Genomic DNA, 111,110 nt, shown 5'->3' with positions numbered 1-111,110 from the left:
CACTCTAACCAACTGAATTAACCGACTGCCCCTGGATTACTTTCTTTTTTATATAAATTTTATTGGGGAATATTAGGAAACAGTGTGTTTCTCCAGGGCTCACCAGTTCCAAGTTGTTGTCCTTCAATCTAGCTGTGGAGGGCACAGTTCAGCTCCAAGTCCGGTTGCCGTTTTCCATCTTTAGTTGCTGGGGGCACAGCCCACCATCCCATGTGGGAATTGAACCAACAACCTTGTTGTTGAAAGCTTGCACTTGAACCAGCTGAGCCATCCAGCCGCCCCTCCGGAAGTTCAGGGGCAGCTTGTTGTCTTCAATCTCACTCTCTAACCAACTGAGCCGTCCGGCCGCTCTGGATTACTTTTAAAGAAAGAAAAAAGTATATACACAACTTCTGCACCCCTATGCACCTCAGCTCTCCATGTCCTATCACGTTAGTAATGCCTTCCCTATAAGCTGGTCTCACAAGAGCTGCGCTTTGTGCCTCAGAGAAGTTGCTGACTCCAGGCTCTTCTACTTCCTGAACGCTTGTCTCCCATAACCCCTTTCTGGCTATCCCCAGCATCCTGCCATTCTTTCATTCATTCATTGGGTACCTACTACCTGGTATGCACTCTGGGGAGACAATGGTTGTCATGGTCCATTGTGGGGTGGACGTGAGTCAAACGACTATGGCACAGAGAGGACAGGGTCCAGAGTTTCTCCAAGGGTATGACAAGGGAACTTGACATCGACTGGGGATCTAGGAGGCTTCCCTGAGCAGAAGACACCACAATTGAGAGCTGCAGGATACACAGAGGGAATGCAAGGGGCCTGCCCCTGGGGTGTGGGCGTGGCTGTTGGGCTGACAGTCCAGTGTCTGGAACAGAGGGAATGAAGAGGTGGCTTGAGGCTGGAGAGGCCAGCAGGGGCCCTGCCCAGGCTTTGGGGCACTGAAGCGTGTAAGCAGGGGTATGTGGCCATCGGGTGGGTGTTTTGCATCAGTCATGATGTGAGGGGAAGAAGGGGCAGGTGGCACATCATCTTCACCCCCAGAATCTTCCATCTTCCCTGGTGGCCCTACCAATCTCCCCTTCCTCCCCGCCCCCCCACCGCCCAACTCATCAGCCTGGACTGGGCCTGACTCCCCTTCTCCTCCCTCCGTGGCCCTTGTCTGTCACCAAATTCCAATCTTTTGACCTCATTATCTCCAACTTCGGCTTTTACACCACAGCTCAGAGTCAAGTTCTGTCTCTCTCCTGAACCTACTGTCCCCAGAGTGTCCTCCACCCCCAGTCAGGCCTCCCTCCAGGTTGCCCTCCCCAAAGCAAACTTCCTACGTGCACTTCTGCCGCCGATTCATGGAGAAGGAAATTTGAGTGGCCCCGAAGCCACTGAAAAGACAGTCAAACTCACTTAATCACGAGAGAAACACAAACTGAAGCTACGCCAAGGTTCCCTTGGCTTTGTTTAGTGTTTACCCGTCAGCCTGACAAACATCAAAAAGGTGGAGAACGAGGTGCTTCCTGGTGAGGCTGAGGAGAAATGGGCTCCATGGTTCGTGCAGGAGGCCTGGTACCTGGCACAGCTCCTGAGAAGGACAAGCAGACAGAGCTGACCAAATGACAACTCTACATGCCATTTGACCCCCCCCAGTCCCTAGGGATTTATTCCGTGAGCTGTGCTCACGTGCGTGTGAAACAGCTTCTGTCCAAGATGACTCCCTGCAGCACAGCTTGTCATAGGAAAGGGTGAGGAACAACCGAAATCCCTCAGCTGTGATTTACTTAGGTAAATTATGGCACAACCGTTAAAAAGGGAAATCCAGGACACACTCTGTGTACTGATATGGAGTGGTCAGAAATACAACGTTAACTGAAAAAACACAATGTTAACTGAAGAAAGCAAGGTGCAATAGAGTGTGACTGCAGAGGCCCAATAAAATGTGGTTTCCTGTGGCCCCTCAGCGTCACCCCTATTGCCCCTAACAATGGAGCCTGCCCTCCCTCCATCCCGGCCAGGGCCTGCAGTACTTTGGGGCTCTGTCTAAACATTGCCATTTGTGTGAAAAAGATGGGAAGGGATTTGCTTGCACAAGCAAAGACGATTACTAGAAGTGTTTATAAGAAACAGATAACACAGGTTGTCTATGGGAAGGAGAACTGGTGGCTGGGGAACAGGGGTAAGAGAAAGACTTTTTGCCTCTTATGACTTCTGGATTTTGAACCACATGAAAACAATTACCATGTCGATAAAATAACTTAAATGAAAAAAATGCAATTCTGATCATGACACACCTCTACCCCAATCCTTGACTCCCTTTCTATGACATTCAGCAGCAATCACGAGCTACTGCCTGCCTTGAATTATTCTTTAATGGGAAAGAGTCTCTGTGGCAAGTGACAGAAACCCGATCCCAACTGGATTAGACAAAAATTGTAATTTGTTGCTCCATATAATGGATGTCTGCTTCAGGTGTGGCTGGATCCAGGAAGACAAGCAATGTCATTGAGATTAATTCTCTTTGCTCTGCTTTTCTCTGTGCTGGCTTTATTCTCAGATATGATCTTTCCTCGGGGTGGTAGAGCTGGTCAACAGCAGCCCTGGGTTCACATCTTGGCATTTGTAACCCTAAGAGTCCCAGCAAGTCCCCAAGCTGAATTTCATTAGTGTCATATTAGTGCCCACCCCTGAACCATCCCTATGACTCAGATTGGCTAGGTCTGGGTCTCAGATCTATTTTTAGAGACTTTCCTCCAGGTCTCAATCACAGGGCTCACTCACACCAGAGACTCTGAAATATTGAGGGTGGTCACCAAATAAGAGGGCTGGATGCTGGGAAAGGAAAGCAGTGCTTTCCCCCTCTCCCACGCCATGGTCCACTGGACATCTGTTTTCTGATCACACCACGCATCTACTTTGTCCTCCTGACCTTTGCCTCTGCCTCTGCCTGCTCCCCCTAGAATGTCCTTCCCTTTCTCTACCTGGCAAACTCCTACTCATCCATTACTACCCTGCTCAATTATCACCTCTTCCTTGAAGCCTTCCTAACTCTCCCATCTGCTTCCACAGCTCTAGTAGAACAAATCCTCATTGCTGTTCTTTTTGGTCTTCATTCAATCCCCAGTCACTGACCAAGCCTCATCCATGCCGGTCTGGGATAAATAGAGGTGAATCAGAGCCGGCCTCTGCCCTCAAGGACCTCCACTGTGGACAGAATATGCTGTTTTAGAACTGGTTACTTGTTTCACTTAGGACTATCTGTTCCCTAAGAGCTGGGGCCCCAGCCTTGGCCATCTGTGTCTTCTCTAGTCCAGGGCAGCCCCAGGCACAAGGTAAACGTGAATATGAGTTTTCAAAATGAATAATAAGGTTCCTTGAAGTGGGAGGAGAGAAGTGTTGAAAACGGCCTTTGCTGACTCTGTTTCCCAGGCCAAAGGACAGCAGTGCGGCTTGGGCACTCCCAGAGGCCCCAGGGAGGAAGTGCCGGGGCTGGTCCCTGCTAGCATAGGGCTGTCACCACTCTGGAAACCCCCATGGCCCTGGCCTGGAGCCAAAATCCAGACCCAGAGGAAAGTCCCCCAGCAAGGCCCTGTCACCCAACTCCCAAGGAGGGGTCCAAGGCAGAGGCTGAGGGTAGTTCTGAGGAGACACCCATCTGAAATCCCAGCCTCTGACGGATCAGAGTTCTCTGAAGGGGGTGAAGAGTGAGGCGGGCAGGGCTGGAGTTGGCAGGAGCCCAGGGAAGGAAGGAAACAAGAAACAATCAAGGAAAAATCCTGGGGTTGGCTCAGGCCACAGAGCCCTGCAGGCTGAGCTCAGGCTGGGATGGAAAAGGCTTCCTGGGGCTGGTGGCGGGGGTGGGGTGGAGCTGAGGCACCTCCAAAGAGCTTATCTCTTCTCACTGCCCTCCTAAATCCCCCCAAGATTACCATTACCCTTCCCTTGTGACTCCCTTCTCCCAGACTTATCCCCAGATTCCTGGTTCCCATCATTCCACCTGCCTCCCAGGGCCCTAGGTTCCTGGTTAAGTCTGGCCATGGAGAGCTGGTTCTAGCCTAAGGGTCTTTCCCTGCTGGTCCCTCCATCCTCCCCAGCTAATCTTGGAAGAGGGGGCTTCTGACTCTCTCCCCTGGGCCCATGAGGGCTGGGCCTGCTGACGTGGATGATTTCCAGGAAGAAGGGGCTGGGAAGGGAAGGAAGGGCTGAGTCAGTCCTTGTGTGGTGCTTACAGGGCCCTGTGGTGGGGGAGCAAACGTGGGTTTGAGGAGGACAGATTGGGCCCATCCCAGGGTGGGGAGAGGATCCAGGCTGAGGAGAAGGAAGTTGAATACTTCATTCAGGGTGTTTCTCCATTGCAACCTTCCTTTCCTCTAACCCCTCCCAAATGTCCTTCAGGATCCTGCCCCCTCAGCCACCAGAGTGTCCAGGAACGCTTCCAGCAAGAACAGCCCAGGTCCTGGCTGAGACATCAGACCCTGGACATGGAATGCAGGCTGGGGTGATGGTGGGGGCAGTGGGCGGGGCGATTTGCCTGAGTGTCCATTGGGTCAGAAATGCAGGACACCCCAGCTGTCCCCTGGCTCAGACACCCAACCTCCCCGCCCAAACTCAGGCCCTTACATAAAACCTAAGGAGTTGCATAAAAATGCCAAGTTTAGTAAATGAAATCCTGTTTCCTAAATGCTCATTAATTGCAGGGCTCCCATGGTAACTGGGTGTGTACACGAAGGTCCTATCCATTCAGCAGATCCAGGAGGAGCTGGCAGCAGGCTCCCCAGGGCTTCCTCAGGCCCCAGCCAAGTGACATAACCTCATCTGGGAACGGAGAGAATGAACTATCTACTTGAGTGCTTGCGAAGCTCAGAACCCACCCCCAGGCACAAATCACACCTTGGATGTGGGCTTTGTGCGGACCCCTTGCTTTGGCTGAGGGCAGGAGCATACCAAGCAGCATAGGGTGAAAACCTGTCACATCCAGGTGGGCTTAAAACAGTCCCCAGAGCACAGATGGAGATTCCTCTGGCTTTGGGCCCTGGTTGGGAGCCCTGGCCTGGCAGCCAGACTGGACAGGTCACTAGAGATTGAGCGAGGGGAGCAGAGGCTTGGGCAAGGCTGGTGGGGCCATATCAGCCGCTCTCTACCCATCACTCAGTGTTCCCCAATTGTGCCCCCAGAGCCTCTCCAAAGAGCTCTGGAGTTGGTCTCCCGCTTTCTGTAGCTTTGGGTGAGTGCCTTTGCTGCTCCAAGCTTCCATTCCTGCAAATTTCTGTTTTTGTCACCAGCTGTGAATGGAGCTCCTGACCCTTCCCATGCCCTTTCCCCCAATGGAGGACTGTCAGTCTGTCAGTAAATGGGCAGAGTGTAGGGGGCTGCATCTCCTCCACATTCCTGAAGGCTCAGGGGGTTTCATCATTAGAGTCATTCCAGGTCAGGTAGCAAGGCCAGCCTGCCCTCCCCCAAAGCTCCTGCTAAATTGTGTCCACGACACTGCTGCCTGTCATGGCTGTGTGTTCCCATCAACAAAACACACACAAGTCCCTCATCTTATTTGGGATTCCCTTAACTTTCATTTTACAGGCAGAGAAGTTCAGAAAGGGACCATCTTTTGCCTGTGGCCACAGAACAAGTCAGCAGAAAATCAGCTCAGCACCTGGGCTCAAGGCTCAGAGGCAGTGCTCAGGGCTGGGCAGAGCTGTCCTCCCTCTCCCAGGGCTGTGTTGCGGAGAGAAGGGAAAGCAGGGATGACAACGGCTGGGGGCAAGCATCCTGAGGGGGGAGGAGAGCCCAGAGCCTGCATGTCTGGACATTTTCAGGCCGAGTGGATCACTGTTAGTGCCCCAAGCTTCGGTTTCCAACTCTGTAAAGGGGGATCGTGATGCTGGCTCTGCCCACCTCTCTGGGCTTTCGGGGACAAGCAGCACTTGAGAAGAACCAACCATAGGCAGGCCTGGGTGGGTGGGTGCCTGGCAGAGCCCGGGTGGCAAGAGGGGGGAGATGTACAACTCTTACCCACCCACATCACAACTTGGCCTATGGCCACCATGTCCCCTCCATCAACTATCCAGGTCAGTTTTCCTCTGGGTTAGCAGGCCAGTCCTGGTGAAATCCACCTGATTGATGCTTCCTGGGGAGTTGAGGGAGGGGCCAGGAAAGCTAAAGGTTAAAACCTGAAACTTCCCTGTATTCGTTTTCTACTGCTGCTGTAACAAATTAACACAAACTTGGAGACTTAAAACAACACAAATTTATTAAGGTGCAGTTCTGTATGTTACAAGTCCATTACTGGTCCCACTGGGCTAAGATCAAGGTGTCAGTAGGGCCATGGTCCTCTGGAAGCCCCAAGGGAGAATGTTTCCTTGTCTTTTCCAGCTTCTAGAGGCTGCCTACATTCCTTTGTTTGTGGCCCCTTCCTCCACCTTGCAAAGCACCAACATAGCGTTTCTCTGGCCCATCTTCCACCATCACAGCTCAGCTCTGCCATTCCTCTTCTGTCTCCTTCATCCCCCTTTAAGGACCCATGATATTACATGGAGCCCACTTACATCATTCAGGATAATCTCCCCATTTTATTTTAAAGTCAGTTGATTAGCAACAGTAATTTCATCAGCAACTTTATTCTTTGCCACGTAACAAAACATATTCTGTGGACATCTTTCAGGGAGCCATTATTCTGCCTACCCACTTCCCTTCTCCCCATCCTTCCCTGCCTCCTGACTTGGCTGACCCCACCCCGACCCCAGCACCCTTCTCTCCTTCAGGACACCTTCCAGATCTTTCCTCCCTAGGAGTCCCTTCCATATTTACAGCATGGAAGCTTTACCATCCTGGTCACACTGTTCTGTCACAACTGTCACCCCCCAGAAAGCAACATCCTCTCACCCCATTACTATCCAACTTCTTTTGCCCCACTCTTCCCAGCACTGCCCACCCGGAAGGGTATCACAGTGTACTTGAGGACTTGGGTTTCCTTCATCTCCCTTCATTGGACTGGAGGACCTGATCCAGAGGGGGCTGAATCCCCAGCGACAAGAACAGCACCTGGCAACTCAACAAGTATCTGTCGAATAGCTAACTGCAGCAAGGGCACAGTTTCCTTCAGTTTATCTGCAGTACCCTATGAAGTGCCTGCCCTTCAATAAAGGTTTCTAGTACTGTATACATGAATGAATGAACGAAGGCACCAATGTTGGAATGAGTCGTAGTTTGGGTCCCACCCCTGCACGGAAGCCACCTAGACTGACCGCAGATATCAGCGTGCTCAGGGCACTTCCACACACTCAGTGCCCTCTCTTCTAGCGGGCAGTAAACTCGTGAAATCTCTCCCAAGTTGTAATATTTTAACGCAGGCGCCTTCAAGACCTCATTCATTCCCTCAGTAGTCAGTGAATACACTGGTGCAGGCACCTCCCCGACCCAGCCCCCCAAGGAAGGAACGCCTTAGGACGCTCGGAGAATTGTGAAGAATTCGCTCTTCCGGTTGCCATGCTCTCGGCCCTTCCAGAACAGAGTTTGGATTCCGACGGGCACAGCTGGAATCCGCGGAGTCCAGCCCAGGCACCTGATGCCGTCTGGCCCGCAGCCTCCCGCGCTTGGGCTGGACACCCGCCGGGCTCCCCGACACCCGCGCGGAGCCGCAGAAGGGGGTGCGCAGGCGGGGACGGGAGGGACGGGCTGTGGGCGGGGCCTAGCTGGGGCGGCTTCGGCATTGGCTCCGTGGGCCGGGGGCGGGGCTTCAGGGGCCAAGGTCTGCACTGTAAGTTCACAGTCGGGTTCGGCTCCCACCGCCGTGCGGTCCAGCTTCGGAGCTTTTCCCGTCCGCTGGTCGGCTGCCTAAGCGCTTCAAGGTGAGTTCGCGCCGGGACTCTGCAGCCTGTCTGCAACTCCAAAGGGGCCCCCGGAGAAGATCATCCCTGTGGCGCCCAGTTCCATCTTGTACCCTGGCCCGCGTCTCACCTCCACGCAGGTTCTTTCCCGGGAGCCTCGGGCTCCAAGGTGTACTCTGCCCGTGCCTCGGTCCTGGCGGCCACGCCCGCACCCCCTCCGCCTGCGGGGCCGTGCATCCAGAGCCCGAACTCGCGGGCCCGCTCTCCACCCTGCGCCGGAGCCCCACCCCACCCCCGAGACCGGGGAGCGCACTCCCAGTGTCCTGCGTCTCGGCCCTGGATGGGGTCGTATTTTTAGCCTATGGTGAGGTGTCCTCCTATCTTTAGCCACGGCGGTGAGCGTCCTGAAACGGATCCGGGCTGGGCTGGGCTGAGCTGGGCTGCGCTCGGGCAGAGGGCGGGGAGGAATCGGCGCCGGAACCCGAGCTGGGGCTGAGGAGCTTGACCCGCGGGAGCCAGAGGCGGGGGCTAGCACGCCCCAGCGCTGGCCTTGCTCCAGATGGACACTCGGACATCGTCCAGGCCGGGAAGCATTAGGGGAGGCTCCTCCCAGAGCTTGGAGATGGGGCAGGGTCCCCAATCGCCCCTTTTTCCCCATGATTGTCTGGTTGTGATACCAGAATCCCCCAAGAGAAGAAGATCCCTCAGACAATCCGCAGCTGGTACGCTTACGTGCGGCTCCTTCGAGGCTCCTGCCTGGAACCCGCGGCGCGCTGGAGACTCCGGTGCGCGCAGGGACTCCTCCCGAGCGCGGGGCGATAGAGCAGGCAAGCGCGCCACCTGGCGGCGATGGAACCGCGCGCTGTTCCGCACCGGGACCCGCGGGACCGCGCGAGACCCCGCAGCCGTGGGAGGAGGTGGACACCTGGGCCCAGGAGCTGATGGCTTTTGGTCTTGTTGGGAGCATTGTCCCCAAACCACCAAAATGCTGAGGAAAGCCCTGCAGCTATTTGCTGAATGAAAGATCGGGCTGACAGTGACATTGTTGGTGCTGTCACTTGCACTACGGCAGTAGGATCTCCAGTAGCCCTCTGGTGATGGCTTTATTATCAGCCTATTTTATGGATGGGGACGGTAAGGGCAGAGAGGAACAGTGTCTTTCCCAAGATCAGAGTGAGTCCCAATTGGAGATGGATTCAAGGTCCGCCTCCTGTAAGGTCAGGGGGCTGCTCTTTGAACATCTCTGGTAGGGAGTGGCCTAGCATTCCTTGTGAAAGAAGGGGCTCTGCCTCCTGGAAGTCATTTTCTTTGAAGGAGGCCCTGGGCTCCTGGGTACCAGTCCCCACTCTTTCTTGTAACTAGCTGGGTGACCTCAGCAAAGTTACTTAACATCTCTGAGTTTCAGCTTCTCCCTCTGTAAAAGGCGGTAATGACATCCAGCATGCTGTGTCTGGGAGCATTAAGATGGAAGCTGTGCAAGAGCAGCTGGAGCTCGGGGTCTTCTGGTTGCCAAATTTGAATTCTTGGGGCTTGATGGTTGCAATTCCCAAATCTCCCCTGGGTGGTTGACACTGGCCCAACCCTTCCCAGCTAGCCTCAGTTCTCCCCACATCTGGAATTGGGCGGTACATCTGGCTCTGAGTGAGACAGCTGTCAGGGACGCCCAATTTGTTGTGGAAACACTCAGGCTGTCTTGGCGCCCCTGTATGATGGGCGGGAGGACCTGGCCCAGGTCCTGAGCACGTCCTACCAGTCAGCCCCATTCTCTCTGAGTAAAAAGGAAGGAAAAACCACCCCAGGACTTCTTGCCTGCCAAAGGGATAGATAGAATGTGTGTCAGCAAGCCCCCCACTCCCAGGCCTGGCATGATATGGGCACATATGTCTGTTAGATGAATGAGTGATGGGACCCCAAGACTTCAAAACACCCAGTGTCTCACCCTCCCTCCCTCCCCAGCTCCTTAAAGCTGAGCTGGAATTCTGCCACTGGAGAGAGTCATTCCTTTGTTTCCTGTTAAACTGCAGGTGCTCTGGGAGGGGCAAGATGTCCGGTCTCTGTGGCTCAACATGACTGACCCGGGGTGTCCGGTCCTGGGGTGGAGTTTCCTGAGTGAGAGCCTGGGCTGGAGGAATGAAGAGAGTTGGGATTCTGCCACTCCTCCTGCATCCTCCTTCCTCCTTCCTGCTCCCTCCTGCCAGCCCTCACTCTCCCCTCACTTTGCCCCGGATGGGGCAGAGCTGGCAGAGGCAACCTTGCTGCTGCTCGGCCCCTCCCTGGCCAATTTCCCACCTGTTCAGCCTCTGACAGCCTGTAGATGGCAGTGGGAGAGTGTGGACTCCTCTGGGTCCCTGCTGGGTGACCTTGAACACATTTCTTACTTTGCCTTTTGTGCTCTGATTCTACATCTGTATCCACGTGTCAGGCCAATCTCCCACCGTGGGAACTGAAAAAGAGTATTTGCAAGGCTTCCTTCTTCTGTTAAACCAGTATGACATCTCTCCAGAGTATGTTTATTATTTCCACATTAAAAATATTATTTTTTTCTGATTTCATAAAAAATATGTGCACATAAATAATACATGCTTATTATTAAGAACTTGAGCTTATAAAAGTATGAATAAGAAAGGCAAAGTCACCGGAAATTCTACCATCTCGAGAGAACCACCATCAACATTTTGGCGACTATCCTTTCAACTTTACACATCAGTTTACAGTAACGAGACCAAATGTTACAGATAATTTTTACTGAGGACACCTTTCCTCCCTTTCACTGACCCCATACCCTATCCCTGCCCCCCGCCCCAGTCTAGGTAGCCATACGGGGAAAGGGATGGGAGCTGGTCAATACTTTAAAAAAATAGAATTTTCTATACTACGTACATTTTTGCATTTTGTTTCTCTCCCTCTGCAATGCCTTGTGGGAATTCCTCCAAAGCGTCTTATGGCTCTAATTTTAAAATGGGGATGATAGGAGGGTGGTTGTGATAATTAAATGAAATGTATTTGCAAAGAAGTCAGCCAAATTCCAGACACAGAATAAAGTCCCCTTCCAAAAATATTTGTACCCCACTCCATCTTCCCTTCAAGGGGCTGGGGCAGGGAGGGAGACAGTTATTAATTAGACACAGCCTCTGCCCATAAGGAACTCTTAACCAGGAGGAGGAGTAAAGGGAAACTCGGAAAAGGTGAACTCACATCCAGGTGGGACGTGATTGGGCCAAACAGAAATATCTGTTATTTGGCTATGGGCCTAACACCTGTGTGCATCCAGCCCTGTGCCAGGCCTGGGTGGCTGAGACGGAGATCTCCATCCTTGGTCAAATGGAGAACTGAGACCAATCTGTGAGACCCCCAGGCAATTTGGCCTTGTCATGTCTTGGGTCACCTTTGATGTGCAACAGGGGGGTAAGCACCCCTGCGATGGTGACGAGCAGAGCTGGGGACCCAGGGCAAGAGACCAGAGCCAGGACTTTGTGTGGGACTTCTTGCGAGTCACTCAGGTGCCGGGTCCTCAGTTTCCCCACTTGTAAGGGAGCGGCTTGGCGCTGGTGGCCAGGCTCTAAGCTACAGCAAGTCTATGACTGAGCACGTGCTTCTTCCAGGCTCCCTGCAGCAGAGAGGCTCCACTCGGGCTCCCAGGGCTGACAGAGGGGGCCGAGAAGCCAGCTGCAAGCCTCTGACCTTTGTCCTGTCCCTGATTTGTTCCCTTGGTGTTTCAGCTCCTCAGCCCCGGACCGGGGAGAGACACTCAGAAGGACAAGACCAGAGAGCACTGCTGCCTAGGAGATCACCTTTCTGCTTCCAGTTTTCAGAAGAGTTGTCAACCCTTCTGGAGAAGAATGATTTTTGTTATCTCAACCCTCTGACTTCATCGATAGTTAATCTTTTTTTCTAATTCCTTGGGCCAACTTTGGTCACGCCCCACATCCTACTCTTAGCCCTTTGGCAAGTTTTTGGTGTCTGGAAACCACCTTCTGGATGTTTCTGATTGAGTGGTGAGAGGCCGTGGTCTCGGCCAGTGGACTCTCCCCAGCCTCGGCAGCCAGGCCTGGGTAGTGAAGTCACAATGTCCACCAAGGCACCCATCTATCTGAAGCGCGGCAGCCGCAAAGGCAAAAAGGAGAAGCTTCGAGACCTGCTGTCCTCAGACATGATCAGCCCACCGCTGGGGGACTTCCGCCACACCATTCATATCGGCAGCGGTGGCGGTAGTGACATGTTCGGTGACATCTCCTTCCTGCAGGGCAAATTTCACCTCCTGCCAGGGACGGCAGTTGAGGGACCTGAGGAGGACGGCACCTTTGACCTCCCCTTCCAGTTTACCCGCACTGCCACACTGTGTGGGCGGGAGCACCCGGAAGGGCCATCCCCTCTGCTCAAGAATGCTATCTCCCTCCCGGTCATCGGTGGGCCCCAGGCCCTCACCCTACCCACAACCCAGGCCCCACCCAAACCCCCTCGCCTGCACCTGGAGACCCCTCAGGCCTCTCCACCAGAGGCAGGAAGTGTGGACATCTGGAGAATTCCAGAGGCTGGCTCGGCCCGCAATGGGCTGACCCCTGAGTCAGAAACCGAGGAGCCCTTCCTGTCTCATGCCAGCTCCCTGCTCTCCCTGCACGTGGACCTGGGGCCTTCCATCCTGGACGACGTCCTCCAGATCATGGACCAGGACCAGATGCCCACATAGGCCCCCAGGTGGGCCAGGCTGGGCGTCCAGGCTGATGAATGCCAGAGGAATGGGGCGGACACGATCCTGGCCTAGAAGTCGGGATCCCAAGGGCCCGCCTGTGTGGTCACTGGCCAGCAATTTCTCACTTTGAGCCTTTGTTTTCCTCCCACCCTCTCCCCATGGGCAGAATGTGCCTCATTGCTTTCCCTTAAAACCCACGAGGACACATGCAGCACTCAGCCCACGGGTTCCTGAGCCTCGTGGGCCACCTGGACCCCCACTGCCAACTGCTCCTCCTTCCCTCCGACGAAGGCTATGCTGAAATGGACTCCCCTTTCAGCTCCCTTGCACCTCAGATCCCTCCGATGCCCTGAGCAAGGAGTGGAGGAAGAGGCAGGGCACAGCCAGCCAGACTTTGGTGTCATGTCCTGGACTGGGAGCGTGGCATCGATGATCAATGTCCCTCTACCCTACCCCCTCCCACATGACCAGGAGTTCTGGTTGCAATAAAACTTGCTGCTCATACTTGTGCTCCCCACACCCTTATCCCTGAAGACAGGCCAATCTCTGCCACCTGGGCTGACCCTTGGGGAGACCCCAGCTCGTCTTTCTGCGGAGTGGGCCCTGCCCTTTGGAAGATTGCACCCGATTCTGGGGGCTGGGGGCTGGGAGGGATCCAACAGTGCTGATCAGCAGACTCATCTCATCAAGGCTGTTTATTGAGCATCTACAGTGCACTTGGCCTGCTCCAGGGGCTGGGGATGCCAGACGGACGCCATCCCGGCTCTCCTGGAGCTTACATTCTAAGGGGGAAGGATATTAAATTTGTAAGCAAGGAAGATGATTTCCAATGGTGTTGAACTATGAAGGGAACGTGATTGGGAATACCTGGGGCAGGGGTGGGGGTGGTGTCAGGGGACATTCAGGGATCAGATGTGATTCTGAGCCAAACCTAGGGCTAACAGACATGTGCTCAGGCATAAGCAAAGGTACTGAGGCACCAAGGGTGAATGACAGAGAGGAGCCGCTATATAGTGGAAAGATCTCTAAGTCCTACCTAGCCTGTGTGAGACTCAGTTTCCCCATCTCTACAATGGAGTCAATGATACCTGCCTGGTAGGGTCGTTGAGAAAACCAGGGATAATGTTTGGTTATGGTGTGTCATGTAAAGGAACTGGGGGCTCAGGAAAGGCAGGCCTGGGAAGCTGGGAAAGCATTTTGCAGTCAGAACAGGGTGCTTGCTGGCTGCAGCTGAGGTGATGGGAGCTGCTGAAAGATTTTTAAGCTAGAGAGACGTGGTCAGATCCAGGTTTTATTTTTATTTTTTAAACAGGGCACAGCTCAATGGCTCATTAAGGGATCGAACCAGCAACCTTGGTGTTATTAGCACCATGCTCTAACCAACTGAGCTAACTGGCCACCCCAGATCCAGGTTTTACAAGGGTCGCCACGGCGGCCAAGTGGAAGATGGAGCAGAGATCAAAGAGGAGGAAGCCCTGGCAGGATGAGGAGGACCAGACCAGATGGAGACAGTGGGGACAGAGAGAAGGGGAAAGCATAAGATGGGGCTTGGTGCTGGCCTCAGTGGTCCCCTTTCATTCTCAGTTGGTTCTATTCCATCCTTTTGACCCTCTGAGTCCCAGACCCCACCTCACCCCTAACCTTTCCTGCCTCCAGGCAGAGATTTCATCCTAGAGGCAGAGGCAGAATTAGACCAGGAGACATTTTGCTGGGCCACACAGCCTTTTTTTATGCAGGTGATGCATTTTTTTTTATTGTGGTAAAATATACATAACATGAAATCAATCATTTTAACCATTTTTATGTGTATGGTTCAGTGGCATTCATTACGTTCACATTATTCAGCAACCATCATCACCATCCATCTCCAGAACATTTGTCATCTCCCCAAAGTGAAACTCCCTATCTATTCAACAATAACTCCTCATTCTCCCTCCCCCTCAGCCCCTGCAACTGTCTCTGAATTTGACTTCTCTAGGGACTTAATATGAGTGGAATCATACAGTATTTGTCTTTTTGTGACTGGCTTATTTCACTTAGCATCACATCTTCAAGGTTCATCATCGATGCTGTATCCTGTACTGAAATTTCCTTCTTTTTAAAGGCTGGGTAATACTCCATTGCAATGTATACATCCCATTTTGTTTATCCATTCATCCATCGATGGACACCTGAGTTTTTTCTACCTTTCTGCTGTTGTGAAGAAGGCTGCTGTGAACATGGGTGTTCAATGTCTGTTTGAGTTCTTGCTTTCAATGTTTGTGGACTGGATCGAATCATTCTATGTTTAATTTCCCAAGGAACCACCGTATTGTTTTCTATAGCAGCTACACCATCTTACATCCCCACCAAACTTTGTTTTTAATCTGAAAATTTTGCCATCATTTAGAGATTAGGGGCTTCCCTATCTGTAGTGGGATTTAAACCCAGGTCTGTGAGAGTATAGTCAAGCCTATACTTGACTGCAACCCTCTCCCCCACAGGGCTTCAGCTTCAGACCCTGGTAAAGGGTGAAGACAAAAGGTGAGTTGCTGAAGGGCCAGCATTTTCTTGCCTGCTGCAGGCTCCCCCTCAGCATTTGGGTGGCTTGTCCCCTGCATGCCTGGGAGGGGGAGATAAGAAAAAAGGACCCCTTCCTTAGAGCTTCACCTGGCTGGAAGGCAGCACCTCACCGGGGACCTGAGCTGAAGCCAGAGCAGCCATGAAAGGGGGCCTTTCTTGCCCTGCGTCCCCTGGAACTGTTCCTCACTCACCCTGCATCAAGCTCCAGTCCAAAGGCCCTGGGAAAGCACTTGTGGCTGCCATGTTGGGTGGAGAAAGGGAACTAACTAGCAAGAGACCTGAAACATCAGATTAACTTAACTCAGGATACCTGCTTACACCTGGGGTGGAGAGAAACTTTCCCTCTTCAGCTTGTCCAGTGGTGTTCAGGCACCATGTCCTACAAACACCACCCACAAAAAGGAAAGCCCCCAAATAGGAAAAGTTGAATAAAGTGACAAATGTCCCTACAGTCTACTGTTTTACATGCCCAACTCTCATGATGTCCTTATTCTGTATTTACTCTTTTAAAATAGTATATATCCTCCCTAGTAGAACACATCTATTCCTGTCAAAAATAGCCACTTTTTCCAAAAGTGCGACAACTCAAAATCTTGTCAATTACTACATCTACTTCCAAGATTTCTAGATGATGTCCATTCCTCCTGCCATTCCTTTACAAGCCCATCTCAATATTTTGTAAACTATGAACTACGCTGTAAAGTTCATTACCAATACACCCTATAGACAAGAATGGAGGGAAAGAATAGTGGGAAAATTAAAATACTATATAAAATATATACTTGATATATGAAGAAAGCTACAGACTTTTTCTCCAACAAAGCTGTAACTGGTAGCAATCAATTCCCTCTTTCACTACCCAGCTTATGTTCCCTTTGACCTCAGCCTCTGTCTTGGCTGTTCAGGGTTTTTTACCGGGTGACATGTTGCAGACCCTCATTTTTAAAGAATCTGACCCCTTAGTGAATCTCCCTGTATAGAATTGACTTTTCCCCCAAACTTTTTATTTTGAAAAACTTCAACACTACAGAAATATTGAAAGACTAGTATAATGTATATCCATCTACCTTCATCTCGATTTGCCAATTGTTAGCATTTTGCCTCATTTGCTTGATCTCTGCATACACGTTTTTTCCTGACCTTTTGAAAGTAAGTTGCGGACATTGTGACACTTCATTCCAAATACTCTAGCATGTATTTCCAGTAAGTCTTTAGCTAGCTCAGGCTTTATTGGGCTTCTTAAACTTGTGGCGTCATGTATTTCATTATTTTTGGAGAATTATCATTTTCTCTTTAAATATTGCCTCTGCCCCTTTCTCTCTCCTTACCCTCTCCAATTTAATATACCTTAGATCTCTTTATATATCCTCTATGCTTCTACTCTAATCCTGTATTTTCTGTTCTTTTGTCTTTCCGTGATGTATTAAGGAAAACTTCTTTCTACCTATTCACTGGTTCTCTCTTCAGTTCTGTGCAATCTGCTTTTTAACCAACTCATTGTTTTCTTTGGGTTATTGTATTTTTCAGTTCAAGAACTTCTACGTGATTCTTTAAAAATTCTGTTGTAGAAATTCTTAATAGGTGCTTGTACCCTGCAGATATTTTTATGCTTATCTTCACCTTCTTTAAACACAGTAAGCAGTGTTATTTTATGGTCATTATCAGATAATTTCAGTATCTTAAATCTTTGTGGATCATTTTGTGTTTTCTGGGATGTGTATCAGTTCTCGTGCAAGGTTTCTTTGTGCCTGATTACCTTTGACTGGACTGGGTATCATATCTGAAAAAATAGTTTTAGAAATAATTTGAGGCCTTGGATGGCAGTACATTCCTTCAGAAAGAATATTGCTTGGTACCAAATATGCTTGCTTTTGCCAAGTGACTAGGAGCATTATAAGGATGGGTCCAAGTTCAACCCAAGTTTAATCCAAGTTCAAGCCTTGAGTTTTCCTGACCCACGCAGGTAATATGATTCTGGGATACTAGCCCATAGAAATAGGAGTCCCATCTTAATGTGTGTGTGTGCGTGTGTTCGTGGTGGTGGGATATCTGACTTACTTCGGGCAGCTCTGGGTTTTGATTTTTGATTCTCCCACCAAAGACAGCTCAGTTTCACAGTTACAGCTTCCAGATCAGTAAATGTCTTCAGGACATTAAAATTGCTTTGAATTCTGGGCTTACCTCTTTGGATTTCAGCCTCCTAAATGTTGGCCCAGTAATTTTTCATTATATTATTAGCTTTTGAATGGTTTTAAGATTTTTTTTTACTTTTTCTGATATTTAGTTTGTCTTAGTGGGAAGATTGGAATTAAATACCTAACAAGGAGCCTGTCTCCCATTAACTACCTGAATGTAACATTAAGAAGATTCCCTAGGTTTCATTTCTATTTCTCCCTGCCCCCACTGGGGAATAGCAATTCTATTACCCCTTGATAATAAGAATCAATCACCGAAGCCAACAGTGCTACCCGCTTTTCACCTTCTTGGCCAGTGGATGTGGAATGCAAAACGACCCACTGGCATGCTCAGCTCCTAATTTAGAGAAATCCTTACCGTGCCTCTGGAAAAAGCATTTCTCTTTGGTCCTCCAGGCCCTAGATCAGCAAAAGCCGAGTCGCAGGAACAGGAAGCATTTTGCAAAAGGGTCATTAGTTGCGATGGCAAGCGGCTGCACCCCCACTTCCACTCCTTGGTTCCTGTCTGTAAGAGAAACACTATATACTCGTCACTGGTCACTGCTCAAAACATGTAGAGTATCTACTGTTCAGTGATTTCTTAAAAAAGAATCCTACAAGACCTGAAAGCCATTGATGCTGGCCTCATAAACTGCCTTTCCGATTGTACAGAACTAGCCTACTTAGTATTACTAATTTTTTATTTTAAAATTTTTACTGACTATACATACAGAGAAGTGCACAAATCTCGTGTAGTTCAATTCATTTTTACAAAGTGAACAAACCTACGTAACCACTACCCAGGTGAATAAACAAAATATTACTAGCACCTCAGCAACCACCTCCTGCCCTCTCCTTGTCACTGTCCTCTAAAGGTAACCGCTCTGCTGACTTCCATCCCCATAGATTAGTGTGTCTGTGTATGTGACTTTATATAAATGGAATCACACAAGATGTCCTCTTTTAAAACTGACTTCTTCGACTCAATATTCAGTTTTTGAGATTCATTCATGTTCTGTAGCAATAATTTATTCTCTTCCTTGTTGTTTAATCCATTCTAACTGTCGTAGGCATTTGGGATGTTTCCAGTTTGGGGCTATTACCATTAATGTGACCATTCTTGTATGTGCTTTTTGGTATATAGATTCACACATGGAAATTCTGGATCAGAGTATGTGAATGTTCAGCTTTAGTGAACTGCTTTTGTTGGCTCAGGCTGCCGTAACAACATACCATTGACTAGGTGGCTTCAACAACAGACATTTATTCCTCCCAGTTCTGGAGGCTCAAGATTAAGGTGCCAACAGATTCAGTTCCTGGTGAGAGCCCACTTCCTGCCTTGTAGACATCTGCCTTCTGGCTGTGTCCTCACAAGGCTTTCCTCCTGAAGAGAGATCTGTCTTCTTATAAGGACACTAATCCCATCATGCGGGCCCCACCCTCATGACCTCACCTCACCCTAATTACCTCCCAAAGGCCCCACCTCCAAAAACCATCACATTGGGGGTTAGGGCTTCAACGTGAATTTTTTTTTTTTTTGGTAGGGAGGACATTTAGACCCTAACACATACTTCTGACTCTTGCATTGGAGTCACCTCGGACACCTTTTGTCCTCACAATCATTCAGTTCCCAGGGATAAAAGAGTGTACCAGTATTATCTCTGGTTTTTCTTCCAGGCTGCTGACACCTATCCTGCAAGTTTGATGGAAGGGGCAGACAATGCCAAATACCTCACAACTGTCATCTGCCAAACACGATTTTAAGGCAGAGTGATGGTAAGATGTGCCCTGATTCTGAATTATTAAAATGGGGGGGGAAAGGACATGGAATATGTGCATCTTGGAAATGATGAAATAAGGTATATGACAAGGACAAAAGACCAAGCCCTGGAGACTCTGACAGTTACAGGTGGAAGAGACGTCGGAAAGCCAGAAGAGGCTGAAGGAACTGACAGTGTGATAGGACAGCCAGGTGCATGTCTCAGAAACGTGATAAGGGAGGGACTGGTGTCATGGGGTTGCCAGGCTGTTGGGGACAGAGGAGATCTCTAAGTCTGTTGATTTTTGTTAGGAGCTATTTCAAGTGAACTGGTAGGGGGAACATCCCCACTAAACTGGGCAGAAAGACTTGGAAATATCAACAGAGATAGGTGGTATAAACAGAACTCGTGCTATGAAAAGGTAAAAAAGAAATAGGGTGATAATTGAAGGCAGTCCTGGACTTAAGGAAGAGCTTTGCTTTCTTTTAAAGAGCATATTAAGCCATGTTTGTACACGAATGTGCATGGCTCAACAGTGAAGGAGAAATGAATCGTACAGATGAGAGAGGAACAGTTGCAGGAAGGACGTTCTTCTAAACCTAAGTGGAGGGAACGAGCTTAGACAGGAGTAGGAAGCCAGGGAGAAGAGACGGCCACCAGTGAAGTTGGTGGCTGAGTTTGGTGACAGGAAGGTAACTTTCATCAGACCCCAATATTTAGGCCAAAGAACTGCCCAGTTCTAGGCATTAATTTTCCTCTCCCTAAAATGGGAATGGCATGTTCGGCGGCCCAGGTGGACTATGCACGCCTCTTATCTTCCGCTACCCACCTGTGACTGCCAGCAAAGAGTTAAGCACGAGATTAACGGTCGGCGAGGGTGCAGGGCGCATGCACTCCATCTAGCCCATCTCTGGGCCTGCCAGTGCTCACCGACCTCTCGCCTTCTCCCTTCTGGACCAGGGTAAATCCTGCTCCCGCTCCTCCGCATGGAAGACGCAGGGCTCAGGCAGGAGGCTCGGGGCGCGCGCCCGTCTCCATCGCGCCTGCGCGTCGGGCTCCTGGGCTCCGGCCGCCGGAACAGGCTCGAAGCTGCTTCTCCGCCGCTCGCTCTGCAACGCGCGCGCGCTCGGGCGGCGCCTGCGCAGAGGGACAAGGAAACTAGGTTCCCCACCCCCCTACGTTAGGTCCCGGCGCCTGCGCGCTGCAGGCTCCGGGCCTCCCGGCCTGAGGGAAAGGAGCAGGGAAGATGGCGGCCGTGGTGGAAAATGTAGTGAAGCTGTGAGTGGTCGTTTCTTTCTGTCCTAGGCCGGGAGGTCTTGTAAGGGGCCTGGGAGGAGGGGGCTGGGCGGGAATGGACGAGGCGAAGAGAGGGACGTGCCGGGGAAGGCCATGTTGCGACTCCTACTGTGGAGGGCAACAGGAGACTCCGGAGAAGACGTTGCGCTTCTTTGGAAACTTGTGGAGGCCCTGAGGGGGGCACACGGGAGCTCCTGACGGGCAGCTTCCCTGGGCTGTGTGGGGCTTACGGTTTCCAGATTACGGCTCCCTTGTTGCGTACGAGGGACACAGCCCCGGGGTCCCTTCCGAGACGCCGCAGTCCGGAGGACCCGGCCGAGGGCGGACCCGGGAACGACCAGTGTCCCCGCGAAGGCCGGCCATCGACCCCTCCCGGTCGACTAAGCGGCCCTGGAGCAACAGGCGCGGCCCCTCCACGCGGTTAAGCACCGCGGGGCTGCCCCGTGGCGTGTGTGTGGGGGGGTGTCTTAGGTATCAGGTATTCAAGACCAAAAACATTCTCGGGAAGAATTTGTTGAGCAGACACAGAAGGGAAAGAACTTCAGGGGAGAAGGCCTTTGAGCTGGCCGGTCCCAGGCATCAAAACAGGGCAGCTGGACGGCAGGACGCCTTTGCAGCCTGGAGGGGCATCTGGGTCGGCGATACTCTTGCGCTGGGCAGATTTCGAGCAAAGTTAAAGTTCATGGTTGTTGGGGAAATGGCCTGTTGGCTATGAGTTAGAGCTGCTTTGGGGGTTGGTTTAACACAGCCTCCTCCCTGACGGAGAATCTGAATGGGTTTTGAAACGGGTTCGTGCCCCGTTGGGCAAATAGGACAAGCTCCTTTTAATTGGGCTTCGTGCAGGGGCAGGTACGTGGAGAGGTGTCTAGTTGTCCAGCCAGGGCTTTTGGATTTGGACTGGATGACAAGGGAAAGGTTTGGGAACTACTCTAAAGCTTCTCATTTGTCTTTGTGGTGGCTGAGTCCCCCTCTTCCCAAGAGCCTCTTATTAAGGGTGCATTGCTTCTCCCCCCGCCCCTGCCTGGAGCCCTTTCTTTGAGAATGCTTTCCCACTTCCATTAAGCTAAGTGCCTTCTCCTCCTCTTGTGGTTTCTTTTCTTTTCTTTTCTTTTTTTTTAAATTTGCTTTCAGCTCTATCCTGCTGCCTTTTTTCAGCCATCCCTCCTCCCAGCACTATTATCTTTCTCTGTGATCTGCCCACTCCAGTTTCCTCAGCTCTCTCTTCAGGCTGACATTTCCCTCAATTTAGAAATAATCTACCATTTATGTAGTTATTCTTCCTGACTCAGATGTACTTTCTTTGTTTCCCTGCCTTTCTCTTTGTTGTGACTCCCCCCCCATCCCATTGTAAGGGGAGGTTTTACACAGGTTTTCATGCTTCCTGAAAAAGAATCAAGGCTTCCACCTCGCACATCTTACTATACTGGAGGAATGTCAGACTGGCCTAGGTTTTGAGAGTGTTATGTAATGAGATTTTTTTTTTTTTTATGAAGGAAGACTTTCTTCCGGGAAATAGGATTGCCAGCCCTTTTGTGTAGTGTTAGAAGTGGGGAGTTGCCCGTTTAAATAGAGCATGATTTCTTATTTCTCTTTAAAGAGCTATAGAGATTGTGAGGGTCACCAGCCACTGGTTCCTGAGTACCAATAATGAGAAACCAACTTTCTCCTCAGCTGTAGTTGCAGAGGGCTGTGGATCACGATGAGTACATTTTCCTACAGAGCTTTCCCTTTAAGAAGGGGCTTTCATTCCTGTACCACTCTCACCCTGTGAGATGTTTTTCTGTTGCTCTCTTGATCATGGTGTGTCTAGTCTTCTGACAGCTGAGGTTATATTCATCGAGGTCAGGACTACCAGCTCATCTTTTCTGACTTCCATCTGTTTGGGGAGAAGAATTGTCCTATTTGTAAGTTCTCTGTCCCTCCCAAATGTGGTATCAGAATTGGAACAGTCTTTAAGGTGTCTTACTAAGGAAAAATAATAGTACTAAATAGCTGTGGCTGCTGACTAATTTTGATACCTTCTGATTAGATAACAAGATCTAGAGAAGAATGTTAGCTTGAAATTTTGGGGAATAGGAGCCTTAATTTCTTCAAGAGCTCTCTCCTCCTCTCTTGCTCTCTCCTCATCAGATCCTCTCTCCCCCCAATTTGTGTTTCGGTCCCAGCTCTCTTACTCATGGGACAGTTTGCCTCACCTTCTGAAATGCCACTTAACTCACAAGAACTTGACTATCCATTCCCCCCAAGCTGTTCCTGCAGCTCTCAGCCCATCTGGCCCTTCCTTCCATTTGACTTCCAATGTCAGTATCAATTCCCATCAGCAGAAACAAAGGAGCTGCTGCTCTCAACCTTGTTTATCCAATTTTTCTGTGCTATGAGGACATGGCTGCCTCCTAAAGGCAAGCAAATGTGAGCCTGTTCTGTGCTCTCCACTCGCCAACCCAGGATTCATGTCTGCCTCAAATCACAGGCATTCCAGCTCATTGAATCAAACCAGGCTGTCTTGTGGTGTTACCACCTTGTGTGTGGTGTTACCACCTTGTGTGTGGTGTGTCTTTTTCATTTGCTAGGAACTTGCTAAGCTGTACCTACGTGACCTATTGTGGCTGCTCCATGAAAACTCCCCTCGGATTCCAGAGAAGAGTTTGTTGGTGTAGCTCAAGTTACGTACATAAGCCACACAGACTTACTCTGTCCAGCTTCTCATGCAAGGGGTCTCCCTCTCATAGAATATGTTAGAATTTATCTAATCCAACCTCCCCAGTCTATCCCTGTGCATGTTTATTTGGTGACTTTCATCTAAGCCAGGTCTTTTTACTCCTAAGTCAAATCAAGATGCCCAGACACCTTACCTTCTGGGAATGGGTACTGGGAATACTGTGGGAAAGAAATTGCCTCTGCCCTCTGTTTAAGATTATCAAATATATAAATACGAATTGTTATAGTTTAAGCTCCAATGCCAAAGTGTTTGTTAAGCCTTGAGAACAAGATTGGTTTTATATACACTTAGAACCAGATAACTCCTGGCACTGTGCAGTTTTTCCAGCTTCTTAGAGCACTTAAAGATTTACCCTTGATTGAGATTTCAAGTTGAGTCTTTTGAGTCCAAAATTCTTTCCTATATACAGTGGTACCTTGGTTTTCGAATGTCTCCGTTGACGAACATTTCGGTTTACGAATGCTGTAAATTTTATGGATCTATGGTGTCATTAGATAGTAAAAAAAAAAAAAAAAAAAAAAAAACTGCTAAATTTTTCTAAATTCATCTAAATTCAGTTTTATTATCATTAGATAGTAAAAAAACTGCTAAATTTGCAGTTTTAGAGGTTGATTTTAGAAGTCTGGAATGGATTAATCCATTTTGCATTACTTTCTATGGGGAAACCGCACCTCAGTTTTTGAACGTTTCAGAACTCGAACGGTCTTCTGGAACGGATTACATTCGAAAACCGAGGTACCACTGTAATTTGATGGTGTGAAAATGAAGAGCCTGGGATGGGCCTTTGAGTAAACAGGTTTAGTACTGGTGTAATGGTACTTAGTAAAGAGTAGTCTTCAAGGAATTCCAGGTATTTTCAGATGTTTTCCATTGACTATAAAATTAGTATATAGAATTAATTAGTTGGCTAAGTACCTAGTTCAAAATTCAAGACATTAAAGCATGTAGGAGAGAGTACCCATGTCACCTGTTTTTCTCCCTCAAGGCCCATAGTTTCTTTTCCACCTCTTTGTTCCATAAATGGTAGTATTCTCAGCACTGTACTGCTTTTTTTTTCTAGATATCTTGGATATTGTTTAATATCAGTACATGAAGAGCTTCCTCCTTTTTTTATGGCTAAATAGAATTTCATTGCATGGATATACTGTAGTTTGCTGACTGTTTTAGTAAAGTCCCCCAGACCTTGTTGAATGCTTCTTCTGTTGTAAATAGGAGCTAACCACTGCCTCTCAGAGTCACAAGGGTTAAGCGAAATAGCATCTCGAGTAGCCAGAGTTTGAACTCAGGAGAGACATAGAATGAACATTCTTTTCTTCTTTGTGGGTTAGAATTAACGTCTGATTAGACAAATGATGAAGTCATGTTGTTCCTGATGGTAATTTATTTGTAAAGTGTCTCTTCTCATAATGGCTTAGTGAAGGGGCTTGGTGTCCCATGAGGCAGAAATGGAGGCAACTAGAACCAAAGCAGCAGTCTCCCGGTCCCTTGAGCCTAGTAGAGAAGCAGATGGCAAAGGAGAGGGACAGTTCAGCACCCTGTGCCCTGCCCCCACCCCCAGCACATACACACACACCTGGTTTTTGTCTTTCCTGCAGCCTTGGGGAGCAGTACTACAAAGATGCCATGGAGCAGTGCCACAATTACAATGCCCGCCTCTGTGCTGAACGCAGTGTGCGCCTGCCCTTCTTGGACTCACAGACCGGAGTAGCTCAGAGCAACTGTTATATCTGGATGGAAAAGCGACACCGGGGTCCAGGTGAGGGTCCTGACTCAGGAGCGCGAGGAGTAGGAAGCTTCCTCGTATTAGGGGTGAGGCAGCTGAGGGGGTTTTCCCTCCTGCTTTCCGCCTGTGGATGGATATGATCTTCCCGTGATTAGAAGCCCAGGGAGGAAGAAGCAGATTCGTACCAGCATTTTGGTTTTCTGCAGGGCTGCCCTGTTGAGGCTATTATTGGGTTTCTGAAAAACTGTGTTAGCCAAGGCCCCTGAGTTAATTTTTCTTTTCTATAAACGACCCCACCCACACCTTCCCCCCAGAACTGCCCATATTCCTCTTTTGCTCTAGAACTCAAGTGGGGCCCACTCATCTAGAAAGTGTTTGATGCTATTTTCTAGCTGGGTTATGGCTTAACTTCCCTCTCTTCTTTCCGCAGGTTTGGCCTCTGGGCAGCTGTACTCCTATCCTGCCCGGCGCTGGCGGAAAAAGCGGCGAGCTCACCCTCCCGAGGACCCAAGACTTTCTTTCCCATCTATTAAACCAGGTAAAGCACACGCCTTGCTGAGCAGGTGCATGGCCTGCTGCATGATCAGAGGCCTGCTAATCTTCAGAGCTAGAGCCTGAAGATACTAAAATGAATCAAAGGTGATCCTTTCTTCAAAGAACTCAGTCTAATAAAAGAGAGGTCAACAGATAAGTTGTGGCACCAGGTGAACGAGGGCCTCTTGGTTCCTGGGCAGCCAGAGACCAGAAGACGGTGGCTGGCCTAGCACGGTGCAGACCCCTCTGAGCCTTTCCTCACCCTGACCTTGCCTGCAGACACAGACCAGACCCTGAAGAAGGAGGGGCTCATCTCTCAAGACGGCAGTAGTTTAGAGGCTCTGTTGCGCACCGACCCCCTGGAGAAGCGAGGCGCCCCAGATCCCCGAGTTGATGATGACAGCCTGGGCGAGTTTCCTGTGACCAACAGTCGAGCACGGAAGGTACAAGGTTAACACTCTGGCTAAGGGAGCTTTGATGAAATCCCGCCTCCTCTTCGTCAGAGGCCACCCAGTAATCAGAATGGCAGCAGACGCTGCGGGCCAGGAGGCTGGCCCCTGGAGTTCTGTTCCTGCCTCATTCCCTCATTAGCGCTGGGTGCTGGCTGGCGTCACTGTTACCATCCAGCCTCTCCCTCTTCTTTCCTCCTAAGTACAGACTCTCCTTCATTCATCTTTGTCACAAAAGGTGTTTGGTACCTGGGGTTACATAGATGGAGCAGACCTTGGTCCCTACCAACAGGGATGATAAAACTATACATAAAAACAGCAAGCTGAAAATGCTCCAGGCGCTGTACTTGCTTTTCCGTCATTTTCTCCAGTCTGTACAGCAGGGAGGCTGAAGCAGAGCAATTAACAGAAACTTCCCCCAAGGCCACACAATTAAGCAGCAAAGCTCCAAATCTAGGAAGTGAGCTGCCGGAAGGGAAGCACCGATGCGTGTGCCCCTGGGCAGCAGATCAGAGGCAGGAGAAGTGCGGCTACTTGGGCTGTCCGGGAGAGCTGCCTGGCGACCTGGCTTCTGACCCACCACTGGGAGGCCGTGGGAAAGGCATTCCAGGCGAGGGGAACCACACGAAGAGCAGCCCAGAGGAAGGCGAGCCCAAAATACTGAAGGAGCAGGATTCTAGGCTGTTGGAGCGCAGCAGTGGGGAATGAGGATGGAGCAGAGGCCCGGTCACAAAGGAGGTTGTGGGTGGCCTTGCCAGGGAGTCACTTCTGCCCACCTAATCCTCCTGTCCACTCAGCGGATCCTAGAACCGGATGACTTCCTGGATGACCTGGACGACGAGGATTATGAAGAGGACACGCCCAAGCGGCGGGGCAAGGGGAAGTCCAAGGTGAGGGCCGCTGCCGAGGTTGGAGAGCCTGCGATGCCAGCGAGATTAGCCGCCGCTTCCAGGAGGACTTCCCTCAGGGCCTAGGCACCTTAGTGAGAGCCTCTGTTTGCTCTTCTTGGCAGGGTAAAGGTGTGGGCAGTGCCCGTAAGAAGCTGGACGCTTCCATCCTGGAGGACCGGGACAAACCCTATGCTTGTGACAGTGAGTGCCTCCCGAGTGGGTGGATAGCCTTGCCTTGGACCCAGCTCCCGCTCAGGAGATGAGAGGAAGGAGGGCTGTGTTCTTGCTCCGAGTGGTAAAACAAGCCTGGACACGTCCTGCCTGCCAGCTGGTTCCCTCTGAAACCCCTGGGAGGCCCTGGCCTCTGCTACCTGCCGGGCGGGACGTGCATGCTCTGGGAGAGGCTTCTGCTGTGCCCTGGGGTGGGGGTGCCAGTGAGGGGGCACACAGCAGGCAGTCACCCTCCCGATAGACGGCACCTGGGTCTGCTGGCCCCAATCAAGCCAGGGCCCCAGGAGTCCAATACCAAGTGTTTCAATGTCTGTTCTCTCTCCCCCTTTTCTCTGACTCCCCACTTCTGTCCCTCCACCCTGGGAGCACCATCGCCGCTGGGGTTTCTCTCTCGTTTGCTCTGCTTTCCTGCTGCTGCTGCTCCTGTCTCAAGTGTATCAAGGCCTTCTTCTCATGACTTTTCTTTCTGTCTTTCAGATAGTTTCAAACAAAAGCATACCTCGAAAGCGCCCCAGAGAGGTAGCTCTCTCAACTTTTCAGACTTTTGGTTTTCCTGTCCCTTTTTCCCTGCTCCCGTGTCCCTCCTGCCTCTCTCATCTCCTGTGATGCTGGTTTCAAAGTCTGGAACGGCATGGAGATAGGAGCAGTGGCCCTTCTGTTGTGCGCCCCTGCTCACAGTCCTAGAGCTGCCGTTACCACTGCTTGTCTCCCACAAACTTGCTCCTAGGGCTGCTCGGGCCCACTGCATGGGGTGGCTTCAGAAGCATTATAAGGAACCCGTTCCAAACAGATCCCTCTCCTCCCCCTACCCCAAATCAGACACTTGGTGGTCAGCTCCTGTTCCCCACCATCCTCCTCCCATCCTCTCCCCATCCTCTCCTGCTGGTCCCCTGGCCCTTCTCAGTATCACTGCTGAGCAGTACAAGATGCCTTGTGGGGATCCGCTGTCCTTGCTGGTTGGGGGGGTTGGGCAGGGCACTGATTGGTTGGGAGTGTCTTTGAATTTCTTTGGGGGCCAGCTACCACGAAGACTCAGTTGATAGGTTATCCCCAAGAGACCCAGCCCGTACTCCCTTATCCACATTGGGCAGAGACGGGCTCTGTGGTATATGTGGGGTAGCATGAACCTCCCACATTTACTGAGACGGAAAAAAATTGGGGTTCTCTTCCTTACCTTTCCTCGTTCCTGCCATATTGCAAGACTATAAACATTCCCTTTCCTCTCTGACCTGGAGCTCCCCAGACTATTCTCAGAGCAAGTGGAGATGGGGCCAGGCCTTAGCCTCCCAGCTAGCCAGTGTGGAGAGGTGACCATGGGCTGGCCTTTAGCAGGGAAAAGCGCTTGGAAGCTGGAGAGCCTGCTGCTCCTGGCCAAGGGGAGACAGCTGCCACCAAAAGCCGGTCCCGGAACAGCTGGTGCGGGCGGGGGTGGTTGCCTCTGCCTCAGGTGGCGCCCCACAGCTTAGAGGGGCAGGGATGTGGCACTCTTGAAGCCTGACACTTTCTCTGCAATCTTCTTTCCAATCAGTTTGTGGGAAACGTTACAAGAACCGGCCAGGCCTCAGTTACCACTACGCGCACTCGCACTTGGCGGAGGAGGAGGGCGAGGATAAGGAGGATTCGCAGCCGCCCACCCCTGTCTCCCAGAGGTCGGAGGAGCAGAAATGTAAGCCGGGCTGTCGGAAGGGGTGGCCTGAGAATGGCCGGGCTCTGCAGACCCCCGTGGGGGACATGGAGAGGCCCTAACGCCCCACCGTGGCATCAGAGACCTTCTCTTTCTCCCTGTAGCCAAGAAGGGTCCCGATGGATTGGCCCTGCCCAACAACTACTGCGACTTCTGCCTCGGGGACTCAAAGATCAACAAGAAGACCGGACAGCCCGAGGAGCTGGTGTCCTGTTCTGACTGTGGCCGCTCAGGTACTTCCAACCCAAGGGGCCAGGACGACCACAGCCAGCACCCAGCCCCAGCTCCCAAGGGGTTCTTGGCTCACCAGCATCCCCCGTGGCTGTCACCTTCAAGCCGGTCACCTCGCTTCGCCCCCATGGCCAGCTCCTGTTTCACTCTCCCCCTCCCCCACAGGGCATCCGTCTTGCCTCCAGTTCACCCCCGTGATGATGGCAGCAGTGAAGACCTACCGCTGGCAGTGCATCGAGTGCAAGTGCTGCAACATCTGTGGCACCTCCGAGAATGACGTGCGTGTCCCCACCCCCTCCCAGCATGCACCTTCTCGGCGCTTAGTTTTTCCAGTGTCCTCTAAAAGGAGCTTTCTTCTAAAGGGGAGCGAGGCCCCTCCTGCCTGCCCTTCCCCAGCAGCCCCGATGGAACTTTGATAGGCAGGTGTTGATCGAGTACCTCCTTTGTGCCAGACACTGTTCTAGGCACTGAGGACACTAAACAACGCAAACTAGGTGCCTGCTTTCGTGGAATTGACATTCTGTGGGAACAAGCAGTAAGCAGGGAAATGAGTGACATTCTTACCATGTGCCATGAAGAAAAGGGAACCAATCATGTGGCAGAGGGGAACCGGATAACGGGGTTAGGTGATGAGAGATGGCTTTTCCGAGGAGGTGATGTTGCTGCTGAGGTTTGGACGATAGAGAGGAGCCCAGTGCAAGATGCTTTGGAGGTAGAGCACTCTCAGGAAAGGAGCGGCGAGTGCAGGGGCCTTAGGGCGGACCAGCCAGGTATATCGAGGCCAGTGTGGCCAGCTGGAGCCTTCCGGCATGGAGAGAGCACGTAGAAGGTGAGCTTGGAAGGCAGGCACCACCAGGTCGGAGGGTTCAATCAGGAACGGTGTGGCCTATCACATTTTAAAAAGATAACTTTGGCTGCTCTGTGAAGAATAGATTGTCGGGGGACATAGTGGAGGCCATGAAATAAGTTGGGCGGCTAGTAGGGTCCAGGGGGTACGACAGTGACTCGGTCTGGGAGGAGATGGACAGCAGGGGTGTTCTATGCAGAGATGCCCACATCTGTTCTTACCTGCCCCCTGTCCTACCGCCTCTGGGAGTACTTGCAGTGTCTACAGCAGCCCTCCTTTCTGCCTGCCCCCAGCAGCCTCACTGAGGCCCATTAGTCACTCACCTCCTCCCTTTTCCTGTCTTGCCTTCTCTAGGACCAGCTGCTCTTCTGTGACGACTGCGATCGCGGCTACCACATGTACTGTCTTACTCCGTCCATGTCTGAGCCTCCTGAAGGTAGGTGGCCTGGATCTCTTAACCCAGAACGATTATTATTAGAAACTTGGACCGTACAGTAAATGAGTTCTCTCATCAGTGATACATCCTTCCAAATCATGGAGTAGGCATTTGCCTTCACTCAGTTCAGAAGGCTTTCCTAGGATTTCAGCTCCAAGGGTTTAATGTTTGTACATTGTCACCAGATGCGTTTGCAAACACAGAATATCAGCCGGAGAGAAAGCAGATACTGAGCAGAGAACAAGGACCAGATGGAGTGTTTGGTTTTCCTGCAGCCAGTCCAGGAAACTCAGTGCATAGGTTGTGTGATGTGAAGCTTTGGCACCAGCTCCTCGAACTTGTCAAAACTGAGTGTTCCTTTCTGCCCAGTCTAGAAGGGTGTTGAACCTGGAGCCTGAATGGGTCACTCTGCACCTCCAGTAGTTTGCTTAATAATGCTCCAATTTTATGGAAGGTCTGAGGAAACCAGTGGTGGCCTCTCCACAAGTCCCCTTCCAGCCAGTCAGATTTCTGTGCTAAACCCCTTCCTGTATAGAAATTCGGGAGCTTACTCAGGAGTTTGCAAATGCCCCAGTACAAAGGATGTGGGCCAGCACCCCAGGCAAGAGAAAGTGGCTCACTGTGTGATGCACGTTGACTTGTACCGTATTTCCCCGAAAATAAGACCTAACCGGAAAATAAGCCCTAGCATGATTTTTCAGAATGCTCGTAATATAAACCCTACCCCAAAAATAAGCCCAGTTAAAATCGTCAGCCAGATGGACGCATTTAGTACATCGGTTGCAACACAAAACAGACGAATTATAAAGTAATAATACATAATTAAATATAAAATAATATTATTTACATTAATACTTAAAAACAATGATAATATAAATTATAATTAAGTATTTGTAAATACCCATGTGGGCGCCTTTGGATGAGAGGTAAACACCTATGTAAACAGATGAACTTGAGACTTATTGCCGAATGACCAATCGGGGTAGAGACACAACAACACATGAATAACCAAATAATGTGTGCAATTGATAATGAATGGACGTGGTTGTGTCTAATATGAATCTTCATAATTCAATACGTTGCGTGTTGTAACGGACGTACTTAATGCACTCGTGTGAAATAAAGTAACTTCTGAATTTTGGAGCCTGCAATTTTTCATCGCTTTTGTGTGGACCATCATTCTTAACTGTCATCATTTTTGTTGCCACTCCTGTCTCGTAAGTCTTCAATTAACACTTGATTTAATGGTAGATTTAAAGGGCATAATATTTTGACCCCCAGACAAGATGAGTGCAAAAAGAAAGAGCTATTCCGTCAAGTACAAGAAAGGAATCATGGAGGATTGCCGGGGCAAGAATCTTACTTCTTTCTGCAAAGAGAAGAAGTTGGATCTCCGAATGGTCCGAAAATCGCGAGCAGAGTACGATAACCTCAATCAACAGGTGGACGAGGGAAATGCTAAGAGCGTGGATCAGGTCGGCAACCATTATTTCCTGAGCTGGAAGATGTCATGTGTGAATGGATTGCTGGCAGGAGAGCAAAGCCTTTGGTTGTGTGCAGGGCTGATATTCAAGCATTTGCCCTTGCAGTGGCAGCACAGTTAGAAATATCCCCAGAAGAATTTAAAGCATCACAACACTGGCTGGATGGCTTCCTTCAGTGATAAAAACTGTCTCTAAGATCCACAACACTGTTCAAGCTGGAAGATACTGAAGTTATTAAACGTGCACTAGCATTCAAGTCCTTTGTTGATGGCATCGACTTTTCTAAAAACCAACTCTCCAACATGATTGTTATGGATGAAACTGCAATGTTTATGGGCCAAGGATCTCAAACAACAATTGATCAGAGGCGTGCCTCGTCAATCAACATTCCCTCCACTGGTTACGAAAGTGCACGTGTTACCTGTATTTTGGCAATTCGTCTGGATGGAAAGAAAGCCCTACCTCTAATCATCACTAAGGGCAAGAAAGATAAGGTTGAACGTGTTTTAGGCATTTATGTTCTTGAAACCGAAAAAGCCCAGTGCACACAAGCAGTTATAAGGAAGTGGGTCGATTTAATGCTGCCACTTGTTTTGCGAGGTGGCCAAAGAGGTCTGCTAGTCTGGGATTCAGCCAGCACTCACCACGCTAAAGACATGAAGAACTTCCTTGCAGAGATCAAATAATGATTCCCGCAGGAATGACTGCCTATCTCCAGACTCTTGATATTGCAATTAATAAGCCATTCAAAGATCATTTGCACATGGAAATCAATGACTACATTGAAAATAGAATGGAGAGAAATCAGTGTGGAAACTTTGTGAAGCCTGGCCTGCAAGAGGCCGTGACTTAGGGGAAGAATTCATGGGATAAAATCACTGACAGCTATGTTGCCAATGCAGTACGAGCAGGCTACATGGACAGGAAGTACTCATTTAAGGAGAGCTCTATTGCTGGACAGGAGAGATTGGGGCCAATGGTTTTACAGGAAATGGAGTCGCAAGAAATTCAAGCCGGAATTCGGGGTTTGGAGATTTATGACGATGTTCCAGAAGAAGATGACATGACTGTATTTGAATAAATATAGATTTTTGTACATGAATAAATGTAGATGGTTGTACATGAAAAAATATGACATCCCTTGAAAATAAGCCGTTAATGCAGCTTTTGGAGCAAAAATTAATATAAGACTCGGTCTTATTTTGGGGGAAATACGGTAACACAGGTCAAACTGCTGTCACCCCCGCTACCCTCAGAAGGAGGCCACTACCAAAGGCTGAGAGTCCTTTAGCAGCTATGGGGGTCACTCAGCTCTTGTCATCTGCCATGCCGAGGTTATAAATCTACTTTGGGGAGAAATAGTGAGTTTTCTGTTTTATTTTTTTAACCATAAATACCAACTTACAGACAAAATTCTACATTAATTATAGAAGGGCTTGCCTCTTAAAGTACTGTCAGACACTGAGGTAGTAGAGAGCTGTGGGCAGCTGAGGAGGGACCCCTAGAAGCCATCAGATGGCGTAGGCTGTAGGTCAGAGTTTGGCAAACTGCGCCCCATGGCCAAACCCAGTCGCACTAGTTTGTCTAGCTCTGAAACGAAGAATGATGTTCACATTTTTAAAGGGAGTTTAAAGAAATAACCAAGACTACACGTGGCTCACAAAGCCTAAAATAAATATTTAACACTCTGCCTGGCTGTTAACAGAAAAGCTTGTCAACCCTTTCCTGTGTCTTAACCTTTTGGTTAGAAAGGACCTTCTTATATTAGGTTGGTGCAAACGTAAATGCGGTTTTTGCAATTATTTTTAACCTTTTAAACTGCAATAACTTTTGCACCAACCTAATATTTTTGAGTCACCTATCTTTGAAGAGCTGACAAAAGCTGATGATTCTTTTCCCCAGAGTAATGTCCAAATACACATATATACAATTATGCTTATAATTTCAAGGCATTAAGGGCTAATTCTGTTGCTCAAAAAAAACATAGAAGAATCCAATCATAGTAAATATTAATAAACAAGATATAAGCTATTTTTCTTATAAGGGACATTATTTTCTGTTTATCTGTGAAACTAGACTTGGATCTTAACAAATTGGGTCTTCCAAGTTTACCCCCTTTTCCTCTGATTGGTCCTCAGCCTTTGCTCAAACACCTAGTGATAATGGGAAGCCCATCTCATCTTTCCGTGGTTGTCACAGAAAGCTGTCTTACATGGAATCACAATTAGTTTCTCTAGTGCCCCTATTCATGACCTTTATTCTAGCCTTTGGCCATGAGAACAAAGTCTGGTCTCTTCTGTAATCACGAGTCTATAAAGCTGGGATGCTTTAAAAAATTGTATCTGCCCAGGCCCTCCTAGAGATTCTGATTTGATGGGGCCAAGAGGGCCTGGGAATCTGTATTCTGAATTGGAGGACCAAGAATTACTTTTCATGATACTTGAAAACCTAGTAGGTTCTCCCAGCTCAGGATGACTGTAAAACTGCTACTACAGAAGGTCTCCCATGCTACCTGTAGCTGATCCTATTACTAGAGATGCGGTGTGGGGAGTGGAAGGACAGATTGGGGTTGTGTGGGGCCCATCTGACCCCATTGTGCTTCTCTGCAGGAAGTTGGAGCTGCCACTTGTGTCTGGACCTGCTGAAGGAGAAAGCTTCGATCTACCAGAACCAGAACTCTTCTTGATGTGGTCACCCCCCTGCGCCCCCCATACATCTAGGGCTGTTTCTCTCGTTTTTCATACACGCCTTTCCCTTCCTCCTCTCTTTCACAAGTCCAGAGAACCTGGGGGTGGTCATGCCCACCTGCCTATGGCAGCAGCAGGCTGAGGTGGCCGCTCGGTCTGCCTCTGGCCCCAGGCCCTCAGGGAGAACGGACCAGCACACTGCCCCAAGGCGTACCTGTGGGCCCCGCTTCTCACGGCTCTCCATGAACTGCATTCACTCTGCCTGCCTTGGGCCCCGGCCCTGGTGACCACAGGGTTCAAACGGTGTCCTCCAAGAAAGAGTGGGGGTGCATCTCACTTTTCTCTCAGCTTTGCCTCCGCTCTGCTCCCCCGGAGGTGGGCCACACTGAGGCCACTTGACCGGGAGCAGCGGGGAGTGCGACTGAGCAAGCTGAGGTGGCGCTTGCAAGGAGCTTTCCGTGCCCTTCCTGCTGTTTAGCCTCACCACCTCCTTCCCCGAGTGGCTCCCTGCAGCCTCTGTTCCTGCTACCCAGGATCCTTTGCCCGAGCCAGGATGCTCTTGGTCACCCTCTGGGCTCTTCCCTGTTCCACCCCACGGGGGAGCAGCAGCTTAACCCTGATTCTTCCTTGTGCTCGCCTGGCTCACTCTCACATGTTGTCTCTGGTGACCGCAGCATTCCCCAGCCTTGAAATTTCCTATCTCTACCTCCCCTCCTTATTCCCTTTGGTTTTATGGGGAGGGGGGAGCATCAGGGGGCCAGGCCAGCTGCTTGGGGGTCACAGGGAGACGTTGGATAATGTGCCTGTTTTTTAACTCGATGAAAAAGCCTACCTCCGAAATCCCCGTTTTGTTCTTCCTGGACCTGGGCGTTCAGCTCCTGCCCTTAACTGAACTGGGGGCCCCTGCCTCCTGCTCTGCAAATCCTGGCTCCTGGGTTACCAGGGAAGCCACGCAGATGTCCCTTTCTTCCCTTGCACGCTCGCTAGCAGCTGGTAAGGTCTTCACACCCTGATTCCTAAGTTTTCTGCCTGGTGACACTGACATTAAGTAGTGGGAGGGACACTCCATGCCAGGACACCCTGGAGTGGCCTTCCCCTTGGCCATGGGCAGGCCCTAATTCACTGTCACTTTAGAGCTCTCTCTCTCTCTCTCTCTTTCTCTCTCTCTCTCTCTCTCTCTCTCTCTCTCTCTCTCTCTCCCACACACACACACCCCATTCCTATATCTAAACATTAGTACAAATAAACGTTTTTACACAGAGCCCTCTGCTGGATGGTTTATCTCGTGACTCCTTTTCCTGGTTATGAAGGCCACTTCATCCTAAAACTTTCTTAGGACAGTGGTTTTAAAGTATTTTGAAATAGAAAAGTCAAAACTTTTGCTGAACCCCAAATCTGTAAAGCAGATATAAAATTAGGTGCTTTGTTAGTTTTAAATTCTCGTGTAAAGTCAAGTTATAACAATTCCTTGTTATAAAAAACAAGTTGTTTGGATTAATACAGAATTTGGGTTAAAATCAACTTTAGCATCCTGTTTATTTCTGTATTTTGGGTGATTTGGAGGAAATTTTGCTAGGCTCATGTAAGTAGTGACAGGTTTGTAACAGTTGACCTTGCAATTTGAGATACTTAAAATGGCTTCAGAAGCTTGATTAGTACATAAATATAAAAGGACACAGGAAAACTAATGACATCACGATGGGACACGTGGTGATGAGCATGAGGTGCAGAGACTCGGCTACCTAGCTAGCGGGGTGTTCATTGAGTGCAGTGTGCATGCACCCAGCCCCTAGCGCAGGCTCGGTATGGTTGCTTGCACAAAAAGTACTTTCCCAGCAGCCAACACTGTGACAGCTTTTGTAGTGGATCTTATGTATCTCACTTGAGTGTGTTCTGAATTATTAAGTTTTTTAAAGATTCGAATCAGTTAAGAACCCCCTGAAATCTCTTTAGGGTTTTCTGGAACAGTCTGAAAGCCCCTGTTACCTAATAGAAGGCAGTGGCCTGGGCCATTACCTCCAGTAAGTAGGAGAGCTCTGGGTTGGGAATTGTGTTAGGAACAGAACGCAGCCTCTGTCCTCATGCTTTTACATGGAAGTAGGCCAGGAGTAGAGGGAGTAAAGCAATGATACTTGGTGGCCAAAAAAGAAATGTAAAAAATGAGAACGCTGCGGCAAGCATAAGCGAGAGGAAACTAGGAAAGGGTTTGCAGGAGGTGGGATTTAGGATAGGACGCCTGAGAATGGAACACAGCTGGGGGCAGGATTGGGGTGGGGAGGCAAGCGGATGGGAAAAGCAGAGAAATGGGGATGGGGACTCTGGCTGTAGACTTCCAGTCAGAGCTGTGAGGGGACAAGGAAGTGAGGCTGCAAAGCAGGTGAAGTTGGGGGTGAGGAGCCCTGGACCCCAGGTTAAGATACCTGCATTGAATTGCAAAGAAGCACAGGCAGAACTGAAGATTGCTAAGGAAGGGAATAATATTACATCTTGGCTTTAGGAACTTGAGGCTTGCCAACAGATACCAAAACTAATAATTACTCCTTGCCTAAATCAGAACCGGCCCCAGGCACGTAGTTTCTCCGTAGCTAGCTGCTACGTGAGGCCAGCGCTGTCCATGGTAACGGCTTTTGTGTAGCGTAACGCTGGCTTCCATTTTCTCAAACCCACGTCTTGAGGGGTATTAGCCCTCTTTGGTAGATGAGGAAGCTGAGGCTGCCTAGGGTCGCGGCCAGGAAGGCCTTGGGACACCGAGTCTGCTCTCCGGCCCCCACGCTGCCCCGAGGCTCGTCAGGCCCCGAGGGCAGGATCCGCAGCAACTGGCGGCGCTTAGGGGGACTCACGGGGTCCTGGCTCCGCCTGGTTCCCCCAGCGCGCTGGAAGCCCCGCCCACCGGAGGGTCCGACGAACCGCCACTTTCACGACGTCCAATGAGATTTAGCCGGGGGAGGGACAGGACGCCGCTGAGGGCCAATCTGATTCGGCCGGGGCGGGGCTGCGGCGGAGGTGGGCGGGGGAGCCGAGCGGCGGCTCCGCGGTCTTCCCAGCCCAGAGAGAACCCGGCGCGGGCTGCGTGCACCGGTACCTGCTGTGCGCGCGCCCGCCGCCCGCGCAGCCCCTCGTCCCGCTCCGCCCTGCGGGTCGTGGCGCCCGTCTTTCCCCTGCTCTCCCGTCGCCGCCCGTACCCGGGCTCGGGAATTGGGCCGGGGTAGGGCGGGAGCCGCGGGACTAGCGCCTGAGGTGGGTGCGGAGCGGGAGGCCGGGAGGCGGGGAGGCCGGGCGGACGGACTGGGCGTCGTGGTGGGGAGAGGCCGGCCAGGCTTTGGAGCTTGGGTCCCAGGCGCTCGTGCCCGCGCTGTGATACCCGTCTCAAGCCACCCTCCCCTCCGGGGACATCCCGCCCCTCTCGCTGCCCGTAGCCTCTTCACCCCTCTTGCCCTTCCTTTGTCACCTGTGCACCTGCCCTCTCGGCCCTATGCTCCCATTCGCCCTCCAGACAGGCCACCCGCCCAGCCTTACCTCCTCGGGACCCAGCACCAAATTAGACTCGTTCCTTCAGACTCATTCGTCCCTCTTTGTCGTCTGCACACTTGTCATCTCAACTCTTCATCCGCTCCATCACCCCATGCGCTAACATCTTTATCTAAATCCAGCCCAAGTCGTCATCCCCCTCCTCCTCCCCAGGATTCCTCCCCCTGTCCTGATTATCCATACAATTGTCCCACTCAGCCCCAGGCTTATGTCCTCTCCTATCCCTGCTCTTTTGTTGTCTCTGCAGCTGTCCCCTCGGGCTCTATTCATCCTCTCCCCAGTTATGCCAAACCCCAGCCCAGACTCCCCTCTGACCAGTGAGCCACCCTCCCCAGCTCTGTTCTGGCATTCCGCGGGATCAGTGCTCAGCCCGTTGCTCACCCAGCCTGGCCATTTCCTTTTCTCTTTCAGTCCAGCCTTCATTCTCCTACCCACTGTACCCTCTCCCCCTCTCCCCGTTGATCCAGTCTCCCCTGGTCTCTCCCACACACCAGCTGATTTCCCTGTGCTCATAGATTCTCTTTTCCTTACTGTGCTCCTCTCCCATGCCCTCTGGCCTCAGCCATCTGCACCCCCTCACTGCCCCCCCCCCCCCCGCCCCCGACAGGAGAAGCCATGGAGCTGAGCAGCAAGAAGAAGCTTCATGCCCTTTCCCTGGCTGAGAAGATCCAGGTGCTGGAACTCCTGGATGAGTCCAAGATGTCCCAGTCGGAGGTGGCCCGGCGCTTCCAGGTCTCCCAGCCTCAGATCTCACGCATCTGCAAGAATAAGGAGAAGCTGCTGGCGGACTGGTGCAGCGGCACGGCCAACCGGGAGCGCAAGCGCAAGCGGGAGTCCAAGTACAGTGGCATCGACGAGGCCCTGCTCTGCTGGTACCACATTGCTCGGACCAAGGCCTGGGACGTGACAGGGCCCATGCTGCTCCACAAAGCCAAGGAGCTGGCCGACATCATGGGCCAGGATTTTGTGCCCAGCATCGGCTGGCTGGTCCGCTGGAAACGCCGAAACAATGTGGGCTTTGGGGCCCGCCACGTACTCTCACCTCCGTTCCCCCCTGAGCCACCTCCCCAAGGCGTCAGGCCCCAGACCCAGCCACCTCTTTCCCTTAAAGACTTTTCCCCAGAGGACGTTTTTGGCTGTGCTGAAGTGCCCTTGCTGTATCGCGCAGTGCCCGGTAGAGTGGGTGCGTGTGATCAAGTTCAGGTGCTGCTGTGTGCCAACAGCAGGGGCATAGAGAAGCGGCGGGTGTTGGTCAGTGGACTCCATGCTGCGCCAAGGTGCTTCTTTGGGGTCAGCAGTGAGGCTCTGCCTGCCTCCTACCACCCTGACCTGGGCATCCCCTGGTCAGAGTGGCTGGCACAGTTTGACGAGGACATGGGGAGGCAGGGCCGACAGGTAGCTTTGCTGCTGGCTGCCCGAGTGGTGGAGGAGCTGGCAGGACTGCCTGGCCTCTGCCACGTGAGGCTCCTGCCTCTGTCTGCCGCTAGCACCACCCCTTCCCTGCCCAGCTCTGTGGTCCGAGCCTTTAAGGCCCATTACCGGCACCGTCTGTTGGGCAAGCTGGCGGCTGTCCAGAGTGACAGGGCTGGCACGTCGCTGGCTGAGGCTGGGGCGGGCATCACAGTGCTGGATGCCCTGCACATGGCAGCGGCGGCCTGGGCCAAGGTGCCTCCGCAGCTCATTGTCAGCAGCTTCGTTCAGGAAGGGCTGGCTCCCTGCAAAATGTCCCTGTCCCCGGACAAAGCCTCTGAGATGCCACCAGTCCCCCGTGGGCTGAGCCACGAGGAGTTTTCCCGCTTTGTGGACCTGGAGGGTGAGGAGCCCATGTCTGGAGTGTGCAAAGAGGAGATGGGTACCGAAGATGAGCAGGAGGCCAGCGAGGATGGCTTTGAGCCCCTGCCCACCAAGGCTGATGCCCTCCGGGCCCTGGGCACGCTGAGGAGGTGGTTTGAGTGCAATGGCACTTGCCCTGAGCTCTTTGGAAACTTCTATGCCTGTGAGGAAGAGGTGGAGCGGCTCTGCTGCCTGTGAAGGGCCCTGCTGCTCACAGAGCCCCTCCTCTCCCCTCCTCTCCTCTCCTGTTTCCCATGGAAACGCCCTCTGCAGGAGGCAGGCTGGGGGCTGGTCTCTTTCCCATGGAAATGGAGCTTTTGTGAAAGGTGTAGAAGGGAGACAAGTTGGGAGACCAAGTCTAGTCTCTGAGCAAAAGTTCTCCCAGCCCGGAGAAGAAGGGTGCCAAGGGGGCGGTAGGGGGGTGAAGCTAGGCTAGGTAGTTTCTGAACCTCTACGGAGGCTGGGACTTGGGAAGGTAGAATGGGGGCTTTACAGAAAGGCCGATTCCTGGAACTCTGTTAAAAAATCCTGCTTCTGGAAATAAAGTTTTTAATCAGAAAAGACGCCAAGGTGTTATTTTCAGGGGAAAAGGGTAGAAACTTAACTCAGATTTTTAACTTAATAGCTGAGGGTGGCTGCGCTGCAGCTGTCTGGAGCTGTCTGCGGATGACCAGAGAAAGCCCCTTCTTTCAGAATTCCAGCAGGAAAGACTCTCAGGGAAGGGGAGTCCTCATCCGCTACCAGACAGATCCCAAGTATTGCCCCGGACTCTGCTGCTCTGCTAAATTCACTCTCATTGCGGTGACAGGAGTGGTGGCAGGAAGGAGGGCGATAGGCTAGGGACATTCGAAGGAAACAGCAGCCAGAACTTGGAATAGTCGTTGGTTTTTTGTTTTGTGGGTTTTTTAATTCATTTGATCATTTCACAACATCTCTCCAGCAAGGCCGCCTGTGTGATGAGGTTTACAGAGATGTGTCCCTGCTGGGCAGGACCTTGCAGACAGTGACAGTGGAGTGTGATGTGCAAAGTGCTGTGGCCCTGTAGAGCCTGGGAGACTCCTGGAGAGGTGAGTTTTGAGCTGCAGCTTGAAGGACAGACGGAGGGGTGGGAAGGACAACAGTCCAGGCCAAGGGGCTGCAGGCGTGAGGCCGACTGCAAGTGAAGGAGCAGCAGTGCAGCTCACGGAGGGAGGCAGATGGTCCCACCAGAGCCACCGGGAGGCCCGGGGAGCAGGAGGGGCTGGGCCATTAGCCCTCCTAGGTTGGTGGTGGGGCACCCCCAAAGAGTTTCAGTCAGGGCAGGGACAGGTCATTTGTGGGGTTCCAGAAAACTGATGTGTGGAGGGTGGGTGGAAGATGTGGGAGTGGAATGGTTTTACCTGGGAAGGACCGTAGGCCTTGGACACAGACTGGCTGGTGAGGAGTCCGGCTCCAGGCCAAAATCCTGTGTTCAGGCTGACCACAGGCTGTCACAAGCCAGTGTAGGCAGTTTTGTGGAGGGCGGTGCAGTGAAGGACTCAGGCGACTCAGGGCAGCCCCTCTCATGCCTGCATTCCTAGCCCAGGTGCCTCTGCTGAGCCGCTCTTTCCACCACCTTGATGCAGTACCTTTCACTCTAAACTAGCCCTTCTCTCCCCTCCCCCTGTCCACTTCACAAAGAGGCAGGAGCCTTTTATTCAGGGGGCTCCTGACAGGGAGACCATTCCTGCTGTGCCTGGCATGCCATCTGACCCTCACTCCTGTCTTCCCGTTGGGGAAAGTGGAACGCGGGAGGTTGTGGCTCTTTACTGCCTCTAGCTTGCACTGTCTCAGTAAGTGAATGAAGGCTGGTTGATACTTTCAGTGTGACTTGTCCTAATTGACCATCACAATACTTGGCAGCTGGACAGTGATGGTGAGTCACTTTGAAACAGTTCTGAAGCCACCTGCTGACTTTCCTTTTCTAGCCTAAGATCCCAAATCATTTAGCCTTTCCTCACAGGTTCTATTTTTCCTACCCTGTATTCATTTAAATTGTCCTTCTTCTGAAATCATCCTAGTTCAGACATACCTTTTGAAATGTTGAAACCGAAATTACACGATGTCATGCAGGGTCTCTAGTCCCTCTCCCCGCACAAGAACGCAGGACATGATGAGGCCAAAAAGGAACACCCACGGAGCCATAGATAGGGGAGTCATACAATTTTATTTTTGCTGGGTTGGAGATACGGAAGCAGGAGTCACACGATCCACAGTCTGCTATCTGCTTCTCTGCCAACCAATCAACCAACCAGCGTACCCGCGGCAGTTATATCAGCGGCCAGTGGCTGACTGGTAACAGCTGACGGCCAACTAGTCACAGCTGATGACTATCTACTGCCTGAGCCAGCGCCTTTCCACGTGAGGCCCAGAGCCTGGAAACTGCTCTCTGGGACTCTGTCCTCACACGATCGCTAAAGGCTTGACCAAAGAAACAGAGGGCGCAGATTAGCTCTCTGTTCTCAGGTGTCAGATTCCTGTTAGGGCAGAAGAATGAAACATAGCCTTTCATTACTGACTTCTTGCCAGAGCTTTTTTTTAAACCACAAGTAATCTCTCCCTTTGTTGCATTGTTATCACATGTCACACTTTGCCTCTTTGTAAGTTGACTTCATTGGCTCATTCAAGCTAGCTGAACACCTTGCTTGTGGGACAGGCCCAAAGCTAGTGCTGAACAAGACAGAGGACTCCTCCTCTCAAAACCCTTACTTTCTAGTAAAGGGAAATAAAGATGGACAGGCAAACAAATAACTGCAGTGGTTTTTATAGCGATACGTGCCAGGATGAAAAAGAGTCATGTCACAGAGAGTGACTGAGGGTGGAGTCGTGAATGTTAAGAAGGAAATATTCATTCTTCTGAAAAGAGTGTCTTCTGCAAAAGGAACAGTACGTAACAAATATCTAAAGTTAGGCAAGCTTGACTAGTTTAAGGAACAGAAAGCCGTCCCTGTGGCTGAAAATGAGAGAGGGCCAAGTAGAGGAGGAGGGTGGAGAGGTAGGCAGGGTCCTTGGAGCCAGCAGCATTTCAATTTCATGCTAAATGAGACAGGAAGTATTATTTGGGGGGTGAGGAGATTTAGAGAAAGGAAGAACATGTTTTTATGTTTTAAAATTTTTAATTCTAGTTGCTGTGAAAAACATAGGAGGAGGTGGGGAGCAAAAGTGGAAACCAGAAACCCAAGTTAGGAAGCTACTGAGTTGATGGGACTCCCTCGTGGATAGCGTGTAAGGTATGAAGGAGTGATAAGAATCAAAGACAATGTGTGCGATTCCCAACAGATCTCATTTTTTTTTAAGATCAGGCAGCCCTATCCAATTTTACAGGCATTGCCATATGCAACGTAAGGGGTGGAGGTGGAGGGCAAAAGAAGTATGTCCATTGTTTCTGTCTACTTCTCAGCCTGTAATGAAAACCCTCTCGGTTGAGAAGAGCGCAAGGCTCCAGGGCAGCAAAGGTGAGTAGGGCACAGTTCCCCTGTTCCTTAGGTGCTCACAAACCAGAGGGAGAAATAGCGAAGTGACTAACAATGCAGGTTGCTCCTGAGGATTACACAAATTGATATTTACAAAGTGTGTTCTACTTGCCAGGAACTATTTTAAATACTATCCATATGTTAGACATCATCATCAGACTTGGGACAATGACGAACTGGATGCAGAGAGCCCAAAAGCAGAAAGATGAGTTCCCCATCTTATATCTCTGCATTGCACTCAGAGCGATTTCTTCCCGTCCACCTTCCAGTTCTCTTCAGCTAGTTCTTTGGGGTTTTTTTCCAAAGATACCAGGGGTGCCAAAAAAAATGTATACAAATGGATACTTTTGTCAATGTTGCTCATGCAGTAGTTCACTGTAATCAGGAGTGTCTGGGCGCGGATAGTAACCACTTTGACCACCTCCTGTAATTGCAAAAGTCAAATGTGACTTGTATTCATCTTTTATCATCGCTATATATTGAGTATTCCAATTTTAATAGCTTTTTCCTTTCTTAAAATGTGTATACATTTTTTGGCACCCCCTGTATACAATCCTTTTTATAGTCTCTTGTTTTTTTTTCTTTTAATTCTTTTATGTATTTAAATATTTCATGCATGGTTATTTTATATTCTATATCTGATAAATCTAATATCTGAAATCCTGGGAGGGGCACATCTGTTGCTTTTGTTTCTACTGATGCTTTAATTCATGGTGGCTTTTTTCCTTCTGGATCTGGTAATTTCTGTTGTGGGAATCTTTTCATTGGTTGTACTTAATCTCCAGAAAACTTGAGGATCCTGATTTAGGATGCTATCCTTTAGAAAAATTTGTAGTTACTCCTACCAGGCACGAGGGGGCGCTGGTACCACAATAAATTAATTTCTGGGAGGACAGTGTCCCTGACCTGAAGGGCATGGAGAACAAGCACATGGTTCCTGGTTCACAGGGGAACCGATCTTACTCTTAATTTTTTTCCACCACAGGGAGAGAGGCAGATTTCTTTGTAGGTTTGCTTTACTGGTGGGTGGAGGTTTTCTGGTCTACGCTTTTACTAAAGGTGGAACCCCTTCCAAGATTTAGACTTAATTTATGAGACGGGTTCAGCTTGGACTCAAGGTCTATCAAGTCTTCTGCTCCACGTGGTTCTTTAATGTCCAAGGTTACGGCGTTAGCGTTTGCTCCAAAGACAGCTTTAGTTCCGACACCCTGGTTTATACTCACTTCCCTGTTTTGAAGGGGTCCTTGAGAAGCTCCCTTACTATTTGCAAAGTTAGCAATGTTTCTTAAATTATCTTTGTTAGAATGGATCTGGAATCTAGTTGTTTCACAATAGGAGGGTTCTACATAAAGTCTAGAGCACCCATCCGACAGAGGAGAAGTTGGGAAGACCAGTTTTCATTCATTCATTCATTCATTCACTCACTTTTTCAAAACGATTTATTGAGCACCTCTGTGTGCCAAGTGGAGTTTTGATGATGAGCAAAAAGAGCCAAGGTCTCTGCCTCATGGAGCTCCCAGTTTAGAGGAGAAACAATTATAATCAAAGAGTCACACAAATGAAAATGTATAATTACAGACTAGAAGGGGGAAGCATGAAAGCACAAGTCAGTGGTTCTCAAACTGGCCCGCACCAGCAGCACTTGGGAAGTTACTGAAACAAAACTTCTCTGACCCTCCCCAAACTTACTGAATCAGAAACTCAGCAATCCATACTTGAACAAGCTTTTTTAGGTGAATCACTGGTGTAAGCCAAAGGAACCTGACCTAAACAGAGGGATTGGGGAAGGTTTCGCTGAGGAAATGCTACTGAAGTAAGAGCTGAAGGATGAGCCAGAGGTACATAAGGCAGTGAGAAGAACATGTGCACATGTCCTGTGATGAGAGGGAACCTGGTATGCTTAAGGAACCAAGAGAAGGTAAATGTCTGTGGGCCTTGGAGGCTGTGAGAGGCGCTCGCCCTGATTCCTCAGAGTAATGGAAGCCACTGAAGGGGACAAGAGGAGTAGGGTGACTTAATCAGAACTGCATTTGAAAAAGTTGAGTTATTTGTCCAGATTCAGGACAGGATCAGGGCTGTAGTACAGGCATAATTTGCTTTATTGCACTTCACAGATACTGCAGTTGTTACAAATTGAAGGTAAGACCCTCCACCAGCAAAAAGATTACGATTTGCTGAAGACTCAGATGATGGTTAGCATTTTTTAGCAGTATTTTTAAATTAAAGTATGTACATTGTTTTTTAGACATAATGCTATAGCATACAATGGACTGCAGTATCGTGTAAACATTTCATTCACACTGGGAAACCAAAAACTCATGTGACTGTCTTTATTGAGATACTCATTTTACTGCGGAGGTCTGGAACCGAACCTGCAATATCTCGAGATACCCAATTTCCACGAAAATAAGACCTAGCTGGACCATCAGCGCAAAAGTGGACAGAAGACCCGGTATTTTATATTATATTATATGTTATACTAATATTATATTATATTATATTATACTATATTATATTATGTTATATTATATTATATTATACCCAGTCTTATAGTAAAATAAGCCTGGGTCTTATATTAATTTTTGTTCCAAAAGACGCCTTAGAGCTGATTGTCCAGCTGGGTCTTATTTTTGGGGAAACATTATATGCCTGTAGTAGGATCGGAAAAGGAGACAGTGAATCCTGGGAAACTTGAAGCTGGGTTAACAGGGGTTGGGGATTCCTTTGAAGTGGGAGGAGGGACGAGGGAGAGCTTCCTTGAGACTGAGGGCGTATGTGTGCCACAGGGCACTGTAGCAGGAGTAGGTCGGTGACTTTGGGATGCTCTATGACCAGACACAGTTGGCCTTGCGGGCGTGGAGCTCAGGACAGTGGTCAGGTTAGAGACACACACCAATTAAGAGTGACTTATCTAGGGGCGGCAGGTTAGCTCAATTGGTCAGAGCACGGTGCTCTTAACTACAAGATTGCCAGTTTGATCCCCACATGGGCCACTGTGAGCTGCGCCCCCCACAACTAGACTGAAACAACCACTTGACTCGGAGCTGATGGGTCCTGGAAAAACACACTTAAAAAAAAAAGGAGTGACTTATCTAAATGAAACTAAACTAAAACTAAACTCACTGTTCCGTGAGTCTGGCAAAAGTGATTTAAACAAGAATCACCCCCGGATTGTGTCATTTTCCCCTTTACCTGCACATAACTGTCACTAGACACATAAGTCGGTCCCGTCATTTCTCCTACTGTGACCACTGCTGTGAAAAAATAAGTACACGTGATGTTTGACAATGCGAATCCAGTGAGACAGTAGTTAACACGTTTGCTGTTATAAGCCTTCAGACACCACCATCGTTTTCACCCTCAAAGTAGTTCACTGACTACTTCTTAGTTCTTGGGGAGTCCTTCTATCTAAATGAGTCTCAAGAATAATGATGACTTGCAAAAAAATAATAATAATGACCTCTAATATCTGTTCATTCCTTAAGGAATTTAACATGCATATTATGAGACCCTGTTGATGTAAAAACATCTAGCTTTTAAAAATATCTTCCAGCTGTTTCCTGTCTGATCTTTGTTTGTCTTTCCACCCTCCTTTTCAACATTGTAGCGTCCCCTCCCTGGGCCTATGAAGGACTGAGCTGTTTCTCACAGCTCTGCTCACACCATGCCTAGCCCGACCCTCACCCCAGCGCTGTTCTGCAGCCCAGGAAGGAGCGCTTGCCTTGGGCTAGTGGAAGGGATTGCAGAGAGCAGGTGTGAGGCCTGCCATTCTCTCTGGTTCTAAAGAGGGGATTAGAGAAAAGGAGCTCCAGCCCCCTCTAGAGATGCCCCTCCAGAGAGGGAAAACGGAAGCGCATGCCCAGGCACTGCAAAGGCAGGCGATGGGTGTAATTACTACCCCAAAAAGGATTTTTATATTTTGTTCCCTTGCTAACTGGTAATGTGATGAGAGACAGCAAACTACAGAGGACCACCCTGACCTCCTGCTCCGTTTATAAAAGCCACTTCCTCTTTCACATGCGTGATCTTGGCTCCCTCCTAGCCACCAACTACGTCACTGACACATCTGGCCCCAAATCTCTGGCATGGCCGTGGTGCTGGACAGCCACTGGGGCTCACAGGCCGACCAGTCAGAAGGGATCTGAGGAAAGTGAAGCGCAGAAAGGGCAGTGACTGGCTCAAGCAGACCCTGTTTTTCCGTACCAGGAACGTAGGCTTCCTGAACCTGGGTGCGAGTGGGGGCCCTAGCACTAGTTCAAGTCGCTTTTGTTACAGAACTCAAGGGGTTCGCTGCTTGAGGTGTTCCAGAGCTGTGGTTGTAGTTAGGCAGTTTTTTTATTTACTTGCAGCAAGTAAAGGACAGGATTCAATCCAAAACTCTGTCCTCCTGTCTGGAGGTTTAGCCATTGCTTATATACACTACTTGGTTAATTATATATTGATTTCTTCTTTGCAGTTGGCTACACTTATCTGGTTGGGTTCCTCCCAGCTCATCCTGTTTACAGCTGAGTCTGCAAACTACTGTGCTGCCTGGTAACATTCAGCAAAACAGCAGTTAGTAAGAACTGCCAGACCTGCAGGCCCGTGTCCTAGCTCACACTTCCCCTAGACGCACAACTTCCTTACTTAAAAAAACAGCCCATTTATGCTTGTAGGAGCTGCCAGAACACTGTTTTTTTTTAAATTTGAGGGTGTGTAAAAGTCACAGGAGAGCTTTGCACCACACAGATTCCTGGGCTCCAGCCTCAGAGTGAGCTCCCAGTCAGTCCTGGGTGGGGCCTGGGATTCTGCATTTCTAAGCAGCTCTGGGAGGTCCTGAGGCCACTACTCGGTGAACCGCAGTGGGACCACCCCTACCTCAATCAAAACAGTCAAAACTCGCAGACCCTCACCTAATGTGTGAGTTAGGGTGAGGGTCACACTTGGAACAGACATCAGAATGCAGCTGCCCAGGGCAGTTAGGTGGGCTGTGCTCCCCAAATCGCCCAGGTTCCCAGCCAGTGGCGTACCTGCATCCTCAGCAGTCTTTCCAAGGTTACCATTTCAGCCAACACAGTGAGGAATTTCCTTGTAAGCAAACCACGGGCCGGCCGTTTGCTCACATCACACACTTTGCTTGCAAGAACCCAAGCACGATTTGGGGTGCCACCCCCATGAGCCAGTGAAGGACAGCTCTTATGAGCACACGCAGGGGCTGATGCCAGGTCTATCCCGGTGAATTTGAACTTAGGTGACTCCTGGGAGACTGTCACAGTCCCCAGGGAGAGCAGGGTAGCAGAGTAAGCGGGCTCTGGAGTTGGGGGCTTAGATGCGTCCAGGCCGTGTGACGTCGGATGAGCTACATACTGTCTGTGGGCCGAGTCCACCTCCTCTGCCAACAGTGATAAGAACGCTGGGATTGATTGTTTTATATGGAGCACCGGTAAATGGCAGGGATTCCACGTAGTCAGGTCACCAGGAGGCGGGCCCAGGTTGATCTCAGACTAGATCAGGACATTAGGGGGTACAAACTCTGCTCAGCTTTATTTCCAGTTTTCAATTCTTACTTTGTATTTGAGACAAGTAAAGAAAACAAGTGCCATCATCAATGGGAACAGGCCAGGAAGCCACCCGAGGGGCAAGGAAGCAGGTGGGGTGGCTGGAGTCGGGGAGGGAAGCAGAAGTGCATGGGCACTTCCCTCCACAGGCATTGACTGGGCTGCTTCCAGCACCAGGCTCCCAGCTGGGAAGTGGTCAGAAGTATGACCATTGACCTCAAGGAGCCCCCACTCTAACAGGGCAGGTGAGAAGTCAAACAACCACCATGACAAAGCACAGGTGAGGGCTATGATCAGGACAGGTGGGGGATCTGCAGGCCCCAAAGTCAGTCAGGGGCAGGGTGGAGGTGAGTGGAGGAAAGAGCCCAGGAGACAGTGCTCAGCCTGGGTCTGGGAGTGGGGCCAGTCAGAGGGATGATGGAATCACTCGTGGCACTGCCCACTGTGGACCCGGAGGTCTAGGGCCAGAGGTGAAGAGAGGGCACAGCTTGTTCAGGGCTGGGCTGCCCCCAGCTGCCCCTCCAGGAGGGCGTGGAGTTTGGCCTTTTTCCTGAAGGTGATGGGAAGGTAGAGGATTCTGGACTGGCCGGAATGTCACCAGTACCACCGGTTAGTTGTTTTACAAAGGAATCAAGGCAAGTGCTGCTGGGAGGCTGAGGCCAGCCTTGGCTTCTGGGCAGAGCCCAGGACCAGTGGGGGTGGGGGACTGCTCCCCAGGCTCATCTGTGTCTGTGAGGCTGGAAGGTGCCTTCACAAGGAAGGGTTGAGCCTCTTGCATTGAATCTCAACCTGGTGCTTTCAACTTGGCCTCTAATCTGGGCAAGGAGGCGGCCGTCTCACGGGGGAGCTGCAGGCAGTGCCTGGTCACCTCATCCCCATGCGTGGAGGAGGTACTCATAGCTGAGGAAGGTGACAGCGTTCACAGGAAAGGCGCGGGCACTGTTGATGGTCAGCCCCCGGAAGAAGACCCCCAGCCCTTCCTGCCGGGCGCTGCTCACCATGCAGTCCAGCATCCCCCGGTACTCCCTCTGCTTCAGCCCGGCCATCTGCATTCTGGACTTGATCACATCCAGCGGGGTGGCTGCGGCCCAGGAGGCGATGCCTGCAAACCCCCCCGCCACCAGCACTGTGGCTGAGCCTGGGGCAGAGGGTGCCCAGGGGAGGGTCAGATGGAGGAACAAAGCATCCTTCCCTCACTCTTCTCTTCCCCATCCTCCGTAAGGAACCAGCTCCCCCACCCCACCCCTCCCTGTGCCCCATCCTCTCCCACCACTTCACTTACTGGGGTTCTGGCCACCCGGCGTGGATTGGCGACAAAGCCACTCATAGGTGACGAAGTAGATTCCCAATGTGGGGGTGTCCCTCAGCGTCAGAGCCCAGGCTCCCCGGAACAGCCCCCGGGGCCCCTCCTCCTGGAAGATGGAGGCTGCACAGTGCACGGGCCCCCTGTACCGGGGTGGGGGGCTGCCCGGCTGTGACCGCGGCTCTGTCTGGTTTTGCAACCGAACTTTGATGAGGTCGAAAGGAGCCAAGCAGTAGGCCTGTAGGGAAGGACGTGTGAAGGCCCTGGACGGGGCTTCGGATGGGAACAGTGGGCTTATCTTAATGAGGAAGGCAGTGGGCAGAGAGGGAAGCATTTTCTGTAGGACCCCGCTGCTCCTGCTGCCAGCTCAGCCTCTCATGCTCGAAGCTGGGGATGGGCCTGGACCACCTCCTTAGCACCAGGCCCCTGATAGCAAGCGACACAGCCCCTCTCCTGGGGCAACAGTACCCAACTTGCCTGGTACATGCATGGAGCTCGGGGACAAGCCTGGGTTGTTTTTCCGGGAGTGGGGGTAGGTTTCTAGCCTCTTCTAATCCAGGAATGTACATGTGTCTGTAGGGACTGGGTCTGAAGAAATGGTTCAGTCTGTGCCCATGAAACAGCAAAGGACTGACCCCTCACGAGGGTTAAGGACGTCACCTCATTAGTGTTGGGGACTCAGCCTCATAGACTATCCCTCCTCACCTCCTGTAGGACACCTCTTAGAGACTCCTGAGGGGTGATGAGCATGGGACCAGCCTTTCCTGCCTCTCACAAACCCCCAACTATTAGCCTCCCAACAGAAGGTGGGTGATGGGGGGGTCTGCGGGTCCTAGAACTCTTCTCACCTGGCAAAGGCAGACAGGATACAGATTTGGGACAGTATTGGGACCCAGGGTGGGAGCTGGGAGGACGTGGGGGGAGGTTGGGGGGAGGAGCTAATGTATGGGTCCGAGATCAACTAGGTCAAGATCAGCTGTTCAGGTGAGAACTGAGGTTATAGCCGAGGTTAGCATAGCATTTGGGGGCTTGTGTAATATGTGTGTGTATTTGTTTTGTGGAAGATTCACTAGCTCAGTCCCTCAGACCTGGGAATGGCTAATGGCAGAAGAGGCTGGCGGTTGGCTCTGGCTGCGATCTTCAGAGGGTGGCAGGCCAAGTGGACTGGGGACCCTCCCTGTGAAATGGGACCTTGATGTCACCCTCTGGAGCCCACTGGCAGTGGCGAGCTGAGGGCTTCTCCAGGGAGTGTGTTCCTGAGTCCCAGTCGGGAGCCTGGGAGCTGAGGACATGGCTGGGCCTAACGTAGGGTGGCAGACGGCCTGCTTAGGGCCCCTGCCCTCCCCATCCTGTGCCCACGGGGCAGTGGGGACATCAGGCACATCCACCTTAACCAGCCAAAAGCGACTTCTGTGCACAGCACACATAAGTCCCTGCCCTGTTCTAACCGGGGTCACTGCCCACCTCTTCCCACCTCTACACTAAAACACATTTTCTGCCCCAAGAACCTGTTAAACTGAAGTCCTGGGCTTGACAGCAAACCAGTCCTATTGGTCCCTGGACCCAGTCGCCACCGTGACCCAACAGGCCCCACTTCTGTTATCTGTTCTCTCCAAAGAGCTGGAGGGGAGGCTGACTTAGGAGCTGGGCCCGGCTGGGCCTAAGCCAGGCTGCTTGGCCTGGGGCCTCAGTTCCCTTCTTTGCTTCTGCCAGGTCTCTGGGCTTCGGAAACAGGCAGGCATGCACTCAGCGCAAGAAATGGCAGAAGAAAAGCCAGGGCCTTTGGGGTCCATGAATCATTAATTCACTTGGGTGAGCCCGCTGACTGTCCTTGGTCCTTGCTCTCTGCCCCGTGAAGTCTGTCAGGAGCGTCAGGGCAGGCGTGACCTAAGGAGCCTCGCTGGGGTGTGGGGTGGAGCTAGGCACACAGTCCTCAGTCTCTATGCTCAGGCCCCCCTGGTGCCTGGAGGCCCCTCTTCCTCCACGCCACCCTTCAAAAGCCCAGGTACTTAAGTGCTGAGAACAAACACCACACCAATGATGGGGCTACTTAATGATTAATACTCTGGGGCTCTCCCAGCAAGATCTGTGGGCTCTAATGAGGCTTAGACTGCGGCCACCCAGGTGCTACCGGCCAAGGGCCCGAGCAGAACGGGCTGGGGGAGTGCCAGGACCGTGTCCTTCACCACTGGGCCCGGAGCTCTGTGGGGGCTGTCAGTTCTCCAGGGTGAAAGGTCACCTTGGAGACAGGTCTTCCCACAGCAGTGAGGCTAACAGTCTCCTCCTGAGGTGGGCAAGCCTTTAGCCTCAGAGGGGGGCCCTCTCAGCACCATCTCCTGCACCCCACCCTGACCCCGAGCTCTGCCTTGTGTCCTTCTGATCCCCATGCCCCTCCCCTCAGGCCTGCCGTCTGGAAGGCCACAGCTAAGCCAGGCAGGTCAGTGGGAGCAGCAGGAGCTGCCCGTTTCCCCACCGTCCCCCCACATTGCCTGGTCTGCCGCTGCGAGTCACCAGACAGGGCTAGGAGGGGAAGGAACAAACTGCGGTCACTGAGTGCGTGTGCGCGCGCCCCCACGATGCCCTGACCTGCAGGAACCCCCCGATGCAGCCGGCTATGAAGACGTGCGTGTAGCTGGGTGGCTGCGCCCGCCGCTCCCGGTGGGAGGTGGCCGTGAGCACCAGCAGGGAGGAGCTGTAGACCCCGAAGAGGACGGAGTTGACCACGGCTATGCTCGCGATGGGGAAGCTCATCCCCTTGAAGAAGCCCAGGAGCTGCAGGGAAAAGGTGCTAGAGTGGGCGGGGGCATGGGGGCCTCCCCTTTGCCCTTTCCAGCCCCGGCCAGGCCTCCTCTGGCTGGAAAACCACCCTGAGTCTGGTGCAGGGAGGGGGAGGTGGCCAAGGCTGGGCCACTAGGCTACCACCCAGCCCCCAGTGGCCCCCGACTGGGGTCGTCTCTCTTCCCAACACAGAGCTCGGCCTGGAGAGAAGGAAGCTCGTGCTCACTGCCAGCTGCCTCCTGCCCCAAAGCTCCAAAGAAGCAGGCCACCCACCGACTCATGGCGGTAAGTCTTGACCATACAATCCACGATGCCCCGGTAGGTGTTCTGGGTCTGTAGGCGCACCTGCATGGGGAGGACAGAGCAGGTGGGCCAGCTGGGCATGGCTCCAGCCCAGCTCATCCCTCTGCCCCTCGAGCAGGACGCCAGCAGGGTAGGAAAGGCAGGAGAAAGCCTGTCAGCCAGGCCCTGCTCTCAGGGCATCCTAATGTTTGGTTCAGGTGACGTCTTTCATTCCTTGGGTGCCGCCTCTAGGCTCACCTTTACAGTGTCAAAGGGGTGTCCCAGGACCAAGCCCAGCGCTCCTGTGGTGACAAGAAGACGCTATGAGTGAGGCCCCTCATGCCAGGCTGAGGAAGCGAGTCTGTGCTGAGAGGAAAGAGGGCTTCAGGCAGGAGGAGAGAGGCGGGCCTTCCTGCCAGACTCCAGAGAAACTCCAGCTGGCCCCTGGGAACCCTCCACACCAGGCACTGGGCTAGGAAGGTGTGGGGACAAGGGGACAGCAGCAGGGAGCTCCAGCCTCACCTGGAGGACACACACGCAGAAGGGAAGAACCAACCACACACATACGGGCCTCTGGAAGCGCACACCCAAGCATCTTGCTGGCTTGTCTAACCCTGGGGCTGGATGGAGTCTCCACGGCTCCCTCTCCTGCCAGCTTCACTCCTTCGTTTCTTCAACTGGCAACCACTGTCCAGTGGGGGGCGGAGGGCTTGATCCAGACCAGGCCCTGCCCTTCCAGCGCTCTGCCCCCCTCAGTGGCAGAGCAGAGCTGGGGGCCCTGGGGGAGTCTTGCTGGCACCAAGGGAGGAGGGTCCATCCCCGGCCATCTCCCCACTTACTGGTCTGACCCTCTGTAGCTGGTCCTGGAGCTTTGGGAGCGGTTGAAGCCCCAGGAAGCAGGTTCAGAACGTCCCTCTCTTTCTCCCTAGAGACATGCCACCCAGAAGCTGGGCTGGGTCCGCAGGCCAGAAGGCCTCATGGCCCTGGGCATGCAGCCCATTGCCAGGTAGAGCAGAGGCCCAAAGGAGAACGCAGGACAGGAGCAGGTGAGTAAGGTTAAAGGGAACTTCCTTTCTGAGCCCCCCAAGACAGGCTTGGAGCGTGGGGTTCAAGGTGTAGGTGCTGCTGGTGTGTCAAGGAGAGCCATCACCTTGACTCCCCCTCTGCACAGGTGTCAGGCAGTGTGGCCTTGGGACACAGCAGCGCTACCCCCACCCCCCACCCCCTCTGTGACTTTCTCTCCTCTCCCCTCAGGCAACTCCCAGGAGGCTCTGGGACAGCTGGCTCTGGGCTCTCCAGGGGAACCAGGACTTTGGCCTCAGATCTTCCTATGTCACCCACCTTCCCCAGGAAGTGATCCACCATTGGGGGTGATGTGACAGAAGGAAGAAAAATGTCTCACCAGAGATCCAGCCAGCCACAAACTCCTCCACGGGCATTGTCCCTCCGGGTGGGAACTGCTGGCTCCAGAGAAGCTGGTGAAAGTGTAATTCTACCCTCTCCCTCCCCGTACCCAGACTGATAACCTCCCACTAATGTTTAACCCTGGGTGTAGGGTGAGCAGTGGCCTGGTGCCCAGACCTCACCAGGAGAGGGGAGCGAGCCAGATGGGGTGGCCCTGACGCACTGGAGGAGGTAGCCTTGTGAAATGTCCTGGGGCAGAGATGATGGCCCAAGGTGGCCTCTCCCTCTGCCGACCAACAATGGCCTTGCAGCCTGATCAGGCTTGGCAGCAACGCCCAGGCCCCTGGTGGGGCCCCTGCAGGCTGCCTCAGTCAGCATGGGGTTAATGAGCCTGCTGGGGGGCAAGGCCCTGCTTGCCCAGGCTGGCCCACTCCCATTTGTCCCCGAGGCACCACACACCAGGCTGCCCACCCATCCCCCACAGGCAGCAAGGCTGGTGAGATGGAGCATGGCCACCAGGGGGCAGGCCCAGCCTGCGGTGGGTGCCGGGGCATTGGGGAATCAGGGAGGCCCACAAGGTGGGAAGGACCCCCCCACCCCAGAGGAGTCAGCAGGGACCGGCGCTGAGCCTTCTCCCACGGTTGTTTAGGACTCCCCCATGTGAGACATAAACAGCCTCCCTTGGTCTCTGTGGGGACAGAGCCAGGAGTGCAGTTTCCAGGCTCTCAGCCTCACGTGGAAAGGTGCTGGCTCAGGTAGTAAATGGCCATCCACTGTGATTGGCTGGCCATCAGCTGTGGCTCATTGGCCGTCAGCTGTAACCAGTGAGCCATTGGCCACTAATATAACTGCCATGGCTACGCTAGCAGAAAACGGGGCCTAGCAAGAAGATGGGGGCTGAGCGGATTGCAGTTAGCACGGCGGATTGCAGGTAGCAAGTGCGGTTGGTCGGTTGGCAGAAAAGTGAATGGCGGGTTGCGCATCGTGTGGCTCCTGCTTCCTGTGTCTCCAGCCCAGCCGCCAGTGAGACTACAATGGTATGACTCCCCTACCTATGGCTCCGTGGGTGTTCCTGTTTGGCCTCTCCATGTCCTGTGTTCTTATGTGCGGAGTGGGACTAGAGACCCCAGAAGAAACCCCGCATGCCACCCCGCGTGACAGTCTCCTTTTCTCCAAGCCTCTTTCCCAGGGGAAGGATGGGGATTTTGAGTGTATGAAAGACGTTGTACCTCTCTGCTTGGGGGTGACCAGGCTACGGCTGCCCATCTCCCTTTGAATAGAGACAGCCCAAACTGACAAGACAGCGAGCAAACTGACTCTCTCTCCCTGGAGGATGAGAAGGAGGGGGACGTAGAGGAGTGGGCTCTTCTTTTGAGGGCACAGAGACTCGGTGCTTAGGAACCACTGCCCACAGAAATCTGTGGAGGCCCCAATCGCGGGTGCCATCCCTTAGTGTCGTCCCGACCCCTCCCTTTCCCTCACACCTCACCACTATTCCATGAGGAAATTGCATTACTATTACCTTCAAAACATCTGAAGCCATCCCCCCCTTACCTCCTCCACTGCTACTGCCTTGGCCCAAAAGCACCATCATCACCTCCACCTGGGTTCCTACCTCTGACTGGCCACCCGGCCTCCACCCTTGCCCCCTTCCCATCTGTTCTCCACATAGCAGCCGGAGGGATGCAGTTAACATCTAAGTCAGACCATTCTCTTCTGCTTCACATCCTGCAAAGGCGTCATCCTGCTCAGAGTCTGAGCAAAAGTCCTTCCAGGCTCAAGGAGCTCTCGCAGTGCTGCCCCATACTCCTCTGACCATCCCCTCGCTCGCTCTGCTCCAGCCACCTGGCCTCCTTCTTCTCTTCTTCAAAGGGGCTCCTGCCTCCAGGCCTCGCACTGGCTGTTCCCTCTTCCTGTTGGCCTCCTCCAGCTTGGGCTCAAAGGTCACCCATGCAGTGAGCCCACCCTGATCGTCTCAATGCATGCTGCCATCTGCCCTACCAGCCCAGCAATCCCGGTGCCCCTGCCTGGCTCTCTTTTTTTACCTCCATCGTACTCATTACCTTCTGATGCATTGTAATTAACCTGTCTGTCTGGGCAGGGATCTCCGGCTGTTTTATTCACTAATGTTATCTCGAAAGCTTACAACAGTACATGGCACAGAATAGACACTCAATAAATACTCACTGAAAGAACGAACAAGTGGACAAGTCGGGGAGCAGCATCAGTGGACAGCCCTGCAGCCAGCCCTGGGTTTCCAGTTCTGTCTCCCATCTCCATAGGGTCCCAAAGAATGTCAAGTCCCAACAATACCCCCAACCTGCCCCTCTTGATCTCATTGGAGCTCTTTACTATCAGATGCCCAAGGACCAGTCTTGCTCACCCTTTTCTTCCTCTTCTGCCAAAGAGAAACCATTCACCCCACTACTTTCCAGGAAGTAAGGTTTCATCTCTGACCTCCACACCTGGAGCTTACCGGGGTCTCTTTGACCCCAAAACCTTCCCCACACACTGGCACTGCTCTCTCTTGGAGGGCTGGGCTGCAATCCTTCTTTTGTTCATTCTCTCCTGAGTGGGGTTTCCAGGCAGGAATTACCATCCGTTCTCAGGAATTTTTTTCGCTTTCCCGTTCCCAAATCCCGGGAAAAGTTGGTCGGGAAATCGGAAAAATCGGCTCCTTGAACCCAGTAATACTCACAATGGGAAACATACTACTCACAATGTATCTCTTAGACATTTTTCCTATTTATTGCTAGGGTTTCCAGCCGGGAATTCCTGCCTGTTCTCGGGAATTTTTTTCGCTTTTCCATTCCTGAATCCCAAGAAAAGTTGGTCGGAAATCGGGAAAATCGGCTCCGTGAACCCAGGTGGTTGGTAGTATCAGCTGTCACTTTGTGGAAACGATTTATCGTGGAGAATAGAAAACAGTTTATATCTCAGGATTCAGGAACAGGAAAGCGAAAAAAATTCCTGAAAAGGGGTGGGAATTCCCGCCCGGAAACGCTATTCCTGAGTGCCAATTGGCAGTCCCTCTTGTGGGCCTCAACATCCTTTACTGCTTGCAAAAGTACGGCCCAGCCCAGCTGATCACTGAGCCTAAGGCCTCTGGGTTCTGTGGGCTGCCCCGCCCCCCTCCCTTCCGACTGGGCCCCACTCTACTCTAATCCCACCTCACTACCCCAAGTCCAGGGGAGACCCAGTATCACTCCCCAGAGCCTTGCAGAAGGACAGCTCCACCCCTGGAGAGCTCTTGTCCAGTCCTACAAATTCTACTAGGTTAACCCTCTGCCTGCCAGAGCAGAGCTCTGAGCTCAGTCACTCCCTAGCTCACAACCTCCAAAACAAACATCCTGGGCAGCCTGGTGGCTCAGGCAGTTAGAGCTCCGTGCTCCTGACACCGAAGGCTGCCAGTTCGATTCCCCCATGGGCCAGTGCCAGATGGGTCGGTTGGAGCACGGGCTCTCAACCGTAAGGTTCCCGGTTCAACTCCTCCACTCCCGCAAGGGATGGTGGGCTGTGCCCCCCCTGTAACTAACAACAGCAACTGGACCTGGAGCTGCACTGTGCCCTCCACAACTAAGGTTGAAAGGACAACAACTTGACTTGGAAAAAGTCCTGGAAGTACACACAGTTCCCCAATAAAGTCCAATAAAATCTTGAAAGAAAAAAAGTCCTCACTGCCTGCCAGACCCACCACACAGTCCTCATCCTGGCTGCTCACCGCACCTTCCCAACTGCACCTGCTGTGCTCTGATTGCCCAGGGCTTCCCTGGTGTCCTACATGCTCCGCTTCCTGGAATGCCTTCAGGAATCTCTTCCAGTGCGCCTCCTCCTGGATCTGGGTTTCAGCCTCCGCCTCCTCCTGGATCTGGGTTTCAGCCTCCGTACCATCGCCACACATACTGCCAGACGTCAGCTTTGTTATTGAACTTTTCTGTTCCTGTTTTCTTGTCATGAAATGGAGATAGGATACTCACCTTAGTGTTATAAGGATTAAAGCCCTTAGAAAAGGGTCTGGCATGTTTCACATGCTCCACAAATGGCAGCTATTATTCTTATTTCCACTCCCAGGGTCCATGAGGATGACCTTGGACTAGCACACAGTAGGTGCTCAGGAATCGAGGACGTTTCTCTTCTTGCCTGTGGCTTTTTATCGCTCTTAAGGCAATTCTGTCATCTTACGTAGTTTTAAACATGCATTACTCCTGGGCTTCTCTCTCCTTTCTCTCTCCATTCCCCAATTAAACTGTCTCACCCAGGTCTCCATTTCCCGCCCTAGCCCAGGCCCCCCGTCCAGTAAGCACTCAACAACACTGAACTTTGTTTCCACTGTGCTCCAGTGGGTTTAGGGAGGCCACTGAGCCATTGTGTCCTGGTCTGAGGGTCCCAGAGCTGAGAACGAGGAGGGAGATGCCTGCTCCCATTGCACACTTCTCTCTGGCTCACCTCTGAGCTTCCTTGAGTTCTCAGGTCATGCTGGTAAGGAAGACATGTTGTAATGGGCTCAATGGGGGGGGGTGCAGTATGGGTCCTGGAGGGCAGGCTAAGCTGTTTCAAATACTGAAGACACTTGGACTGGATCAGGAGCTGGAGCTGCCCTTCCAACATTGGGGGTCAGGGCAGGGTGAGCCCACTTCCCTGTTCCTGCTGCTCTCCAAGTTCATTGTTGTCACTTGGAGCAAACTCTGGTTCCTCTAGTTCAGGAAGGCGTCCCATGGGCCTGTTTTTCTCCGACATTCACACCTCAGGCAAACACATGCTGTTGTTGCCAGGATTATGTTGGTGACGTGACCCTGGGGATAGATAGGTGGTTTCACACCTGCCTCTTCTCTGCCCCACCCAATGCCTCTTCCCAGCCTGGGAATGACTCAAGGTATCTAAGGCTGTGTGTCTAAGACACAAGGGCTCATGTGACTGCTCCCTGGAAAAACAAGTGCGTCCAGCCTGGATTTCTGGCATACAATGACGGTCCATGGAAGTCATGGAGTCCAACCTCCTAATTTTACAGATAAGGAAACAGGACGGGAGGGAAAGGGGCTTGTCCAGGATGAGTCAGGACAGGGTACCCAGCGTCCTGACCACAAAGAATGGCCCATCACCCCTCATGGCCCAGGGGCGCTGCAGTACAGACAGGTGACTGCGGCACCTTTACCCAACGCCCCGAGCAGCGAGCAGCGTAGATCCCAGGAAGCGGCTCCATTTTACAGGTGAGGGGACCGGCCCAAAGTCTCATGTGAGTGCCAGAGCTGGCGCCCGGATGCCTGATTGCCTTGAATCTTCCACAAATTGTTACAGGCCATCGGTGTGGGGGCCCCTCGCCCTTGGTCACTCGGGTTGGTGACCAGTCTGGGTCACACTGCGGCCATCCCAAAACGTGACCAGACAAGAGAGGAATGTGGCCTGAGTGTCCCGGGCATGCGCGGGTCGGTGGACGGGGGCGTGAGCCCACGGACTCAGCAGGGCGCGTGCGCGGCGGCCCCGGGCTCGGATTGGCTCCCGCGGGCCGGGGAGGCGGGGCCCTTCGCGCCGCGCTCCCCCCCCCCCCACCCCTTGCTTCCGCGTCGCAGCGTCGGGAGCTAGAGCCGCAGCGGGACCTGGAGTCCCGACCCGCTGCAGAACCCCAGCCGTAACCGGGGGTCGGAAGCAGGGCAGCGGCCTGGGCTGAGGCGGTGGCAGCGGCCTCCCTGCCAGGTGAGAGCGCGGCGACTCCGTGCGCGGGCCCCGCCCCGACGGGGTTGTGCGGTGCCCTGCCTGGGCATCCGGGCGAGCTGAGCTTCAAACCCCTCCTGCCCCCTCCCACCCGCCCTGACCTCTAGTCGGCTGAGGACGCCCCCCCACCATCACCGCGCTGGTCTAAACACCAGTGCCTCCAGCCACCGTTGTTCACTTTCTCAGATCAGCCCGGAACCCCTCCCTTCCTCAGTGAGCTCGAGGGGCTCCCCAGCCCTCCCTCCCTGTACTCCCCATTAACTGCACTTTCTCTTTCCCTCTGCAGATGGACGGGACGGAAGCTAATGCCGAGCAGCCCGCTGAGCGGTCCCATCGAAGCAGCGTGTCCTCCGTGGGTGCCCGAGGTGGGTCCCTTCCCTCATCTCCTCCCCACCATGCCCTCCTGGGGCCTCAGCCTCGGGGAAGTGGCCCTGGCTTGTCATCTCTTTTATGAAAGAAAATCTTACGTGTTAATTAACAAATAAGGTATGAAAAAGTAATGGAAGTCGGAGGACCAGTTCTCTCACTATGCTGCTGGCCAAGTTGCATAGTCTGCTTACGTCTTCCTTTCGTCATGTGTAAAATGAGCATATTACAAGTAGCTGTGAAATTAAAAAGAAATCTCATGAATGAAAAGTGACATATTCACTTTCTTTGTTGGTTTTTTTTCTTCACAAGCAGCCTTTTGAAAGCAGGGATCGTTATCTTCATTTTATGGGGAGAAAATTAGGCCCTGAAGGGGTTAAGTCACAGGATACTGTAGCCTTCAGTGCCTCGATTTTTCCTACCTGAATCTCAGTCTCCCTTTGATTATTTTATGATCTCTCAAGAAAGTAGCTGTTGGGGAACAGACTGGGGTATCCAAAAAGCATCTTCCCTTGTATTCATGATAAACTGCCTTTGCCTTTCACAGGCTTCATCTCATTTAACTCGCAGCCACTCTCTGAGGGAGGGGTATTAGCCCTGTTTTATAGGAGAGGCAGCTGACCCTCACACTGACTTGCTGAAGTCAGCCAGCTAGCTGGGGGCCAGGCGAGGATTGGAACCCGAGTATATTGGCCTCTAAGCTCAGTGCTTCTTCACGGTACCTGCAGTTCCAGGGTTGGACATTTGAATTGGTTGCTCTTCCAAGGGTATCCCTTTGGTTCTGGCCTTCAAATAGGAATCCCATAGGCTGTCACAAGGGAACATTCAACTTGTACTTTTCTTGGCATATTTAAGATTGTCCTGAAAGACCATGGTATTGAGTCCTGAGGCTTGAAGAGTCCTAAGGAAGTGGAGCCCTGGAACTTGATTTACCCTGGGGTGGCTGTGAACCCTCAGTTCCCATCTTAGCCAGGGCCAGAGAGAGAGAGACAGCAACTTGCCTAAAGATAACAGTGGGTCACCACCTCTCCTAACCTGATACACTGATTGCTATAACCTTACGATGGATTCAGGCTCCGCCTCAGTCCCCATATGGAATGTTCGTCAGGAAGGAAGCACAGCAGAGCCCTTGGGGCTGCCAGGAGAGTGTATGCAGTGGCTATCCCTAATTTGAACCTTTGGGGGTTAGGGTGGGGCTAGGTTGTTCCCTGGGGCAGAGTTGCTGGGTTATTTGAGGGTCTCAAGTCCTAACTGATGGCACTCTTCTCAGTGTCCTTTGGGGATGCTAGGGCTGTGCCTCTGGATATAGCCTTGGTCATCTCAAGGGGTGTAGTGCGGGGGGCTCCAGCCCCAGTAGGGGTGCCTGAGCAGTGGGCCCAGCTGACCCTGCCTGGCTTTCATTACAGCAGCTGATGTGCTGGTATATCTAGCGGATGACACAGTGGTGCCTCTGGCTGTGGAGAACCTGCCATCCCTGAGTGCCCACGAGCTGCACCGTGCCATCCGGGAGGTCCTGCAGCTCCCGGATAGCGCCCTGGAGGCCTTCGCGCTCTGGCTTGTCTCCCCTCTGCTGGGTAAGGCTTGGTCACAAGAAGCCCAAGTGGGAGGGCTGTGACCAGTGGGGAGGGAGGGGTAGTTCTAGCGCCTGTGGCCACTGTACATCGGGAGGGTGGGACATGTGTGTGTGTGTGTCCTGGAACTGAGGACCCAGAGCCCTAAGAGGACTCCTGGCTCCTGTGCCCCCACCTCCTTTCTTTCTGCTGGTGGCGGAGGAGAGGCTGAGCCTGCCCATCAGCCTTAGCAGTAAGGAGCCTGTGCATCGGGAGGAGCAGGACTGGGACAGGGACGGAAGGCATCTGCATGCAACGAGCCCACGGTCTGTGCCACATCCTGGGCTGGCATTTTGGGACCAGAATTTCTCCTTATGTTCATGGCCCAGCCATGTCTTGCAAATGAGGAAGTTGAGGTTTGGAGTGGTGGGACTAGTGAATCGTAGGACTGAGATCAATATGGAAGCCAGCGTGGCCCCCAGCTGGCCTCTGAAATGCATTCTGCTCCTTGAGGGCAGAGAGGAAGATGGCACCCAGCAGCCACTCCTGAAGATGAGGCTTTTCCTGAGGGTGGGGGGGTCAGGACGAGTGGGAACACAGGTTCTCTGCAAGGGGGCCTGCAGCCCTGCCTGGTTTCTGGCCTGTGGCCACCCAGGTTCTGTCCTTTCAAGCTGTGATCCCAAGGCAGGGATGGAGCAGGAGTGGGGCTGGTGGCCCCCCAGCCCCTCAGGCCTGGGGCGGGGAGGGCGGGGAGACTCCTGGGGCCTCTGCGTAGGGCCTCCAGCCTGCTGGCTTGGATAGGAAAAGGGTCAGGGGGAGAATGCCCCAACCAGTGCCAGAGCCAGGCATGTTTTATGAACTTAAACTTGCTCCTTCCTTGTAGAGAAGCAGGGATAAGAAGGAGATGGCTGGTCTCTGGGGCCCCTAGTGGTTGGGGTTTGTGCCTCTACCGTGGAGGGGGAGGATACCAGTTGGCTTGGTGGGAGAAGGAGTGCCTGTCCCCCCCAAGCCCCGCCCGCCTGTTGGAGCTTCCTGCCCAGCTGCTGCTCGCCCACCCTCTTCCTGCTGACCAGTCTCCTCTGGCTGCTCCCCACCCAGCTCAGTGGCCCCTCCTTCACCCTCCAGGCTGTTGGTCAGGACTGTGGGCCCCTTGGCTTGTGTCTGAAAAACTGGGGGTGGCAGTTCCATGTGGCCACCCCCTGCCAGGCTCGCTGTCCCTGCAGCTGGACAGCTTGTTTCCTCCCACTTTCTCCCCCCCCACTTTCTCCATCCCCACTCCCTCCTCATCACATGCCTACTCCCCCCTCCAGAACGTGAATGGGCTGCCTGTGTGGCCCTGCCGGCCTGCTTAGCCGGGTGCCCTGCCCCATTCAGGAGGAGGGTGGCCTGAGGCCCTGGCACAAAGTCAGTGCCCACTTTGTTCCCGGGCTGGGCTCAGGAAAGACGAAAGGCCACTTGACCTTTGACTCGGGCCCCTCAGAGCCCTTCCCCCGCTCAAGCCCCCTGAATGGGTGAAGTACTGACCAGATGCCCCAGGGCTGTGAGGCAGAGGGGGTGCCATCTGCTGGTCCACGCTTCGGGCTGGATGTTGGAAGGGTTTGGCCTTCTCAGTGCCGTTGTCAGTCTGCATGCAACAGGGCTCCAGGGACTGTCACGTGTGGTGCCTCGGCGGGAAGGCCCCATCAGGAATGTGTGGGACCACAGGGTCAGCGTCATCTATTCTGTTAACAGGAGTCCTCTGAGCTCCTGGGACTTGAGGCTTAAGGCTGGTTGGATTGGGCGGAAGGAAGGGCACCCTTGCCCCAGGTCCACCCTTTCCCAGTGTGTCCAGGGGTCCCATCCATCATCAGCTACCTCATTCATGTCACAAAAAAATATGTCCGGAGCCCCTGCTCGTGCCGGGCAGCGATCTAGTTGCTGGAGGTACAGTAGGGAGCAGAATCAAAGGTGTCCTGCCCTCAGGGAACTCGCAGTCTAAAGTGTGGGGCAGGACGCTTATAGGCGGAGCTCTTCTGGTTTAGCCACTAACTCTGGTGGCCTCGGGCAGGCACTGTCTCTTCGGGCTTCAGTGAATGTCCAGATTGAGAGTGTGCTCGGGGTTGAGCCACCGAGGAGGAGGGGGTGATGAGGGAGCCATTCCTGGAGGGGAGAGGATGCTGCTTCACGTGGCACGTTCCCCTCCTGGGGCGTGGTAGGGCAGCAGTGGTTGCAGACAGGCGTGGCTAAGGATCCAGGTTGGAAATGAGGGCCGTGGAGCCACCAGGAAATCAGGATCAGAGAAGTGATGGGAGAAGAAGGGGGTGTGACGAAGCTGAGTGCAGGGGTTGGGTGGAGAGGCTATAGGCAGGGAAGGAGGCCAGTTTGGAGGCTGTGGCTGCTGTTCTGGGTGAAGGTCAGGGTTGTCGAGGACCGTTGGCATCAGGCTGGCGGGACAAGGCATCTTGCCCTCTGGTGGCAGCAGTGAAGTGGGGGATAAGGGTCAGCAGGGCATTCAGAAGGCAGGGGTAACATGTTGCGGTGTGTATATTGCCCTTCCTGCGCCCCGGCAGCCATCTTTGTTCATCACCAGATGGTCTTGGAAATGGCCTCAGACTTCTCAGAAGCTGTGGGGCTCCGGTGCATGAGGTGAAACTGTTTTGCCATTCCTGGCTCGGGATGTTGAGTCTGGAGTTGAGAGGTCGACCCATGGTGAGGGCACATGGCGGGTCCGGCACAGCAATGAACCGGGCAGAGGCGCTCCTGCCCACGTGGCACTCACTGGTTAGTGGGGGCACAGTGAGGTCATATCAGATAGCGGTAACCACTGTTACCGGCAACCAAATGGGGTTCAGTGGGGTGATACATGGCAAGGAGGGGCAGCCTTAATTAAGGGTCTAGGGAAGGTGACACTTGAACTGCACCCCAAACCACCCTGCTGCATGAGGATCTGGGGGAAGGGTGTGTGAGGCAGGAGGAACAGCAAGTGCAAAGGCCTCAAAGCACCAACAATCTGGGAATGTTCAAATGACTGAAGAAGGGTAGAGTGGCAGGAGCGGAGTGGGAGAGGGAGTGAGAGATGGAAGTGAGGTGGGGGAGCTGGAAGGCATGGTGCGCGGTGCCTGTGGGCCGTGGACGTCAGAAGCTTGCAGGATGGAAGGTCAGGTGGAGCTCCCAGGGGAGAGGCTGGAGGTGCGGGCTGGCAAGGGGGAGGCCCAGGCTTTGCCAGGGGGGGGTGAGGGCAGCCCCTCAGCTACCAGCTTCGGGCTCTGCTTCCTGATGACGAGCTGGCTCCATCTGTACTGCCCCCTGCCCCCGCACCTTCCCTCTGCCACAGCCTCTCGGCTCCAGCCCACCCTGGGCTCGGTAGGGAACAGTCGGAGGCTGGCTCTGCCTGAGCCTGACCCCCGTCGTTTGCTATGTGAGTTTGGACAAACAACTTCTCTGAGCCCCATTTCTCTGGCTGAAATGAGGATGGGGTATTGCAGAGCACATGCGTGCCCACTCAGTTGGTATTGGCCATAACTGCCGCACGTTGCTGTTGGTGGCAGGTGGTAGTGGCGCTGGTACAGGCCTCATGTGTCGCGTCCCCTCTTGCCCTCCAGAGGTGCAGCTGAAGCCCAAGCACCAGCCCTACAAGCTGGGCCGCCAGTGGCCGGAACTGCTGCTGCGCTTCACCAATGCCCCGGACGATGAGGTGGCCACAGGTCAGTGTGCGGCTGCGCGTCCGCATCTCGGCCCCCCTGGGTCTGCAGCACTGACTCCAGCCCAGCCAGGCCTCCGGTGGCAGCTGGAGCTGCCCCGGCTGAGTGGCAGGACCACTCAGGAGAGGTTGGGGTTCCTGGAAGGAGGCCAGGAGATAGTGCACTGGGGGGCAGGGGCAGTGAGCATGTCGAGATAAGCCACCCACCCCACTCTCTGGACAGCCCTTGGGTTTTCTCATCGTGTGTCATGAGCCTGAGGATTGGGGACTGGGCCAGTCGGGAGAGCTGGGCAGGGCTGAGCAGGGTGGCCAAGCAGTGACCTCCTCCTCTCCCCCCAGATGAGCCTTCCCTGCAGTTCCGAAGGAACGTGTTTTTCCCAAAGCGACGGGAGCTCCAGGTAAGGCAGCAAGCCCCAAGCAGTAGCACCCAGGGCTGGCGCCCTGTGTCCAGCCTCCCTGTCCCTAGACCTCTGAACGCTGGCGCCCTGAGCCAGCTGAGCAGCCTTTCCCTGCCACCCAGATCCACGACGAGGAGATCCTGCGGCTGCTCTACGAAGAGGCCAAGGGCAACGTGCTGGCTGCACGGTACCCGTGTGACCTGGAGGACTGCGAGGCCCTGGGCGCCCTGGTGTGCCGCGTGCAGCTCGGGCCCTACCAGCCGGGCCAGCCCACTGCCTGCACCCTGAGGTGACGGCCAGCATGACCCGAGGCAGGGGGCTGGGTGGGGAGGGTTGCCCCAGGGTCCTACTTACAAGTGCTCTTAGGTCTCGCGAGGTCCTGGAGTCAGGTGGGCTCAGCCCAGGGCTGGCCCTGACACTTGTGACCTTGGGTGAGTCACCCCACTCCTCTAAGCTGCCTTTTCCTCATCCTCCCTGGGAAGTGGGAGACTTGGGTGAAGTGACATCCACTTGGGCGGAGCCCCCCATGTGTGTGAGAACAGAGTCCAGCCTCCATCTGAGGTCAGGAGGGCGTTGGGCTTGTTTGATTGCAGTCACAGTCAGGGATTCTGTGGGGGGACAAATGATGAAAATACCCACGGCAGTCCTGGAGACCCCTCCTCATGCCGTTCTACAGTTGGGCCTCTCCGGGCCAGCACATGTTCCTTCCTCGCCTCAGCCCTCCTGCTGGACAGGCTGCCCTTCCCCATGGCCTGGGGTGTTTGGTCCTTCAGAAAGAAGCCCCAGCAGGGACAACTGCAGCGACATGTGTTCCGTACTAGTTGCAGGCCAGGCACATGCTAGCGCCTTTCCGTAAAGCCAAGGCTTGGCAAGGGCGCACATGCTCAAAGACAGGCTCCAGCTGTGGCTTATCTGGGACAGCCAGGGCCTGCGTAACCCCTGAGCTGCCTAGGATGAGAAGGACAGAGCAGTCACACCAGGTTCTTGCCCGCTGTGCTGTGTGTGATTGAAAATGCTCTTTCTTTCACGAACCTGTGCCGATACATTGGAGCTTGGTGCTTTTTTACACCCCTGTTTGGCAGAACAAAACATTGATAGCTCTGGGGCACTGCACCATTTTTTTGATGTAAAAGTTCCACTAGTTCAGAAATTCAAACCTCCCTAGCTTGGTGACGACAGATGTTGCTCTGAAACCCTCCAGCCACAGCCTGGTTCTGGGCGGACCTGCTTTTGGCTTTTCTCTCCATCTCCCAACCTTTCCTTCAGGCCTCTCGCCTGAAGGCATGCTGCTGGGATGGCCGCAGTGGGATCTGTGGCGGGCTGTGTCCAGGGGTCCCCTGCACTCCCCCATGAGTGTGCCTGGACCCTGAGGACCTCGGCACCTCTGGCCAGCCCCCAGCCACGGAGCCCCTCATGCCAGACATCCGTCTTCCTTCCTCCACAGGGAGAAGCTGGACTCCTTCCTCCCTGCCCACCTGTGTAAGCGGGGCCACCGGCTCTTTGCTGCCCTTCGGGGCCGGGCGGCCAAGGCTGGGACGGATGAGCAGGGCCTGCTCAACGCCTACCGCAAGGTGAAGGAAGTGGTCAGCAGTGACAGTGAGCGGGAGGCCTCCTTGCGGACCCACTACCGCGCCTACCTGCTCAAGTGCCACGAGCTGCCCTTTTACGGGTGAGCAGCTCCCTGGCTGCCATCGTCATGGGCGGCCACAGCCCTGGGGTCTCCTCTGTCCCCTTGCCTGACAGCCCAGCCACCTGTCTTGGCCTTTGCTAGTGCGGCCTGCCAGGGAGCCCGTCTCTGCTCCAGCTGAGCTCCATCCTCACGTGGGATGTGCCTTGATGCCAGGGCATCAGGGCCCACGGGTCACAAGCTGGATACTTGTCCTTCCCTTTCTCCTGTCACAGCCAGGACACCCTTGACAGGGCCTCTCCTTCACCTGCTCCAGGCACTTGGTCCGTGGACCTGCTGACTTTCCCTCAGCCAGTGCTCTCGTTCACGCCATCAACATCTGGTCAGTAGCTCTGTGTACCTGCCGTGTGTCGGCAGTAGGTGCTGGCGACACCTCGGTCAGTAAAGAGACCATGAGCCCTGCCTGGTGAAGCTGCCTCCTAGTGGAGAGAGACACTGAGCAGTAGAAGTAACGAACACACTGCAGGTGGCGGAGGTGCGGCCAGGCGACCAGTGAGGACTGTGTGACAATACTCTGAAGGGGTGACGTGGGTCGGGCCAGATGGTGGTCATGCAGGAGGTGAGACATGCTCCAATTCCAGAATTGGGGAAGGTGGAGTCGACAGAATCTGCTGGATAGATGAGCAGTAGAAGAGGTAAAGGAGAGGAGGCAGAGAAGATGCCAGGTTTGTGGCCCAAGCAACTGGAGGATGGCGTTGTTATCGGCTGAGATGGGACCCTGTAGTGGAGAAGGTTAGGGGCTTGGCTTCGGACATGTTGCTTTGAAGATGCTCTGTACATACCCAGGTGGCAGTTCCGATGGGCATTTGGGTTTCTGGGTCTAGAGCTGGGTAGTAACTGGTGAGTCATCGTTGAGGAGATGGTGTTTGAAATCATGGACCCCGAGACGGCCAAGAAGGTGAGTGGACTCGGGGGGAGGAGGACCCCGGCCAGCACGGCAGGGGAGCTCTGCAAGCCCAGCAGAGGGGGGTGTCGAGGAGCAAGTGACCAAGCATCCATGCTGCTGCTTCAAGGTCAAGTTCCACGTGTCCTGAGTGGCTGACAGTTGACCTTGGCTCCAGCCTTATGGAGGAAGCAGTAGGTAGAGGAGAGTGAAGCTTGGATTGGAGACAGTGAGTGACTAACTTTCTAGGAGCCAAGCTGTGGAGTGGAGTCGAGGTGGAGCAGCAGCTGTGGGTGCGGTGGGGCCAGGTTTTTCATTTTGATGATGGGCGAAGTGTGTGTGCTAATAGGGATGGTCCAGTAGAGAGTGAAAACAGATCAGGATGGGCGAGTGGCCCCTCTTTTGGTTGCTTCCATTTTCTCAGTAAAGTAGGAGTCCCAGCCATCAGCTGACCCTGTGGAAGTCTTCCAGGAGTGGGGACAGGTGTGGGACAGGCGTGGGCCTGCTGGGCAGCGATCCAGGCTGCTCACAGGAATGGAAGGTGCTGTGTCCGGTCCTGTGGTGCGGGGTGCAGGCAGTCAGCAGGATTAACTAGAACTCTGGCTTAGCAAAGGGCAGGGGACGAGACTCTGGGGCAGCCATAGGAGGGGGAGAGGAGCTGGCTGGGCAGGAGGGGGGGTGGCAGCTCAGAGGGTTGGTGTCACGAGGCCACTGTACCCTTTCCCCTTCTCAGTGCCAAGCCCTAGAGCCGCTTCCTTGGGCAGCTCCTGCACCCTCGGGGTCCCCAAGCAGGTGCAGCCTTTACGCTCCCACTCTGTTGTTGAAGGGTCTTGGCCTGGCAGGCAGTAGGTAGCAGGGCTGTCCCAGCCTCAGCTCCTGGGTCCTTGGGCTCCTGGCAGTTCCCTGAATATCACTTGCTGTGTCCACACCTTGGTTCGCACTCTTCCCTCTGTGGTGCCCCTCTTCTCTGTGCTGCCCAGTCCCTCCTCGTGTCTTGTCAAAGCTTCCTGTTCTACATGACCAGCTCAGATGCCACCACCTCCAAGAAGCCTCCCTCTCGTCCCCCTCGGTTTCTCCCTTCCCTGGGGCGGGTTTTCATTTAACCTTCAGTCACCCAAACAGCTAAGCTTCTCAGGGCAGGGCCTGGCGAGAGCATTTGTTGGTGGGTGAATTGAGACTCTGGGCCGTCATTCTTGGTACTGGAGGGGACAGGCTGACACCAGCTCCCCTCCACAGGTGTGCCTTCTTCCACGGTGAGGTTGATAAGCCGACCCAGGGCTTTTTGCACCGGGGTGGTCGAAAGCCAGTGACTGTGGCCATCAATCTGGAGGGCGTGCATGTCATCGACAGCAGGGAGAAGGTACCTCCAGCTCCTGGGTGGGACCTGTGGGCAGTCTCGGAGATGGGGACAGTGGGGTCCTGACCCAGGCCTTCCTGGTTCCCCACGGACTGGGTAGCCTGGGGGCAGGGTGGGTGGCCTGAGGGCCCCTCGCTCCCTCGGATGTCCCTGGGGCTCTCACTGTTATCTGGGGCTTTTCTGCCCAGTGTGCTAGGCAGGAGGCTGGCCAGGGCAGGGGGCTGCAGCTGGGATTAGCACCTCTGGCTGGAGGGACTGGCAGGGCCTGGCTCTTCTGCCTGCCCAGCGGCTAGAGACCCACTGCTGGCTTTCCTGGAGCCCTCCTGGCTGAGTGCCGCTTCTCCTTGCGTTTGGCACTGGCTGTCTGCTGGCTGCCTGCGTTGAAGGTGGTGTCGGCATCCGCTCTGCGCAGGAGTCCCTCCCAGCCAGCAGAACAGTTTTGAGTGACTTCTGATTGTGCCCAGAGAGGGACGTCAGGGCATCAGTGTCCCCACATGCCTGGGCCCAGCTGGGCCTGGGAAAGGTCTCCCCTCCCCACCTGACTGCCCCAGCTGTCAGGGCCCTGACCTGCTGGTGACGAGTGCTGTGGGTTGGGGCTCCTTAGCCTCCCTGAACCCCAGCCCTCTTCGAGGGTCTGATGAGAGCAGGGACTCCTCTCCTTAGAGAAGCTCACACACGAATTTAGACTCCGTCCCCTCCTGGTGGCCCCCAAGGAGGGTGAGGTGTGGGGGTCTCTGCGCAGGGGAGTCCTAACTCTGTGTCTCCCGCTGGCCAGCACGTCCTGCTGGGCCTGCGCTTCCAGGAGCTGTCGTGGGACCACACCTCCCCCGAAGAGGAGGAATCTGTCCTGTGGCTGGAGTTCGATGGTCACAGTGAGGGCACACCAGTCAACAGGCTTCTCAAGGTCTACTCCAAGCAGGTAGTAGGGTGTCGCCTGCACCGGGGGTGGGGGGTGAGATTGGGGGAGGCTGGGCTCAGGGGTCCCAGACAATTGGAGGCTCCAGGCTTGCTGGCTGAGGGCGTGGGGACCTGGGCAGCTGACTTCTGCTGACCTGGAGCCACCCTGGTAAGTTCTTTGGACCTGGTCTGGGGAATCCACATTGGCCGCCTGCAGTGGGCGTGGCTTAGTTGAGGGCTCCCTGTCCTCCAGGCCCCCCTGCGAGTTGGCTGCTATCAGATGAGGAGCAGACATGGAAGGGTTAAGGCCCCTCTGTGCTTTTGCAGCCTGTCTCACTCTCCTGTGGGTGGTGGGTTCAGTCAGCACCAGGTCTGCCTTCCTGCCCTGTCTCCCCCCACCTCATGATGGCAGAGCCTGCCCTCCCCCCACAGGGCCCATTCAGCACTGTGTTCTTCGCTTCTCTCCTCTGTACATGGATATGCTGCAGGGACTCCCATCTCCGAAAGCACACATGTCCTCCTGCCATCCCCTTGGGTCTCTAGACCCTCCATTGCCACACTGCTCTCTGCTCTCTCTGTGCCTCACCCCTTCACAGCCAGCCTGCACTCCCCCTGCTCCCCGTCCAGCTATTTCACACCTCTCCTTACCTCTCCCTAGAGTTTTGCTTTCTCCAGAATGTCACATAAATACGTTTATCATACAATACCTACACATTTACCCAAGAGAAAAGAAGACAGGTCCACACAAAGTCTTGTACTAAAATGTTCACAGCAGTTCCTAACCAAAGAACAAGACAAATGTCCATCAACTGGTGAATTGATTTAAAAATTGTGGTACAACCCTCCAGCATATACGCTGTCTGCAGCTTTTTGAGACTGGTTTCTTTGAGCTTCATGCTTTTGAGATTTCACCCATATTGTGTGGTGTATCGGTTCATTCTTTTTACTGTTGACTAGTATTCTGTGGCTGTACTATTGTGTGGGTAGCTCGTCACCCATCAAAGGATGTTTGGGTTGTTTCTAGTTTGGGGCTTTTGAGAATAAAGCTGCTGTAACATTTGTGCACAGGCTTTCGTAGGGGCCTATGCCTGCATTTCTCTTGTGTAAACACCTAGAAGGGGATGGCTGGATTGTATGATAAGCATGGTTTACTTTCTTGGACACCATCAGACTATCTTGCAAAGTGACTGGACTATTTTGCATTCCCACCAGCAGTGTCTGTGAGTTCCAGTTGCTTTGTATCCTTGCTCAGCACTTGGTACTGTCGGTTTTTGTTTGTTTGCCATCCTAAAAACTGCATGATGGTGATATGTCATTGTGGTTTTAATTTACACTTTCCTAATGACATTGATCATCTTTTAATGTATTTATTTGCTATCCATATATCTCTCTTGATGGATGGTCTGTTCAAATTATTTGTCCTTTTTTTAATTGAGTTATTTGTTTTCTTAATTGAGTTGTGAGAGTTCATTATACGTTCTGTATACCAATCCCTTATCAGGTATGTGTTTTGCAAATGCGTTCTTTCTGTCTGTGACTTGACTTTTCATTTTATTAATACTGTCTTTGGGAGAGATTTCGTTAAGTCATCCAGTCCATTTATTTGTATATCTCCATTAATTGGTCTTTGATTTCTTTCACTAACATTTCATAGTTTTCAGTATACATGTCTTACACATTTTTCATCCCTAAGTCAATCTGTCTTCTTCCCTCCCTCCTTTCCCCTCCCTCCTCCTTTTCTTTCCTTTTCTTTCCTTTTCTTTTCTTTTCTTTTCTTTTCTTTTCTTTTCTTTTCTTTTCTTTTCTTTTCTTTTCTTTTGTTTTCTTTCATGGTATCATAGATGGTATGATTTTTAACTCTATTTCCAGTTGTTCACTGTGGCATACAAAAATACAGTTTATTTTGTTATCCACATGTTCTTATATCCTGCAACCTTGTTAAACTCACTCACTAGTTTTAGCAGCTTTTTTGCATATTCTCTGGGATTGTTCTCTGTTGACAATCCTGTTGTCTGTGACTAAGGATAGGTGTGTCTGACTCGCCAGTCTGTGTGACTCTCGTCTTGCCTGCTGGCAGTCACTTGGGCCTCCAGTGCCGGCCTGCGTTGGTGGAGGCAGCCATCCTTGACTTGCTTTTCATCTTAGGAGAAAGACTTCAGTCTTGCTCTCAATACATGCGATGTTAGCTGTGGGTTTTTTATAGATGCCCTTCAGCACGTTGAGGAAATGCCCTTCTGTATTCCTAGTTTGCTGAGTTTTATCTGGCATGGATGTTAAATTGCATTGAATGAGGCTCAGAAGCATCATGCTGTGTTAGAGGAACTTAGAGGGCTTCCCTGTTGTTCTTACAGCTCAGGGCTCTCTGTCCCCACCAGCTGCCCACCTACTCGCCAGCCCACTGCCCACTCTCCCTTGGTGGAGAAAAAGCAGCAGGTGTGGAGAACGGGACGCTGGCTCGTGTTTCTGGGCCCACGCAAGGTTTGGGCCTAGGGTGGGTTATGTGGTGTCAGAGAGGCCTTGGGCTGCACTGTGGGTGGGCGGGGACCCGACCACATCTCTGTCACCCTGGGGCCACCCCAGTGGGTTCTTTCCTTGGGAACACAAGGCAGGTACTCTACCTGTTCCCTGCTGTGTTCCCCGGCCTACAGCAGCGCCTGGTGGGCACCCAGTAAGGATTTGTTGCCTAAGGGCCACCATGCGCCAACAGTTTTCTGTCTGTGGATCTGTCAGCCCCCTGACGTCCCCATCCAGTGGTGTCCAGGGTGTGTCCACTGACATCTGGTCACTTCACCTTTTTGTATTTCAAATTTGTTGAAAAGGCAGCACTTTAAAAAAAAAAAAAGATTTTATTGGGGAAGGGGAACAGGACTTTATTGGGGAACAGTGTGTACTTCTGGGACTTTTCCAAGTCTAGTTGTTGTCCTTCTAATCTTAGTTGTGGAGGGCGCAGCTCAGCTCCAGGTCCAGTTGCTGTTGTTAGTTGCAGGGGGCGCAGCCCACCATCCCATGTGGGAATTGAACTGGCAGCCTTGTGGTTGAGAGCCCGCCTCCAACCAACTGAGCCATCTGGGAGCTCAGCGGCAGCTCAGCTCAAGGAAGGTGCCGTGTTCAATCTTCGTTGCAGGGGGCAGAGCCCACTGTCCCTTGCGGGAGTTGAGGAGTCGAACTGGCAACCTTGTGGTTGAGAGCCCGAGCTCCAACCAACTGAGCCATCTGACCACCCGGGACCTGAGCGGCAGCTCATTGACTTCATTCTAGTTGCAGAGGGCACAGCTCACTGGCCCATGTGGGAATCGAACCAGCAGCCCTGTTGCCCAGAGCTCGCGCTCTAAGCAACTGAGCCACCCGTCTGCCCCTGAAAAGGCAGCACTTTTGAAGAACGTGCTCAAGCAGCCACCCCCACCCCTCACCCCCACCCGTGACCTCACTACCGCCTTCCTGTCCTCTGGCCCTGCAGGTTTTTCTCTCAGCCAACATTCATACAATTCCTTCATCCCAGAAAGCCCTGCCTGGGCCCTGGGCCCCCGTTCCTCATCCTCTCCATAGCAGCTGAGCTGCTTTCCCCAACCAACTCCAGCCCAGCTTTCCAGACCTGGGCCTTCTAACTGAAATGCTCTTTCTTTCCCACCCTACCTCCCAGACCCAGCACCCCTACTCATCTACCAGGACTGTCCTCTTAAGTCACCCCAGATGGGAGGCCTCCACTGCCCCCTGGCCCACAGAGCACCTGCCCCCACCTCCTTTTTTATGTAGATGGTATTTGTTTCCTCATCTGCCTCCTCTACCAGAGAGAGGGCAGGGCATCTGCCCCTGTGCAGGGGGCTCTGCGGAGGGCGTGGAAAGGTGGGCCCCCGTGAGGCTCAGCCTCCAGGCCTCACGCTGGCCCCTCTCCTCCCAGGCTGAATTGATGAGCAGCCTCATCGAGTACTGCATCGAGCTGAACCAGGCGGCAGAGCCCGCTGCCCCCCAGGAGAGCCTGACCGGCCCCGCCGGAGGCCCTGGCTCCTCAGCGCCCCCCACTCAGCGTCCCCAGCTGCGGAGGCAGAGCAGCGTGGTGTGCAGCCGCATCCAGCACCTGTCCACCATTGACTACGTGGAGGAGGGTGAGCGACCCCTTTGTGGTACACGCACACGTGTGTACACATGCACACGCACACATGTACATGTTCACATGCCACGGGAGGGCTGAGGTAGCCTCCAGCCGACACCTGGCTGAAAGGTAGGAGGGCTGGGTGTGAGTGTCACGTCTTCTGAGCGCTGTGATCAGGAACTGGAGGCCGCTGGGGCCCTGGCAGTAAGAGTTCTGTCCCTTTTCACTGCTGCGTCCTCAGCGGTGTTCAGGCAGCACTGTCCAGATGTGCAAGACTAGAAACTCCCATTGTCTGTGGGTACAGAGCGATGGAACCACTCCTGTGGGATCAGTGCAGCTGATGCCCTGAATGAGTTCGTATCGTGGCTGGGGTCCTGGAGCAGACAGAAGACATTTGTGGAAGACCTGCTGAAATGCACAAGTCTGTGGTTTAGTCAGTGGTACTGGACCAAAGTTCATTTCTTAGCTTTGACAAACGCACTACAGCGTGGGAGGTGCTAGCATAGGGAGAAGCCGGACGAGGGTAGTATCATCTTTGTGACTTCTCTATAAACCTAGAATCGTTTCAAAATAAAAAGGATGTTTTTGGAATGAAATAACCAAGACCGACATTAAATGGCGAGGTTCACAAAATACTGGGTAGAGAAAAATCAGGTAACGGGGCAGCGACATGCAAGACGTCCTCCGTGTGTGAGGAGAGAAGACCCCACTGCGGTGATCAGTTGCTGTAATTTACTTTTCCCTTTGTGCTTCTTTGTAGCATTTAAATTTTTTACAAGCATGTCATTTTTATATTCGGGAAAAGGCAAAGTAATTTTTGTATAACACAGTTGTCAGCACTTGCAGACTCAGTGTGGTAGGCACAGGCATTTTCAGCCGGTCCCCTGCTGGGGGACACTAGTTCATTTCCACTTTCAGCTACAACAAACAACATACCTGGAGCCGAATCCTCACTTGGAATCTGAACTGTTTCCTCAGGATAAGTTCCTAGGCATGGGGTTGCTGGGCCTAAGGGTGTGCCCGCTGTACCCCTCCCAGAAGGCAGAGCGGCACCTGCCTTCCACACCCTCACCCACACATGCGTGTTATCGCCAGAGAGAACTTGTGTGGGTTGGTGTTTGGCCACTAGTGAAGTTAGACCATTTTTATGTGCCTGATCATTTATATTTTCTTCACAAGTTACTGTTCATTTTGTGTTGTCTATTTCTTTCTTTGATTGATTTTTTTTAAATTAACATCTTATGTTAATATGGTATATTTGTTATAATGAGTGAACCAATATTGATACAGTATTAACTAAAGTCCTTAGTTTTAACCTAATGTCCTTTTTCAGTTAGTTCCAGGATCCCATCCAGGACACCACACAACACTTAGTTGTCATGTCCCCGCAGGCTCCTCTTGGCTGTGATAGTTTCTCAGACTTGCCTTGTTTATGATGACCTTGACAGTTGCAGGAGATATTGTAGGGTGCCCCTTTATTGGAATTTGTCTGGTGTTTCTCTCAAGGTTAGACTGGGCTTATGGGCTTTGGGGAGGACAACCACAGAGGTAGGGTGCCATTTTTATCACACATCAAAGATGCATGATCAGCATGATTTATGACTGTTGATGTCGACCTTGATCACCTGGCTTGAAATTTTTAACTTATAAGAATTCTTTTTATCTTGTTGAGGCTCACCTTCAGCCAGTCATATGTGTTGTAGGTTCTTTGGTCTGTTATTGAACAGGTTTTAGCAAAAGCTCAGACACCACACCTGGCCCAGCATCAAATGCAAACCCTGATTTGTCTCTGATTTGGGAGGCTGGTGACACGCCCCACCCACCCATCCTGTCGCTGGTGGAAGAGTTGGAGTTGGGAGACTGACGCCAGAAAGTTGGCGGATGTGAAGAGGAGCAGCCAGCACCCAGGCTTCCTGGGGCCTGGGCCCTCCTGCCAGGAAACCCTCTTCTCAGTGCGCTCCTTTTATTTCTCCTTTTATTCCTCAACAGGCGAGCAGATCAAGCGGGTGAAACCGAAGCGCACCACATCCTTCTTTGGCCGGCAGCTGTCCATGGGCCAAGGGAGCTACACCGTGGTACAGCCCAGCGAAAGCCTGGAGCAGAGCTGAGGGTGGCGGTGCCAGGCAAGAGGAGGGCACAGGGAGGCCCCTGACCTGGCCCAGACTGCCTTCCCTGAGGGGCAGGGCCACGCTATGGTCCTAGAGTGGGGAGGAGGGCTGCCTTGGAGCATGAAGTGACTGCTCGGCTGTGCAAAGCTCGCAGGGGGCTCCCACGGATCCCTCTCGTGGCCGGCCTGCCCTTCCTCTGGACCCTGCTGCCATCTCAGGACCATCTGCTCAGGCCCCATCTGCCCCCTCCCACCAGGGACTCATCATGGTGTCCCTCTCAAGATGGGCAGTGTCCCCTGCTCTGAAGCCCCCAGTGGTGGCTCCCATGGCACATGGCCAAGGAACAGGGCTCGGGACCTGAGGGTCACGCGTACATCTTTGGTCTTTTCCCTGGATTTTAGTGACCGTATGCCCGCATTCCTTCTTTCTGCCTTCTAGCCACACTGCCAGGCTGGGCCATCACTCTAGGCGCTGGAGGGGGCCTCTCTGGGTTAAGCCATGGCAAGAACAGAGAAGGCCAGACCCTCATCCATACCCTCCCTGGCTGGAGCTGGAGGGAGCCAGGCAGGGCCCAGCTCACTCAGGCTTGTCTTGCCGGCAGGAGACACTGACCAGAAGGAAAGTGCCTTTTTGCTATCACTGTGCTGAGAGGTGGCTGTCCTGGGGACCAACAAGCCCACCAGACACACACACACACACACACACACACACTTGGAGAAGCTCCCGAACCCCCTTGGGCTTCAAGTTTTAGTTTTGGTCTTTTCTCATCTGCTTTGCTTCCATGAAGCCTGTGAACTCTGGGGCAACTCGAGAGCAGCCCACAACCTCGGAGCTGCTGGCTTTTCCTCAGCGGTAGAGCTCTATTTTGCATCTGGCCTGACCCCGGGGGCAGGCCTATGTGCGGGAGGTCCCACAACACCCCTGTCTGGCTCTTCTTTCTCCAGGACAAGTTACAGAGGGTGGGTGTGGTGCTGGGCATGGCTGGCCCAGGGGGAGACCCTATCCAACCCCTGGTCTCCTCCTTGTGGGGAGAGGGGCCTCTCACTCATCTTCCAGGGACTTTCCACAGGAAAGAGGCAGGCCCAGCTCAGCACAGGGCTGGCTTTGTCTCCCCTCCTGGTGGGGAACTTGTCTCCAGATACCAGAGCTCACACACCTCCTCCCTTTGGTGACGTTTGAACACTCCAGATGTTTTGAGGTGGGCTTGCCTTCTGGCAGCAAGGACTTTGTCATAATAAACAGGTGTCCTCAGCCTTTTGGAATGTCCCAGCCAGAGGACATCTTATCTCCTCTCCTGGAGTCGCCCTCACTGGCTGCCCAGCCCGTCTCGCTCCCAGTCCTCTGGTTCTCTCGTCCCACTCAGTGTTTTGATGTCAGGTGAATTTTTATCTGATGGGCTTGTGGGGTGTGGTGGGTGTGTGTGTGTGTACACAAATGAGTTGTTTTTACTCGTTTTTCTCCTGTTTTCTAAGCATCCATTGTGCCTTAACCTTTTCTGCCTGCCCTTTTGGACAAAGAGCATTTTACTAAATGCCCTTTGACTATTCTCATTCTTTTGTACCATGTGACTTAATAATAAAATCCGTTTCCGGCAGACTTTGAGGTGGTTTATGATAACGAACTGAGCAGATTACAGCCTGGGAGTTGGTTACAGGCTGCATGTTGACTTTTTATTACCTATGCCTCAAGGAATGCAGCCCTCTGGGCTCTCAAGCTCAACGCGGAGAACCCAGGGTGACGTTTTCCAATCTTGTGGTTGGTCACGGTTAAGAAAGTCCAGGAGAGGTTTGCGGGTTCACGATGAAAACCAAGGTGGGAACTCTGCAGAGGCAGGGGAACCAGGCGCAGCCAGGTTCCTTTCCACACCTGGGGGATGGGGCTCAGGGCACAGTGCCTCGGGGAGAGGCCAGAGAACTCGGGAGGTTTGGGTGATTCTCATGCCTCCCCTGAGGGCTCCCCATGCCTTAGGCCTGGCGAGGGCAGTTTGTTTCCCACAGATCCTGTTGGGAGGGAGGACCAGCATCAGGCCGCCCTCCTAAGAGCTGTGGGCCCGCAGGAAGCTGCATAGTGATGACATCTGCTGGCTTTGGCCCTGTGGAGTGAGCCGCATTTGGGCGCGGGGGTTCACACTGAACATTTCAGGAGCTGGAAGGAGCAAGTCACGTGTCCCCCACAGCAGCCAGGTCCTGGGACTAGGGCCTCCCCTCGGGCATCTGTGATAGTAAGTGGTGCCATGTCTTCTGTGGGGTCCTCCACCAGTCGAGGACAACATGATGCTGGAATCGTGGGCACTTACTAAGGTGCTGACCTTGAGCCTCCACTTCTTGACCTTTAAGATGGGAATAATAGTACCTACCTCATAGGGATGTGAGGTGCTTCAGGGTCTGGAGTTGACCAGACACTTGATAGGTAGGTATTAGCTAGTTTCATCATCTTTAAAAGTCCTGTGTCAGCTGTGAGGGAGGACGGGATCTAGGTGAGAGGCCAGGGCCTGCCGATGGCACAGACACCCCCACTCTGGAAGGTAAGGCAGGGCCTGCAGCCCTTTCTCTATCCAGGCCCCATCTGCGCTCGCCACCTGTGTTCGTTTCCTGTGGCCACTGTAACAAATGACCACACTCTTAGTGGATTAAAGTAGCAACACTGTCTCACGGTTCTGGGAGTCAGAAGCCTGGGCTAAGACCTAGGTGTCCATGCTCTAGGGGAGAATCGGTTTCCGTTTCCAGCTCTGGACGCCTCTTGCCACCTGCGTTCCGTGGCTGGTGGCCCCTTCCTCCATCTTCAAAGGCAGTGCAGGAAAGTGGGGTCCTCACAGCAACCCCTCTGACATTCCTCCTCACATGTCTTTCTCGGACTCTCCCATGCCTTCCACTTCCATTTTTAAGGCCCCCTGTGATGACACTGGGCCAAGGTGGATAATCCATCTCATCTCCCTATAAAGTCAGCTGATGAGCTGCTTTAATTCCCCTTTGCCACTCAGTGCTCTGGGATTAGGACGCAGGCATCTTGTGGGGCTTATTCTGCCCACCACACCACCCCTTTCACCCTGGCTCTCCCCTGCTTTGTGCTCCAGGCCAGTGACATTTGCCTCCTGTCTGCTCATAGTGGGAGCAGAACTGGTTGCCCAGTCAAGTGAAGTTCAGGCTGACTGGGGCCCCCCTCCCCGCACTCTGGAGGAACTTTTCTCCAGCCCTTTCTGTGGCTCACTCTGCCCCAGCCTCCTCCCCAGGCCACCGCCCAGTCCGCGACCCCGTTGTTTCTTGTGCATAAATTCAGAATGTGTCTCCCCAGCCACACACACGCACACACCATTTCAGTCTTCAACAGACTCTCCCCTCTGTGCACGCTCTCCGCCACCCAGCACCACAGGAGGAGAGGACACTGCCCACCCGGAACACACACGCACTATGTGTCGTCCTCCCCACCGCCCCCATTCTAGGCTCCGTTCAGGCTTCACTGCTCATCCTGGCAGTGGCCGCGTGCTCCAGGCACAGCTGGGGAGAGGAGACCAGGTTACCCCTAGAGAAAAAACCCTTGTGGCCTGTAGAGGGACCTGGCAGATGGAGCGGGGAAGCGGCTGGGTGCTGGGGGAGGCCTAACTTCTCTGCAGGCCTGAAGCCCATCATCCCAATTCCAGGCACCTTGAGATGTCCAAAGGGTGGGGGGGCAGGAAGGGAGCCTAATTGGGAACCAGATCCCTGTGGGGAGCCCAGCCCGGCTCTTCATGTCAGCTTGCTGCTGAAAGGTGCCCTTGAAGCCGGCTTCCTGGTCTGTGAAGCACTCATCTCCCCTGTCTTCCACATGGGCCTGATGCCCACACTGGGGGGTGTTTCCCTCCCTCACGAGCACCCTACGGGCAGAGCCTGTCTTACACATCCCCATGAGACAGCAGCGGCCCAAACCCAGGCTCCATGCAGGTGGTCAGCCACACGAGCTCCAGGACCACCTCCTCGTGTTTCTCCCACTCCCGTCCCCAACCATCTGTACACACACTCGGGCCTGCCCAGAGGCTGAGTCACCTGGAATGAATGCAGGGCAAACTTCAGGGCCCTCCCCTTTGCAAGAGCCCCTTCCCAGGCCCTGGAAGGGCCTAGCACTGTGTTCAATGGTTTTATAGAATTTGCAAAAGGAGGATTTAAAAATTACTTCTCTTAAAGAGGGCCCCTAAAATTCTTTGTCCTGGATTGGTCCCTGCCCACCGGACTTACTGGCTCCACTGGCTTCTAGAACACACCCTGCAGTCTCCTGCCTCAGGGACTTTGCTCAGCACTCTTCAATCTCCATCCCCACCTGGACTTCCCAACACAGCCCCAGCCTACCTTCCCTTCACCTGTCAGACAGGATGGCTGTCCTCTGGGAACAGAACAGTCTCCAGGAGGACCCAGATCCTATTCATTAACTCTCCTCCTCCCTGCGGTGCAGCCTCAGGCAAGTTATAGCACCTGTCTGGGCCTCCATTTCCTCATCTCTAAAATGGGGATGTTAATGCGACATGATTGGACCTAAAGGGTATGGTGCTAAGTGAAATAACTCAGACGGAGAAAGACAAATACCACATGATCTCTCTTACTGATATGGAATCTAAAGAACAAAATAAATGAAACAAAACAAGCAGAATCATAGGTATACAAAACAAACTGATGGCTGCCAGAGGGGGGGGTTGGGGAGTTGGGTGAAAAAGGTGATGGAATTAAGAAATACAAATAGGTAGTTACAAAATAGTCACAGGGATGTAAAGTACAGCACAGGGAATATAGTCAATAATATTGTAACAACTACTGGTTCCCTGAAAATAAGACCTAGCTGGACAATCAGCTCTACTGCGTCTTTTGGAGCAAAAATTAATATGACCCAGTATATTACGATATTGTATTGTATTATATTAATTATATTGTATTGCATTGTATTACATTTGTTAGATTAGATTAGATTAGATTAGAGACCCGGTTTTATATTATAGTAAAATAAGACCAGGTCTTAATTTTTGCTCCAAAAAACGCATTAGAGCTGATTGTCTGGCTAGGTCTTATTTTCAGGGAAACGGTTTGTATATAGTGCCAGGTGGGTACTAGACTAATGGGGAAATTACTGCATAAATTATGTAAATGTCTAACCAGTGTGCTATACACTTGAAACTAATATAAAATAATACTGAATGTCTACTGTAACTGAAAAAAATAGTTTTGAAAAATAAAATGGGGCTGGTAATGAAGCAGGGGAAGCAGGGGACCAGGTGGGACCTCTGTAATAGGAGCCCTGCGGCTTGAACTCAGAATGCCTCTGGGCTGCCCTGCCCTCCCTTGTGCCCTCTTGGCTCTTTATTTTAGAGGATTACCCTGTAGCTCATAATTAATGCCCGTATGCTTGCTAATTACAAACTATTGCTCAGCATTCTTCCCAGGTTACTCCCCTCACCGCTGATGCCACCAAGGAGTTACAATGACAGGGGGCATCATGAAGAAGAACAGACCTCCGGCATCATCATGCAGTCTCTGGAGGAATGCCCAGATTTTCCCTTAAATACCCTAAGCTGGTCTGATAATGTTAAGGCAGCTTTTGGAGGTGTTAACCCGCTGCCTTGTCAGACCACCGGTGTCCTGATAATAAATTCTCATTCTATATAGCCCAATTCCTATGTCGGAATATTAGTTGAGCAGTTCAAACTCCAGACTCAGTTGCTGTGGGGACAGAGCCAGGAGTGCAGTTTCCAGACTCTCAGCCTCACGTGGAAAGGTGCTACCTCAGGTAGTAAATGGCCATCAATTGTGATTAGATGGCCATCAGCTGTGGCTAGTTGGCCGTCAGCTGTAACCAGTGAGCCACTGGCCGCTAATTGCTATGGCTACGCAAAAAAAAAAATGAGGGCTGGAAAGAAGATGGTGGCTGGCAAGCGCGGATTGCAGTTAGGACAGCGGGTTGCAGACAGTGTGGCTCCTGCTTCCTATGTCTCCAACCCAGCCGCCAGCGAGAATATAGCGGTATGACTCCCCTACCTATGGCTCCGTGGGTGTTCCTGTTTGGCCTCACCATATCCTGCATTCTTATGTCTGGAGTGGGACCAGAGACCCCGCCTGACACCCCGTATGACAGTTGCCCTCAGGTTTCAGGAATACCTACTTCAGGTTATTGGGAGAGGTATAATGCCTGTCTGATGATTTCTTCTCATCACAGAGCACAGTGTTTTGCACACTTCTGTAAATGATAGCCCCTGTTTGCAGAGGCGGGGAGGTGGTCGACAGGATCAGGAGCCTCTACCATTGTGGGGTCAGAAGTCAGTTCTCTGCTCCCTGGATTCTGTATCTGTGAAGTGGGGACGATCACCCCTGTTTCATGAAGTTGTGGGTGACACTGGGTGACAGATGTGAAAGCATCTGAAGCCTGTGATAGCTGCATCTATGTGTGATTTTGTCAGGTTCATTCATTCTCTCATTCCTGAAGACCCACCGTGTTCCACAGGTCATTTTCATGCGTCCTTTGCTCCTACCTGCATTAGTTTCCTGGGGCTGCCATAACAAAGTACGGCAAATGGGGGTAGGGGGAAGAAGCTTAAAACAACAGAAATGTATTGTCTCACAGTTCTGGAGGCCAGAAGTCCACACACCTTGTTGGGACAGAGCCAGGAGTGCAGTTTCCAGGCTCTCGGCCTCATGTGGAAAGGTGCTGGCTCGGGTAGTAAATGGCCATCAGCTGTGATCGGATGGCCATCAGCTGTGCCTAGTCGGCCGTCAGCTGTAACCAGGGAACCACTGGCCACTAATATAACTGCTGTGGCAGTTAGCATGGCAGATTGAAGCCCAGGAAGTCTGGCTGTGCCCAGAAGGACTGGTGGTGCCCTGAGAATCCCTGGCTGTGCCCAGAGAGCCTGGCCATGTCCAGGATATTCGGATTGCAGTTAGCACGGCGGATTGCAGTTAGCGAGGGTTGGTTGGTTGGTTGGCAGAGAAGCAGATGGCGGATTGCGCATCGTGTGAATCCTGCTTTCTGTGTCTCCAACCCGACTGCCAGAGAGACTATAGTCATATGACTCCCCTACCTATGGCTCCGTGGGTGTTCCTTTTTGGCCTCACCACGTCCTGTGTCCTTACGTGGGGGGCGGGAGCTGACACCCTGCCTGACACACCTCCTCCCCAGGGCTCGCAGTGCTGTGCTCCCTCTGAAAGCAGTAGGGGAATCCTTCCCTGCCTCTTCCCAGCTTCTGGTGTTTTGCTGGCAGTCTGTGGCATTCCTTGGCTTGCAGCTGTATAAACCCAATCTCTACCTTCATCATCACACGGCTTCTCCCTGTGTGTGAGTGCGTTTTCTCGTAAGGACCCTAGTCATGCTGGGTTAGGGGCCCACTCTACTCCATTTCATCCTAAATAATTACACCTCCAATGACCTATTTCCAGCTAAGGTCACATTCGGAGGCACTGAGGGTTAGGGCTTCAACATATCTTTATTGGGGGGCTACACAATTCAACCCATAATAACACCCTAATGATGTTGGTTGTCTTTGAGGCTTTTTTAATGCATCAAAGGTTGTTTTAAAATATCAGCTGCCTTTGGGTTGCACGGAGAAGTAGGAGTGCTTGCCCCCACCAGCCTGGCATGCACAGCCTGGCTCAGACAACACCTGGCTCCAGAGGCCCCCAGACCAGAGGAGGCCCTGCTGATACTGCCCATGGGGGTCAGGGCAGTGGGAGAGTCTCTTCACGGCCCCCAAGACACCCCCTAACTCTTCAGGTAGTAGAGGTCACTGAATAATCAAAACAGTCGTTCCCATTATGCTGTCTGAGTCCTTCTCCACGTAAGCATCTGGGAACCCCCTGGCACTTTCTCCCTGTCTAAATCAGCCCTACATTTTAGAGAAGGCAGGCAGATTACCCAACGTCACTCAGAACAGATGGTGGGCCTGGGCCTGGGTGAAGACTTCAGTTTTAAGCAGCAAGTTTGGTGCCCCTTGGTTGGCTGCTTTTCCTGCCCCACCCGTCTGACAATTGAGGGCGGGTAAGGAGTCCGCCACGGTCAGTGCCCTCAGGTTGCTGTTCCGGCTGCGGCCGAGAGGGGGCAGCCGAGCCCGCCCTTTTCTCCTCCAGTCCAGCAGCAGAAGCCGCGAGCTGGTACCGCCCACCCGGACTACGCAGCCGCAGCCCGAAACCCGAGCTGAGTCTGGGGGGCTTAGGGACTGGGGCTACATGCCCACTCCCTCCCAGAACGGGCACCCTGGCTCCTGACTGCCACCACCTTCCTTCCGTCCATGATGGGGCGAGGGGTGTCCCGGACCTCTAAGAGTACTAGATGAAGGGTTCCCCCTAGGTTCTCCATTTGGTGATGGGACCCACATTTTCCAAAGATCAGGATCCATGTCCTGAAAACATTCTGCTTTGGAAATTTTTTTGTTTTCCTGTGATACGACAACGGAGTCAAAATATTTAAAACTAGGGTTATTTGGGGAAACCCAGGAGGTGGGTGGGCACACCAGGCACACTGTGGGACTGGTCACCTTCCTCTCCGGTCACCCTGTGCCCACAGTTGCTGATTGTCCCAGGTCCCTCCCCCTTCCCAGCTGTCCTGGCTCCTCTGGCAGCACCTCCCTCCCACACGCATCCTGAGCCCTCTGGCTATTTTAAACTACTTGTCATAACTTGCAAGAGGGAGAATAATAATAGCCCCAGCTCTTCCCTAGAACTTGTGTCCCTGCCCATTTGACCTTGGCATTTGGTGGAGGGAGTGGTGGTGACCCCTGACACTCTGGGCCAGTGAGAGCACAGGCCTCCCTCATAGCGTCAAGGTCAGGAGCTTCCAGGGGCGGCTTTGCCTGCAGGAGCCTTTGCCCCGCACACGCCTCACTCGCGGATGCCACTTAAGTGGGCCAAGGGGGATCAGAGCAGAAAAGTCTCCTCCAGAGGTTCAAGGACAGTCTGAGCCACCAATGCTCCAGTAGGATCACTGGGGGACAACAAGGCTCAGGCCTGAGGACTGACCATGGGCAGGGACCCAGCAGAAGTGGGACGACGTGGTAGTGGGGGCTGCAGGCAGGCCCTGGAGAAGGCAGAGAGTTTCTTGGGGGCTGTGCAAACCCAGGGGTAGGAGATGGTGGGGTGTCAGCACTGGCCCAGCTCCCTGCCCAAAGGGGCTGATGGCAGGATTCCTGGTTGGTGGGGCCTGAGGAGAGGCTGACAAGGTGGGCACAGGCCAATGGGTGGGGTTCGTGAAAGCTGGGACTTGCTTAGTTGACAACAAGGGTGCCAAGGAGATCTGAGGGCCCCCGGAGGAGCACAGCAGTGGTCGAGGGAGGCAAGGGTTGGGGGACCAGGTCCCTTGTCCCTTGTTCCTTCTGCTGAGGGCTAGGGAGCAAGGACACAGGTGCGCAGCATGGGGAGGGGATAGGTGGGTGTGGTGAGCTCTTAGGAGCAGAAGCTTCAGGACACAGGGAGGTGACCATGAGTCAGTGAAGGAGTTGGCAGAAGGACAGGGCAGGCTCCAGACAGGCCAACTTGGGCAGGGCTGAGGGAAGTTGGAGAAGGGCGTTCGGTTGCCCAGGAGTTGGGATGTATGTACATGGCAGGGAGTCCCAGAGATCCGGATGCAGGAGACTGACACCATCAGTTATTTCCTGGAGGCCTGGCCCTAGGAGGGGTGAGGGCCCCAATTGGATCTGCCCTGGCAGTGACCAGGAAAGGGCATCAGGGACCCAGAGCCCAGAGGCCCTGCGACCCCCAAGGGAGACATGGATCAAATGTGTGAGAAGTCTCCTTCTCATTCAGGATAGATCCCCTCCTAGCCCTTTTTGGCCCATGTGGGCCAAGAAAATGGGAGTATGAAATGCAGGTGGGCTGGCCCACCTCCTCCGCTGCTAATAAGCCAGGGTCTGGGGACTGTCCACCCTGATGCCCTCTCCTTCAATACCTTCTGCCAGCTTCTCCCCAGACTTTCCATGTGAATTGCTGGGTCATGTCCACAGGGAAGGAGCCCTCCCCCTTTGTCCTCGTCTCTTGACCTGGGAGCCCAGGCTGGACAAGCCTCCAGGTCTGGGCCCATCATGGAATTTGTGGGGCTGCTGCTGACCTGAGAACTCATTTCCTTCCTTCAGTCAGCCCATGAATATCACAAATAGTTACTGAGAGCCTCACAGTGGATAGACTGACCTTTACAGACTGGTTAACATGTTTACCAAGGTCCACTTTGTGCCAGGAATGTACCAGGGACTGCTGGGTGCAGAGATTCAGTGGAGGACAAACAGACGGAAACCCCGCCCTGCAGGAGCCCAAGGCCCAGTGGGTTAGAGGGTTCACTGAGAAGGTGGCCTCTGGCCAGAAGCCTGAAGGAGCTAAGGGAGGGTTGGGCCAGGGGCCACTGGGTGAAGAGACTTCCAGGCAAAACAATACTTGTCAGAATTATGAAGTGGGAACAAGGAAGGAAAGCAGGGCTGGGAGAGGTTAAGGGGGTGCCCAGGGTCATGCTGCTTTGAGGTGGAGGCTGACTGGCTGGAGCCCAGGCTGAGGCCCAGCTTCCTGTCAGGGCAGGAGAGGCCAGTAGGGGCTGAGGGTGGGTCCAGGTTGTGGTTTTTTTCAGGGCTGCTGTGAGGCAAGCAGGCAGGAAGGGCTCCTGGCCAGCACACAGTGACTGTGCAGTTTCCTCACCCAGGCCCTCACCCAGGGGCCTCACACCTCAGAGGAAATGGCCCCAGCCGAGGGTCTCTCGTATGAGAGCCCAAGGTGACCTAGGCCACAGCTCGGGACCTGGACCCAGAAGGGACAGGGGTGGAGCTCTGGCACATTCTCAACTGGAGGCAGCAATATTATCCTTGTCCTGTCCTTGGTGTACCTTAAGTACCACCCCTTTCCCACCCCACTTCTGAAGGAGGAATATGTCTCTGTGAGTCCCCAAATGATGTAGGGGACTTTGGAATGAGTGAGTGCTGGGATCGTGTCTCGTAGACCAAAGAATGGAAACACAGACCCAGGAGAGGCAAAGAGTTTTTTAAAAAGAGGATAGTTTATTGAAAGCATAGGGTCAGAGCTCCCGAGTGTGAGGGTGAATGGGGGTGACCAGTGACTGAGGCAAAAGCTCTTTTATACCTTCCCTTGCCTGTTTGGGGAAGGGGAGCTGTTTGAAGATGGTAACTGGCGCCTTCTAAAGAAATTTGTTAAACCAAAAGGAATTTTGTGATTAACCTCAAGGCCTTGTTACATTATGTCCTGGAGCCAAGGAGTGCTTTCAAAACCTGGAGTTTCAGGATACAGCTGTCTTTGTTTATTCCACCACAGACCTCCCTGTCTACCTAGCCACAGGCTAGCTAACCTGTCTCACTTCTCTCCCTTTTCCAGAGGCTCCTGTAGAAAATTGCCTGGGGTCTTTCCTGGGCTGGTGTGTTTGGAAACAGAGCTGAGCTGACTTCAAAACAAGATGGGGAGGTAGCCATGGCGTTGAGAAAGGCCTTGGAGCCTGAGTCCTGATCCTGAAATCAGATGTTACCCAAGGGGCTCTTTCCTGTCCTCCTTTCCCCTCCATCCGTGAGCCCCTAAGTGGGCGACCCAGAAAGGAGCAGGTTTCTGCCCTCAACATGGGTAGGGCGAGCCCATCTCCACCCCGCCCCACCCAGGGTTCCAAGTCCTCTGTTTACTTCTCTTTCCTGGAACAGCTTGTTTTGATCCGAGGGAAATCTGCTGACACACTGACAGCTGTGTTCCAGTCGCCCTGTTTTTCTCCTCCCATCCTCCACAGTTAGGGAGGAGGGATGTTTAGCTTTATTCGTAGAGAAACAGGCAGAACCCAAGCCCACTCTGCTATACTGTGAGCACTGCCTTGCCCCCCCTTCCTTCTCCCCCATTCTCCTTTCCCCATGCCCAGGCAGGACAGAGCGATATTCTTGTGTGGTTTTCTGTCCTCATCTCTCCTCAAATACATTCCTTTCCCAAAGAAAACTAGCTATGTGGAATTGGGAGGCCAGGAGAGCTTCTAAACAAGGACCCTCTGAAACAGCCATTTTGTCCTTGAAAATGGAGTGGGTGGCCAGGGCAGCTCTAGACATTGGGCATAAAAGAAGGCCTTCGTTCCTTTTGAGATGGAGAATCCTAAACTTTGTAGAATCCTGATGCTTTTTGTGTGTTGCTAATTCCACCTACTCCTGCTCTTTTGAAAAAATTTGTTTCTGGGATTTGGGAATGATGTATATGAAAGAAGGAAGATTTTTAGACCAGAGGTGGGGAAAAGCAACTTGAGACATCAAGTTGGGCCCAAGAAGGAGCCAGAGCAGTGACTACCACCTCAGGGACCTTGTAGACAAAGGACTGACCCCACAGCCCTTGCCGTGACACAGCAGGAATGTACTTGCTTGGTATTATAGATACCGCTCAGCTTTCCAGAACATTTCTGACAGGCAATTAATTCCCTCCATCCACACTGTTCTTGTGGGCCAAGTCTTCCCAACCCACCCAAGGAAATATTGCCAGGACAAGACCTTGGAGCAGGGTGAGCTGTCGGAATCTTTCCCTGGCAGAAAAGCTCAGCTAAGCACTTAGCCGCAGAAAACAAGCCTGGGCTTGCTGCATACTCGACCTTCTGTGCTGAGGGTCACATGAGAGTCACCAGTTTTCTGAGAACCGGGAGCAGCAGCTGGGCCAGCCCCCGCCTACGGATGCCATCTTGCAGAGGCAGAGGGAAAAAATCTGCCCCAGTTTTTTCCTGGTTGCTAAAGCGCCTGTAGTCACAGGCAGTTTTGTTTGGGGTGTGGGTGGTTACCCTGGGAGGGGATTTCCTGGCAGGGATTTGACCCAGGAAGCCATTCTCATTTCTGGTGACTGACCATTTTCCTTCTTCTATACTTCAGGGGGCCAGGGCTGAACCAAGGCCACATGGAGGTCCCTGGCTGTGGTTCATCCTCACTCTGGCCCCAAACTGGCACAGGAGATGCCAACACTTTTCAAAATCCTCACCACGAGGTCAGGTCCTGCCTGGCCTCAGGGGAGGGGACAAGGGTTCACCCCCTTTGCTTGTGCCTCTGCTTTAGAAGACACAGATTGGGAGCTGCATCCATGCGGCCAGCCAGCGAGCAGCGTCCCCAGCATTCATCAAACAGGCCGGAGGCCCATCACAGGCTGCACATTCCCTTGGACAAATTGGTTTTTCAAAAACAATGTCCTGTTCTCCACCACCCAATCCAGAAGTAAAATGGGTTGAACATCTACAACCTTGTGGTCTTGCTGCCACACTATTAGTGTTTTCTGCACAAACAAGACGTTGTTTTTCATTACTTTCCAACTGCCTGTTTCCACTTCATACATAATGAACAATCACTATTCTATCCCAAAAGGGTATCTTTTCTTATGAAAAACCTCCAGGGCGCTGGTAACAGTAACAAAAGCATGACGCATGCCCTTTAAGTTACCATGGGCAATTCGGGGCTGAACTTTTTAATCAATTTGCTCCCAACCATTTTAAGTAACAAAATCACAGCAGGATATCTTAACCAGAGACACCCGTAAACACTAAGGGCTACGTGGCAGCCAACGTGCAGCCCTTCCCCACTTGCCTCGGGAGGATCCCCGCCTCCACCCCAGCCTAGGCCAAGCTTGGTTTCGGGCCACCCCGCCCCACCCTGCGCGCCTCGGGGCTGACGTCACCGCGATCACGCGGTCGAGCCGCCGCCCAGGAGTCACGCGCCCCCGCCCGGGGAGTGATGCGCCCTCTGCAGAGATCCCTCCGCCGCCGCCTGGAATTTTCCAGATGCTCTGCCGGCCCTTCTTTCTGAGTTCTCCAGGGCGGGGTGACCTGAGGCGACCCCTTCGCCCCCTCGGGAGAGCGGCCCCAGCCCACCTCCCCCACCCACCCCCTCTCCCAGGGAACGGTTCCCCATTCGCCACCACCACCATCAGAAGAAAAGGGGACCCTCATGGAATCCGCCTCCCAAGGGTGACCTTGAGAGCCGTCGTAGTCTAGAAGCACTGCAGACGGGGGCTGGGGGGGTGGAGAGGGGGGACGCCCCGGGACACCGAGCCCCGCCCTAGTGCTTTCCTTGGGCAGGGTCGGGGACGGACTTCTTTTCTCCGGTGGCAGTGGAGGAATCGTCCCGCTGAGTAATGCCCTGGGTGATGCGGCGGGGGCTATAAAAGCAAAAGTTCTTGCCTGTCCCGCAGGAGTTAGCGACAAGGAGGGACACGCGCCTGGGCCTAGTGGTGGGGGAGGAAGCGGCCAGTTTAGGGCCTCAGGGGACAGATGAGGGCGATGGCAAAGCTAGAGGGGGTTGGGTCTACAGGGAGAAGGAAGGTTAAAGGGGAGACTGAGTCTTGGGGAAACTATGCTGGGGAAAGCTGCGTTGAGAAGGCCAGCTGTCACCGAGGGGGAAGGACAGCGACCCTCCAGGCCAGGCTGTTAGCGCTTCCTGTTGAAGGGGCCCTTGACCTCTGCGAGTGTGCCGCTCCTGCGTGGGCTGCGGGAGCCCCTGGTTTGTGTGGAAGGAGGAAGGCAGAGCTAGATAGGAGAAGGTGGAGGAGACGGACGGTCTCGCCACCCTGCCGGAGACCAAGTGGCACTGGGCAGTTGAAGCCCGGAAAGTGATCAGGAAGGCAGGCTTTGGGATGCAGGGCCGCAGGGGGCAGGGAGTGCAGACCTTGAACTTGTCAATACCAGCAGCCCCCTTTTTTTCCAGACAAAGGGCTGTGAACCCGCCTGGCGATGAGGCCTGGTCTTGTGGAAACAACTTAGCCTCGCGGGGCTGGCAGCTCTGGCCCAGGGTGGTATGTAATTTTGAGTCGGCCTGGGACAGGGTCCAGGCCAGACCCCTGGTCGGTGGTGAGGGTGGTCTGAGGAGTGGAGTAAGGTGCCATCCTAAGCGGTTACTGTTGTGGCGCCTGATGTGTCCGGCGGGGGCTGCTGAGGCAGGATGTTTGTGGACCAAATTGACCCACGGTTTATTTTTCAGGTGGCAGTGCTCCCCTTTGGACTTTTCCTCTAGGTTCGGTGCTAACCTCTCCTGTGAACTCACTCTGCCCCTCCTCCTCCTCCCTTTAACTCTCTCGAGATTATCCATTCACTTAAAACCTTGCTTCTGGTAATCTGGTAAGCCTGGGAAAGTGGCCGGAGTTGCTGTTGGAGTCGGTATTGTTGGTAATCTTGGAGGAAAGACTCCCTGCTGAGACTCTGGGTGGGATGGGTTGGTGTTGCTGGCTGGTGGAGAGGGTGGGGACTGAATGCACCCTTGGGTCGGCCTGCAGCGATAGTACCAGCTGAAAGTTACAAAAAGTGCCTCATGGACCGTGGTTTATTGCTGTAGTGCTCATCATGGCGATCAGATGGCACCAGGAGAAATGGAGCCCCTGGCCTGTGTGAGTCGTAGCAGTGCAGGAGGGGAGACCCTGAAGGAGACAACCCGCCTAAATTGATGCCTGCAGATTTAATTTCCAGTCTTAGGAGGAGGAAGTTCTCCAATGTCATGGTTCCAGGCCATGTGCAGGAAGCCCTGTATTCAGGAGGCCACCGTTTAAGGTTTTCAGACTGTCCCCTTTGAGGGGACAGTCTTAAAACGTCCAAAGCAGATGCATCCGGGCCACCAAGCAGATGTGTTTATTTGAATGTTGATCCGGAGCTCCAACCTGCAGGCACATGAATGGCCGCAGGCAACCCTCCTTTTCTGGGTGGCGGTTTTCAGATGCTGCATCTTCTTAATTGAGCCTCCTGTCATACTAGTTCTGTGCTACGAACGTTGCTTCCAGAAGATTCTTAAGCTGTAGAACATTTTATCGTTGATGCCACAACGCAGTGATGCCTTGTAGATGGAACTGGCAGATGGAGCCCGGTGACCCTCTCACCTACCCACTCACCTACCTGCCTTGCCTACCTGTGCTTTGGTTGGAGGAATTCTTAGTGTGATAAAAACTGGGAAAATGTTTGTTTGAAATGCCTTAGGCAAATAGTTGGATGAAGTACATGGTGGGGAGGGTCATTGTGTTGTGCTGCAGTATGGAGGGTACAAGTTGGTGATGCCCAAATTCTGTTAGAAATGTCAGGTCTCCTTTGGGCATTTAGACGGCATCGTAGATTACTAAAAGAAGAAAATATTTTGGGTACCGCTAGTGATCTTTGATTCAGCTTGCTCGGTAGGGGTTTTTTTTACTTGAATTTTAGTTGATTTGATTTCAAGATAATCTGGGCATTGGAATGGGAGGGAGGGCAGGAGGGTTGTGGGGGGGAGGGGAAAGTGAAGAAAAGGAGGGGATGGTTAGATACATTTATTGCAGAGGGTGGGGGTAGGGAATGTGGCTTGAAGGGAATTCTCTGGAGAAAGATCAGTGGGTAGGAGGGTGAGGGAACAGCTTGGTACTGGAAGGGGTGGGGGTGAAGAAAGGGAGAGGTGTGTGGTTAGGTATATTGCAGAGAGTGGGGGTGGCAGGGAATGTGGTTGAAGGGGGGGAATTCTCTGGAGAAAAGATCCGTGGGCAGAGCTCTGGGGAATTGAATAGAGCTCATGGGCAAAGGAAATACTAGTTAATAGTGAATTGTTAATGTTAGTTAAATTGTTGCTTGGAAACTTGCTAAAGCACTTGCAAGGCGAAGTGCAGAAAGAAAAGCAGAATTGTTTTGCTTTGCTGCAACTTGCAGGTGGGGAAGAGTGACTACCAGTCACTTGAAAAATTGTGTCAAAAACTTGAATCAGCAGAGGATTAACATCCTTCACTGCTTTGCAAGCCTGAGTGGTTTACCTGAAGGTGTAAAGGTGTGCAGTGTTCAGGACCAGGGGTCTCAGAGAAGGTTTTAAATGCGAACTTTTTATTTTAAATAAGTGGGAGATTTTGGTGTGCACTTAAAATGAGAGTACATGTACTCTTCTGAGTTTGTAACTCATTTTTGCTCATTGAGATAGTTTGTGATTGAAAATTCTGAGCAAAATGAAAAAGCAATGATTTCTAAAGGAATTTTGTATGTCATATTGTGCATTATGTAAACACGTCACTTGTCTTTCCTTTGTGGTCGGTATTAATAACAAATTTTGCTTACTGTTATCTTCATAGTCATTGTAACATGAACCTCAGAACCTTTGTGGTCACTGTAAAATTGTTGTAATATTTGGTAGGAAACAATCTATGTGCCCTTGCTAAGATTAGAGTTAATAATCCATCTATCTTTACTTGAAGGTGCTTTTTGAATGATCCAGTACGAGAGGGGAAACTCAGCCAAAATTACTTTGGGGAATAAACAAAATGGGTGGGGGGATGTTTACTAGCTGTGGTTTGATTGTAAAAATTCAGGGAAAGATCTGAAAACCCTTGGTATCACTTGTTTCTGAGATGCATCGATTGAATTGGTAAAGTAATACCTGTGGCTTTTTGTTACCATGTTCCTCTTTCCCTCAAACTTCACTTTAAAAAATTTAAATCCCAAATACTTCTTTTGCCCTTAGGATTTTTCGGACTTCTGAGGGTTTTTTCGCTTGTTTTTGTTTAAATATGTTGACCTGATAATTTGGTTCTTAACCAGTGACTTGGGCAAGACAGCTACTGTCGCTGGAATTTAGCCTTAGTCACGCATGTACTGGGAAATATGTGGGGTATGCTGTTGGGAAATTGAAACTGTAAAAAAGTGGTTAAAAGTATTTATATGTTGCTGTGTTTGGTAAGAACTAGTACTGTTGCCTCATGTACCTCATTACTAATCATTTTTCTTCCCCATTACAGCACAAATAAAGGTCTGAGTTCTGAACTCATTAGAATTGTTGTATTACTATATTTTTCAACCGTTTTTATAAATCAACTTCTGGTCATAATTAAGTTGAATGTATCTTCATATTGTAGATTTAGGCCTAAATTCACTTCAACAGCTGCAAATAATTGAGTCATTTTTCAGTGGGGTGTCCTGATGGGTCTGCAGCCTGGTGGGCAGGAAGGGGGGCTCTGCTCATGTGGGAGTGTGAATGGTTTTGTAAAAATGTGCTGAACCACTCAGCCAATGAAGGTCAGTGTTAAGGTCTGGTGGGGGAGTGGGGTAAATTGTAATATCCAGGAACTTTACATGGTTCGGTTTTCCAGGTGGTATTGTCAAAAATGGGACCTCCTTATCTTTACATTTTCTTAGGAGAAACAGCCTAACAATAGAATGGACATGTAATATATTTTCTTCCATATTTGGGTCTTTGGGATACTGGAATGTATCTGGGACTTGGGTCTATGCACACTTCGTATCTTACGACTTTGGCTGTGGCTTAAATTTTTTTTCTTTTGGTGAGTGGCAAGTTTGGGCTCACTGGTGTAAGTGTTGTACTAAGCAGGCCAAGACTATGCAAAGGGCATGAGTACAAGCACCTGGAATCCAAAGTAAGCGTCATGACTGAATTGATTGTGTGTCCTGATTGGGGAAATGGCAGCAGCATTTTATCCTGAGAGCTAGTCCCTTGTACTGCTGTTCTGGGTTTCTGCTGTTCTGGGTTTACTCTTGGAGCTGTAAGGCTTCACCTCACAGGAGACAAACTTTAGAAACCAGTGCCAGCTTCTATTATGAAGACTTGTTTCCAAGCAAGTGGAAAGGAAAGCTTGCTTTGGAAGGGGAGATGAGACCCAAAATGGGACAGGTCCCACAGCTGTGACCAAAACAAGGGGTGGGGGAGTTCCTTTCCGGATTCAGAACTTGTTTTGCCTCTTGTTTTTTTATACGGTGATTACAAAATGCTTGCTTCCAACCTTCAAGGGTAACTGCTATAAACACCTCTGTAAATGGTACTGTTGCCTAGTATCTGGCGGGCTGACAGTTTCTCCGCAGGGGTATAAACGGCATCAGGAGAAGTTAGGAAGTGGGGCTTGTTGGTATAGATAAACGCAGAGAACAGGCAGCTGAAGGCTATGCCTCATGCCCTCCCATCTGCCACCAGTCCAGGTGGTCTTGGACTCAGGAGCCTTCCTTCTACCTGTTTCTACCCTCAGTTCACCTCAGGTTCGGTGGGATGGGTCGCGGGTGATAACAGTGTTGGCGGTTATTGCAATCCTGGCGCATAGATCTGATTTCAGTCTTGCCTCAACTCCCAGGGACAGTGGATGAGGCAGTGAAATTCAGTTGATTGGGCTTGTGGCAGTTAAGTAGAAATGGTGATCAGGTACAAATTAAAAGTAATGGGGTGTAAGCATAGCAAAAGTTAAAATTGGAAGTTCTTTTAAAAAGGAAAATAGCCTGAGAGTAAGTGTTGGTTGAGGTTCCTCTGTGTGCCTAGGCGGGACACTAAAAACTGCAGGAATGGCATGTGACAGAAAGGAGCATGGGCCATACCTGCCCCCACTTCCCTGGTCGTCGCCTTGGGTTTGTCTGACTGACCAGGGGCTTTAAGGGACTCCGGAGACCGTTTATGCAGAGGTTAATCTCTCTGTGTACTTAAGTCTCTGGAGGAAATCACCTGACCTTGAGCAGTGCTTGTTATTACGTGGTGTTGACATAAATGAAATGCCCAAACGGGCTTAAACAGGTATTTGTGGTATGTTTTAAGTGTTCATATTTAACACACAAAAGAAATACACTGATGCAGCTGGAAATGGCAAGAGGCAGATAGCAAAATAACCGGAAAATAAGAAAGATGCGAAGATGCGTGGCCCTTGACTTCCTCTGGGTGATGGCGCCCCCTCCATCATCCTGTCTTCTGGAGGCCCCACCTTGCAGGCCCCTCAACTCTGCACCGCCTTCCCTCTCAAATAACTTTTAATTGGCTTTCATGTGTACAAAGGGTTTATTGTAAGGTTTACAAATAAGAAAATTGAAAAAATCCTCAGTAATCTTCCATTAACAATTGTTACCGGCATATTTGCTTCCAGAATTTTCCTGTGCATAGGATATATTCATTTTTTATACAAAAATGAAATTATACTGTAAATTCTGTTTTTCAACTCTTTAACTTAATATATAGTGGACATCTTTTCCTGTCATTTGAAGGGCCTCTGGTAGTAGTGACATAATGTTCCAATGTGTGGCAATATCAACTTAAACAATGTTGTTTAGATGACATATGATATTTTCTAGTCGTTCTTTTCTCTTGGGAAGTAATGCTGTGATGACCTTCCCTATAGCTCAGACCATCATCACATCCGATATTATTTCCTTGGGAGACAGGAATACATTTCTGTGTGTGAAATGCTGCTGGCAGGCTTTCGGGTTGCTTATGACGTCCAGGGAGGGATTTTCTAAATTAGTGGTCTCACAAGTGAGAGGAACTTGGCCTCCCCTTTCCTCAGAACAGGTATTAACATACTAAACACCTGCTCCTTGCGTGGGTCCAGGCTACTAGTGTGGGTGTGAGTGCTGCTTGCTACCAGTGAGGCGGAACCGCCACGTGCCGTGTCGATTGGCCATTTGCAGTTTTGTGTGTGTGCATGTGACTTTCCACTTCTTCATCGTTCCTTGTTTTTATTGGTTGGTTAGTAAAAGCAATTACATGTTAAGGATATTAATACTCCTGTGTCATTGATGCATATATTTCCCCCTGTTTGTAGACTGCCTTTTTGTTTGTATTTCAGACATAAACAAAAATTAGTTTTTCTGAGGTTAATTTGTCACTCTGGTTTCTGCACTTGGTGTTGTGCTTAGGTCTCTCCCACCCCAAACTGTATAAATATGAATCTATATTTTCTTGTGACACTCGTATGGTTTCATTTTTTCTACATTTAAGCGTAATGCCAGTGGAGTTAATTGTGCAGTATGTGTGTCTGGGGGCAGGCCTGACGCCCTCCGAGCCCCCCCGAGCTTGCACCCCCCCTGGTCCCCGCCTCCCTGTGGCCAGATGCTGGAGTGGCAGAGCCCTGCCCATCATGAGGGTTGGCACTGGAGACCTCGGGGCAGGTGGGTGTTGGGATCCTGGTGGTTTCCTCTCCGTGACTCCCTATTCCCCATCCTAATTGGTTTGGACCTGTGGCAGCGAGGGTGGTGCGGGTGCCAAGCAGATGTAGACAGACCTGGTTCTACTCCTAACTTGGCCACTTGGCAGCTTTCCCACTGGGAGCGAGTTTCACCGAGCCTGTCTTCCTCATGTGTGAAATGGGGGTGGTGAATGTGTGTATTTGGCACAGCGGCTCTTTGCCGAGCACTTACAGGTGACTCCTCTGTTTTACCGCCCGGCCTCAGGGCTAGCCACCAGCTTCTGGTTCCTTCCCCATCCTCTGCGCCTGCCCGCCTTGCTCTGGGCCTTTATGTGGTAGTCAGTGCGTATTCCGGTCTGTTCTGGTTTTACATGGAATTGTATTTCCATTCACATTTGCCTGTGGCAGCCAAGTCCACCAGCATTGGAAGTGGCTTTCTCTCAGGTTGTTAATTCTCATACAGGAATTCCAGGGATGGGTTTCTAGAGGTCTGAGAGTGCTCTGAAACTGTATGTATTTATGTTTCTGTGGAAAGCATCATCCTGCCGAAGGGGTACGTGACCTCAAAAAAGACCATGAGTGGACAATTGCATTATTTTATCCCACTGTGCTTACGCACAGTGTTGTCATTCTGTTAGGTGGTAAACAGACTGTTCTGACTAGATTGTATGTATTTATGTCTCTGTGGAAAGCATCATCCTGACGAAGGAGTACGTGACCTCAAAAAAGACCATGAGTGGACAATTGCATTATTTTATCCCACTGTGCTTACGCACAGTGTTGTCATTCTGTTAGGTGGTAAACAGACTGTTCTGACTAGATGGTGGTACTCTGAGCATCCCTGTGAAGTTGGTGTACATTCCTATTGCCCAGACTGGCATTGCCTGGTTCGCGAACGTGCATGGTTTTGTAATTCGTGCCATAGACTCTCAGATACTCTGTAGAAAGCTTACACTTCTCTGGTGAGTATGTCCATCTCCCTACATGGTTACTAACATCAGGTTTTTTTCTGTTATTTTCTGCTAGTTTCTAAAATTGTGGTACAAGATAATAAAATTACCATATTAACCATTTTAAGTGTGCATTTCAGTATCATTAAGTAATTCTTAAATATATATATAACCATAACCAAGGTCCAGAACTTTTTCATCTTGTAAAACTGAAACTCTGTATCCATTAAACTCCCCATTCCCGTTGCACCCCCCCCCCCCCACCTCTGGCACTCGCTGTTCTACTTTTCTGTTTCTGAGCTTGATGATTCCAGGTACCTCATAGTAAGTGGAATCATACAGTATTTGTCCTCTGGCTTATTTTACTTAGCATAATGTCCTCCTACGTTCATCTGTGTTGTAGCATGTGTCAACAATTTCTTCCTTTATAAGAGCTGAATCATATTCTATTGTGTGTAGAAACCCCATGTTCTTCATCCATTCGTCATTGAACGCTTGGGTTGCTTCCACGTTTTGGGTATTATGAATCATGTTGCTGTGAACATGGGTGTACAAATACCTTTTTGAGACTGCTTTCAATTCTTTTAGATGTGACCCAGAAGTGGAATGGCGAATCATACGGTATTTTTATTTTTAATTTTTTGAAGAACTAGCATTCTGTTTGCCATAGCAGCTGCGCCATTTTATACTCCTAACAGTTTGTAAGGTTTCCAGTTCTCCACATCCTCACCAATATGAGTTGTTTTCTGTTCTTTTTTAAAATAGCAACTGTCCTAATGGGTGTGAGGGGAAATTTCATTGTGGTTTTGATTTGCGTTTCCCTAATGATTAGTGACGTTGAGCATCTTTTCATGTGCTTGTTGGCCTTGTATATCCTTTTTGGAGAAATGTCTTTTCAAGTCATTCGACCATTTTTAAACTGGGTTTTTTGTGTTTTTTGTTGATTTGTAGTGCTTTATATATTCTAGATATTAACCCCTTATCAAATATGATTTACAAATACCTCCCATTCTGTAGATTTCCTTTTTACTCTGTTGATTGTATCCTTTAACACCCAGAAAACTTTAATTTTCATGTGGTCCAATTTGTTTTTACTTTGGTTACCTGTGCTTTTGGTGTCATATCCAAAGAATCATTGCCAAATCAAATCTTAAAAGTATTTGTTGCTACTTTTGAAAGTATTTTAGTAATTATAACTTGTATTTCTGTTATTACTGGCTAGTCTGTTTTACTATTTGATTTACAATCTGCATTTTTCCCCTTTGGCCACTTACTATGTGAAATTTCCATATTGATTTTTATAATCACAAATTATTTGTATATTCGGGAAGATAAGTATTTGCCAGTGTGATTGTCAAACTTACTGTCATTTTTTCCTTTTGTTGAAGCAAAAAGTATTTATTATACAAGGACTTTAAAAATAATAGTCTAAGTCTAATAATGACAACAACTAATAAGTCTGTTGGGTTTTCTCTGATTGCTTTTTCTTTAGTAGTTAAACATGTATGTACTCTCAGTTATAATAAATACTCTTCTCCATTTAAGGAGTTAGGAATCCAATCTAGACATAGATCTAAATTAATTATGTACGTTGATAAAGTTGAAATACCAAAGTTTTATTGAGTAAATACTGTCTTTGCTCTTTTGCTCCATGTCTGTCAATATTAGCTTCTTATCTGCCTGAATCTATTTCTGGAATTTTTAGTTTCTAGTTTTTGTTGTTTCTAATTAAATACAATGAATTTTAATAACTCTCACTGTTCATTATGTTTTAAAATCTAATAAGTCAAAGCTATGATACTCCTTGCAAGGCAGGAATAGTCTCTCCTTGTTGAAACTTGAGTACACAGAACTGGGTTAATCTTTGGTTTGTGACATAACATGGCTCTCTTATTTGTTTCCTTGATATTTGTAATAATGTGGTAAACATTTTTGAATCCTCTATTCAATATAAAAACTAGGACGTTAGGCAGAATTCCTCTACCTATGGCGTCCTCTTCCTTCATCTCCTAAATTCCCTCTAGGCCAAGGTAATAATCATCCTGAATACTGGATTTATCTTTTACTTGCTTTCTTTTCATTTACCTTAAAAAAAATTCTCTCCTAAATGTGTTTTGTAAGGTATGTATTTTCATTTTAGTTGGTTTTAACTTTATAGAAAAGGTATTGTATTGTACATACTCTTCCGTACTTTTTCTCTTTTAATACAAGATTCACGTTGACTCGTGTGTAGTTCATTTGGTTTGCTTGCTGGATAGAGTCCATCATGTGACCAACCATACCACAGTTGATTCATTGATTCCTCCCCCCACCCATTGCTTCTCTTATTCTGTTGAGTTCAATTATACAAGTGATAGTTACAACTTGTTTGCTGTGTTTCCTGTGTTTTTATTCATTTGTATCCCCATCTAAAAGAGATATTGTGTTGTTTTTCTTTTCTATATAAGTGGGGGAAATACTGTATTGTATACTGTATACCATTATTGACTTGCTTTTTTATTTAACAATAAGGGAGACTCATGATCTGCCCAGTATTTCTTAATATGAATGTACTATGAATTATTTAGCTGTTCTGATGTGGGACATTTACCCTATTTTCAATCTTTTTGATGTTTCAAACAATGTTGTGTGGCCGTCATCATCCATACCCCCTGTGCACATGCATGAGTGTTTCTCAGGTACCAAGAAGTGGACTTGCTGGGTCATTGCATGTGGGTCAGACATTTTACTATATTCTGCCCTGTTGTCCTCCAGAGCAGGTGTACAGATTTGCATACCTGAGTAAGAGAGTATCTGCCCGTATCCTCTTGACGTTCTGTATAGCAGACTTTTCAACTTTCTGCCATCTGCCTTCAATCTGTCATGTATTCACACTGACCCACTGAGACTTAATGGGTACGATGGATTTGTGGCGTCTGTGGGTTTCACATCTGTGGGCTCACTGCAGATAGGAGTCAGCGGGTCCAAGACACGTTGTAATTTTCTTGAAGTGTAATGTTTTAAATTACTCGTGTCATGAGGCTGCTGAGGATACCCATCCGAAACTACGCATCCCTGTCGCACTGTGTATAGCTTTGTCACATGTTTACCTCGGCATTGCAGTGGCTCTTCTGAGGGGATCAACATTTTGCAGATTTAGGTAAGGCCATGGCTTATGTTACTATATTATGTACTGTTGTATGGATGGGGCGGTGGAGAGTATGTGGCAAAATTTATTTTAATCCCTTTACAAAGTATTGGACTTGTATTTAAAATTCAAACACTACAGAGAGACACAATATAGAAGATAAAAGTCCCTGTATAATTCCTCTCCCAAGAAAGCTAATGACAATTTCTTTTCCTTCGGTCATTTTTCCTCCATGGACATAACTAATATTTATCCTATTACTACCTGCTTTAAAATGGAATCACATAGTATGTACTGTTCTGCAACTACTTCGTTATTTTCCTGGCTCCGTACTATTTAATCTTGCACATGTGGGTACACAGTACTATGTTTCTATTATTATTTTAGAGTGGACTCTTCCTACTGATAAAAACAAAGTTTGCCGTAAAGCAGCGCGCTGCGTGGTACCGACACCAGTGTCACCTGGTGTTCACTATCTGATTGTGTCATTTTCTATCGTGTTTGATTCGATCTCCTGTTTTATAAATTTAGCCTAAGTGTACAGTGTTTATAAAGTCTCCAGCAGTTTACAGTAAGGTCCTGGGCCTTCACATCCCCTGAAGCACCCAGAACAACCGCCAGGCCTGCAAGCTCCATTCATAGTAAGTGCCCTACACAGATGGTACTGTTTTTCATCCTTTATACCGTATACTGCTGTTAGCATTTTCTACGTTTAGATACACAAATACTTATCATTGCGTTACAACTGCCTACTGTACTTAGTACAAGAACGTGCCGTACAGGTTAGTAGCTCAGGGGCAGTAGGCTATCCCATAAGCCCAGGTATGCAGCAGGCGGTACCGCCTCGGTCTGTGTAAGTGCGCCCGCTCTGTGATGTTCGCACGACGACGACGAGATCACCTAACAGTGAATTCCTCAGAACGTACCCCGTCGTTAGGCCACGTGTGGCTGTCATGCCTAGACAGGCACCCCCGCAGCACATCAGCTCTCCCTCCCTTGTGCCGTGGGGTCTGGGGCGCTGGGTCTTGTGAGGTGGGCCGCCTCCTAATGTGCCATGGCGTTCAATTAAGACCTCGGTTGTCAGCACCAGAATTGGGCAACAGACCGTGTCTGACTTCCATAGCTCAAAACAAGCCTCAGAGTCTACTTCCTGGTGTTCTTCCCCGAAGCAGGTTCACAAACTGTTCTAGGAAAGCAGTTGTGACATTTACAAAAAAGTAGTCTTTCATAATGTCTTGTGTTTGGTCTGTTGAAATCTCACATGGCATCTGTCTAGGCGTTTCTAGTCCTGAGGGAAAGGGAGTGCATTTGGGTGGGGGCACAGCCTGCCCCCTCTCTTTCCCTAATGCTCAGCACGACGTTGGCTGCTTTCTGGTTCAAGTGCATGTGTCCCCCACCCCCACCCCGTCTCTTACTCATAGAGTCACAGGGAGATTAGTGTCGGGGACTGTGGGCCCAGGATCTCCCCCAGAAGTCTTCTCTCCCCTCTCGGCCTCTGGGTGGCCAGTGCACTGTCCTTACTCTTCTGTCGATGTGACAACTGTATGACCCACCGTCTGTGTGTCCAAACAAGGCTGTCTCTGCCCCATGCTGAGCCCAAGGGCAAAGGCTCTGCTGATTTTCTTCTAATTTATGTAACTTACAGGTGTGGGAAACGTTCAAAGGAGTACCTGCACATGTTACATTCAAACCCTGTGGGGGACAGTGACATCTTTCTCTAACCCCAGCCTGCCTTCCCACAGAGGCAGCTGTTGTAGCCAGTTGTTGGAGTTTCTTTCTAGAGGTTTCTGTGTGCATATGTAGCTATAGTGGTGCTGGTATATCACACACGCCACCTTGCACGGTCAACAGCGCATCTAGGCGCTCACTGTGGATCTGTATTTATGGTCGACCTTAGGCGTCCATGTTTGAATTACCCATTTCCTCTTTTGGGGAACAATTAGGTTGTTTCCAGCAAATTTTACTGTATATAAGCCTTACTGAGTGTCTGCGTGTTTTTATGTATACGGGCAGCTATGTCTACGAGGGGAAGTTTCAGGGGAATTCGCAGTCCACGTGCCTTTCTGAATATGCTGGGCGCCTCCTGCTTACACGCGCTTTAGGGAAGTTGTTCCAATTGATGTTTCCCTACACTTTTATCCGATCCGATACTGTGTTCTTGAACTTGGTGATTTGTCAATGTGAGACGTGAAAATACTATTTCATTATCGTTTTGCTTTGCATTTCTAATGTGTGGTGTACTTAACTGATTTTTAAGAGCTCTTTATATATTAAAGAAATTAACTCTGTCATTTGTGCCACAAATACTTTCCTGTTTGTCCTTGGTCTTTAAATTTTATGCTAAAACTTTGCTGTTCAGAGTTTTAAATATATAAATACTCACTTATCAATGTTTTCTTTTATGGCTTCTGGATTTTTTGAGTAGTTCACAAAGGCTAATCCAAGTCAAGATGATTTTTTTGTTAAACTCCATGTTTCGTCCTGGTTCTTTGAAGGTTTTGTTTTTATTTGAATGTTGGATCTTAATTTTGGTGTAGGGACGTAGGGAGTTAGCCTGTCGCCCCTGCACCATTTACTGGTTAGTACTTTTCTTACCAGGAATAGATCGTGCTGGTTCCAATTTTTAAATGTTGTTCTGTGCTTCACTATATGGTACAGATAGTCCGACCTCATTATTTTGCTTTACCAGAATTATCCTGACTCTTCCTGATGTTTGCATTGCCTGCCTTATGTTTCCATACTGTTCCCTTCCTGTGCAAGCATAAGGTGTGTCTTTGCATTTACTCACATGTGTTTGATTTGGTTTTGTATTTTTATGGAAAGCTGTGGTCAGTGGCCTGTCTGGGCACCCTAACCTGCCTCCTGGCATCCCCCTGCACCTGCCCTAGTGACCGCCCCTGTCACAGAGCACTTTCAGTATTTTTTTGCTGTGCCTAACAGTTACTTGTTGCTGTTGAGCTGGTAATGTCCAGTTCAGTGGGTTTTGCAGGTGAAATGCTCCTAAACACACTATCCTGGTAAAACTGCTGATCCGTTCATGCAAACCCAGCTTGGGGAATGAATCGGGCCTATTCTAGGAGGTCACATTCCAGGAGGCGAGTTTGGCTGGGAGGGTTTGCATTCTTTTTTCCCCGTTTTATTGAGATGTAATTGATGTACAGTGGGGTTTGCGGTCAGAACCTCCTGCCCCTGTGCGGCTGACTCCTGTCACGGGGAAGTTTCATGTACCCAGATCTCTAAACAGAATCCTGTTCTGGTGCCAGTACCTCACCCTATGCTCACCCCGCGAACCGCCTTTTTCTCCTGTCACAACCTGCCTGGAACTGTTTACAAAATGTATTGCGTGCTTTCCTGCCTTATTGAAGAAATTATACGAACCAGAATTTGCTGTTTCTCCAGTGTCTCAAGGTCACTGGCATGAACATGTACTTTCTAGAACACGGTGGTTTCTTTGGGGGCTGTAGAGGTGGGTCCGTTTGTCCCCCTACTGACTGCCTTCTGGTTAGGGGGCTGCGTCGCTTCCTCAGGGTCAGCGAACCCCTCCTTTACTGGGCTCATTGTGTGAGCTCATTCAGTACAGAGGCCGATCTGAAGGGGCCTCAAAGCAAGACCACCAAGGCTTCAGTTACCTCGGTGTCCCTTCCACACGGAAGGCAGAGGTGGCCTGTCTGCTTCAGAAGTGATATATTTGGGCCTGATTTTCAATCAAACACTGTTCTGTTTTCTGATTATGATTTTTGTCTGATTTCCTGTCAAAATAGGATAGGATGCTTTTCCCTGTTTTCTAAGACATTGTTGTGCACAAACCTGATTATTTCCTTAAGGGAATTTCTTAGCAATGACATTACTGGCTTAGAGGGTGTGACCAGTGTAAAAAAGGCTTTGAACTCAGGTCACCAAGCACCCTACTTAAGGCCACACAGCTCAACTTTCCCAGCCAACCAACAGCAGCAGTTCCCAGTCTTGCTCTCGCCAGATTTTGTTTTTATCCTCGCTGATCAGAAGGCAAAAACAGTGTCCGTGTTTTAATTTGTGCTTTTTGATTCCATGAAGCTGAATGTGTACTTTCTATGTTTGCTAGCTTTTGTGCTTCACTTAAATTCACTTCCTGGGAACTCTTTATGTTGAGGATCTTTACCCTTATAACAAAAAGTTTTTCAAGTTTGTAATTTGCCTTTTTATATTGACATGTTGGATCTTGCAAATGGTTTTAAGTTTTGTAATCAAATCTATTTTCTTATGGTTTCATACTTTGGTGTTATGCTATATTTTCTTCTGGTTCCTTTGTGGTTTCATTTTTGACACTTAACTCTTTAATCCATCTAGAAGTTATTTTGGGGTACAGTATGAGGTAAAATTCTAATTTTGTTCTTTCAAAATGGCTAACCAGTTTTCCCAGCACCATTTACTGAATAATTATTCTTTCTTTATTGATTCGAAATGCCACTGCTTAATTATGGACTAAATACTTTAATATAATTATTAAGTCTGGTTTTGAACTTTGTCTGTTCCACTGATCTAGCTTCCCTTGTGCCAACCCAATGTTTAATTATTTTAGCTTTATAATAAAAGTATTTGAATTTTTTATTGGAATTGCATTACATTTATAAATATGTTATGATACTGAAACTTCCCACTTAGGAATGGGCCTCCTTGTTCATTCAGGACAGGATGATTTTCATCAGGAAATGTAGACTCAGGAATTCTAGACCTCTTCTTATACAAGTTACGCACATTTGATGTTTATTCCTAGAACTGTTATTCCGTATTGTGGTTGGATATGTTTTTCTATTAAAGTTTTAGATGATGGTAGCATATGGTAAAACTTGTTTTATATATATGTGTATATATACTTGATTTTGTAAATAAATATGCTGAACTTCATTATTAGGGCCATTTGGGAGGCAATACAGCATCTTGGCTAAAAGTATAGGCTTTCAAGTCAGATCACCCTGCTCTCGTGCTGGACCCGTCTCTTATTTACTATGTGACCAGCTTTCTGCCTGACTTTCCCCCATCTGTAAGTAAGGATAATCATATGTACTAAGAAGTCGGATGAGGGGTAATGTAAGCGTTGTGCTTCGTGCCCTGACATGGAGTGAGCACTGTTCTCTTGGAGTTTCCAAGTAGGTAACAGACATCTTTCGTGAGTATATGATCCATGTGATTTGTTCCCATTTTCATACTTCTCTCATCCTGTCTTCATGATCTTGTTTCCACCTGACCCCCTAGTACAATCCGTCAGCAAATGGAGGAAGAGAGTCAGGCTGGGTGCTGGGAGGTGTACGTAAGCCCCCAGCAGCCTGTATCACAGTCGCTGAAAGGGGTGATTGTCCTGCTGGCAGTCTGGGGTGATCTGCTGATAGACATTTTAAATTGTAATATTTATGTACTTAACATGTATTTGAAAAATGACTGGTTTTCCATTTATGGTAGTAATACAAAGTTTCCTTTTAAAAGTATTTTTCTTTTTTAAATTGAAATATTCACATACCAAAAAGTCATGCTTTTGAAGTTTGCGATTCAGTGGTTTCTAGTAGGTTCACTATGTTGTGCGTCCACTGCCAATATTCATTTCCAGAACTTTTTCGTCATCCCAAACAGAAGCTCTGTACCCATAAAACAATAACTCCCATCCCCCCCTCCCCCAGTCCCTGGCAACCTTTATTATATTTTCTGTCTCTGTGCATTTGCCTATTGTAGGGACCTCAGATAAGAGGAATCATATTTGTCCTTTCGTGTCTGCCTTATTTCACTTAGCTTAATGTTTCAAGGTTTTTTATAATATGTCATTTAGCAATACTTCATTTCCTCTTATGACTGAAGTATGTTCCGTTGCCTGGATGTCCCCATTTTGTTTCGCCGTTCATCAGCTGGACATTTGGGTTCTCACGTCTTTGGCTGCGATGAATAATGCTTCTATGAATATTTGTGTGCAAGTGTTCGTGGGAACATCAGTTTAAAATTCTCTGGTATACACCTAGGAGAGGAATTGCTGGGTCATATAATCACTCTAGGTTTGACGTTTTGTGGACCTGCCAAACTGTTTGCCAGTGTAGCTGCACCATTTTACATTCCCACCTGTAATTTATGAGTGTTCCAATTTTTCCATGTTCTCTCCAACACTTGTTCTTACCTGGCTTTTTCTTTTTTTTTTTTTTTTTTATGGCCACCATAATGGGCGCGAAGTGGTATGTCGTGTAATTTTGATTTGCATTTCTCTGGTGACTGATAATGTCACGCATCTTTTCGTGTGTTTGTTAGCCGTGTGTGTCTTCTTTGGAGAAGTGCCTACACTGATCCTTTGCCCACTTTTTAATTGGGTGTTTGTCTTTTCATTATTGAGTAGTAAGAGTTCTTCATATGTTCTGGATACTAGACCTTCGTCAGATCCATGATTTGCAGATATTTTCTCCTGTGGTTTGTGATTCTGTTTTCTTGATAGGGTCCTTGGACATAAAATTTATATTTTAAAAGTGAATTGATTTAAGAGGAGGGAAATGGGGCTGCTGTACTCAGGTGTGGCAAAAAATCTCCAGGTGTTGTGTAAATGATTAAGGTTTGGGAGGGTGTCCCCTGTGAGACCACAAGTGTTTGGAAGCAGAAAAAAGAGTGTGATGCTTAACTGTGAAATGGATGAGAAGCACGCTCTGGTGGGTCCCTTCGTGTGTGATATCAGCTGGCTCAGAAGCGTTTTTGTAATCAGTAGTAGATGTTGGATTTATTTAAAGGTCTTTCCCGCATCTTTTGAGATGAGCCTCAGGTTTGTCTCTTTTCATCTTCTAATGATTAATTATATTAATGGATATTAATTTTTCCATTAATATTAATGGAATAGTACACCCTTCCATGATTTATGGGACAAACCATTCCCGGGCCTGGAGCTTTATTTTGTTGATGCAGAAATGAATTGGAAGGTCCACACTGGCTTCAGGGTGTTGACAGGCAGGGTTTGGTATCAGGAAAGACACACCAAGAGTGGTGCCTAAGAGCACAGCTTTGACAGCTCGGTCTCTATTCCCTGCATTCCATTCTTAGAGTCAGTTTCCTCAGTGATAAAATGGGGACGGAAATAGTGTTAGAATCTATCTTGCCGTCTTTGAAGCTAAAATGAGGTCACACAGTGCTGGTGCTGAGGGGACAAACGCTGGACACAAGTCCCTAGCCTGGCACGAAATGTCCCGTAATTACTCCTAGGGCTGCTGCTGCTTCTCTTTGGAGGGTCAGTGTTTCTTTGAAAAAATTTTGAATTTCTTTCTCAGTTACTGGGCTAGTCAATATTTTTATTTCTACATAAGTTAATTTTTAAAATGTTTTCTAAGAAAATTACCTTTTTTGTATGTATTAGCATAAAATATTCTTCTATATTTTAATATTCTCTGAGTAGTATTCTCACTTTGGTCTTATTCCTCGTTTATCTTGAATAGACTTTCTCAAGAAATCTTTTATTGGAATTTTCAAAGAAGCTGCTTTAGACATTTTGTAATTTATTAATTTCTACTTTTATTTCATTAACCCTGCTCTCCTGCTTTCCTTGGATTTTGTTCTGTTACTTTTTCTAGAGTCTTACTTCATTTATGTTCAAATTCGCGTGCTTGTAACAGTGGGAAGGGGAGGTGCAGTGCCGCGTTGATGGGGCCCATGGCGAGGCAGCCCTGCTTCAGTGCCACCACGGCATCACCCCTGTGACCTGGGACAAAGCCCTCAACTGCTGAGGAGTGGAGTCTGTCTAAGGGAGGCCGTTGATGCCACCAAGGAAGATAGACAGGTTCCTGTTGGTGGCCAGGGCCTGGTCGGGAGGGCGTTCGGTGAAAGGTAACAGCCAACTGCTGTGGCCTCCTTCCACGGTTTTAATTTCTAACGGTCCCTCCAACAACATCCTCCATGGCCAGACAGGCAAACAAGGTGACTGGCCCTGCTTTCATGGTGCCCCATTCTCACGAGGGACAGGCCTCGGATGGTGATGACACAAATCATGAGTTCGCGCAGTCGTGGTAACAGCCACAAAGGAGAGCTGTGCAGCCCAACCAAGAGTGAAGGCAGAAAGCTCTCACTTGGGAGGGGACCTTTGAGCTCTCACTGGAAGGGTAGGAGAATCTGTAAGGAAGAGCATTTTCATGAGAGAAGGACATGGACAAAACCTCTGAGCTGTGAAGGGGACTGGCTGGAGCCAGAACGAGTGCAAGGTGGGGGTCCCCGTGAGGATTCACTCAGGCGGTGACCCCAGGGCACCTGAAGGCTTTTCATCTGTATGTGGCGAGTTTGTTGTCTTTATTTCCTATATGCTTTGTGGTTTCACTTCGAGGTATAATTTGACAAGTTATTTAAGTATGCTTTAAAATTTCTAAGTGTTTGCAAATTTTTATTCTATTAACTATTGTAATCAATTTCTGGTTTAACGAATGGTTGGTTACCTGAGGAAGCCACTTATACAATATATACTTTTCTCTAATGTGTGGTTCCCTATCTTCATTGCTTCGGGTATGATTTTTATCAATGTCTGTGGCACTTGAGGAGGTATTCTGTCATGTTCCATACTCTGGGTCAGTCCTTCCCTCTGGATGTTTTTGGTCCAATCCAAATGCACTGTATCCTGTGTAATAAGAAGTGAGATTACATTCTCACCACCTCTTTGGGTCCTCTCCACTTCCCCAAAAACGGCTTACCAGTTTTGTCCCGTGTGTTTTACTGCAGTGTTATTGGAACCTCGAGATTCCCGACAGCACAAACCGTCCTCCCCTGTGGAGTGCTTTCTGCTTGGAGTTCACTTTGTCTGATGTCGCCAGGCCAGACCTGCGCCCTACCCCACCCCCAATCTGGGCAGTGTCCTGTTTGCATTTGATGGAAGTACCTGTTGGGGTTATTTTCAACTGTTGATTTTGAAACCATTTTTACATCCCTTTTCTGCGTTCTGCTCACATACGTGTTTATTTTACAAGGTTGTGATTGGTAGTTATTTTGCCTTTTCCACATCAAGTTACGCTGTGGTCACAGTTCCCCATGAGAAATAACCCTCCCTGTTGGTTGAAGCCCTCTGGGGAGTTCCCAGGTGTGAGCCTGTCCCTACCACCTATGAGCCACCTGGGTCCAGCATCTTGTGATTGTAAGTCACACTGGCACAAACGTCTTTGGGCAAATCCCCCTTTCTA

General features: G+C 51.1%; 5 protein-coding genes and 2 long non-coding RNA genes across 12 annotated transcripts; 6 read left to right on the top strand and 1 right to left on the bottom strand.

Moving 5' to 3' along the window:
* The first annotated feature begins 7,445 nt into the window (after positions 1-7,445).
* On the top strand, positions 7,446-14,289 carry CDC42EP2 (CDC42 effector protein 2). Its single transcript, XM_081062804.1, has 2 exons — positions 7,446-7,824; positions 11,523-14,289. The coding sequence occupies exon 2, from the start codon at positions 11,870-11,872 to the stop codon at positions 12,488-12,490; it is 621 nt and encodes a 206-aa protein (XP_080918930.1). The 5' UTR covers positions 7,446-7,824; positions 11,523-11,869; the 3' UTR covers positions 12,491-14,289.
* Positions 14,290-20,173: 5,884 nt separating this feature from the next.
* Positions 20,174-35,457, top strand: DPF2 (double PHD fingers 2). 2 transcript variants are annotated; one of them, XM_081062227.1, is made up of 12 exons: positions 20,174-20,267; positions 24,600-24,760; positions 25,158-25,265; positions 25,541-25,704; positions 26,508-26,600; positions 26,723-26,801; positions 27,309-27,350; positions 28,360-28,497; positions 28,620-28,748; positions 28,912-29,024; positions 29,948-30,029; positions 34,123-35,457. In XM_081062227.1, the coding sequence occupies exons 1-12, from the start codon at positions 20,236-20,238 to the stop codon at positions 34,197-34,199; spliced, it is 1,218 nt and encodes a 405-aa protein (XP_080918353.1). In that variant the 5' UTR covers positions 20,174-20,235; the 3' UTR covers positions 34,200-35,457. The 2 variants fall into 2 exon arrangements, with proteins under 2 accessions (XP_080918353.1, XP_080918354.1); XM_081062228.1 differs by lacking the exon at positions 27,309-27,350.
* A 2,886-nt stretch (positions 35,458-38,343) lies between these two features.
* On the top strand, positions 38,344-39,847 carry TIGD3 (tigger transposable element derived 3; the record flags this gene model as incomplete). The annotated part of the gene is made up of 1 exon (XM_081063386.1): positions 38,344-39,847. The coding sequence occupies one exon, from the start codon at positions 38,344-38,346 to the stop codon at positions 39,757-39,759; it is 1,416 nt and encodes a 471-aa protein (XP_080919512.1). The 3' UTR covers positions 39,760-39,847.
* An 8,703-nt stretch (positions 39,848-48,550) lies between these two features.
* On the bottom strand, positions 48,551-54,461 carry SLC25A45 (solute carrier family 25 member 45). Of its 4 annotated transcripts, none has more exons than XM_081061592.1 (6): positions 54,355-54,461; positions 53,211-53,254; positions 52,944-53,015; positions 52,479-52,664; positions 49,872-50,001; positions 48,551-49,727 (listed from the first exon to the last, which is right to left on the bottom strand). In XM_081061592.1, the coding sequence occupies exons 1-6, from the start codon at positions 54,389-54,391 to the stop codon at positions 49,459-49,461; spliced, it is 738 nt and encodes a 245-aa protein (XP_080917718.1). In that variant the 5' UTR covers positions 54,392-54,461; the 3' UTR covers positions 48,551-49,458. The 4 variants fall into 4 exon arrangements, with proteins under 4 accessions (XP_080917718.1, XP_080917719.1, XP_080917716.1 ...); XM_081061593.1 differs by having other exon boundaries at positions 49,872-50,130; positions 54,355-54,406; XM_081061590.1 differs by lacking the exon at positions 54,355-54,461 and adding an exon at positions 53,475-54,183 and having other exon boundaries at positions 49,872-50,130.
* Positions 52,148-58,015, top strand: LOC308502968. The gene is made up of 4 exons (XR_013994117.1): positions 52,148-52,677; positions 52,863-52,955; positions 53,882-53,998; positions 54,207-58,015. It is a non-coding gene; the product is annotated as an uncharacterized lncRNA (long non-coding RNA).
* A 1,896-nt stretch (positions 58,016-59,911) lies between these two features.
* Positions 59,912-78,674, top strand: FRMD8 (FERM domain containing 8). Of its 2 annotated transcripts, none has more exons than XM_081063307.1 (11): positions 59,912-60,047; positions 60,352-60,430; positions 61,841-62,005; positions 65,563-65,664; positions 66,000-66,058; positions 66,181-66,347; positions 67,503-67,727; positions 69,865-69,988; positions 70,761-70,904; positions 74,781-74,985; positions 76,962-78,674. In XM_081063307.1, exons 2-11 carry the CDS (start codon positions 60,352-60,354, stop codon positions 77,078-77,080), a joined length of 1,389 nt encoding a protein of 462 aa, XP_080919433.1. In that variant the 5' UTR covers positions 59,912-60,047; the 3' UTR covers positions 77,081-78,674. The 2 variants fall into 2 exon arrangements, with proteins under 2 accessions (XP_080919433.1, XP_080919432.1); XM_081063306.1 differs by having other exon boundaries at positions 61,838-62,005.
* Positions 78,675-90,962: 12,288 nt separating this feature from the next.
* On the top strand, positions 90,963-94,760 carry LOC308504236. The gene is made up of 2 exons (XR_013994333.1): positions 90,963-91,137; positions 91,710-94,760. It is a non-coding gene; the product is annotated as an uncharacterized lncRNA (long non-coding RNA).
* The last annotated feature ends 16,350 nt before the right edge of the window (positions 94,761-111,110 follow it).

Source organism: Rhinolophus hipposideros (genome assembly GCF_964194185.1).
Source record: "Rhinolophus hipposideros genome assembly, chromosome: 10".
Taxonomy (NCBI): Eukaryota; Metazoa; Chordata; class Mammalia; order Chiroptera; family Rhinolophidae; genus Rhinolophus; species Rhinolophus hipposideros.
The sequence above is the reverse complement of the archived record's forward strand: the minus strand, read 5'-3'. Positions and strand labels throughout refer to the sequence as shown.

What these genes read in the sequence shown, in the direction of transcription:
- DPF2 (XM_081062227.1), top strand. Translation starts at nt 20,236, where the DNA reads ATGGCGGCCGTGGTGGAAAATGTAGTGAAGCT. An exon ending in GTGGAAAATGTAGTGAAGCT is followed by an intron (nt 20,268 to 24,599) that starts GTGAGTGGTCGT and finishes TCTTTCCTGCAG; the next exon opens with CCTTGGGGAGCAGTACTACA. An exon ending in TTTCCCATCTATTAAACCAG is followed by an intron (nt 25,266 to 25,540) that starts GTAAAGCACACG and finishes CCTTGCCTGCAG; the next exon opens with ACACAGACCAGACCCTGAAG.
- CDC42EP2 (XM_081062804.1), top strand. Translation starts at nt 11,870, where the DNA reads ATGTCCACCAAGGCACCCATCTATCTGAAGCGCGGCAGCCGCAAAGGC.
- FRMD8 (XM_081063306.1), top strand. Translation starts at nt 60,352, where the DNA reads ATGGACGGGACGGAAGCTAATGCCGAGCAGCCCGCTGAGCGGTCCCAT. An exon ending in GTCCTCCGTGGGTGCCCGAG is followed by an intron (nt 60,431 to 61,837) that starts GTGGGTCCCTTC and finishes CTTTCATTACAG; the next exon opens with CAGCTGATGTGCTGGTATAT. An exon ending in GGACGATGAGGTGGCCACAG is followed by an intron (nt 65,665 to 65,999) that starts GTCAGTGTGCGG and finishes CTCTCCCCCCAG; the next exon opens with ATGAGCCTTCCCTGCAGTTC.
- SLC25A45 (XM_081061590.1), bottom strand. Translation starts at nt 53,547, where the DNA reads ATGCTTGGGTGTGCGCTTCCAGAGGCCCGTATGTGTGTGGTTGGTTCT. An exon ending in AGACTTACCGCCATGAGTCG is followed by an intron (nt 52,665 to 52,943) that starts GTGGGTGGCCTG and finishes TTTTCCCTGCAG; the next exon opens with CTCCTGGGCTTCTTCAAGGG. An exon ending in GCCGGGTGGCCAGAACCCCA is followed by an intron (nt 49,728 to 49,871) that starts GTAAGTGAAGTG and finishes CCTCTGCCCCAG; the next exon opens with GCTCAGCCACAGTGCTGGTG.